General features: G+C 39.1%; 2 protein-coding genes across 7 annotated transcripts; both read left to right on the forward strand.

Annotated features, from left to right (window-relative positions):
* The first annotated feature begins 20283 nt into the window (after nt 1-20283).
* On the forward strand, nt 20284-71854 carry NWD2 (NACHT and WD repeat domain containing 2). 4 transcript variants are annotated; one of them, XM_050337776.1, is made up of 7 exons: nt 20284-20456; nt 41818-41906; nt 46908-47024; nt 61818-62021; nt 63601-63745; nt 64039-64628; nt 66201-71854. In XM_050337776.1, exons 1-7 carry the CDS (start codon nt 20306-20308, stop codon nt 70134-70136), a joined length of 5232 nt encoding a protein of 1743 aa, XP_050193733.1. In that variant the 5' UTR covers nt 20284-20305; the 3' UTR covers nt 70137-71854. The 4 variants fall into 4 exon arrangements, with proteins under 4 accessions (XP_050193733.1, XP_050193737.1, XP_050193735.1 ...); XM_050337779.1 differs by lacking the exons at nt 20284-20456; nt 41818-41906 and adding an exon at nt 55295-55476 and having other exon boundaries at nt 46956-47024; XM_050337780.1 differs by lacking the exons at nt 20284-20456; nt 41818-41906 and having other exon boundaries at nt 46902-47010.
* Nucleotides 71855-76693: 4839 nt separating this feature from the next.
* Nucleotides 76694-120587, forward strand: CUNH4orf19 (chromosome unknown C4orf19 homolog). 3 transcript variants are annotated; one of them, XM_050338625.1, is made up of 6 exons: nt 76694-76811; nt 96057-96106; nt 98232-98322; nt 101108-101162; nt 116966-117013; nt 118084-120587. In XM_050338625.1, the coding sequence occupies exons 5-6, from the start codon at nt 116982-116984 to the stop codon at nt 119024-119026; spliced, it is 975 nt and encodes a 324-aa protein (XP_050194582.1). In that variant the 5' UTR covers nt 76694-76811; nt 96057-96106; nt 98232-98322; nt 101108-101162; nt 116966-116981; the 3' UTR covers nt 119027-120587. The 3 variants fall into 3 exon arrangements, 2 of the variants coding, with proteins under 2 accessions (XP_050194582.1, XP_050194583.1); XR_007631868.1 differs by lacking the exon at nt 116966-117013 and having other exon boundaries at nt 118084-118230; XM_050338626.1 differs by lacking the exon at nt 101108-101162.
* Nucleotides 120588-121896: the final 1309 nt, after the last annotated feature.

Raw genomic sequence — 121896 nt, forward strand, 5'->3', positions numbered from 1 at the left:
TGCTCATAAAATTTGCATTTAATTCTGACAAGACAAAGGTATCTAAATCAATCCGAAGTCATAGTAGAGTGGTTTTCTCCATATATGTAAAATATATAAGTTGAATAGGTAATAAGAGATCCTCCTCACATATCAAAATAATTACATGATATACCACCACTTCTCTGGTCATTTTAGCCACTGCTCAGTAATTTTTAATATCAGCTTCTTTTGTGCTTTGACTAGCTGTGAGCTGCCTGGACTAACAATAGCAGAGAGGATATTAAAGTAGCACTGAAGATGCATGCTATAGTTTGACCCAAATATATCCTATTGTTGAGGGCTGCTTGGTGAAATCTTATGGCTCCTGTTACTCAGAAATTAAACTCAGTGGGAATGTTCTGATGAATACTTGTCAGAAAATGTCATTGTGTGGAACACAAACTATTTTTAAAAAAATGTCTTGGATTTGACAAGCTTTGCCAAATGCATGAGTGTTCTAGGCCTGAGTGTTCTAGGTCATGGAGGTTAGTGAAATCAAAATCCCCAAATGGTGTGCCTGTCCTCAGGACCTTCCCAAAGACAGGAGCACAGCTGTTTCAAGGTCCACACTTCTAGGGTGGATCTTCTGATAAATAACCCAAGACTCCAGCTGTGCAGTGGAGTTGGGAATCTAAACCCCCTACCCTATCCAACAACAGAAACTCTGGAATTTTAGACCACTCCTCAGAAAATTCAGCACTTTTTTATGGGCCAACTGGAATTTGACAAGGGTTTCGGGTTCACAGAATATCTCCAAGGTGTGGAAAGCACATTTAATTTTGAAAATAAAAAGAATGAAGGTTTTTAAAAATTATTTACTTCTTTAGTAATTTTTAAAAACAAAATGGTTCTGGTCCAGCTCTTACCTGAAAAAAATTGCCATCATCATATATTTAAGGAGGGCAAGGACCCAGCCCTCATCAGCTACCTTGCCTTCCTTAGTGACTTCATTTATTCATGCCTGCATACCTGTATATGAGTGACTGATCTTGAGAAAAGCCTAAAGTTATGCCTACTTATCTGACTCTAGAGATGAAAGCTTGAAAGAGATGCTTCCCACTAAATAGAAAAAGACTGTCTTTTCCTTCTGATAAATGTTGAGAATGTTCTTGCTAGTAGATAGAATAAGAGCTCCTCTAAACTTTTCAGCTCAGATGTGGAATGGAAACATTGATGGTTCCCTTATGATTTCATTGACCTTTCTGTCAGTAAGTGAACTCCTTAGATGAAGATACTCTTCAGTGAATAAAAGCTGATTAAACTCTTTGCAAACCAATGGGAAAAATGAAAGTAGAAGGCATCTGCAGCACCTTTCCTACCTCAAAAAAGCACAAGAGAATAGAATGAGTTAAGGATATTGATGTATTGAAAACATTGCTTTAATCAGTTTCATGTGAGGAAGAAAAATTTAAATTACTATGATGATCCATCTGAGCACTGACCTGTTTAAAATGTGCATTTAAAATATTAGTCAGGGATTTTAAATCTGGTAGTACCTACCTCTAACACAGACACTCTCATCAGCTTAAGTAAACTGGTTGATACATCAAGTTCTCATGTGCCAAAATGAGAACAGACTTACAGAAGTCACAAGAACTCAGGGAAATATCCATTGAGAACTGCAGAGTGCCCAGGAAACTTAATAAATCAGCTTCTAAATATTTTGTAAATATTGTGGGTTTTTAATGAAAACTAGCCTCACAAAGTATAATATCTAAGCAGTCTTACAGCCAGTTCTTACAGTTTTCATTATTTCTATATTTAGAAATAATGAGACAAATTCAAAGATATTAAACAGTGGAAAGAAAAATCAGGATAAGAGAAGAAACAGGACAGGCGTAGCAATCAAAACAGGTTACATGTGTTTTACTTTTTCCCCAGTCTCTCTCAGAATCACTGCAGATTTTGTGTTATTTGATGAATAAAAATGAAACCTCTATTCTGTAATTTAGCTCTGTTAGGAATAACATTAGAATTGCTGTGAACAGTTTGAATGTACAGACTGTGTGCATAAAAATTTTTGCTCAAAAGTAACAGTTATATTCCACTTCCTCTAGAAAATCACAGTAAATGCATGAGTTTTGCTTCAAAAACCCAATCTAACAAAATTCATCAGCTCACCCTCCATTAAGACTAGATGTGCCCCCTCATCAATACCTGGATGGTCTCAGGTTAAGCAGTCAGGCTCCCGTCCATCCTTCATCCTACAAAGTACTTTTTTTGCCTCATATCCTCCTGTAACCCCTCTCTTCCCTTGGGCACTCCTCTGGTGTCTGACTTCAGCTGCCTTTTGATGCAACATTTCTAAGCAGGGAAGGGAAAATTATCTCATCGTTACCAGATGGGAAATAGTGGTGGGATCAGGACACGGCCTCTCTGCAGTTTTCTACACTGACTGTCACTGTGGGAAGGTGGCTGCTACATCCTGAGTTTCTGCAGGCAAAATGCCTCCAGGAAATACTATTATAGATGTTTCACATTTAAATAAGCAACAGGATATATCTTTGACTTTCATTCATAACATAAGAATTGTCTGCAATTTAGCTAAATGCCTCCAAGTCTGGACCATGGAGCTCTTCCTACTCCTGTGCATTCAACCGTCTTTCTCCTGCCACAGCATCTTTCCTCCTCCAAAACCTTCTCTCGGTTAACTTTGGTTGCTAGTTCTACTTTTTCTCTCTTTTGGCATCTTGCCTTCTTATTGACATCCAAGGAATTGGTAGACCTTTAACTCCATTTTCTCTCTTCAGCCGTTGTTCCTATTATTATCAGTGAGCGTGACTGCTCTGCGAAGAGAATCAAACATACGTTTGTGGTTCCCCTTCTTTAAAACTCCTTGAAAAGGGCATTAACTTCTACTATCCTCCTTTATCTTGTTTCTCTACCTTTCTGGAATACTGCAAGCTGACATACAACTTTGGTTGTGGAGAGCCATTAACATCACACAAAGTCACAAACTTCCCATTTGATGAACACATAGTGAATGTATCTAAATGGTTAAATGTCAGCACAGAATAAAGTTGTGCAATGAAAATGTCCTCTTCACAAGGATATTAAGTACAAGCTTATGCTTGACAGGTCACTTTGTACTTTTGCAGATTTTTTTTTAAAGTTTCAGGAGTTCCTTGGACGAAAAAGTGTTAAAAAAAAATTCCAGTTTTTTACAGAATCACAGAATGGGTAAGATTTGAAAGGATCACTGGAGGTCATCTAATTCAACCTCCCTGTTCAAGCAGGGTCATCCTAGAGTCCGTTACTCAGGATTGTGTGCAGATGGGGTTGGAATGTCTCCAGAATCGGAAACTCCACAATCTTTCTGGGCAACCTGTTCCAGTGCTCAGTTGCCTGAGCAGTAAAGAGGTTCTTCCTCATATTCAGGTGGAACTTCCTGTGCATCACTTTTTGCCCATTGCCTCTTGTCCTAATATTTGGCACCATCAAGAAAAACCTGTCTCCTTCCTCTTGACAACCTCACTTCAGATACTTACAGACACTGATGAGGTCCCCTCTCAGTCACATCTTCTTGAGACTGAACAGGCCCAGCTCCCTCAGCCTTTCCTCATGAGATGCTCTAGTCCCTTAATCACATAGGTAGCCCTCCATTGGATCCATTCCAGGAGCTCCATGTACCTCTTGAAATGAGGAGCCCAGAACTAGACACAGCACTCTAGATATGGCCTCCCCTGGCCTGAGTAAAGGGGTAGGATCACCTTCCGCAACCTGCTGGCCCTGCTCTTCTTAATGCACCCCAGGATACCACTGGCCTTCTTGGCCACAAAGGCACACTGCTGGCTCATTGACAGCTTGTTGTCCACCAGGAACTCCAGTTCTGCAGAGCTTCTTTACAGGAGGTTGGCCCCCAGCCTGTATAGTGCCTGGGGTATTCCTCTCCAGGCACAGGACCTTGCACTTGCCTTTGTTGAATTTCAGATGGTTCCTCTCTGTCCATCTCTCCAACTTGTCAAGGTCCTTCTGAAGGGCTGCACAGCACCCTGGGACATCAGTCACTCCTCCCACTTTTGTATCATCAACAAACTTGCTGAGGAGGCATCTGCCCCTTCATCCAAGTCATTGATGGAAAAGCTAAACAATACTGTGCCCAGTATTGAACCTTGGGAGACACCTCTAGTGACAGGTGTCCAATTAGACCCTGTGCCACTAATTACAACTCTCTGGGGTCTGCCATTCATCCAGTTCTCAATCCACCTCACTGTCCACTCAGCCAGCCCACACTTTCTAAGTTTGCCTCTGAGGATGTTGTCCTACTGCTCAGCACCACCAAGAAGAGACTGGCCTCATCCTCTTGACACCCTCCCGTGAAATATTTATGGACATAGACAAGATCCTCTCTCAGTCTTCTCAAGGCTGAACAGGCCCACCTCCCTCAGGCCTTCCTCATAAATTAGGTGCTCCTGTCCCTGAAATCTGTAATCTCTGCACCATTTAACAGTCATCCCCATGAGCAGGGTGTTCTGCAGTCACCTACCTGGCTAGCACAGCTGCACTGAGTCCTAATTTAGATAGACTCAATGCACTCCTTCAAAAGCAGTAAACCAAAAGAAAACTGTGAGCAAATACCATCCTCTCCTTAGGGAAGTTATACAGAAGTGAGACAATCAGTCAATGCAAGCAGTATCCTAGATCTAGCACCAAGACCTTATCCAGAGGTCAGGATAGTAGCAGACACAAATTTTTCAAGAAATCCCGCTGCAGTCAGGGATCTCGAATTTGGTTTGCTGAGTGGTTCTTCTACATGCTACCACAACTTTTTCCCAGAATGCCACAGCTGACAGAAAGCTCAGCTATCACATCAAAGGGAAAGACAGCAACCCACCTCCATGGCACAGGGCACTGCTACTGCTGTAATCACCTCACAGGCCCAGATACCTTTGTCCAAGATGTGATGCTATCGAGGTCTGGGTGTAGCTGCTGCTTCCATCCTCTCATTTTACATCATGAGTTAAATGAACATATTAACAGTTGCTCTAGAGAACTTTTTCTGTAGAAGATAGGACAGCCTGTGATATGACACTTGTTAAATTATGACTAGAAATTAAAGGAAACTAAATTATACAAAGTGTCAGATGAGACAGTAATCCACATTTTGTTAAAAAACTGCTGGAAAAAATCCTCCTTCTCCCCATAAGAATATGAAATAATATTCTCCACTTAAATCCAGGACAGAGTTCCAGCATGGACAATTCAGCAAACAAAAGCTTGCTCTTTGAAAACTGTCTATTTTGGATACCTCTGTTTTTCATCACCCAGTTTGGGAAGACTGAAGCCAGTTTTCTGACCAACGTTTGCCACTCTGATTTGCTCAGCCCTAAAATTACCAACCTTCTTTGCACGTACCCAGGGTCTCCAGTGACCACCAGGATGTCTAGGAGGGAAGTCACTCTGTGAAGGCAAGAGTACAGCATGATATCATTCATACTGTTATAGGGTGTTTGTTTCTGGAATGCTGCCCAGACATGTCTGACAAACTGGTTATGTTGCAAGCCCATTAATGTGTTGTAACACAGTTAAAAATGAGGGGGGGTTGCATCAATTTCTATGAATTTAGAAAGACCGAGCCCTATTTGTTTCTTTTGTTCCCAAAAGAAGTGAATTGTCTACAGATTGTGTTACTTGAATGGTAAATTTTCCCTTTTATTTGGGCAAATAGCCAGGCAATTAAGAATTTTTTGTCCAGAAGAATTAATGGCTGCCTCTGTCACCCTTTCCCTTCAATTGTTTAGACTTCCTCCACACTTAGAAGAGCTTCCTGCTGGCAGCACTGCAGACTGTGTCTATTAATCATTAACTGTCATTGTGCTTTAAAAGAAAGAAAGTGAAAAGACTGCTTAAGAACAAAAATAGACCTTTCTCTTTTTTTCCTGAAAAATAAATGACAGCTGTGTGCTACCTGGATTTACCATGTCTCCAAATTTGTTTTCTTTTTTTTTTTTCCCAAGGAATAATGAACATTATAGACAAGCAGGCCAAATTGGCTGATCCCAGCAAATCCATATCCCAGGGTCCCCTTTTTTTTCCTTTAATATCAAGCTCTGGTAGCTTCTGTTAAAGCTTACAAGTCATCCTCTGCCACCAGCTCCAGACAAAAATCAGGAGAACTATGTTCTCCATGTAGTACTGAAGGCTTAGCCTATTAAATCAATGGAAACCTATCTATTTCAGTGGACAACCTGACCTGTTTTACTATTTCCCAGGAACGCTCCCAGCAGTGTGTGCTCCTTGACCTCCTCTGCTGTCCTTCCCCAGACAGATCTCTGGTAGAACACAGACAGACCTGCTCTGCATGTCCTCCCACTTATGCCTTCTCACTGAGGAGTTCACAAGGACCTTCTGTGTCCAGACACTCTTTCCCTGAACGCTTGGACTTTCCACCACTTGTTTTCCTAGCAGTTCTTCTTCTTCCTCCTCAGTTGTGTGGTCCTCTGAAAACAGCAAGCACAGGTGAATGCTTGGTTGTACCAAGACAGACACCGCAGAAAAAGAGAATTTCCCAAACCTTGAACTTTAAGGCCATACACAGCTCATGACACTTCAGAAAATATGAAAACACTCCAGCATCCACTCAATATATATTCTCAGTTTTGGTTCTTAGAGACTGAAAAGGTATTATAAGCAGAAAATCACATCAAACTGCTGCTATTCACTGCACACTGTTTTGCACTTAGAATACACTGTTGCCACATACCTGATCCAGTCACGCCAATAAATAATTCATCGTATGTCTCACTCCAGTGCTTTCCTGAATGGTCCAAGAAAAGAGGATTTCAGAGAAAATAACATGTCCATTGAAGAAATGGCCATTTGAGTGTACATAATAAAAATCCTTTTTGGGTTGCAGCACTTCATAAGAGAGATACAAGTCAGCCCCAGCTGACAGAAGAGAGGCAGATGTGAGAACTGATTCTATATGGCCAAAACACTTTGAAGCCAATGAAAAGACCTAAGGAACCCAATCTTCCTTATTTCCTTAGAAATTAAACATAAAGACTATGTTGTATATTTACATGCTTTCTCTGCATTTTATTCCATTATGGACACCATGTTACAGAATGTAAGAACTTTCACCAGGGAGTTCAGTGAAGAAAAATTTCCAGGGAAAAACACTTGCCATTTTTAAGGCTAAATATTAACTTTATTCACTACAATATATCCATGTTGCTGTTGTTGTTGTTGTTGTTGCTATTATTATTATTATTATCACATAGTATTATAATAATAGGTATGTTATTATATGTTCTTAAATATTTGCCATAATATTTATATTAACATCTTAAAAGAAAGGACCTGATAAATGTCAAGTATTCATGGCTTTAAATATATTAGCAACAACTGGAATGCTAATCAATTTGGGTTGACCTTATGTGTATATGTGTTGGTGTATCATGTAGTCCTCCTCACCTAGTATGTTTCTCACAGCTGTAAGCAGAAAATGCACATGGCTGAGCTGACTTTACTTAAGTTTAATTACAAATTATTTTACTTTTTAAGAACAGCGAAACAGATTAAACCAAATTTAAAGAAATTAAATAATTCAATGGTGCTGACTACAAAGGAGAAAATACAAAGGTGCTGTCTATAAAGAAGCCATCTTTTGATGACTACCTGACTATGTAGCAGTAGAGAGAAGCTGGAACAGCAAATTAAACTATTTTCTGGCATCCTTGTTTCTGATCTTTAAGCTGAACAGGAATTCAAATGGTGCAATTTAAATAAAGAGTAATAATGCACAAGAATGCTGTATCTTTTCTGACTACTGAAAAAAAATTAAAATCCTGAGGTCTGTCTTTCTGTAGGGAAGAGGGATATTTTCTGTTCCCTGTTTTCTGGAAATTATCAAAAGAAAAACACTCTATTTTCTTTTAACTTTTGTCTAGGTCTACATTAGCAAGTAATGTGGACCACTCTATAAAGTAAAAGTTTTGATGCAGAAGTTTTGATACAAACAGCACACACATTTTAGATTTTTATATTTTCCTCCAGATTATCCCCAGTCTGGCATGGGCTGAATACCATAACTTGTCTTTCAGTTTAGTATCACCTGAAAAGAATCTGGTTCATGCACTGCAAGACCACTTCTTGATGCCAGCCAAAACCCTGGGACAAACGTGGGGACAATTGGGAGAGACATATAAAAAGTGTACTTCAACTCAGACTGATTTCGCTGTAACTTAGTGGTGCCTGTTCTTCCACTGCTGACACTTCTGAGTTTCAAAATCAATCTGCACCAGAGAAAAAGAGGCAATTCTGTTCTTCAGCATCCACTAGTTTGTTAACTATAACATGGATGTTTATTTACAAGGGAAAGCAGGGAAGATTAGGGCAAAAATATTAATAAAAGTATCTATTTAGACATTAATTAAATTACAGCATGGGTACAATAGCAAATCAATTTACTTAAGAAAACTACAGTTAATATACCTAATCCCATTTACCCAGAATACATATAAAATTAAAGATGTACAAATAAGAGAACAAATATCTTCATTGACCATCCTAGTGTCACCTGAAAACATAGCAGGACTCTGAAATGTAACAACTGAAAGGTGCCACCTATTCCTATACTGTTGTAAAATGTCACAAAAGCCCTTAAGAATACAGAAGTAAACAGCTTTATACGTTTCACTGGGTTACCTAAATAAGTTTGTGAGTAATAAACTCGTGAGATTAAAGTCCATGAGACTTTACCAATATCAGACATTTTCAGGGCTGTTTTCTCTGAACAACCATGATATCACTGCACTCTGAAGGCACAGCCAGTTATTTGCTCAAGAGATTATTTGGCCTTTAGTGTGCCTTTATCTTCTGAACAGCTCAGCTTTCTGTCTCCTCTGGAGAGCAGCAAGCAACCTGTCTGACACACTTAATATGAAGAATGAAACTTTAATCCATTCCTAAATACAGGTAACCCTTATGTCAGAAACCTCTGTGCTGCTGGTTTCCCCAAATACCGCTAAACTGCAACCACATTACTTGCCACAGTGCTGCAGAGGCAGACAGACCCAGTAACGTAAATGGTCCAAGCACCTGGTCTGAGCTCCTAACTTTTCACACATAAAGTTTGTGTTATCAAAGCAAAATGTTCAATTTTAAAACCTGAGGTTCAGTGTTATTCCTGAAAACAAAAATAGAAAAAGGAACACTTAATACAAGCACACCATTCTAGGAAGCAGTGTCATGAAAAATTCAGTACTCACATAAAAGACACTGCTGCTTGAGGGAACCAAGAAGCAGAAATCACCGAGGAGGTGCCATGGTAACTTGTAACGCCTATCTGCTCTCACTGATTCAATACCAGGAGTTGAATTTAGCACAGGACATGGATTGAAATGCTATTTTCCAGGTGAAAAGTTAGATGACATCTTATGCACTTCTGTTATGACAGTAACAAAAGTAATGCCCTCAAGACTAGTAGATTTAAGTCCACTGCCCTAGCCAAATCCTGATTTGGTAAATTAGACTACTTCAATTTTTTCAATTAAGTTCTTTCTTTTTAAAGATCACAATGACAGAAATCTGTAATGGACATCCAGTGGTACTTGATGGCTCTTGTCATCTTTTGCTTATGTTTTTCTCATGACTTCTAATGCTTCCAGCATTTCTGTGAGGGGAGGAGATGCTACAGCTTGTATCTTAACCCCCTCACAGCTTACCAGTGATGAAATGAGGAATATAAACCTTCTGCTAAACCTGTTCAGTCATCAGCTGCAGCTATGACTCCCTGCCTCCTGCTCATCCATAGGAAGAATTATTTTCTGAGGAATGAGGCTCTCAGAAGCCATAAGGCTGAGTGACCTAAATTAGCAATTATGGAACTAAGGATTCAGCAGCAGCCAAAGACACATCATGATCACCTGGAGTTATATCCTTCAATTTCTCAGAAGATCTAGTACTAATTGACTTGCTTAGTCATTGCACAGGTAATGTTGACAGGCCTGGGAGTTAAAATCCTGACATCTTGACCGTATCTCATTCAGTAGACAATTCCCTCAGTGAGTTGAAGAGAACACATAACATATATTTGGGCCAAAAAAAGCCTAAAGGAAATGCATTTTATTTAGTTACATATTATACCACAGCATAACACATTTTTCAATACCCAGTAACAAACTGAAGCCTGCGCACACTACAAAACCACAAAATTACTGAAGGTATGAGAATTTATGGTGTAAATATGCTCAGGACTGCTTGAAGCAGACCTGGACACTCTGCCTGGCCTGGAGGGAATCATCTTCTTGATTCAGATTTATCCATAACTCTTTGTGCTTCTTCCCAGCTCTATCTGTGCTCTATCTCCTACTGATATCACTGGGTGTGACTGCTCACGTCCTAAGAGGAAGACATGTTTCCTCAGCTCTCGTGTTTTTATGTACTTTCATGAACAAATGAATTGGGGGGAGCGGAAAGCAAACCAGATGAGGGAATGATATAATGCTCTCAGTTGCTTCGATTCCTTTTTTTTTTTTTTTAAACAGAAAAAGAGTAAAAACTGACCTTCAGTTTCAGGTGCCTCAATTGAGACTGAGAAATTTGGGGCTAGGTTCCCCAAACACACCTGAATTGTCACTTTGCATCTCCAGGCCTCATATCTATCAATAGAAGGCAGTCAAAAAAAGCCAATAAAGAAAGTTCACACACTCCTACTGGGAGAACAAGCTCTATTTCTGAACAAGAGGGAATTTATTATTTTTAGATTTTTTGTGGGTAGTTGGGCACCTTAAAGTAAAGCTTTTATATAGTTGTTTTTGTAAAGGATTTAAAGCTGTCCAACTGTTTTCAGCTGGCATCCAGACAAACAAGAGAAAACCACGTCTCTTGGAAGACCATCCACCAACTACTCTCTCACACAGGAAAACTAAAAAAGGAGTGACTGTGCCCATCAGGCAGCTCAGCTGATAGGAAATATCAAGTGACACGTTCAGCACACTTACCTGCTCACAGAGTACTTGGCAAAGACTGAGTCAGAGGCTGATGCCTGGAGTAAGCGGCCAGTGACTGTCAGGGCACTTGTCTCTCCGTCTGGTGCCTGCTGCTGCTCCCAGCATGTTTTCTTCCCAATGAAGGCAATGCAGAAAGGAGGCTGGTACATGATCTCACCCTGACAGTGACCCTCAATAACTGGGAGCCCTGAAAACCTAGGAGCCCTGAGATATTTTAGCTGTTCCTCTTAAGCCAAAACACGTCTTACGAGGAAAGCTGAGGGAGCTGGGTTTGTTTAGTCTCGAGAAGGGGGCTCAAGGGGTACCCTCATCACTCTCTACAACTGCCTGAAAGGAGGTTGTAGTGAGGTGGGGACCACTCTCTTCTACCTTGCCTCCAGGGAGAGGACAAGAGGAAGTAGCCTTTAGCTGAGACATAGGATATTCAGGTTAGATATTAGAAAAAACTTTCATTGTAGGGTGGTCAGGCATTGGTATAGGTTGCCCAGGGAGGTAGTGGAGTCACCGTCCATGGAGGTGTTTAAGAGGTGTCTGAATCTGGCACTGGGTGATGTGGTTTAGGGATTTAGGGGCTACAGTGACAGTGCTGGATAGACAGTTAGACCTGATGATCTTAAAGATCTCTTCCAACCTTGGTGATTCTATGATTCTATTTTTACCTCTGCTGGTCTATACATACCCACAGTGATGAAAGGGCAGACTGATGTCATTCTCTACAATAAGCAGTGCATAGCTCATGAAAGAGAGTTACTGAATTATTTAAATAGCTTAGCAAATATGATTAACTGCCAATATTTTATTTGTGGATAAAGACTACTTTGAATTAAAATTCACCCTAGCATGATGATAGCTGTCTTCACGGTTCCTCAGTAAACGTTTTTATACTGCGGCGGCCTAAGGGCCTTCACAACACTTCAGAGCGCAGCACTTTACAACTGTGACATGGCAATGGTTACAAAACATGCCTGTGATTCCATTTGGTAATAAGGTACACTGTGCTCCATCAATTTGCAGAAGTCACTATTAGCAACAGTAGACTAGAGATAGAAATGCACTGCCAGTGTTTCCGTGGCAGAACAATCAGATTTATGCAAAGACATTCCCTTTTGCTCTCAGTGCTTGTCTCCAAGATTAAGTACATTGTTCTGGGCTTGGAAGGTGGAAGCTTCCTTTTCCCCTAGCACAGCTGCAGTATCAATTCAGGAGCCAGATGAAAAATGATGGCATATACTAAGTAAGACTTGAAAAAGTGACAGCTGCTTTTCCAGAACCCCTGGAGGTAAAACAAAGCTTAGCAAGGTTTTTGGGGTTTGTTTTTTTCTTTCTTTCTTTCTTAGCACTAAGAAGAGAAATTAATGTTGTTATTTTAATCCCACTCCCCCAGGTCTTCATATATCTAAAATAAGCTTGCCATGTCAATAAATCCCATAAAATCACATTAACAATGGAGTGTAAATGGCTTCATTTTCTATTAGCACAAACACATCAGAGAGTAGTGGTATATTTTCCATGTAATGTGCACAAATAAATATATACACACAGACACAAATGTCTAATCAGGTTGTTAAGCTTTATTCATCAGCAACCTTGTAGCATGAATATTTTGACTCATACATTTAAAATCCACTAGCCACTTGTGCAGCAAGTATAGTTCACCCAGAAGAAGAAAACACTTATGAAACCATGGACAGTAGATGGGTGTCTCTTAACTCAGCTGCAGACATGTACATACATGTCACAGAAACACGGACAGACTCTTAGAGTCTGTCTCAGCCTTCTGTGCCTTCTCCTCCTTTACTTTCCAGTTTTTACGTGGATTGCATTTCCTGAAAAGGAATGCAATGTGTATTTTCTTTGCTGCCATAAGCAACCTCTAGACCCAGAAGCCTTTCAAATGTTCTCATCATATGGGACCATGTTTGTCACCACTACCAGTATATACTCTTAAAGACTAAAGCTCCCTTTCAGTGCCCCAGAAGTGTCTGTCAGGGAGCAGCAGGGTGCAAGGGAGAAGAGCAGGTAGAGGAAAAAGGGAGGAAATGAAGTAAAAGGGGGAACTGAGGAGAAGGGAAGCTCAAAACAGCTAAGCACAGTCATAAACCCTAGAAAGCACAGGCACAGATGAGCCAAGAATGAGTGGTTGGCCAAAGAGATGAGGATAAGGCAGGAGGTGAAGGGGGAAGGGAGGGTGAGGAGCGAGAAACAACAGACACTGAGATTGCACAAAAACAGTGAAATGAGAGGTTAGGACCTGTAGCATAAAGAGGGGAAAAACAGGTAGTGGGCAATGGAAAGAGACGGACACATTGGACAAGAATCTGGGAAATATACTTATTACCTTAGGAAATTATATGGAACACTTCAGAAGAAAATGACTGCTTCTAAAAGGGTCTTAATGGTGAGCTGCAAGCATGCCACCAAATACACCCCAACCAACAGCTGAAAACTGTTCATTAAATGAACACACCTCTTTTCTGCACTGAGTTATGAAAAGGGATTGTAAAATAGAGTACTGGGTCAGTTAATTAAAGATTGCTATAATGCTTATGTGCAACAGTACAAAATTTAAATAAGCCTATGGTATATGAGTATATGGGCAAATCTGAATTATTAACATGGAAATCTTATTACTCTCTGTCTGACTTTAGTTATCCATACATCCTTGTGTTTCTTTTGAGTGTGTACGTGTGTATAGACGTATCCTTGGGAATGTACATCTATGTATTTGTGCAGGAGAACACTAATTCTGCAGGAATTAAACAGGCTTCTTTTAAGCTTCCAGCAGAAACTAACACACACAAAAACCAATTCCTTGCTTTCATCATTAGTTGTGAAGAACCTTTCAATCAAATGTAACATGAAAGATGTGGTGTAGGCACTTGCAATATTTTAAGAGAAAAGGCTATGTTTGCCTTGTTCCATTTCAAAGAAAACACAACCCACATCAAAACAAACAAACAAAAACAAGGCAAAAACAGGGTGTAGACCTCTTTGATCTCCAGACCATTGTTATTCCAGGCGTTAAGACAGGTTCCCAGTGGGGCAAGTTTTAGAATAAAGTAAGTGGAATTTGGAGATGGAAATTAAGTACAGCTGTGCTTACAAAGGTACAAACACAACTAGGTATTAACTTCTCTCTTTTCCTTGAAATATAAGTTAATCTGTATATTGTACAGGTGCATAATCACATTGCTTGGCACTCCTGAAAACTAGAATTTTATTATGCTTCCATATTTGGTAATCATATTCTAGGCTGGAGTCCCCTCCGTAGCACTTGTGTAAGTGAAGTGATTTGAAAACCTAACACATTACTCTATATTCAAAAGCAAAATAACAAAATGGAAAAAAAAATAAAAGTTATGAAATTGTGCAGAGAACATGGAGAAGTTGCCACAATTTTATTACAGGATTACCCACAAGAAAAATGTATTCCTGGACTAAAAAACACAGAAACTCAAACTTGTTTTATGACACCCAAGTTTAGCATTCTCTTTTGGCTGTAGTAATGTAGGTGTTTCAAAGAAAGTGTAAGAACATTACAGTGAGCCAACGTGGGATTATCTGCCTCCCATAAATCTCCTTCTGGTGTGACACAGTGAAACTAAAGATGCAAAGTCTAATGAAATGCAATATGCTTTCCAAATTCTTATTACTTATGATGAGACTAGATTGTCTTTTTCTTGTAATCCAAATAAGGTTTCCTTTCTTTTTATTACGGACCTTCTTATGTGGTGAAGGCTGACCTAACAGTGCTTTCAGTGTATGCCTTTGGATGACACAATAAACCTGTGAACATAACACAAACCACTACAGTGCATCCCAGACCCTTGCAGTCACCTCACAAAACTCTACTGCTCCAAGCAGCTCCTCTGAAGGGCAGTAGGGCAAAATGAATGTCACTCCAGACAGGTTCTGTTACGGTTTGTTACCATGTTGTTGGTGATACTGAAGTCTCCACCCAGTCTATCTATTAGCAAAGCCTGATACAGCAACCTATTCACAGTATGGAAGAGATTAATCCCAAAAGTCTAGAGGTGTCAGAGCACAAAGCAGTGGAGAAGGAAGGAAATATTTTTAGCTCTCAAAACTGTGGATAGTGGAAATCTACATCGAGCAGCATCAACTGAGCCCTGAAATGGCTGTAAAAGGTCCTTACAGCAACCCAGTACTCGTGTAAGATTTGCTACGACATCTTATTTCTTGCAATCAGTTTCTTGACATAAATATAAACTTAGTAAGTCTCAGCAGCCTGTCATTCCTAATTTGCAAGGATAATAATAAAGGGGTTTTTTTTAGTGAAGCATGAATTCTACAAGCTCTCTAGTCTCAGCAACATCTGTCCCTGCTCTCCTGCCAATCCAACCATCTTGACAAAAGTAACACAGCACTCTCAAGAAAAAGGAACAGAGAAGGAGCACATAGTTACTCCACTCAGTTTCAGCAGCAGCAAGCTGAACCAAAGATAAGAACAGATGAGATATTCAAACAGGACCATGGCCATTGTTCCTGTGGTAAGGAGCTTGCTCAGTCTCAGCACATCAGCATCTTGAGGCAAATGATGCCTGGAGAATGCACCGAGTCCTCATTAAACCGGCACAAACAGGCACAAAGTCACAGGGTCTCTTCCTTGCTTAAAATGGGATTTTATTGCCTCCTTTTGTCTGTCGCTCTAGGCAACTGCCTGCTTCGCCTGCTCATAAAACTGGGCCAGCTTACTAGGGAGCAGCACAGTAACACTCAGTTTTGAGTTAGTATTCTATCAGATGATATAACTCACAAAGGAGTCTTATAATTTCTACATGAAAGGGGAGACACTTCAACTTGCTGACCCTTAAACTTTGATTTTTGACCTGATCTTAAAACTTTGCCTTCTCAACTTCTGCAAATAGCTACCAGTTCGGAGTGAAGACAATGTGAAGGCTGAACATGCAGCCCCTGGCAGAACCAGGCTCTAAAAATTTGAGGACAACTGATGGGTATTTTAAGTACCTAGTTCATACCTCAGTGGCTGTATTTTAGTGCAGGGCAAAACACTTTACCTGAAAGACACAACCTCCCCTCCTCAGCTGTTATGACCCTGTCACATACCTGGTATAGCAAGTGCCAGCTTCAGGTTTGCCTTCAATAGAAGTACTGAGCATGTCTCCACTGATCACAGTGAGACTGAAATTAAACTACTACCAAGTGCTTTTGCACACCTCACAATATGTATTAAAGTACTAAAACACATATGAACAAGTGCATAAATTTGTTTCTCAGAGTTAAGTTTGTATCACAACACTGCCTAGAGTATATCACTCAGATTACTTCCCAAGCTCTTCAAACTATTAGAACTGATCTATAATGCTCATTTACACAACTTAACTCAGAATGACATGTCTCAAAAAGCTGGTTGTAAATTTCAACCCCTTATTATGCTTGTCTATTTTTTATTGATCTCCATGGATTTGGAGTGGAACTACTGAACTGTACTTCTTACCTTCAGTATCTTGCCAATCCTGTGGGACTGCTTAAGAAATAAAGCACTACTCTGTTTGAATTACAGCAGGATCTGACCATCAGGAACAACTTGCGTTTACTCATGTTTTCCCAAGGGATGCATTCTGTAGCATCATTTAAATATATCTGAACGTGGAGCAAACAAGGACAGAATGATAAACCAATAAACATTTAGCTGAAAGAGAAAAAACATATACCAAGTGCATATGCACAAAGATTCCCTGCCACTTTGCTGATTTATTGTTTTTCAGGGTCAAGCCATGTTTATATGAAGCCACTTGCAGAATTATAGATCTGTTTTTACTCCTGTTTGGCATAAGGATACTTCTTGCATAAACTTTAATGACAGATAGTATAGATCTTCTCCAAGTAGAGTCAAGTTAAGGTGAAAATTTTGGAGATGCCTTTAGGCAATGCTCTGCAATCTTATACAGGATGAGAATCTCTGCCCAGGTGGCTTCCACATAACTAGGTTGTGACTCACAGACAGACATTGATTCTAAAATATCCCTTCTAAAGTAGTACATTTTCCTAAATAAACAATTAAAGAAAACCTGTTATTCAATATAAAACAGGATAATTTTGATGTATGCTTACAATGAACACAGAGTACCCTATTTATGACTTTTATTTCAGTTTACATAATATTTTTATATTGTTTTTCTTCTTGTTGAATTAACAAAATAATTCTTTTTAATTTATGAAAAACTACCAACTAATCTCCAAACTGAGTTAACCCAGAGTGCTTTTCTACTGATAAATTCTCAGGTAAAGCAATAAATTATTTTCTCTGCACTCATTTCTTTATCCTTTCCATTTCAGTCTCACTGTGTTTCATTTCCATCATTTTATATTCACAGGCACTAAAGCTGGGGACACTGAGCCCCAAACACAAATAGACTGAAGCTGGGTAGCTGAAGAGATTACTACTCTAAGGCATCTGTCCAGTTCAGCTTTCACAGAGGTGGCAGCTACCGTGACAGAAAGCTGAGTCATGCATAAAGGCAATCCAGTGTACAGATCAAAATAGTAATACAGATCAGCACAGGTTCTGAACTGCATACTGGCAGCCTGCAAGCTGCACAGACCACCTGCTTCATATGCAATGCAGCGATGCCTGTCGCCAGCACCGTATCAGCCAGGCAACCAACAGACAGGGGGAACAGCTGCAAGTGATATGCCTGGTCCCATTTCATTCAGACTGGGTTCGTGAAACAATATATTCAGTTAAAAGTTGATGTTTTTGTCAATGCTGTCAAAGACAAAATTTCTAAAGAATTCAAACTATGCAAAGTCAAGTTTTCAACTTAGTGAAAATGACTACCAAAATGAGTCGTAAGAAAACCACTGCATTATGGCTGGAATGGTAAAGGGGTAGATCAATGAGCCTCATCTTCCAAAGAAGCTGTCTGACAAAGTGATGATAACACTAAGGCAGCAGCAATATGAAATGAGAGTCTCTGCATCCTTAGCAGGAGGTGCTTCCACAAACAAATTCCTATTTAAGGGCTACCTAGTAGTTTATGCAGAAGAAATAAAGGAGATAGCCCAGCTGAGAATTAGTGCCAGCAAAGTACGTAAGACATAACTCAGCCCACACTATAAATCATTTCCTTCATGCACTCATTAAGTGTCTGCAGCCTCAAGGAGCTGCTTTTCAGCTCTGAATTAGAGAAAATACCTATTAGTGACACAAGCCAGAAAAAGGCACGCCTAAGCACAATGGTTACACAAAGGGTAAGACAAGTGCAGATAAGACCAATAGTTTTGTAGGCAATGACATGCATGAAGCCTCATTTCCTACAGAATATAATTTTTAACCGATTTTTTAAATAATTTATAACCAAATTATACCAAAGCTTCAGGCTTGTCTTAACAGAGCACCAAAGAATCCGCAGAGAAGAGAAATATGTATGTCTACCATGACAGGCTTCAAGTGAGATTTGCTCCTTATTGGACACTGCAGAATCCTACAGAAATACACATTTTTATTGAAAGTTGGATTTTTCCAGTTCCTGAACATTCAGTTCCCAACAGTCCCACAAGCCCTCTGTTCAATGCTGACATTTCAATATTAATGGTTGAAATATATGCTGCATATTTTACCTCTTTGTACATAAGCATATTCTTCCCCGCCCAGCTATGTTCACAGAACTTAGAGGAATGTTCTTTCTTTGAGAATTAATATCTCAAAATTTGCCCCTCTGTTTCATTTGGTTGAAATCATCCCAAAACTTATGGGATGAAGAACTAATAAAGCAACAGCAAGCAAACAGCAGCAAAATTATTCCCTTATATGTAAATACACACAGGATGCAATTCTGCATATGCCTTATTTCTTTAAGAAATCAGGATTTTTCTTAAAAATCTGCTCAGCAGTACTTAAGGAACCTATCTTGCTGTCACCTTAATTTCTGAAACAGAGCTGAACAGTTTGCTTTTGCCTACTTTAGTAGCATTACCTCCCCGAAAGCCAGCTCATGCTCCCCTACTGCTGCCACAGCAGGCAGCTCGTCCGGCTGGGACCACAGGGGGGGTAACGCAACCGAGTACCGAAAAGCCCGGAGGCGAGAAGAAGATCTCAGTTCCTAAATACTGTGTATAAAAACACAGTAAGGTTGTTTTATATATATTATACATAGTGCATTACACATGTAGAAATACACAAACCAGCTTTTTATCAGTTACAGCACATGACTATATAGATACCGCCCGCGTAAAACACTTTTCTCTCCAGCCTTTCAAACACCTGCAGATCTCTCTGTCGAAGGCTGCATCCTCCTCCCAAGAAGGATTCCCACGGCCAACAGACCCATCAGGCTGGCTGCGGCCCCGTGCCCACCCCTCCCCTGCCCCTCCAGCCCCTCCTCTCCACCGTGCTGCCAGGTCCCTGCCTGCCCGCCCCTCCCGGGGAGGTTTCTAAACTCCGCGGATCGCCGAAGGCCCGCCGCCCGCTGGGGCTGGGGCCGTAGCACCGCACAGCACCGCACCGCGCCACCGCCCGACCCTGCCGCCCTCCTGAATATTTCATCGGCGCTGCCCGACGGGATGCCCCGCCACTGACTGCTGCAAAGGGACCGCATCCCGACGGCGGCGTGGCTCACTGCTTCCTGCCTCTTTCATTCTTCAAACCGCACCTTTTCATTTATTCCGATAAATAAATAACTGATTAAAAACAAAAGAAAGAAAAAAGCAGCAAGAGCATCTCTCTTTTGTATCTGAGCAGGTGGGACTCCTGTGCAGGAGATTACGGAACACAACACAAGAAGGGCTCTGAACTCTTCCGAGCCCAAAGGATAAGCCGGCAGCAGTTTTCCTATAAAAATCCGATTCCGGGGCTGTGACACACTCGGAGGAGCGAAGGCGCCGTCAGCCTCACAGGAGACGTCTCCGCTTTGGACACCTCAAACCCTCGCGGGCGGAGGGTGAACCGGAGAGACTGACTCGCCGGCCACACCGCGCTCCCGGCGCTCAGCCTCCCGCTGCTCCGGGGCCGGGCGGCGCTGGGGGTCCGGCAGCTGCTGCCGCCGCGCCCGGCACCGCTCCGCCCCAAACTTTCTTCCCGTGCCCTCCTCGCCGCCGGCGGCCGCAGGGGAGCGGGGCGGGGGGCGGACGGCACCCCGTGTCCCCGCTGCCCCCGCGCTCCGTCGCCGGGCGGCGGCCACAGCCCCAGCCCCAGCCGCGCCGCCGCCGCGCAGGCAGGCGGCGGCCCCGGGCCGGCGGAGGGTCCGTATGGCCGCTGCCGGTCAGCCGGTGGCAGGAGCCGCTGGCGCCGCCGCGGCGGTGCGGGGGCTGCCCTGAGCCGGCGCCTCGCCCTGCAGCGCGGCGGGATGTGGCCGGCCGGGGCGGGCGGCAGGCTGCCCTGCCCGCGGGACGCGGCGCTGCGGCGGGCGGCGTTCTCCGGCAACCTCTCGGCGCTGCCGTCCCACCTGGTGCCGAGCGGCAGGAGCGTCCGCGTCTTCATCAGCGCCAACCCCGAAGGTAACCGCGGCCGCCGCGCCCGCCCCGCAGCTCCCCCTGCCGCCCGCAGCGCCCGCGCCGCTCCCCGGGCCCGGCCGCGGCTCCCGGGCACCCTCGCTCAGGGGCTGCGGCGTGGGCGAGCCCGGCTCCGGCCCCTCTCCGCAGCCAGCCCCGAGGGGCGCCAGGGCGCCGTGTGGGGCGGCGGGACGGGTCGGGGACGGGCGGTGCGGGGCGCGGTGCGGGGCGAGGCGGCGGCGCGGTGTGGGGCGGGCGCGCTGGGGCGCGGCTCTCCCTGCCGTGTGCGGGGTGTGGGTGTTCGGGTTCGGAGTGTACTTCGCTCCTGAAGTTTTATGTCCGTGAAGAACACGCCTGAAAGGCGTCGTTGCGCGGGATGTCCTGTCATATTTACGCTGTTGGAGATGTAGGACATAGAGGGGGACCAGGGACATGGAAAGGGTCTGCCTTCTAGCGAAGAGGGAGGCTTTTCAGGGGGAATGTATTGAAGAGCTCTCCTGGGGAGTCTGGTTAGTTATAGTTTCCGATTGATTTAATAGCACAATGAAAGCAGGTCTCAGCCGGTTGAGGCTATAGCTAATGTGATCCTTTGATCCCGGCTATACTCCGCTTCCAAGGAAGCATTCGCTGAAATCTGCAGTTTTAGCTGCTTAAAGTCGAGGTCGCATACCTGGCATCTGAATTAATTAGGTATCCTGCTACTTAAAGCCTATTTTTTAAATTACCCTTTGATTCGAGGAATTTCCATACATTCAGGAAGTGTCATTCCCACTTGTAAGATTGGAGTTGCTGAAACATATTCCCACTCGAAGCATGGAAATAATAAATTAGGCATTCACACTTATGACGTTTCTTGTCTGTAAAAAAATGAGCCCACTGTATTCACAATTATCTTTCACACCACCACCCACCACCTTCCCCCCCAACGCTTCTAATTCAACAATATTGTCACCTTTTATGCAAACATCAGAGATCTGAAAATCATGCCTGAAATAACAAAACAGTTTGAATTTTGAAGTGAAAATTGTCTTGGCATCAGTACTTACAGGACTATGAGAAAAAGGGCTCACAAGCAAAAAAAAATGGGCATAGTGCTGCTCTGAAGAATTCCCACACCTCCAGCACTTCTTGCTTTTGACAAAAGGAGAATCTCAGTTCTGGTATCCAACATTGCTGTCTGTTTAAAAAGATGATATTCTTAAGGGGGGCGTGAAGATGTTTGCAGTTTATTGTTGCAGTCTAAGCAAAGAAATATATATCAATAGTGATAATTGGAAAAAAAATTTATTTGGCTCTGAAAGAAAACTATTGTGGATTTTTAGAAGATATGTTACTCATTAGAAATGGATTTCTGCCAGCATTGCCTTAACTATGAAGCTACTGATGCCTCTGGAGTTGACATGAACGGCATTTAGGATAGCTTGGTATGTTAGCTAGATATGCGTTAAATTAGAAAATCCACTAAGTCAAACCCATTCTAAAAGTTTGGATTTAAAGACGTTTTCAGGATTTTACCCCTGCATTGTTATTTGAAAGTATCATCTTTTAAAAAAACAACACTGAGAGACAGAAAACAATGTGGTCAGTTTAGAATGATTTACGTTGGCTTCCTTGGAGTCTCGCATGTCAGAATGATTACCACTCCTCATATCCAGTATTTTATCTGTGATATTGCTCCTGCTTTTAAAAGATATAGTATGGGACCGAAATTTCAGAGCAGTTACAGATTTTGTTTATGAACATCTGAGGACTCGAAATGATGAGAAACAACCATTACTATTTATCAGTGATAGCGCTGTTGCTGAAGTATTATTAACTGCATGTGCCTCTGAAAAAGTATGTATGGATAAATAAGAAAAAGTGACCTACAATGGGGGTTAGATATCATCTAGTAAAGTACTTAGAAATGCTGTTGATAAAACATTTGAAAAAGTTCACAGTGCAAGAGGCAAACTCTTCCTACTTAGTAAACCTTTTAGAACATTCAAGCCCCAAACTACAAGGTATATTTGCATGACCAAGGCCTCTCTCATTAATTTTCAGCATAAAACTGTACAAAACAGTTTGTACCTGTTTTTCTTGATGCAGAGCATCCCTGAAAAGGACAGTGAGTCCTCAGACTCCCAGAGATAGACTTGAACTGTGGTGTCAGAGAAGCTTAGGGATTAATCCTACTAGCAGTCACAAGAAAACTTGTGTAGTAGGAGCAAAATCACTTCCTTTTGCAGTCTTGTTTTCTAGAGGAAACTTTGTAGATTAATGAAACTGTACTTTCCCCTAGTAGTTTAACAGTATTGTCTTGCCCAAATTGTACATATCAGTTAATCCATCTTCAAACCATGAAAATGCCTGGATCTTTAGAAACATTGAAGTTGCTTTATTATTTGGATACAAATAAGCCTGTTTTCCCATTTCAGTAGATACAAGCAATCAGCCGTATTTGTAATATGCATTTTGGCTAGGAGACATTGAAGATTTTGCTTTAAATAATTTATTGGTTTTCTTAAGATACTTTTATTGCTTCAAAGTGATAAGGAAAGTAAGTCATATTCACTTGATTGTAATAAGTTTGTGATTTACTATTCCATGTAGAAAACTGTGGATTGTACCAGCAGTCAGTTAATGACAGTTTCTCCGCTACTCAAGACTGCCTGTATAGATGCCTGCCATTAACATACAGTTCATATGAAATACAACAAGTATAAGCTTCCATATGGTCCCATTACATGGAGCTGTGATATCAGCCCTATATAAGTTCAGTACATTCTAGAGATTCTTGTCAATACTTCAAAGAGAAAATTATTTGAGTTGAAAAGTTCACTATTTGAAGAAGTTATGTGGTGATATAAGCAATGTTGCAAGCTCTGGTTGAAACAGGTGCCTTAACTGGAATTAGAAATTTGTCTTGAAAGTGAAATCCAGTGAATCAGAAAATGCAGTCAAAACTGACAATTTTAAATCCTGTTGGTTCTTCTGAAAGTGGGGAAATTAGACCTTTGCTAGTTTGACTTAGTCTTGTTATTGCTGTGATTAGTTAAGCTCTTTAAGTTTTATTTCTGAAGATGTCTCAGTAATTTAGTAGAAACAAATGAATTCACTGACAAGGGATATGTATAAGGCCAAATCCCACACACAGGTGGTTCCACTAAAGACAGGATGATAATACCTTTATATAGCATTTGAGTGTGTCCTAACATATGTGGTGTTAGCCAGCCTTATCTCAAAGTGTAAACAGTGTTGCACCTATCACTTCACATGGTAAGGATGATACCTTTTCCATGTATTATTTCAGCTGCATACTGCACACTCTCCTCTGTGCAGCATCTCTACATACTTCCTAAGTTCCAACACCAGATTGTTTTTACTGGATTCTGACAATTAATATTTTTTAACCATTTTTTAGCCTATTAAAGCATTTCTGTTGTACAAACATAAACATTGGGATGAGATCATAAACAAGCTTTGTTTCAACTGCCCTTTTTATTTCGCCATGGTTTCTGTGGCTCCAGTACCCATTTTTCAAACTCATAAAACCGGCTACCAGTTTTGGCACAATTAACAATCTAAAGTATGGAGTCCTATGTACTTGTAGAAATGTAAATGAAAATCTTATTCTAACAGAAGATACTACTGATATTACCACCTGACCTCATTTTAAAATCACAGCATAAAACTAACCTGTAGAGCTGGAACTTTACTAGCTTTCCCATAAATTCCCAAGGAATGAATTTTCCTTGTCTTACGCTATTGAACGACTTTGTGTTTTCTTGATTTATTATTTAGTTTTTCACCTTAGTTTATTTCCATTGGCATGCATCATCTAGAACATTGTATTAATTTGAAAAACACTGAACTCTAATAAACTACAAATGTTTGATGCCCAATTTACATATTTTCTCATATATAAAGCAAAATTCTCACCAGCAGTTAGTTTTGCTGACTAGAAAAAGATTAAATAATGATTGTGGAAATGGGTCCAATCTTTTTATTTGGACCTATTGTTGCAGGCTGCTTTTCAGGAATTACATGTATTTTTATCCATGTTGATGTACATATGAAACAAAAAAACTTATGTGAATTTGCAGTTCAGTGGGTAGAGTTTAGAATATTATGGTGGATAACTCATAACAGTTGAAGAGTTATGATTGTTTTAATTACAAAGTTATTGTCATATGTGATAAAAGAAAGGTATAATCTTGCATTCTCAGCATGTTCCAGGTCTGTTATATTATTTTACCTGAATTTTTTTTCCTTTAAATAAAATGTAATTGAGGAAATGGTAATGTGGGAAAATATTCAAAAGTCGGAATAATATTTAGTTAATGATGGTCCATTCTGACCAGGCCCAAAATACCATATGGTGTCCCTACTTGGATACATTACATGAAGAGCTTTTTATAAAGACAATTTTATATAATCTGAGTGGAATTTATTCCTTAGCTAAAGAAAACCACAGATGTTCAAGTGTATGAAATTGCAAAGGAGGTGTTGCGGAGATGTGGAGACAAATAACTCCAGGACTTTTTTTATGCTAAGTGTTAGTTCTGGTTACCTAATTTTGTACCTATTTATGGTTTTATGTGACGCACAGCACAGTAGTGTCTAAAAGTCAAAGAAGTTCAGTAGTTTTAGAGATAAAGTATCTCAGAGTTTGGGGGAGAAACATGGTTCAAGTACCCAGGTTTGGTGTGGACTTTAATTTGAAATATATCTTACTTCAGGAGGCCCAGAAGTTAGAGATACAAACAGTTTGTTAAGTTGGAAAGAAACTCGCCATTTTCAGCACTTCTGTCTTGCGTGAAGTTTTCTCTTTTTCTTGTGCTATGGAACAGATCTGTTGTTGGTGTGGTTCAGCAGAAAGCAAGATCTGACTCTCCTTGAGACTGGATGACCAAGTCTTATGTAGGTTTTAACTTTTTTTGTGCAAGGCAGGGCAAGTAGATCTCAAGCAGAATCAGTACAAGATGTTTTTCTTCTAAGGAGATCCTTAGAAGAGAGCCTTTGTTCCTGTTAGAGGAAAGTATTGTTTTGGGCTAGGGAATCCCTTGAATTGGATTGAAGTTTATTCCGTCAAGCAGATAAGCTATGTAGTTTGTTGGGTTTGTGGTTTCTTCTTGATATTTAGAAATAAGCAAAATTACCTGAAATCCAGTCACCTTCCTACTAAGCAACACCTGGAGTTACAAGCTCCAAACATTTGGATTAGGTATTCACACTATTTACTTTTTAAAAAAGCACTTAAATTTTTTAATCTCATGACCATTCTTTTTTTAATATTTAAAATATCAAGATTGTAATTTTCTCTAATTTTGTGTCTACAGTGTCTATACAAATGTATGCACACATATACGCAAATTATATAAAATTATAAACTGTAACATTGTATAAACGTATGTGTGAAACTCAAGCCACGCTCTCATAGACTATATTCAAACTTGCTGTTAGTTCTCAGTTCTCTTGTGAGAACTGAGTTCTTATGTTCAAAGGGCAACGCTCAAGGTCATATTTCTAGCATTACTGAAGAACAGCCTAGGTTTTGCTGAATGTTATTGTAAAAGCAAAAGCTTCACGGAGAAGTTTAGATTTTATCCACAAGTAAACCTGTAAACATTCGGGGTTGTATGCACCTGCAGGCTTAGTTTCTATGACTGCTTTTTTTTAGAATTGAAGAAATAGTATTGAAACAAAGCCAAACCTACAATTTGGTGGTTTTTTTCTTTCTAATTTGGCAAATACTGGTTTTCTTCAGATGTCTTTCCATATACTAGACTGGCTCCATATATTGTAGTGTACGTATATATACAAACATACATATGTATATGCATGCATCCTTTTTTTTTAAACTAGAAATACTTAGCAGTCAAGATGTACATGGGATACTGGATTGTGCCTCATTCGTGGTGGGATTGGCTTTCTTCCAGTGACAAAGAGGAGCTTCTTGCCCCTATACACTTGACACAGTTTCTAAGTGCGGGACAGTGAACCAAGTGTGCAAATTCCATGTGATTCCAGTTTCTCAAATAATATATTAGATGATGGACAGCAGCAGTATTGAATCAGGTCCTTATTGTGAATCGTTCCCTCAGCAAGGTATGAGATGTTTGAAATGAGAAGCAGCACCGTGCAGGCAGCATTCTGGTGTCTTCCCCCATCAACAGAGGGGAGCTTCTTTCCTGCCTGATCAAGGGCAGCAGGATGACCTCTCTCTCAGCTGAGCAACAGTCTGCTGTGCAGCAACTAAAGAGGATTTGCAACACTGTTTCAAGGAGGCCACGTGTATTAGGTGGTGGGATTTGCGTAATCACTAAGAGCGGTGTAGTACAAAGGGTACATAACTTGGCATCTTATCTCTGAGCATATGCGGCAAAATAATTCCTCTTAAGAAACTTACATACATGACTACGTGGGCATGTATCCACAGAGGTGCGAACACGCAAGAGAAAATCCTACATTAGACTTCAGGTTTCATTTGGAGAATTTTAAAATATATATCACATAAAGAAAACTTCAGTTCAAGAAGTTACTAAACTTCTAATCCAAAATATGAGGGCAGTGCCTGCGTGGCAATTCTTTTCATCTGAAACAGTTGAAATTTCTTTGAATTTTCATCTGCTGAGAGAGTATTTTGTGATGACATATCCTTTCGGGCTGCAGTAATAATACATTAGTAATATTTAGCTACCAGTAATTTAAGGTTTTAATATATTGAAGGTGGTAGCTATAAATATAATATCATAGATAGTCATGTGTATGGAATACAGAGTAATCTGGCAGTTTTTAATATAGGCAGTGCTGTTCAAAGCAACTGCTTTATCCCCTTACTGGAATTTAAATTAAAGAAGGATAATAATAGATAGAATTAGAGAACCCAATTTAATAATGGTTGTGTCAGTGCTACTCTAAAATAACTCCACTGGTTTGACACTACTCCTGTTAATATAGAGTTTCTATCAGAGAGAAAGGATTTTTTACTTACAAAATCTTTAGTCAAAAGGAGAGTAGGGCTAAATCACAGGTAGCTGAAAACAAGCAGTGTAGCAAAGTAAAGAGCAGGAAGGCCTGAGTCAGTGCAGAGTGCCACATGCATGCAGCTGTGCTGGGCAAGGAACAGATGCAACTCTGGTCTCATTACCACCATAATTAAATGCCTGCTCTACCTCTAAATGGGTCTTAAGCAGCTGCTATTGCCCACTGTTGGAGACAGGATGCTTGTGCCTGAGCAGCTACAGTCATTCTTGTACAAAGTCTGAACATAAAGAAAATAGTCACCTTTACAAGACTAGATTTATCAGACTGTTGAAAATACTTTTCCTGGCAGAAACTGGAAAGACTTGGAAATGGCAGGATTTCCACACTGGACTTATTCCAGAGTCGTGCCGTTGTACGCATCAATTACTGGGACTAATCAAATAGCTAACCAGGTCAGATTTCAAACTGCCAGTGCCTGACAAAAAATCGTGTTCAACCTGCTCTTAGAATATCCTGGACTGGCAGAGCTGCAGTCTTCAGTATAGTACACGCCTCTGTGGTATGATTAAACACTTGAAAATTGTTTATTAATAGAGCCCATTCACCTTTCTAGCAACTGAGTACCTTCACAGTCTCACCTGTGTTTTATAAATCTGCGGCCTGAGTCACGTGTTGAGATAGATAGTTAATAATACATATATATGACACATATCAATGTTATTTGTAAACTTCTTATTTAGTCTCTAACTAGTAATGTTTTACAAATCATTAAGAAGAAAGGAGAATTAATGACTGAGAGACCTTTCTGGACAGCTTTAGTGTCAAGTTTAAGATTAAGTTAACATCTTAGATTAAGATTGCTTCTAAGTGATTGAAAGCCATTGAATAACCATGTGGGTTAAATACTTTAAGATGAGAGGAGTTACCTATACTTACAGAGTTAGGCACATCAGCTATTATATACAAGATAAATGAGGCACAAATGCAGTAAGATCAGACTTAGTGAGTTAAACCAAAGAAGCCCAATACTCCTTCTTTGACCCTAGTAATTTCAGATGTATGATGAAAAAATAATAAATCAAACAGGTAATAAATAAATAAATAAATAAAATTATTAAGGTTATCTCTTTGTGCTTAATAAATCTGTGAGGTCCTTTGCTTCCATGGATTTGTCTCATTTCTTTACTAGTCAGTATTCTTGGTACTTGTAACATTTCCAAATCTTGAGATAGATTATTGCCTGATCCTATGAACTTCAGTGGGAATTCTTTATAAACAAGACCATGTGTATTTAGCCAAAGAAGAGAGCTCAAAAACTAAAAGTGGAAATATCTATGGAGAAAGAGTACCTAAAAGCAGATCTCCCTGAAAGAATAACTTTGTCCAAAATCATCATTGTAATGATCCATTTTTGTCTATAGTGAAGTTAACTGCGAAGGTCTAGGTACCTGAATGTCCTTGTTGCTATGGGCTTATTAAAATAGAGTCATAATAAGAAATAAATAAGGAAAAGACAATGTTTAATAACCTAAGGAGCCTAACGTATGGAGTCTAATCTAAAGGAATCCAGTGTGTCATGCAGGACTCTAATCTAAGGGTTATTTTATTATCAAGAATTTTCCACATCTAACTATGCCAGCATGACACATCTAGAGGATCTTGCCTTACTGTCATAATTAAACATAACATTAATCATGTATGACCACTTAATAAGTGGTTTTCTTGAAATGAAGGACTTAATATTTTTAAGTTTTGTACATACTGTTGTTTAATAAAGGCCCCACGAATGCTAGAAAAGAAGATCAGCGGGAAAGTATTTTGTTAAATAGTCCTGGTGACTAGATTCATAGCTTGCACTGTTCTGACAAAACAAAGTAATATATTTGGCAGGAAATTATTTTTCTTCTTCATTTTTCATCCCATAATATTTCTGATCACTCACATAGCAGTGAGCAGTAAGTGTTAATCTTCTCTTTAGGAGCGATTACTAGAAAATACTAGAAAACTTATAGAATCACGTTATTGTTAGATAGTAGTCTTGATTTACCTATATCTGCATTGTATTACATTTAAAAGTGATGAAGAATTATGCAATGCTCTTGAAGCAAGTTATTGAAGCAGTTCTGTTTATGTGGTCCCTAATTAGGTGCATCAAGACACTAACAATTTTGGATGATGATTTACTTTGAAATGCAAGCCATTTACAACATGCAATAATGAATTAATCAATCTGTGGTTAGCAGAATGAGTGCTGTTGATTTATGTGATGTGCCATTTAGAGCAGGCATGTGTGGCTATAACAGAAGTCCAAGCGACCTTAGACGGCTATTTAATTAGTCCTTTATTGTTTTGCAAATCACAGACGAGGAGGCTGTAAGGGACCTCTTAAGGCCTTCATATCTGTCCACCTGCCTGAAGCAGGAGCAAACATATCTGTGCCATTCCTGACAGATTTTTTAGCTCTTCATGACCCATCTCCAAACCAGTCAAGAAAATACACAGGAAAGCAGACTGTTCAGCATAGTCCTGTGGTGTGTCTTCTGTAACCCTGTAGTAGTGCTTACAGCAGACACACAGTAAGCTCATTAGTCAATAAAAAGGATCAGAAATTAAAAAAAATCCTGAAAATTTCCTTACTTAGAATGAGTTTCAGTAACTTTCAGGAACTGTGTATGTAATTATTCATAAATTTCTCAAATCCAGTTTCTGCCTCTACATCCTTTTACCATGTCAGGAACTCTGTCCGTGTGTTCATGCAAAAGGCAGATTATATAATGCAGTAAATGCCCATAAAGATTTTTTTACCATGGATGTGTGTCCTGCCAGTGGTCTGATGGTTTCAGGTGAAGCTTTTCTGGAAATGAGGCATTTATGAAATGTCTAAGGTTACAGCTCATGTTACATCTTTTTCTTTGGTAGGTTATTTATGAGTGGAAGGAGGAGACTCATTTACAGGATTTCTCTTATTCACCTGGTGATTTATCAGTAAGATTTATTTAATGTCAGTCAATGAATTAAAAATACTTTTGAAAAGACACAGTTCATCGTTTATTCCTCCCTTTTTTTTGGAAAACAGAGATAAAAATGCAAATGATCTCCTTGCACTCCACCTGTTTTAATTAAAAATGTTCTATAATCAACCATGTATAATGCTGTATAATTCTATTAAGCAATCCCACTGCTGGTATATTGTTCCAATGTTAATGCCAGAGTCAGCTCCTCATAGTCATTCTGTAAATTCAGAGTAATTTCAAATAAAATATATTAGATCCCAGTTATGGATTTGGTTGTGTTTAACCGCATATAGGTGTGGAAGGCAAAAGATGACCTTTTTATCTACGTGGCCAAGGGACAAACAACTTTGCAGGCACTTGCAAAGACTGATAGTGTCTGGCAATGCAAGACATGGAAATATAGTCAAGTCCACACTTTCAGTCAGCTTCTACACTTCCCTTGAGAGTATAGCATCACAAAAGGTCTTTATCCTCTTTTAAAGGTAATTATAAATCACTGGATATTATTATCATGAAAATAAGAGGAAAGAGTTGGGAAAGATAGCTAAAAAATTTGAAAGCACTAATCTGGAAGGCAGTCTGTAGTTCATTCACCAATTGATTAAATTGGTATGCCAGTTCTGGAAGATCTCTAAATATTATTTTCTGTATCCCACTTGTGAAAGATATTTGTGAGAAATTAAACTTACTTGTTTCAACTACATCTGCGTCTCAAATAAAGCAAGAGACTAGAACATGTGTTGTTCTTTTTCAATTTCTAACTCCCCAAGATTGTTAAACTGCAAATTACCGTTACCTTTACATATAATCAACAAAATGTGGTTAGCAAGCAGAAGAACCTGGAGCAAGAAAACACTACCTAGTAACATCAAGACACCAGAAAAATATTTGACTGATAAAAACAGATACATTATAGAATTTATTAAAAATGGCCTTTTCAACTGGATTATATAATCTTCACTAAAAATAATGCTTAGATGAATCATTACAATTGGGAAGGGTAAGGGAGAACAGAGATATGATAAATCTTCCTTTATATGTCAATCACTGTTTGCCTCTCAGATATTACATAAACCATCAAAACAACCCAGTTTTGTGAATTATTTGGCCACTTTCAGTGAGTTTTAGCACAGACCCCACCTAGAATTCTCAGTTTTAAAAACTATTGTACCACAGAGCCTGTAAGTGGATGGTAATACCTAGGTAGAAATTGTCTGCCAGTATGTGAAGTAGTCCTGTAAAGAAATCAGCTGAGATTCTCTTCTTTAGGAAAGATGTAGTTCAATTTCTGGCATCCCTCCCTCATGTAGTCTCGTTGTTCTGGGCTTACTGCCCTCTTGCAGCTGCTCTTCTTTGCTGGGGTTGTCATTTAATGTCTCCATCTTTGATAACAGTTTCTACAGCAGCCAAGAGCTATTCTGACTGTGCAGTGATGTTATTTAATAATACTCTCCATTTAGCATCAAGAAAAAATAATCTGTTGCAAGGAAAACTCCTACTGTATTGATGCAAACTTAATGCACTATAGCAAGCAGCACCTCTCACTTCTTCTGTGAGTGTCTCTGTACACCCAAAAGTGTCAGGTTCAAGACTTTTTTCATCTTCTGGCATAAAAGTCTTCAAATCTTTCACTTGAAAAATTTAAGTACCCGTAGAGTAGGCTACATTTATCAGTCATGCTTTTGCAGCTGGCCCAACTGACCAGCAGTTTTGAAGTGACCCAAACCATGGCCATATTCCACTAAGCTTAAGGAGGAATACCACCTGGATTAGAACCCTGTGATTTGTGAACTTAAGTGGAACATTTAGAGAAGGGAAGGGCAACTTTACTGGGGAGTCAGCAGTGCTTGCAGAACCCCTTCCATAGTCTTGCAGTACTGCCAGATGCAAAGTCACATAAGAATGTTTATTGGAATTTCTTCAGAATGAGGTGTATTTAATAGGCCTCCACTGGACTGTATTGTGAAATACATGTATGCTTTTAGTGAGACTGGCTTTCTCGTGGCTTTTTATGGCTCTGCTTTATGCCTTCTCAAAGCCTACAACATACTGCTTCATTCACTTCCAGCACTTGAATCAGCAACTTGTTAGGAGGCCGAATGTCTGTGGCATCCCTTTGCTTTATTGACTGCCACAGCCTCGTTACCTCAAGTGCTTTCATAACATACCCTGGTTGTTTTCTCTTTGGTCTAGTGATGTTGGGAAAAACGTAGTAAAACTACTGCAGTACACACAACTTAAGTGTTAAAAGTATTTTCCATTGTTGTACAGCCTTTTTTCTGCTTTCTAGGAAATTCCATAATTTTTGAAGTGTGAGTTGACACCTCTTAATGAATTAGTAGGATTTTTGCACATAACTTTGTTACTGTCCTGGCCTTTTTTCTGTCTTCTGTTATTCATTTTTGCACAGCTCATTCAGAAATACTCCTTTAGATTTCACAAGAAGTTTTTCTTTCATATTAATTTTGATCATAGTTGCAAATTCTTGTCCTTGTAGGCCTTGTTGTTTTCCAGTGCTTAGTTGTAATAAACTTTGATGTTCTGCAGAGATAATTTTCAGACTTAAATCTGGTGTTTCTAAATGTGCTGTGTCTTCAGTTCCTCCTGTCACATCATTTAATTGTGTGACAGCAATTGTTTGCAAATTGTCATGTTTTCAGGAGCTTTTCCTAGCTGGCTTTATTAACTGAAAGAATTAGACTTTGTTGGATTCTTCCACTTGTGCAGTTTGCAGAGTGCAAAATTCTCCCCCTTTAGAGATTCTGGCTTCAGCCCATGGTGCCACTAAAGCTCCTGCTGTTGCTTGCCATTTGCATGCAGATGCATTTGCATTTGCAGTGTTTGCCACAAATCACAGTCAAAGGACACAAGGATGCCTGGGTACCCTAGCAGCAGTCTAGGGATCATTTGCAGGATTGGAAAAGGATTCTAGGTCAACCTAATTCTTCTCGTTATATTTTAGAACATCTACCAGTAAGGGTTTTGTGTTCCCAAAGGTTATTTAATTAGGACACGTTATGAGATAAAATTCTGCTTCAGTCTTCACCTATAACATAACCACTAGATTTAATGAGTCCATACTGTTTATGTACTGATTGATTTGTTTATGGATTGAAGGATTTCACCCAAACCCTGTGGAAATCAGTAAGGATCAAAAGGTAGGGGTTTCAATATGTGCCATCATCAATATGTTCATTTAAAAATTTGCTGAGATTAATAGATCTTTCCATTAACTTCACAAACTTCTGGATCAGACTCCAAATTTTTTTCATGTAAGCATACTGCACACATAATAGAACTCTCAGAAACCACCATTTGCTTTAAATTGGGAAGACAGTCATGTGATTAATGAAAAATCAAAGCTTGATATTTGGATATAGGATCCACTTTTTCCTTCTGTCATATCATTTCAATACTAATATTTCCCCCAAATTCTGTATTTAACATGGGTCTTGACCCCTCTGATTTTACTAGTCAACTCCTTTTTTTTTAATTGTTTGGGTGTTACTGTTAAACCAATAGGTGGCACTGGTTAATCATAGTAATAGTCAAGGTGCAGGGCATTTTATAAGATGATGGTGTGAAAGCTGGACATTATAATTGTAAAAAAATTACAATTTTAAAAGAAAATACATATTGTATATGTTTGTGTGTGTATTGTATATGCCTTGGTTTAAATTTGTCCTCTTACTGAACTGACAGTAGGGAACATTTCAGAGAAATAGGTTTTAAAATTATGCTTCATTTTAAATCAGATATTGTTTGATTTGGGGCTAAAAAGAATAAATAATTGATGCAACTAGAAGTTTTAGGCTTAAAATTAAGCCCTAAATTTTGAATCCTGCCTCAGATAATTAGGTCTTTTGTTTTGAAAATGTGTTGGTTAAATGTTCTGGTTTAGACCAGAAATTTGCAGTCACATGCTGTCATTTCTTCCCAGTTGAGAGACACATTTCAGACTTGTTTACTATTTTAATATTCTTTTTCATTATTTCATCTGACTTTCATGGTAAGCAACCTTTCTTCTGGGCTGAAATGCTCAGTACACTGTTGTATTTATGTTTTTTTAAGAAATGAGACATAGACTTTCTGCACATCTTGTGAGAGAGCTCCCCCCACAAGGCAGAGTGGGGACACACAGATGTGTACACCACAGTAATGTTGTGGTGTTTTGCTAGTCAGAATTTCTTTGGAGGGTTACAGTCAGTTATGTTGTTTGGCTTAATTAATGAATAGTCTTCAGTCTGCCCAGTTTCTCATTTGCCTTCTAGAGAGCCAGTAGAGACGTGAAAGTTAGCAGTGTTCTTTGAGGAGGGGACACTGGGAGAAGTGACCCAGACCAACCTGTTCCCATTCCCAGCCTACTTCATCTTGGGAAGCTTTGGATGTTTATTCTAATGCTCTCTACTCACTGAAACTCCAAGGGGAAAAAATGCTAACAGTGTCTGTGGAGTTCATTTTCTAGGAAGGCAAAGGTACTAGGGAGCTCAAGTCTTTTTTCCCTTTCTTACCTGGTACATCATTCAAACTCATTGTGAAGTGCTCTGAGATTCTCAGATGAAAGGCACTATAGAAATGCAGATTACTTATTATTATGGTATTATTGTCAGAGACAAGGTTTCCATAATATTTAGGGACATTCTTTACCTACTAGTATTCAAAATTTTTGGTAGCACAGGTAATACACAATGCTCTTGTGCATTATTGGAAAAAAAGGCAGCTTAAAAGGAATAATTCAGTTGAAAGTCATATAAATCAAGAACATACTAGTATTAAGAGGCTTGGCAGCCACTTTCTTACTTGGTACTGCTGCCAAGTAATTTTTAACCTTAGATAATTAAAGTGTAGAAATTCTCACTGCACTTAATAGGCAATGGTTATAAAATATCCACAACTTCTCTGCTCATCCAGGGCTTCCATAATTGCACAAGAGATTCCAGCATTATGAGAGAATATGCTGAGATGGAAGGGACCCACAAGGATCATCAGAGTCCAACCCTTAGCCCTGCACAGGACCATCCCCAAGAGTCACACCATGTGCCCGAGAGTATCATCCAAACCCTTCTTGAACTCTGTCAGGCTTGGTGCTGTGACCACTTCCCTGGGGAGCCTGTTCTCAGTGCTCAACCACCCTCTGGGTGAAGAACCTTTTTCTAATCTCCAGCCTAAACCTCCTCTGACAACTTCTGCCATTCCCTTGGGTCCTGTCACTGCTCACTACATAGAAGAGATCAGTACCTGCCCCTCCTCTTCCCCTCACAAGGAAGTTGTGACTGCAATGAGGTCTCCCCTCAGTCTCCTCTTCTCCAGACTGAACAGACCAATTGACTTCATCTGCTCCTCATGAGGCTTCCCCTCAAGGCCCTTCACCATCTTCATTGCCCTCCTTTGGACACTCTAATAACTGAATACCTTTCTTATATTGTGGTGCCCAAAACTGCATACAATATTCAAGGTGAGGCTGCACTAGTGCAGAGCAGAGAGGGACAATCCCCTCCCTTGCCCATCTGGCAATGCTTTGCCTGATGCCCCCAAGACACGGTTGGCCCTCCTGTCTGCCAGGGCACTGCTGACTCATATTCAACTTGCCATCAACCAGGACCCACAGGTCCCTTTCTAAGGCACTGCTTTCCAGCATCTTAGTCCACAGTCTGTACAAGCATCCCAGATGGCCCCATGCCAGGTGCAGAATCCAGCACTTCCTCTTGTTGAACTTCATATGGTTGGTGATTGCCCAGTCCTCTTATTTGTTGAGGTCTCTCTGCAGGGCCTCCCTGCCTTCGAGGGTGTCAGCAGCTCCTCTCAGTTTTGCATCATCTGCAAACTTGCTTAGTATCCCTTCCAGTCCTGCATCCAAGTCGTTTATGAAGTTATGGAAGAGGGCCTGAGATGGAGCCCTGTGGAACCCCACAAATGACAGGTCACCACTGTTACCCTCCGTGCTCGACTCATGTTAATAAACATACTGGTGTGAATTTTTGCAGGAGACTATGCTAACAGAGAATTAGGCTGAAAGAAGTGAAGACCCTCAGCAAGTGTCTGTCCTGACCCACTGCTGCAAATCACGAGAACACCAACATTGGAGGGGGTGATACAGAAATTTCTTGGGTAACAAGCTGGAGATGAAACATGTAGGCAGCTCTGTGACCCTATATGACATTCATTTCTACAGTGCCTTGAACAGCTGCAAGGGCAGCTTTTTTTTAGTTCTTCTTTTTCTGCCTGGGTTCTTTCAGGTTCAGCTGTCTGCCTCAGCTTGTTATGTCAGTCAATAATTTTCCTGCTGGCTCCTGCAAGCTGGGTAATGCAGCGTTCTTCTGTCAGTCAAACAGTGGCAGGGCAAACACTCTCCCTGCTTAGGATTTTCCTCTGCTTGAGGGCCTCAGCTTGCATCATGCATGGGTGAGGTTACTCACAGGTTACATTTCCGTGAACAGACTGTCAACTTGAAAGTGCTGCTCCTTTGAGAGTGATCGAGTGGGGCTCACGATCCCCACATTGGCACCTCCTGCACAACACAGGATGGGCGAATGAGGCTGAGCAACCTCCTGTTCAGCTGCATCAAACCTTGATTGAGTAAGAGTTGTGTGACTGCAGCCCATGTACATGAAAACAGCCATTCCAAACACTGTGGCTGAACTCAGACTGGTACAACTACCAGCAAGAAGATAAAATATTTGGTCAAAGGACAGAGTAACTGGTGCTTGAAAATGGGCAATTTCCATCAGGCTTACATGATAACTCAGTTCATTTGCATATTCATTTTGAAATTTTCTTTAACAAGGCTACATTCTATGACTTATTTTATCCCAGAGATTAATGTTTGGAAACTCTTTGTAAATACACATCATCTGTTTACTAACACAAGAATGTAAAATGTACTTTCTCTATTAAAATAAGTGAGTAATAGCAGAACAGCTTGGGTTTGAAGGTCAGACTTTGGCATGGAAATAGTTCATGCTGAGAAGCAGCACCATAGCATACCCTGATGGAAACTGGCATTGATTGGACTGAGCTACAAGCCTTCAGAAATCACACTGCACACAAACAGTCATGTTTAAACAGACAGTAGAAAGGATGTAGATGCATATATGACTAATTCAGTTCATCTTCAGCATTATACTGGGGAGTATGGGGAGAAGAAGGGCTGCACTGACATTCTCAGTCAGTTCAAAGTGTAGAAGTGGGCAGGACAGTGTGGCTATGGAATGGCTTAGGAGGCAACAGAGTTAACTCTGAAGATGTGTGTTCAGCAAGTCATTGTCTTGCACAAGACTGTTGGGGTTTGTTTTCATTTAAATACTGGAAAGAAGTTTGGAGTTGGGTTTTTTTTTAAGTTTTGTCTTATGTTTTTGCAGATGTAGTTTCATTTCCACAGTTTATTGTGGACTATCATTTGTATTTCTGAGTATCAGAATTAACATTAGGAGGTGTAGAAAGCTCATCTCACAACTACTGTCTCATTTTGGCTGCTAGAAGAATGTAATTTAGTTAATCCGTTCATCTGCAGCAGCAGCCTGGAAGGTGGAATTTGCCTGTGTGACATTTTTGTTGTTAGGAACTGCCAGCTTCACAGATTTGCTGTCACTTTAAATCAAGTTAGATTATATTTAATTAAAGTAGCTTATCTGCCATCCATACTAATTACTGTAGTTCATCTTAACTATACACACTTGTGTTTCCTTAAAGTTTCACAATTTATTACAAATACAGAAATTCTTAAAATTAATTAATATAAGCACCAGACTCAAATTCCAATTAGATAAGCACATTCCATTAGATGTAAAGGTAGGAATTAAAATACAGGATGGGTATGCTGAGTGTCTTATCTAGAACAGTTCTAGCTGAAGGAATGTTTTATCTATTTCATTTGGAAGATATTACAAATGTAGCACTACTCTTGCAGTGTGTTGTTTCATTTTCTGAACAAGACTCTACACATTATGCTTCAGGGAACAGCACCGTGTTCTATAACTAGAGTTAGCATGGTTCTGCAGTATAAATCCTATGGGCATAAAAGGAAAGTAGCAGAATATGGTTTTATCTGTTGTAAACCTCAGGCAAAATATTTCCCATTTATCATTTAATCATGTTTGCTCTTAAATTCTGCTTTTTTCCCAATATTTCCTTTTTTGTTGTTCCTGCAACTTAGCCTATCCCTAGTAATACTGTTCAGTCTGCTGTCGCATTTAAGTAAATGCAAATAATAACTTTGCATTGTTGCCTCCTCAGTAATGAAGTTGTAGTCATGATTGATTTCCCTTTAAAAAGGCATGAATAATTTTGGTTTATCTCAGTAACTAAGTAGTAAGTTGGTTTTCAGCAGAGTCTATTCTGTTTAATCACGAAGATATGACGCTCTGTGTTTTCATAGACTTGCATGCCAAAATTAAGCTCTGTTGAGGCAAAGTATAGAATATATAGTCTTCTGTCACTGACTGATCTAAGGGTCTCAGCAACTATGAAGTTAAAAAAAGGAAAATATTTCAAATGAAGCCAACAACACAGATAGCTTTTATCACGAGGTACAGCAGCACTGCGCAGTACAGTGACTCCAAACTAGCCCTGAGAAAAGTTGCTTTGGAGCCAAAATAATATTGCTGTGTTGGCACCATGCAACCCTCCAGCTAATTAGCCTTGTTAGCTGTATACTACATTCTGCAAGAAAAGGTTGACTTAGGCACCAAAGTATGAGAGAAAATTAATGACTGTGGATCCTAAGGAGGGAGCAACCCATCCATCCCTCTATTTGCTTATGTACTAACACAGGCAGTCGTGAGAGAGCTGTTTTTTTCACTACATTCCTAAATATTTGTAGGGTATGTCTATTCATCCAGATCTGGAGATGAGGTGAATCTCTTGATCATCACTGTCTAATATACTTTGACTCAAATCATAGAGTGGTCTTGGTGTGCATGCTTTGGGTTCCTTTTGTATGAAAAACAGGAAGATAACTCCAGGAACTCACCTAATGCACTCCAAATGTATGTAAGGGTTGAGCTCAATCCAAAGTAAAATCCCCTTAAAAACATATGGTGCGGACATTACGTCCTTGGCACCAGCTCTTTTACTCTACAGTTTTGCTCCCAGACAGTAGCAAAATCTTCCCAGGCACTGTTCAAGGGCCAGGAATTGGACTCGATGATCCTTGTGAATCCCTTCAAACTCAGCATATTCTGTGATTCTGTGACTAACCTCCCTCCCAAAGTGCTGTCAACAGCAACTGGGTCAACCATGAACCCATCTAGTTGAGTCTTGAAGAACTCCAAGGACAGAGTAGCTTTTCCTAATGTCCAACCTGAACTTCCCAAGCTGTAATATGTTGCCATTGCCTTTGTTGTACTCTCTGACACTGGCTCAGAGAGCTTGGCTCCATCATCTTTGTAAATGCCTTAGAAGTAGTTATAGGCTATGGTTAGGTCCCTCTTACAGTCTTTGCTGGTCTAAACATGCCCAAATCCTCAGTCTCTCCTTGTGGGACATGTGCTTTTGGCTTCCATCTCAGTAGGCTTTCCAGTTTTGTCCCCATCCTCCTGATTTGGATGTTCTGGGCACAGCACTCCTGGTGCAGCCTCTTCAGTGTCAAGAAGGGGAGTGTGATAACCTTGCAAAGGGAGTGAGAAGAGGGGAAGTGAGGCCACACTCATCCAGGAGGGATGAGAAGGATCTCTTACTTGCAGTGTTCAAATTGGATTATAAAAGCTCTGCACTTCAGATTTAGGATCTTGCCTTGAGTGGTATGCAGACAGTCAAAAAAAACCTTGTGATGGAGCAAGGACTAGACAATGCTTCTTGGACCATTGTCTTCAGAACACATAAGCATAGTTAGTACATTCTAAAACATAAACTCATAAATACGTATTATTATATTCTTGCACTTAGAGAGGATGTTTTATGGAAACTACTACATCTTTGACTTTTTCCTCCATCAAAAGTTTGTGAAGGAAGAACTGCTGTAATTCAGATAAACTGAATTAAAATCCTGACTGTATTTTTCAGCCTTTGTGGTATAGCCTTTTTTACCGTAATGAAAATTTCACAAGAAATAATTCTCTGGAGGTGTTCTGGATTGCTTTCTTTTTGTAAAAATTAATGCTAACTATACCACACATTTGTGCAGTATTTCAAAGATATACTTAAATAGTAAGAAGGATGTAATAAATTGAATTACAGTTTTCACCATCTCCTAGAATTTTTCAAAATATAAAACATTATGAATCTGTGACCATGATTCTATGAACAGACCTCTGACTTAGATATATCAGCTGTGTCTCTGATTGTGGCTCTAAAGCACTGTTAGATTTGCGTACATGTCTCTCATTTGCAACAATATGAGAAATGTCAAACCTGTTTTAATCTATTGTTTTGTTTCAGTGCAGTTACACAAATAATTGTTAACTGCAGTAGATGTTCTCCATCATTTGTAAGTTAACACTTCATTTTTCATCACATGGCACTCAGAGCTAGAGTTTTACAACAGTTGTGGTTTATTTTTGAAAATAACTTAGCAACAATACCATCCCTGTTTGATCTCAACTCAGTTGACACTGATTACAATTTAGCAAAATCCATGACATATCTCAGTATTGTTGTGAAAGAGAACAAAATTTATTATCTACACAAGATTTCATTACTAACCAAATTCACTTCACATTTGACAGTATGTGTGAGTGATGTGCTTTACATAAATGTATTTAGATCAACTTAGACAGAACTTAATAATAATTTTGGTGTCATTGCCATCTTGTACTTCATTATCAAAACACATGTCATTTTGCATGATAAGAGTAACATGATATCAGAACTGTGCATTTAGTATTATAGGAGGAATCACCTGGGCCAAAAGATCCTATAAATTATGTTATTAATGATAAGTAATGTTTTTAAGGTACTAGTGGATCAAAGATGGTGAAGAAAGTGACAGTATTTGAAACAATGTAATTAATTCATGTTATCAATTTATTTCTGAGTATTGAGGTCTCTTTCATTTTCAGTATATCTTTGTTCCATGGTGTTCCTTATTCTGTAAAATTCAGCTTTCTGAAAATTAAATAGAAATCAAACTGATAAAGAAATTCTGACTGCTGAATTACGAAATTAATTCAGCTTCACTGTATTGAAATATGCTGCATACTAAGGTGTATATGAAGCACAATTTCCCCAAATACAAACATATGTGTTTTTACATGCATTGTTGCACATGCAAGCATATCCATGTGTTTGTACAATGTACAATTTGGGGATTAAATCCCAGCACTTGATTTTCAGAGCGCTCTCTGTGTGTATGTGTTCAGGGCTCTTTTTTACGGGATAAATCTGTAAGCCTGACTAAAAGAACAGAGTTTATATAAATATTGTTAATACCATCTTTTTCCCCAACACAGATACAATAGCGGAAAGGAGCGCCCTCAGAGAACATGTGTATCCTAAGCTGAGAGAATTCTGCAGGGAAAACTATGGCCTGGAATTTCAGGTAGGTGGTGTTGTCCTGAATCTTACATTACTTTTTCCTGAAATTAACCCTCTTTAGAACAGATAACCTTTTTAAATATCACTGGTAAAATAAAAAATTTCAAAAACTTTATTTCACAGAATCACATGCAGAATGGTTGGGGTTGGAATGGACCACTGGAGGTCATCTAGTCCAAGCCCCCTGCTAAAGCAGGTTGCACAGGATTGCCTCCAGATGGGTTTTGAATATCTCCAAAGAAGGAGATTCCTTGACTTCTTTAGGCAATCTCTTCCAGTGCTCTGTCACTGTCACAGAAAAAAGTTCTTCTTTATATGCAGGTGGAACTTCCTGTATATCAGTTTCTGCCTGTTGCCTCATATCCTGTTGCTTGGCACCACCAAGAAGAGCCTGGCTCCATCCTCGTGACACCCACCTTTATGCTATTTGTATACTTGGATAAGATCCCCTCTCATTCATCTCTTCTAGAGGCTAAACAGGCCTATCTTTCTCAACCTTTGATGTACTTAAATTATTTCACAAGCAGATTTGAGGTAAATTCTGAAGAGATGAAAACGCACAGTTTTACAAAGCAACATTGTATTGGTAGTAAAAGTAATATGGCAACAAATTGATGGCTTTAGCTTTAGAAATTCTCCATTTTAGATATTCAAAGTATATAAGAAGAAATAATTTTACATCTGAATTACTGTCTTGTGCTTCTGGAAACCATACTTAAGTTCCACTGTAATATGGAAAATAATTTAACTAGATGAATACAGAAACTGGATTACCAAAAGGAATTGAATGTGGAACATTTCTATTGTGATTATATACTATGGAATTTGCTTCCTTTAACGTCAGTTGTAACATTCCCATTGCTTCTGTCAGTTCACATTTTCCTTTGTATTGTGAGAGACATAGACCCTTACACATTGTTGGCAAGAGCCAGCTGGTAATAAAGAGAGTTGCATTTGACTTTAAAACACTTGTGTTTTAAGTAACACTGTTAAAGTTACTGGTACTTTAAGTCACTTATATCCTAATTCACAGTCCCTTATATGTCAGCAGGCCTGAAACTGGCTCTCTGCTAAGAGAAACAAATACAGCCTACAATGTTGTAAAAATATTGTTCAGTTTTCCAAAAATTTTGGCTCTACATCCTCAAGCCTTCCTCACATCCTTAGTGACCCCACCCCTAACTCATCTCTCCAGAGTGTAGCTTACTTGGAAACAATTAATGCCTTTTATGCAACATCCTGTTCCTCCCAGTGTATTATTCTTGATGTACATGCAGCTGGTTTTTAATCAAAATAACAAGTTCTTAAATTAGGATATTTGGTTTTAATTCCGTGAGTCACAGTGAAGTTGCTGAATCTGCATGGTGGTAAATTCCAGAGTGATTTTTGATTATGGTTATAAAAGAATTTCATCTGAAGGTCCTAGCTCCTCAGCTGATTGGGAAGTCCCAGCTGCAGTAGTACATGAAAGGAATGGCAAGATATTTAAATAATATTTTTCTTGTATTACTACCTTGTGATATTCATGGAAAATATCAACCCTTTATTTCTCAGTCATCTTTGAGACCTCTCAATGACAGGAGGGAAATATCTATTCCAAGTAGCTCATAATCCACTGAGTTCTTGTGAGAGGAAGCATGTCTTTCTTCAAACAGATTGTAATGCAGTCTCTAGGGGATGAATAATTAAGTTTACTGTAGTTGATATTCATGGTAGCAAATTATTTTATTACACAGTTTCAACACCAGGAGCGTCTTTATGTGATATGAGGTCTGAGAGACAGCTCCACTGACATAGTCCTGAAAACAGCCAGAAAGCTATCACATTTCTGTGGAAGCAAAGTAGGAAAACATACAGAAATTACCAAGGGAAAATAGTAAAGCCTTTTGAAAGAGGCTCTGAGGTAGACTTTAGCAAAACATATTTTTTGCCTATGCCAATCCTGATAAGACAAGTTTCTGAGGTTAGCATGAAAAATCAAGACTACAGCTCCTAGTGCAGTGGCATCAATAAAGTATTATGTACTTTTCAGTTAAAGGGATAAATTTATATTTCTCTGTACAGAGCAGAACACATAACTTTTAATCCTGATATGTAATCTTCTGCTGACCAAATGAGAACTACCTTGTGTGTCACTACCACAAAATGCACTATTCAGGACTCCCTCCACCTGATAAATCATGACCCAAATGAAATGCATTTGAGTACCTGCATTACTCCAGCTTCTGGTGAGTCATCTGGGTGCACTCAAAAGTGTTTTAGTTGTTGCAAAGCATGTGATCTGTCAGGCATCATCAATTTGGTAGGAGAACATAATCACCATATGTGTAGAAGCAGAACTGACTGTATTTAGTCACACTCTGAATTTGTTTGCTCAATGGACTTTTCATTGAATCAGAAAATATCTCTGAAAAAAACAGTATTGGTGAAGACAGAAAGCAAAGCCATCTGAGTAAAAGACTTCCAGAGTGCATGGTGGTTTTGAGCTGAAATACAGTATTTTTATAGGGGAGGATGGAGAGGTTAAAGAAAGTGATTGTAATTGAAAATTTTGGGAAGATAACTAACCATAGTTAATTAGCAGCATGCTCTTTTCTTCTTCAGAACAATTAACTTTTTCAACTAATTTTCACCAGGAGATATATATCCTAGAAGGAAAGTGGAATTTGTCATCAATGAAAATTTTTAGTGCCTTTTTTAAGCTCTTGGAAGTGATAAAATTATTTCATCTCCTTAGAAAAATCTGTGAAACTGTAAGATTGCTTGGACAAAAGCTAAAGTAAGGAAAATGAAATGCTGAATTATGAACAAAAACTCTCTGTTAGGTGACTAGTATGGAACTGAACTAGACCAGTGTCAGTCCACTGTGTGTAAGTAGCTCTTGCAGAGGGCACTGGTTGTCATATCACCTTGGCAGCCTTGCTGAAAGTTAGTGTGGGGTTTCGTCATACTGTTTTTTCCAGTGTGAGTAAAAATATGCTTCAACGTCAGATGTAGTGGTCTCCCTGTTCCATTTCTTTAATTTAGTAAACCCTATTTATTTTAGTTAGTATAAAGAATAACTGATGAGACCTTATCTTCAAACTTCGAGGTTTGATGGGTTAAATATTTACTCTTGCGGAGCAAAATTGTAACACATTAAGATACTATGTGCCAGAATTGTTTACCCCATCAAAATAGCACATAGAAGACAGCTGCTGAGCCCATACAATATCTGGTATTCCAGGGAATTTCCTCTTCACATTTACAGAATTAAAGTGATTTCTGAAAAGTTAATTAAAATAGAAATTGCCTTTCTGTTTCAGAAGAACTTGAACCACAAAATAAATTAATTCAACCAGTAATTCACATATTTTTGACTGTATGCTAAGATCTGTATGTGAAGGATTTTATGACTAGCACATTTTAGCTTTATCATACATCATGCAAGTAATCAGGCAGATGAATGCAATATGAAGTTCAATAATAAAGTTTTATTGATAAATTACAGAAAAGAGAGAGGAAGAAAGTAACACCTTTTTCCTAATGAGACCAAAAGACAAAGAAATCAGTGCAAATGAGGGAAATAGGAGGGCTGTTTGAAATGCAGTTTTGTACTGCAGAAAATGCATGTTCCAGCAGAATTTTGGAACACAGTTTCTGTAAAAAATAAAGATACTGAGTGTATTTCTTGGCAGTGTAAGCTGCAATGCACTCCATACCTTGGGTTTTTTCACTCCTCATCAGTCACACAAGACACTACCTCTTGGGTTTAGCAACGTGTCTGCTCCAGCAAACACTGAGGAGCACCCCAAACTTCTGGCAGAAATAACTAACAAGACAGTTGGCAGTGAAATTATACATAGGCATAAATAGGTGTACGATTTGATCTTAAACCTTGGTGTTTATTGGTATACTTCCAAGAAGATTAACCAGCTGTAAACTGATGAATATTACTTTTACATCAACTCACTATTAGTTCTTATAACATCAGGCTGATGTTATGATCTGTGTAGACAACAGCTAGTTTTATGATTCTGTTACTTATAGAAACATCAGGGTGCTTCCACAGTACAGTCAATGTGGCAATAAACAATACTGTAATATATTCATGTCTTAATATAATTTTGATTGCTTTTTAAACTGTCCATTTGGACTTTGTTGTTTTTGTCCAAGTTATATACAAGATGTTAAGAATCAATAGCAACTTAAATGAAAAGAGTAGCAGCACATGCCATAACTTTTGTACCAAAAGAAACTCATACATATGATCCCTATTCTTTTAAATTCAGTTTCCCACAGTAAAAATTCAGCCTTTTAGTTAAAATGTGTAGTGAAATCACATTTCATCACTTAATTTCTTCAAATAAATTTAACATCCATATTCCAATTTCTCCCAGGAGTTTGTCTGCAACTAATTAGCATCACAAAACTGAGTCAGTACCTACAGACAAAAGTCTGGACAGCAATCTGTCTGCCACTTTATATTTATACAATCTCTGCTTACAAAGCAAGAGTCAACTAACAAAGGAAGTATGATATTACAGAACAATACCTATTCTTTCTTTCAAGCCATGTGCACAGGATGAGTTTATATCCTGTGGATACAAGTGACACAGGGTGTCAAGTCATGGTCATGACTGTGACCCACAGTGAAACACCCATTAATTTTTATTGAGCTAGGATTTTTTTCAATGATTTCATCATTATTCTTACCTATCCATTATGTGTTATCTACTAGCAAATAAAAACTACATCAAATCAAGATCTCGTCATGCTAATCTCTGCACAAAAAGGAGACACTGTCCCAGGAGGGACTATCTGGGAGGGAAAGTAAGAGGCTTGAATTGTCATTTACCTGAGGAAACCCTGCCAATCTTTGTAAGGACTGGATAGAGACCACATTGCTTTTTACTTCACTGCAGAGCAATGCTTAGCAGTGCATGGAATGTTGACAAAGCTAATTTTTAATTTGATCAGTAGCAAGAGCATATGATAAGTAACTGTGTTGCATACTATTTTCCAGGTCATAGACTTATACTGGGGAGTTGAAGCAGATGAATGGGACAGTCCAGAGCTGCAAAAGACTCGTATGAAGCTGTTAGAAGATTGCTTGAAAAGTTCTGCAGGTCCATGTTTTGTTGTGGGTATAAAAATAATGTTTTACTTTACAAAAAAAAAAAAATGTTATCTATCCTAACATGCGTGATTGAGTAACAAATGCATGGTTTTCTTCTTTCTAAAATATTTTATATTCCTTGCTGTACATTTGCTATGCTGCATCCAAATGTTTCCCTATACTGCTCTGTAGATTAACAGTGATTACTCAGTATTAGTGGAGAGGAAGGAAGGATCTTTTATGATCAGTCCCCATAACAAGAGGAGTAGGACTGTACTACTCTGACAACTTGTTTAAGGAGGCTACGATTAATTGATTCTTGGTACTTCTCACGCATGCACGATGAGCTGGCCTAGAAAGACTTAACGAAAAACCAGCAGCAGTGAAGAACTGTCTGCTCTGATCAGCATTTGCTTTTTTGTGTCATAAACCCACAACAAGTTAGGAGATCAGGTATTAGAGCGTGAAAAGACTGGAGGTCAGTGACCACCTGAGGATACTGAGTCTGTGATATACTGATATCTGACTGATTGTTCTGTCCTTGGTCCTTTGTTAGACTTCAGTGTAAAACAGTCTTAAGGCCATGCCTTTGCTATTCCAAACTTTATTTTCTATAATGTATTGCTAAGAAAAATAATTTTTAAAAGGTATTTTTATTCTTTCCTACCTAAAAGTAGCTAAGTGATCTGTAATCCTTAGACTTGTTAAAATAAGACAGAGAAGAGTTCTGAAAAAACCTGCAAGTCCTTGATTATTTTTTTAAGGGAAGAATGTTAAAGATTTAGTGAACTGAAACCACAGAATCCCATGGGGTTGGAAGGGATACAAAACACTGCCTGCTATGAAGGCTGGAGATCACGTCTCTCCATGCCAAAGATTAGACAAAGAGGAAGCTGTAGCATGTGTCATTCTGTACTTTTATCACACCCTTAAAACGATCTCTCTGGTTCTCATTCATTCACCTGATTGTCTCACTTTGTTATTTAGCTTCAGAGGCCTGGGGAACAAGGGATGTCCTCAGCTTGACCGTAAGAGCCCAGCTCTGGAGTACTGAATGGGTTTGATGCTGTTGTGACACTGTTTTTCACACGCACACAGTGGCCCAGATCTCTAGAGAGGCTGGGTGTCTTTCATCTTATGTGACTAAATTTAGTTTTCTGGGTTTATTTTTCTACTTTTCATCTTCCCTTGATGAAAAAACAGAGTTGGAACAGAAGGGCATGGCTTTTTTTTTTTTTGTAGCAGCACCCAGTGTCCTTAGACATGGATGTTGTAAAATCTTTCACAGTGAAGGAAACCTGGTCATGAACCATTGCTGCATATTTTAGCAGCTCAGAATCTTGAAGCTTTTAAGAACTGCCTGCCTGATATTGTTACTAAGGAAAGAAATCAAGCCAAATCAGAATTTTTAAACAGAACAAAACAGTTAGCAAAGAGGTTGCATTGAGACAACTATTTCAATATTTATTTCACGTTTTCCAGGGATGGGCCAAAGTAATAGCTCTCCCAGTGACTGGCAAAACTACAGAAATCAGTTTATGCGCATTTGTTTTTTACTCTGCTGTACCGTAGTGAGATGGGGTTTATTTCATTTACAACACAAATTGAAGATGATTCTACTCCAACAAGGCATAATTAGTTTTAATTTATAGTAACATAATTAAAAACTGACTTTGGCACTGCAGGCTTTGGGCAACTTCCCATTTCTTGAGAAAGTTCTATAAAATGTGCTGCTTTCATTCAGCTTGGTATTTTTTTGTACTTATCAATTACCTCTTTTTGAATTGAGACACAGATCTGGGATTAAATTGGACTATTTAGAATTAACTACTAGGTATGGGTTGATTTTAGAAAGTGTTTCTTTATGGCATTTAGTGCCTGCATTGTGATATCGGATGGAGAAAAAATGAAATTCAGTTCTTAAATTAGTGCAGTGCTTATGCTGGAAGTCCCCAGCTTTTCTGCAGATATGAAGCAACAAAATCCAAATTAACACATATTCATAAACACAAAGGAGAAAGCAGTTCTGAAAAAAATGCATAATTAATTTCCTGTGAACACTGTCTTTGAGAATGTGTAGTTCCCCTCTTACCTGCTGCCTGAGCTCTGTTAACACTTGATTCAATTAAGGGAGAGGGAGATTTTTTGGTTTTCGCTTAGGTTGGGGCTTTTTGTTAGGTTGATGTTTTTGTTTGGGTTTTTTTCTGCTGTGCAAAATCAGTCCCTATTATATGTGATCAGTTAAATACTCATAGCCCTTACTATAGGTAAATATATACCATGCTATTTACCAATAATTTGTCAAGATTCATCTATGAGGGGAAAGGTACTATTTCTGTGGGGAAAATATTTCTCAAACAAATTTTTTGCAGAAATCATACTAGTTTTCCCTGGAATCTACATGGGGAGATTGAAATGCAGTGTATTTATTAAATTGTGAACTTTATAAAACTCTGCATTGCACACTGATACAAAAAAAATGCATTGAGTGCATCACTGGAACCTTTGCATTTTGTTGGGTTGTGTTTCCTAGTAAGTTTGTAAGAGATGGCAACACAGACAGAATGTTAGAGATACAATAAAGGTTATGTTACGATCCCACAACTAGCACTGATCATGAACAGGATTCACCTATTACAGATCTAGTCTTGACACCTTTTACAATAAATAGGAAGATATAGATACCTCCAGTAATACCTGAGTCATCATCTGGATAACTGTTTTTCCTTTAACAGCTAGGAGACATTAGACTGCTAATCTTGGAACTCAAATACAGTGTTTGATTTCAGTGAAGGCCTTGATGTATTTAGGGTGTCATTAGTCTATACTAATTATTTGAAGAATAAGTTTACTTCCTTTTTACTGATATTCCCTAACTAATACTCTAGTACTGACCTGCTGTTGTTAGTGCCTTAGTACAGATGAGAAAACTGTCAGGATTCTCTGCGCTTCTCTTCAAACACACCCTGCAAGTTATAACACGTGGGTGCTCTCTTCCATCTGTGTGGCACCACACAGTCTCTGCCTGAACTGCTGTCCTTGCATGACTGTCTCCTGGAAGATTGTAAAATGAAAAATAGAAATGGAAATGAAATGGTAGTCTGTTACCTGTAAAGGTTTGCTCAATTAAATATGTTTGGGATTTTACAAACCTGAGAGATTCTCTCCACCCATCATTCAAATCATCTGGTTCAAAGAATAGTAAAAGCATTTTCTACCTACTCTGAACAGCCATTGTAATTCACATTATCCCTCTCAAATTATTGTCAGCTTGTTAATTTCAGCATTAATTAACCTGGTAAAAGTATCTATAACCAGTAATCTTCCTTGCTTGCTAATGGAGAACAGGGCTGACCCTTTGAAGATGACCACTTAGAAATATGAGAAACACCAAATATTTTGAAATGGATCTCCCCATGTCCTCAAGAATTTCCACATCTAAACAACTTGAGCTCCTGCATTATGTCTTGCATTTTCACTGGGCTGCTGAGATATCCCACAGTGTATTTCTGAAGCTCTGCTTACCACAGACCAACTGGGGATGCCTAAAAGCTCTTTTCCCCATTCTCAGTCCAGGGCAAGGGCAGAAGATAGTGATGGACAGGCCTGAATTCAAGAGCAGCACATGCATCCCTTCCTGAACAGACCCTAGGGAAGCATAAACCTCCACTGTTACAGAGCTAAAGACCTAGCATTATAAATTTGGGGTTCCAGTAGAATTTTCAAAGAATATTAGCAATTTACAATATTTGTCATGTCCTTAAATCACCCTGAAGTTGAAGAGGAAGTATGGCAATTTGGGGAGTGAAATGTTTTTTACTGTCTGTATCTTTTTGTTCCTACTGTATAATGCATGCTTTAATCATTCCATAAAGTACACTGCTACACTGCTTAGTACAAATGGTTGATAATTAATTTTGAGTGCATTCCAGCTCAGAGAAAATTCCAAATTATATTACTCCAGCTCTGCCGAATGTCCTCAACTCACATCTCAGTTCTGGTGTTACTCTAGCATTTATTCCTAATGTGAAAACTAAATACATACAGGTTCTGGAATGCATGAATTATATTTTGCTTTTGCTCTCCTGGGAAAATTGCCACACAATTTAAGTTAGGGAGGCTAAAGTCAGTCAAAGGTGTCTATACTAAAACATCTAGTTTAGAGGGAATGCTAAGCACCCCCTGCTTTTTGGAAATTCAACAGAAGTTACCTGTGCTTAGGCAATTCAGTATTTAATTTTCCTCAAGGAAGCAGTTCTATATGTAGTTTTCAAGTGAATGGGGAGAAAGAGCTGGAGCCAGACATGGCACAACAGTCCAGCTCTTCCAAGAAAGAAATATCAAATTATAAATTTTCTTCTCATTCCTCATCTGATTAAAAACCCATCCAAATAAGGACTCCCTCTAACATAAGTGGGTTTGTGTTCATACAGCATGTGAGGAATGGCTCCATAAGACTTGTTGGCATTGATCTGGAGTAAAGTACATGTCTGCAGACAATAATCCTGATTTATGTGGACTTGGCCAAGTGGAAAGATTTTTCTGTGAATGTCAAAGTAGAGCTTTGCTTATTTTTTGAAACCTTTCAAAGCAAGTAAAATGATAAATTTTAAAGACATAGTATGCAACTTTCCCCTCAGCAAGCTTTGCTCTTCTTTTGCAGCCTCCAGACTAAGAGCTAAAGGGTGTCTGTCCCTTTCAGTGTAGTTTGTCTCTGAACAACAGATATACACAGAAAGTGAAATCAAGCATGGGGGGATATTATATGATTAAGCTATTGTAAGTGAATTCCTTCATCTGCTTTAGGGATGGGAATGTATTTTCCTGTGAATCATCCCTGATTCTCGAAATCTAAAATACTTACTCATTTTTTAAATGGGGCCTGTTGAAAATAGGTACAAGATTCATCAGACAGCTTTTCCATGGAACATAGAAACTGCATGGTTTTTTATGTAGTCTTAAAATAGCTTTCATTTTCTGCTAAGTCACTGTACTTCTTTTTCTTGACAGAAATGTATTTTTTGGTGCTGCGTTCCAGAAAGGTTAAGTATTATATTTAATATGAATGACCATATTAGCGAGAACAAGATTAACATGAAGTCATATTTCCATCATTCTTTATTATTTGTAGAGGAGAAAATAGGCTGCATGACGTTTATGAGATTTACTGCCTCGACACTCAAGAGCTTTACCAAACCATCTGCTGAGGTAGTATAGTGTTCAAGTGTAAAGATCTGCCCTACAAATGAAATGGCAGATCAAAAATCCAACATCAGCTGTTCTACAGAAGTGAGGGGGATGGAGGGGATTCTAAACCTTGCAGTACTACTTCTGTGTGAAGAAACAGAATACTTTACAGGATTTAGCAGGCATTTGGTAAATTCAGAGGGTACTGTTGCTTGCTCCTGGAGTATATACCTTCCCTTTTACAGAGATCCACTTCAGAGATCCTTTGGTTAGCAGGTTAATATCAGACCAAGGTTTGATGATGTGAAATGGCTGTAAAGATTGTTGACACTCTGAACACTTCAAGTAATGCTGGTTTTGATAAGCTGTTACCTTTGTCAAGTGCCTAAGGGGTTTGGTTTATGGAGACAAGGAAAGCCTTAATCTCTATTATCACTGTGATTGCCATAGTCTTTTTCCTTCATTTCAGCTTCTTTGAAGATCCCTTCCACATTTTTTCATTCTTTCCTTAATTGTTATTGCAGTTTAGATTATTAGCTTCTTTTCATAAAAAAATAGTTCTTTCTGTCCTACAACTATGCTACTGTCCTTTTTATCCTCCTCCAAATTTATAATTAATAAACAGTAAAAAGGGTTCTTTCCCTCCAAGCATGTGAAAAGTAGGTAATGCATGCAAATCATTTAAGAACATTAAAAAGGGACCAATACTTCTACATCAGTGTTAAGTTTATTGAGCCCTCATACTGCTAGCATTGTTGGGAAAGGAAAATTATACCCTTCTCATGCAAGGAATTTTCTAATAATTTCATCTTTGAAGGACTAGATTGATAAGTTTAAGAGAGTACCAGCCACGAACTGACCCAAAAAACAAGCCCTAAAGCCAAAGCCACCTAGCTTGGAAAAATAACATTTTGTTACAATTAGCACATAAGAATACAAAAATCTTAAATAAAAATCATCAAAATCAAGGAGCCAGTCAAAATAAATAATATAGGCCATTCTACATGTACTTGCAAAGCAGAGTTGATGGTATGTTCTGGTACTTGCTTTGCATACTGTGATAAAGTCTAAATTCTGGGTGTGTTATAATCTCCTAGAACTAATGTCACTTATACTTAAAATTTGCCTTTGGGCCTTCATTTATGCTATACATAAATGATGTTTATTAATAGTGTTTCTAGGTGCACAGTACACAGTCATGGGTCATATCAGGCTCCCATTCAATGGGAGCATTATTCTGTGTAAGTTGTGAAATCATTTTCTTGAAAATTAATTACAAAATCAGTTTTCATTTGTAGATTCAATAAATACCAGTTTGTTTAGCTTTAATAAGAAGGGGGATAGAAAAAAGAAATTTGTAGTGAAATGTCATGTCGTTATAACTAGCTTCAGTATTCCTAAAATCTGGAGGGGTGTTAAAAATTCCCTTATACTATCAGCAATCTCTCCCTCTGACAATACTGATAATTAACACTTTCTAATACTTCATAGTGTCTCCATATGTTACTGAGAAAAAAAGCTTAATTATGTTGCAAAAAAAAGAAGCATAAATATATAGATCTATTTCCAATAAAGAGTGTGTGTGTGTGCTTACAGTGGGATTTAGATAGGTTTTGCAGTCCTAAAAAGCCCTCTGCAGCTGCTGCAACTTTGGAGGTTACTACAGACTAAATGCATCTCTGTCAATCCCTGAAGTGTCTGATTCAGCCCTTTTTGCCATGCTCAACTTTATCTCAATCTAAGCTCTTTGCCTCATCATTTATCACAGAAACACCATCCCAAAATGGAAATTTAGAAACTAAGCAGCCTTTCTGATAAACACTAGCAAGATCATATTTCCCAGAAAGTAAAGGGATGACCCCTTGCCTATGAAGCATACCAAAGAGGGCAGTAAGAATGCAGAGAGGTGTCAGCTTTTAACTCTGGGGTTTGGTGTCCAGAAGCCTGTCCTCCCAGCTGACTACACTGATAGGCTTAGAGTATCTTCTTCCTTTCTGGCTCCATGACACCTGTGTCCCTGGATGCTCAGTATGGCATATTAAACAGCAGTAGTAGGAGAAGCTTTTTTCCATTAGCCACACTTCACCTGTGAGATGCAACACAGGGTTTCAAGCCCTTTCACAGCTCTTTATGGCTTGGATTAGGGTTGTGATTGCTTTTCAAAGCATGGGAGGTTACACCACCAAACCCTCTTCCTTGCTGTTTCCAAGAAAGGTATGTTTCCTACTCGCTGCAGGCAAGATAGTGATTTCCACAGGCAAGGTTATTGGCTTTAGTCTGGGCTATGTTGTACAGCCTTTTATTAAACCTAACCCTTGTGGTTTGTTTTTCTACCCAGTTCTACTGTTGTAAAGTGTTACGGGACCATCATAGAGTTTACAGAAATCTAGACTGCAGTAGGAATTACCTGCAAGGACCTGAGCTTTACGTGAAAGGAAAAATGTACATGCCTGTCAAGAAATCTCCCCCACAATTTCAAAAACAGAGCAAAGTAAGAATAATGAATTTGTTTGGAGGAGAATCAGTGAGTGAGCAGCTCAAATCTCTAGGCAGAGGTAGGCAAAATCTTCTCCAGTTCTTCCTCTACCCTACATTTATTCACAGACCTCTTCCTGAATTGTATTCTTTTTAACTGATTTTCTCACCTGAGTCTATCCTTAGGCTGATCAAAGAACTGGCAATGATAAGCAATGAAGGGAAAGGCAACAAAATGAGCTAGACTGGTGCTTCATGATCATGTAGAAGACAGGAAGAATGTGGAGGAAGACCACTGGTATTTTCTCAGTCACAAAAAAGGAGAGTTCTGATGAAGCAAAGTGTATCAGGGAAGCAGGTCATGAATTTATTCTCAGGAAACACATTCCCTCTGTAAGGTGGACTGTTAGCTCCTACCCACTATGCCTTGAAATATTACTCATTGTTACTTCATATCTTCCTACCACTAGGGAAAAGCTTTGAGATTTAAAAATACTGCTCTTTGGGTGAAGTTCAGAGTTGAAGGAATTGGTACATTTACAACTGGATTTGGCTGCTCTCTTTAATTTTCTGAAAGACAGGTCAAGCATCAAGAAACTTCACCGTCATTTTCTTTTTATATCTTATGTCAGGAACAGTACTGACAGCAAAAGACTTCAGGACTTGTACCTTATCCTTCCAGTCCTAATTCCAGTCAGTTTTCTTACAAGAAGCTCAACAGCCCTTTTTGTTTTTCATGGAGCTGAAACCAAGACCCACCTCAAGTTTCTGAAACTCGTATAGCCCCCCCAGTGGACTTCTGCACTGCCTCCAGGTAAAAAGAGAAGGCAGAAATTAGGGCGTGGCTCTGTGAAACAACACACTGAAATATTTTTCAAGGCAAGAAACATAAATATGTTACAATTCTGAGTGCCTTCCTTGAATTTAATGTGCTAGTTAGGCAGGCTCACACAAACAATGCACTGTCTTACCACCTCCAAATTCAATATGAAAGACAAGACATAGAATGTAGCCACTATGCGTGTAAAAAGTAAGATTTGAAAACAATGGAGCATTTCCTGTAGTTATGCTGAAATGATTCTGTCTTCATACATACACATATAGCAATTGAAAGAAGTTGATGGGTATTGGTATCTGATTATCTGATGTGTTTTAAGCCTGGTGTTAAATAGAAGTGTCAATAATTTACTTGTGTTTTTTCTTTATGTGTCTCTTTTGTCTATAGAAGTCTGATCCACTACAGAGGAACATACATTTTGTCAGCTAACACATGTATGAACATCACAGTAAGCAGTAGAGAAAAAAAAAAACAGATTTCTCTGAGCAAAATGGCTATTTGACTGAAATGTATGGCTTTAAAGAGAAAAAGAAAAAAAGTTTATATCATAAGAAAGATTTTACTACAAAAGGAAAGAAACCTAGAAGTGCAGACTAAGGAAGCAGGAGTTAGGTCTCTAACCCCAGGATTCACAGAAGGCAATGAAGAGCAAGTGACCACAGAAGAGAGGGATCCAGAAGATTCATTCACTTTGTAGCCCTTGTTTAGGGTACTCATGCACACTGTGGAAAGATAAAGTTCGTGTTCCTGCTCCAATTAATATTAAGTTACTTGCATAGCTATGCAATTTCTTGTACAGAAAGGAGCTGCACTAGCAGGATGCTACTGTTACCCCATCATTCATGCCAGAAGCCTTATAAGTAGGGTTTATTTATACTTAGTGACCACAGACTTGTTCTTCTTTCAGTTCAGGAGAGATTTTGAAACAGGTCTCTTTCTTCATTGTTGTGCTCCCTTATTACCCTTTTTGTATAGATGATGGCCTGCTAGCTACATCCTGCTCCTCACCAGATTTCTTGCCTCCTGGTGAGGCATGGCATGATAGCAGACTGCAATCCAACAGTTTTCTTGGGGATAGTAGAAGGATACCTCTGGAACATCAGTAAGACCAGCATTTACCAACTCCTGGCAACAGATGAACTTAATACCCCAAGGTATTTTAAAAGCACTTAAATCCCTACAGTTTTCAGGCCAGAGTTTGAAGCATTCAACACATCTTCAATAATGTGAGATGCTCTTTCTCCTAATGGAACTGTTCTACTTTGAATAGGTCATCTTAGTTTAAGCTTACATTAATTTAGCAGGCTGAAATATAAGTCACTCAGGACCTCATCACGAGAGGGCAAGGCTTTTCTAGTTCAGTAGTGAGCAGTTTCTGTAAGAAGGACAGGGCTGAGAATCAGGAACAACAGCTTCCACTACCTAGTTTTATCTAACCATTGCATACCTGTCTCAGCTCTGAGTCCCTGCTCAGGTTTAATTCCCTGTACCTAATTCCTTTGTCACATATGTACAATAATGCTTCCTAGTCCTTCGTGGATCTTGCGAAAACATGGATTTTGCATAACTGAATTGTTTAAGGAATGCTTAGATCTGGACACACAGTTAAAAATTAATTGTGGTTAGATTTAATTCTTTCAAAGATGATTTCTCAAATGCTTATTCTTCAAAAAGCTGGCAATCCAGGACTGCTCTGAGAAAAGGCAGAGAGGACTTCAGTGTCATATGTGAAACTTCACAAAGACCAAGAAATAGGACTGCTTCCATGATGCCCAGCAAAAGATCTTTGGATCAGATCTTTCCTGTGTTGGCAAAACCAGTAATTAATATATCTTGCTGTTATTGGACAGCTTGTTTGTTATTAAAATTACCAATAAATATCTTACTTGGAATTGAGCATATTTAAAACTTCAACTTGTTCTGTTTTAATATAACATCTATGTATTAGGGTTTATGAATATTTTAGTGATGATGTCTGACCTAAAGCATTGTGAATCCCTCATATCTCAAGATCAAATCCTAATCTTCTGTGTTTTCTCCTTTTGGTCATTATTGTGACTGTGCCTATATTTTTAATATCTTTCCACACCAAGAACAATAGAGTGAAAAATACTTCCAATCTTGATCTAAACAGTAGTTTTTTAACCTTCATTTAATAGTGATTTCAGCCTCAGGCTTAACAATACACCATTAGAAGTGTTTGAGGCCACGAGGATGGAGCTCTGAGCAACCTGGTCTAGTGGAAGGTGTCCCTGCCTATGGCAGGGAGCTTGGAAGTAGATGATCTTTAAAGTTACTTCCAACCCAAACCATTCTATGATTCTATGAAAGCTAGCAAGGCTACTGCTTAGGTTGCTCTGTGTTAATTCTGCAAAGTTTTGTGAGACAAAAATGGTTGCTGAGGGTTTTAGACATGTTTGTCAGCCCGGTAGATTTATACAGTTCAATCACCTTCAATCTAATAAATCTTTAATTTATGTTTTACTATTAAAGGAAAATGACTCATCAGGTGGGAGATTTTGATTCACGAGTCTGCATATAAAACTATCTCTTGATAATGAACACAGCATAAACATTACTGTTCCCTTTAAAAATAATTTCCTATAATAATCATCAAAATGCTGTGATGTTATTATCACAAATTGAAGTTTTAGGTTCTTACTGTAGAGTACTATATTATTTTTCATAAAAGTCTGAAATAATGGTAATTTTTATTTATAGGTTTAATATGAAACAACATGAAGATTGTGAGAAATTGTATTTTCTTTCAATCCTGTTGCTTCATTTGTCTTTATTTTTCTAAGAAGAAATCTGCATTTTCTTGAGTCTATAGGGAAACGAAGATGGGGCAGATATTTCCAGAGGCTGCTGTAAGCCTGTGGCATGGATGCAGTTCAGACACTGAAGCCCCTGGAGAAAAAGTGCAATTCAGATCTTCTCATTTAGGTCTCTAAGGTTTGAGTGTTTTTGTGGTACCCTGATAGACTTTACTTATACTGACAGTTATAAATTTAACCATAATAACCATAATAAATATCAAAAGAGTGGAGGGAAGGAGTTACTTCCAAGCCTCACCTTGTGTCTAACATGGGAAGATGTACTTTTCACAGCCTGCGCATGCAAATGCACCCATCCTAAAGCTGTCATGCAACCTTACAAACGAACAGTCCATTAAAATTACAGCAAATGCATATAATCTGTTTATACTCCTTAGCCTTTTTTTCTTTACTAATGCCACTGCTGCTGAAAAACATGCAGTGCATCTAGAGGACTGTTCCCCAGGAACCTGGTGTGTTTATGTGGTGTAACCCAGCATTCAAGCATCAGTTCCTCAGTAGAAAACAGCTGCACTTACTCAGCATGCCTCCTGCTTCCAGCCTGGGGTGTGATACTGCAGTCCTTTAGAAAAACAGTGTCAGTTACTTTAATCCTCTCCAGAAAAATGAAAAGGAGTTGTGCTTCAATACCTCAGTTAAAGGGCCAGTAAAACTGGGCTGTACACTGAGGCTAATCTGAAGTTATCAGAAAGCACAGGAGTGACTACATGAAGACTTTTTCTACCACATAAATTTTTCTAGCAAAATATTCTTCAGATGACTACATAGAGTCAGGCACTAATACCTCAGCTGATTTCCATCAGTGCAGTGCCTGAGATTGCCCTGCTCTACATGGTAGACCTGCTCAGCACAGTATTTAGGATTTGCTGGATCATATCAAAGTTCCTTTTTATTGTGTTTTGCTCAAGTAGTCAGGAGGATGATCCCTAATACGAGATTATTTACATAATGTCTTTTGCAGTGAGAGATGAAAGAAAAAATCTGTCTTTTAATTTTAAAGTACTACCAGTTGTTATTTACCTATAGCACAGTGGAGAGAGAACAGCACAAACCATACCAGAAAAGCAGAAAAGTACACAGAATAATTCTAAAACAAATTTAGTTGATTAAATATAGTACATTAAAATCGGACCTATTGGTGTTGACATTTTGGTATTGTTAATGAAGGCCCTAGCTATTGATCTTTGCTCAGGCAACTGTCTATTGAATACACTGGATTTAAATTCAGAAAAAGTATAGCCTAGTGAATTCTCAGTAATAATTTCTATGTAAGGTAAAAGCTCCTCTGAGAGAAAATTTATGAGAATTCTACATCAACATGAACATGAAAAGGCTTTCATCATAATATGAGTTATTAACCTCACTTGAATGAAGAAGGAAAATAATATTATATTTTGTTTAACCTCTGCAGCTTCAGAATTCCAAAATTATAGGGCTCTATGAATAGATCAGAACAGTAAAAGCTTCAAAATTTTCCCCAGCTATCTCATTATGTGAAGCGACATAGCTCTCTCTATGAGGGAACTGCTAGTTAGAATGATTACACAGAAAAAATAAATTCACATTATACATATACTGGATAATTTCATTTCATTAAAATTATTATATAATTCTAGTTACTGAAAGATTTGCTGCAATCTCTTGACTCCTTGAATCCAGCTGCTGGGGGATCTGAATGGGCAGTCAGGCAAACCCAACTTTCCCCTAATCCCTCTCTATTGGAGAAGCTTTTTGAAGGACTCCAGGGCTGTGACTTGTCAGAAACTGGAACCCAGCTATATGAGCTATCACAGTTCCTACATTCCTTCACTTCTCCTAAGCAGTGGACAGACAATGACTTGTTCCTGCCCACCAGCTCTTTGTCACTGCTCCTCTGTTGAAGGATGCCAACTTCTTGCCATCAAAGCCAGCTTGGTAGTTCATGTGAGTTCTTCCTAATCTGCTCCAGGCAAAACTCAGCCAGGTTAGTTTACACGATGTGAAGTGTGGTCTGAGCTAATTGAGGAGGTTTTCCCTGAAAGAGATTAGGCAATGTTCATGCACTGCTCTGATGTTTGTGCTCTGAGGCTGCAGCATCTGGCATGGTAAGCCACTGAAACGCCTTCTGCCAGCACAACTGGGTTCAGAAAAGTGGTTTGCGGCTTCATGCTTTTATAATCAGTGAGATGGGCTTCATCATCATCAATTATTGATTTTCAGGCTGATCTTCAGCTGGAAGAGTTTAAAACAGCTTCTCATTATGATGAGTGGTTTAAAATAATGAATATTTAGATATTATTATTTACAAACAAGGTCATTTACATCTTTAGGGTACTACTGTATTTGCATTAGCGTTACTTTACTAAGAGATCTTTCTGGTGCAAATCAAGATGCTGATACTGTTGGTTCTTTCTCTGTATGAAGTACTCCTTCTCATTAACTGAAGATCTTTACTGAATACATTTAAAATTAGGAAAGAATTGTCAAAAAATCCCATTTTAAATTAAGTAAGAATTCTCACAGACTTCTGTGGACCAAGTATTTAATGCAGAATTGATCTGATGATCACAAATTTGAAAAATATTGATGAAATATTGCAGTAATTTCCTATAACACTATAAGTTCCAGGACATTACAATCATATTTTTATAGAACATTTATGGAGAGTAAACTACATAAATAAATTCAAAAAAGAGTATTTAGAGTATCATAACCACTGTTTTAATCCTCATGTTTGAAAGTGAAATATCTCCTGTGCCACAGTTTAAAAGCTGACTTCCACAAACCATTATCTTTATACAAAAGATACACATTTAAGTACTAAAATGGAGTTTCATCCATTTCTACTCAGTATTTGGTCTTTTCTTGCCCCACTGTTCATTCAGTGAACAGCTATTGGGGCAAAGACAACAAAGGAATATAAAACAGCAAAGCAGCTCGTGGTTCTGCAACATGGATCCTTAGTATTGCTGGTATAAGCCACGTCTTTAATAGCACCAATATGAGCTGTGCATAACATCATGTGAATTTTCATCAAACGGAACACAAACTTTTATAAGAATAAAGGCAAGAGGTAAAGAATCCAGAGATGCATACTTCTCCTTAGTCCACAGAAAAGTATTTTGACATTTGCTTTTTCATGTGAGACTACTCTTTACCTGTGACTAATGGAGCTCAGTAGTACATGAGTCAACACTGTGCTAAGTATGTTTGATATTTTTTAATTACTTCTTTTGAATGCTTTTGTATTTTTATTGCCAGTTAATATGAAAGACAATACATCTACTTGAAACTTCACCAGGTCATCATAGTAAGACACAGTTCGATACAGTACCCATTACAGTAATTCATCTCACACGGTATTTGTTTCCTTTCCTAGTAATTTCAAAGTCATTAAACTACTATTAGACTTATTTTTATGAAATCCAGACCCTGAGGAGGCTTTTTTTTTTGCATAAAGAAAAAGAAAAATTTAATCCCTATTTTCCTGTAAATACATAGGGCCTACTGGGAGAGAAGTATGGGAACATACGGATACCAGGGGAAGTTGAATCGGCAGAATTTGAAATGATCCTGGATGCTGCTGTAGAGGCCAAGCTAGAGACAAGGATTTTAGAAGAGTGGTACTGCAGGGATGAGAATGCAGTGCCGCCAGCATATTACCTCAGACCAAAATCTGAAATGCTGAAGAACTACCAGAATACGGTAAGTCATAGTCACCTCCTCAACAAAATTCTTCTCAGGCAGTTAGTGCCAGGCAGTTCCCAAGGCCAGGCACTTCCTGCTGTCTCTGAGTTGGCTTCCACAGTGCTGTCCCCACCTGAGCAGCTGCTACTGTGATGCTCCTTTCCCATACATGGTGAAGGGAGCAGCCGCAAAACACCAACGAACGCGACTCCTGCATTGGTGTTCTCTCTGATAACAGCTAGAGGAAGTGGACTATGGTCTTACATGACCTACTGGGGCTAGTGAGACAGTTGTACAGATTTCTCTTTCCTTTCCTGATGTTGTAACAGGGAAAGCTCAGGCTCTTCTATTTAGTATTGTGCTTTCGCTAGATTTCAATGAACAGGACTTGCAAAAGAATTACACATTTTTCCTTCTATCTCCATAGAAGAAAACTCTCTAACAAGTGCTTAGAACTGTCTTGAGTTAGATGTCATACTTTTAACTTATTAACTGTATTATAAGATTTTCAAACACTGTTAATTATTATTTTTAAAACAGGCATTTACCTTTAATTGATGACAACAAAAACAGTATATATTTATCAGGGCTCAATTCTACCCTCCTACACATCCAATATAACAAAAGACAGATTTTAGTGTACAAAAAATGAAGTCCTTAAACAAGTTTTCACTTCATTTTGAATGCATACTGTATTATTGGTTTGGGGGCTTTTACTAATCTTTTATACCTTTCTTCAAACTACTGATACACAGGACTAAGTAAAAAGATGTTCATAACTCAAAGCTGTAACTTAAAAGTGTGGCATAGATGTAACATAAAGATATAACACAGACTTACACCTCATAAACTTACAGAAAGTAATAAAATATACACAACTGTTAATATGTCAAGGAAGAGTTGCTAGGGAGCTTGTCCCTGGAGGTTGCTCTTTTTCCTGTTACACCCTCCAGGAAAACTGGAGACCCCTTAGAGATTTCATCTGTAGTAAGTAAAGCCCTACTGCCTTAGAGAAACATCCATCATGGCATTTGCAAGATACCATCTGAAAGGATTAGTGAATTTATATTAGAGTTCCTCTCTGATGACAGTAAGATTACTGTTACTATAGCAATGAATGAAGTAATGTCACATATAATCTTGTATTTTTAAAATATGGTAGCTAATATAAGGATGCTTAATTACAGTTACCAGGAACCTCATTTTCAGTTTTGAGATTCAAGTCTAAATTATTACCATTTTTACTTCTCATTAAAGGAGTGATAATTTTAGCAGTATATGTTATTATCATTATTTCAGGCTTGGTACTCAAAACCCTCTTTCTATAAAGGTATTATTGGTCTTATTCTTGAAAAATATTGCATTAGCTACCTACACTAGGAATTCACAAAATACTCCAAGTAGCTAACTCTTAAAATTCTAAAATGTAATACATTATGATCATCTTCAGTATAAAAAGTTTAACCCTTATTTTTTTTTCAGCGTATCTGTTTCTCTGTTGCTATGTTATTTTTGACCTTGAATATTAGACTGTTACTTTCTGAAGTTGTAGAGGTGTGTATTATACCTACTGTTTAACTGTGAATATTTTTAAAAGATGGAATCTTCTTCAAACTCTATGAATGAGAACAAATGGCAAGACATATCAGAAGAGATTAAGAAGATTTTTAAGACTGCTGTGAAATTGCTGTATGAGAAAGGAAAAATGAAACATAGCCAAGCAAAGAGATATCTTTCCTCTGGTAAAGTTCACACTAACAATTTCTGTGTTATCCGTTTATTGTCTTTTCTGTCAACCTTTCCACAATCATGAAAATATATTTCTGTTGGCATTTCTCATATAATTAAAGAGGGTGAAAAAAAGGTTTGTTATGCTTGCTTGAGACTAAAACACATAGAAAACCACCCAGAAAATTTTCCATTTTTTCTGTTTTCTACAAAGAACAGATGCAATCATTTAAGAGTCTGCCTGTTGGGGGTAGGGCATGTTTATAAAGAGAAGTTAACAGAGACTCTGTGTTCTTTTCATCCCCAGCTATTGAAGATGAACTTGATTTTGCTTTGGGTAAACAAACACCAGCTTTCCTAAAGAAGTGCGTTTGCTACATTCGGAAAATTGCCAACATTGAGCGCTTCGTTAAAATTCCAGAGATGGGAAAATACATGGATGTGGTACATACAGCAGGGAAGTTTCTGCGAGATCCCGAAGCCCATGAGAAACTGATCAAGCTCAGGGACGAATTCATTCCTACCATTGTCGCATCGTCCAACCTGAGAGTGTACACATCCGTCACTCACTGTGACATGAAACTGGGCTACTCCCAGGAAGTGGAGAATCATTACATTGAAGGCCTTGGTAAACAGTTCTATGAAGACATGATTGATATAATCCAAGCTACAGTGCAGCAGAATTTTGACACGGAGACAGACACACTGTATGATGAAGTTCTTCAACACTCATCGCTGTGTAAAACCTACTCCACTTTTTATGAATATAGATGTGAGGCATTAAACATAGTTCACAAGTATGTTTTACCTAGCAAAATAGGACACATTAACCCTCTTATCATATATGGAGGACCATGCACAGGGAAGACTCTTCTATTAGCTGAAGCAGCAAAGAAGGTAAATAAATACCTTACATAATAATGTTACAATGGGAGTATTACTGTGTATAAAGGCCATCTTTGTTTTCATTCTTCCTTTTGTCAACAGATCGGATTATCAGCCCTCAATATATAAAATAAAAATAATAAAAGGTATATTCAGCATATTATTGTACACATATGCAGAAAAATAGTTACCTTTCAATAATAACGTACCTGTATCGTGTACTTAGCCAAAACAAAAAAAGCTTAACGGAGCTCTTAGAAGCCTAATAGGAATCACTGTATCTTGAATTAACAATGTGTATTGTAGAATGATCTCTCCCTCTTGTTCCACTGAGGTCCTGTGAATCTGTAACCATCCAAATATCACGTGCTGGCTTTAGTCTTAAACACAAATGCAGCATTTCTTTCCAAGTCATGCCATTTCATGTTCTCATCAGAAATTATTCCAGAATTAGTCTAATACACTTGCTACAAATCTATCTGAAATAATCTGCAAAAATACCTGTACTTATTTATCTGACATATGCTGTTTAAGTCATTGAGCTGATTACTACAGGGAAAAGAATGAAACACTTTGTGCAAGGGGGGACCAGATGCAGAAAAAGACCAAGCTGGCATCTCTAAGCCTAATTCTTCAGCTGGGAGTCACAACTTTGAGTTCCCTGCAGGGTGGTCAGAGAATTTAGCATAGTGGGCTGGGAAACAGCCATATCAGGCAGAAAGAAATGGAGAAGGGAACAATACTGTTTACAATATATCTACTTCCCATAGAGTCACATTAGTTGTGTATATGAAATTGGGATTTGCAAATAAAGATCTTATTTCAGATCTGAGTACATAAGTCAACCTAGAGACTCTGTTTATGCTTTTCTTTTAAAATACTGTAATAACATAAAGTGTGGTGAAAAGATATGGCAAGTAAAAGAACTGAGTGTGTCAGCCTCCACAGACAGAAAATATTTAAAACCACATTCCTCGTGTGCTTAGAGTGATCTAACCAAAAGACAGATACATTTTCTTCCTTGCGGCAGTGTTTTAGAGGAAAAGACAGATACACCAAGGCAGAGTGTAGTTCTGTGGGCCAGGGTTTAAGGTAACCGGCTACTTCAGGGCAACCTGTACTCTGATCCCTGTCCTCTAGTGATGTTTATTTTTATCCAACTGGGAATCCATGTTTAACATGTTCTGGTGGCAGGCTGACCAAGGATGACATTGCATAGGAATAATGTCGTAAGGAAGTTTATTTATAAGACACTCTACCTACTTACTGAAGTGACACATATTTTGCAAAGAATACCCTGGGATTCATGGACTACATTCTAGTCATGTCCCCTTTGACGTAAGCCTTTTTGTGGATCTGAGCCTCAGTGTTTTGAGATATTACCTATGCTAAACAAAGATGATATATGATATGGATTTCATTCAGTGCACATAAATCAACTCACCTTGAACTCTGCCAGTGAAAGCATTTTTATTCAACTAGTAATATTTTAAAATGTTTATTTATATATAAGCTATCACTATTTATAAACTCTGTTACTGTATATAGACTGAGATATAAACTAAATTATGCTCTATATTCTAGGCCTATTCTTGGTTGCAAGAAGAGATGGGACCTGATTCTGACCCTGTGGTAGTTATAAGATTTTTGGGATCCACTGAAACAAGTACAGATCTGAAGAATATACTTCAGAGCATTTGTGAACAACTAGCAGTCAACTACCGTTGCCTCGTACAAAGTTACCCAAAAAAGATTCATGACCTTCGGGACTTGTTCATAAATCTCTTGAATGAGTCTTCATTTCACAGGCCACTGGTTATAATATTTGATGCCCTAGAACAGCTGACAGATAGTGATGATGGTAGGAAGCTCTGGTGGCTTCCCATTCACCTTCCCCGCTCAGTACGGATAATTTTGTCAACACTGCCAAACAAGCATGGGATCTTGCAAAAACTGAGGTGCCTTATTCATGAAGAAAGCAACTATATTGAATTGACTGCAAGGGACAGAAAGATGTGTAGTCAAGTACTGAAACATCAGCTGCTGCGAGTTAAAAGAAAAGTAACATCAGGGCAACAAATCTATGTCAATGAGGCATTCTCCAAGTGCACACTGCCTATGTTTGTGAACTTAACCTTCAGAGAGGTCAGGAACTGGAGATCGCACAAGGATGTGGATGAGTCCTCACTCTGTGTCACTGTTCATGAAAGCATAGAGCAGCTGTTTTGGTCACTGGAAAACAAGTGTGGATCGAGACTATTGTCAAGAGCACTTGGCTACATTACTATGTCCAAATCTGGCCTGAGTGAAATGGAATTGGAAGATATTTTAGCCCTTGACAACAGTGTTATGCATGAACTGAATGAGAGTGTCAGAGAGAGTAATCCATTGAGAATTCCATATATTTATATTGCAAGGCTTAAGGAGGGCTTACAAGGATACTTAATAGAGCGACAGGTGAAAAATGTAACACTGCTGCTTTGGGCAAATAGGCACTTGCAACTAATTGCCCAGAAATTGTACCTGCACAACGAAGAAGACTTGCGTGAAATGCACACAGTCATGGCAGAGTATTTCCTTGGTGTTTGGTCAGGTGGACGAAGAAAACCTTTTCACAGCAATGACCAATATCTGAGTGGCTATCCTGACCATGGCAGTAGAGGCCTGAACGAGGATGAAAAGCACTGCATGGATCAGACTGCTTTTGACAGGCAGGCACCAGATCAGCCATGGGTCTTTCAGTGCAATCCATTAGAACCTGATATCTTTTTTATCAATCATAGAAAAATGACGGAGCTTATTCATCACTTGACAAGATGTGGAAGAACTGACGATCTTCTGTATGGAGTCATTATGAACTTCAGCTGGCTGTACACCATGATTAGAATAGGGCAGTTTGATAAAGCACTTTCTGACATAGAACTGGCTTACAGCTACTCTCAAGAAAAGGAGCTGAAATTTCTGGCCAGTACCCTCCGCAGTATAAAGTTCAAAGTGGTAAAATACCCAGGTTCACTCTCCGCTGAATTGCAGCAGAGGCTTCTCCCAGTAGTAAGTTCATTACCCAAACTCCGACATCTCCTCCTAGAATGTGACAAGGACGGACCCAAGTACTGCTCTATCGTCCCTTTGCATTCTTCCATGGATGTGACTTACAGCCCTGAGCGCCTGCCATTGTCATCCAGCTGCATGCATGTCACAGAGATTTTGCCTACATTTAATGCCAGCACAATTATTGCTGCTTTAGAAAATGGCTCCATTAGCACTTGGGATGTAGAGACCCGCCAGTTACTAAGGCAAATTACAACAGCTCCATCCGTCATCTTAGGGATGAAGCTCACTAGTGATGAAAAGTATCTTGTAGTGGCTACAACAAACAACACTCTTTTGATATATGATAACATAAATTCCTGTCTTCTGTCTGAGGTGGAAATTAAGGGATCAAAACATTGTGGAATTGGGGGGGGCTCCACTTTTATAAATGGATTTACATTATCAGTCAACCATGCACTTGCTTGGCTGGAGGCCAGCAAAGATGTTACAGTAATAGATCTGCTTTATGGCTGGCCTCTCTATCACTTCCACTGCTGGTACGAAGTGACCTGTGTGCAGTGTTCTCCAGATGGAATTTATGCATTCTGTGGACAGTATTTGAACACTGCAACCATTTTTCACTTGGGCAGCGGAGAGAAGCTGGCCACTGTGACCTCTGAATTTTCAAGTGGGTTTGTGAAATTCCTTCTCATTCTGGACACAGCCCAAGAAATGGTGATGGTGGACAATGAGGGTAGCCTCTCTGTTTGGAATATGGAGGATATTGCAAATCCCCAGCTTACAGATGACTTTGACTGCAGAAGGGAAGACAGCGAAGTTGTCAGCATAGAGCTTTCTGAAGACCAAAGTGCAATTTTAATTTGTAAGGCTCTCAGCATTGAACTTCTTGACACTCGTGTGTGGAAGGTGGCTGAAAAGTTTAGAGCTAAACACAATGAGCGCTTTATATCTGCCGTGTTGTCCAAAAATAGCAACTGTATAATTGCTTCAATGGAAAATACCTCAGCCATTTTTGTTTGGAGAAGAGATACTGGACAGTGTATGGCAAGCTTACAGGAAATCTCAGGAACTATAGTCAGGCTAATTAAATCAAATCATCATAACATGCTGCTATCCTTATCCACCAGTGGTGTCCTTTCTATTTGGGATATAGACATCATAACTGCTATGTCCAATATTGACAAATCTGGCAAGCCTATCCAAAGGTTGGTGTTGCCAGCCAGAGGTGAATTAATATACACATTGGATGGATCAGATTCTGTCCATAAGTGGAACTTCAGCACTGGATTCATTGAAGCTGTGTTCAAGCACGAAGGTATTGTTGAAAACTGCGTGCTGACCTCTTCTGGAGAGATAATGGTTACATCAGATGACAAATGCAGCCAGTATGTATGGCACACTGTTAGTGGTGAAAATATCTTCCGCATTAATGGACAAAAAATCTCAGAACTAATGATTACTCATAATGATCAATTTGTAGTCTCTCTCTGTGAGCAAAATGCATCCAGAGTTTGGCGACTGGCCACAGGACATAGAGTTTGCAATATTTTAGTTGCCTTACAGAATGCATTTATAACAACTGCAAATACATTCGTAGTCGGAATGGCAAAGAACAAAGTGTTGGCTGTGAGTCTCTGGACAGGCAGTATAACAAAGAAGTTTTGCTGTGACGATGGTGCAAGCATTGTGGATATTAAGTTGATACCAGACTGCCCAGATATTATAGTATTTATAACATCTACTGAAACCGTGAATATCTGGAGCTTAACAGAAGAAGTCATCTGCAGGCGTGTACAATTGCCTACCAATTTCTTGAAAAAATTGGAAGATTTTGAAATATCTCCAAATGGGAAGCTGGGAATTATAACGCGTGGTGATGAGAACATCAATGTGCTTGATTTATACAGTGGAAAACTTCGTGTGCTTCACGCCCCGGGTGTCATCTGGCGGCAGAGGCTGTCTCGTGATGGCCGCTACCTTGTGTACATTTATTGTCGTGGTGAGGAAGATGATGACAATGGTGCGGTCTCCAGCTTAATTGTAATGAGGCTGGCGGATGGCAAAAACATCGGTGCCTGTTCTCTTTATAAAACTCCCACTTTTCTTACACTCTCACAGAGACATTTAAACATTATTATTGGATTTGATGATGGAAGTATAGGTACTTACACTGTAGTGGATAGAGTTGATGCTGCACTGAAAATCAAAATTGCTACTTCAAACAGTCGTCAGATTTTCAACAACACTACACAAGTGATTAGGCCAAAATGTCACAATTATAGCTTCAAAGCAGCTGCAGACTGCATTTGGAGGGAATCAACAGAAGTATTTGCAAGGGATAGCCCCATTACAGTTATAGAGCCTGAGGTGAGTGAAGCAACACCAACCAAAAAACACAACTATTGCTATGAGAAAGTGTGCTCAGCCATAGATTGCAGAGGACACAGTTTTGCCTCTGACAACTGAGTAATCATCTGAATGAGCTTATCTGATTAGTATACCTGCATAGGTATGTTTTCTGAACTCATGTAAAAATCAGTGTGTTTCTTGGAAGACAAATAGAAACAGCAGAGGGCAGACCAGCTGGGTTTTTTCTGTCTTACACTTATGTAAACATAAAAGTAAATATAAATGGGCTGCAGGGTTCTTTTTAATTTCGGAATACAAGGTTCAGTCCAGAATTTCACCAGGGCCTTGATTAAAAATTTCTAGCAATACTATCAAAATTGTTATGCTATTACAGAAGTCAGGTGATCACATCTGGGTTTGACAGACTGTTTTAACTAGAACTAAACCTCCACATGATTGGTGAGAAGAGTCAGACCACTGTTTTATATTCCACGTCACCTAGATGGATTTACAGCTAACAGTCGGCTTTATAACCACTTGCAAAAATGCGTTTTTCTGCTTGATGGTGCAATGACAAGATGTCACCTGCCAACCTGGAACACTTGATACATTCCATCATCATTTTAAAAATACTTACTTTTATTTTTCTTTTTAATTGGGATTAATCTTTGGGTTGAATGGAGTAGGTGCCAGTCAGTTGCAAACATGTCACCATGTGAGGCAACAAGTATTTGTTTCACCTTAATGAATGGACTGAAAGCTTTTCTTTTTTTAAACTGCATGCAGGGATTTCAGATTTCTGTATTGTGATAAAATGATAAAAATGCTAGGTTGTAAAAGGAGTATAGGGACTGGGGTTTTATTTTTGGTTTGGGGAAATTTTTTGTCTTCATAGTGTGTATTAGTCAGGTCGTAATGAAATTTTTTCAAAGACAAAGAACGTTGCAGATGAACAGTTAAACACATTAATTTCTTTATGTTAAAACATTGCTACCTGTTATGTTGTAAGAAAGTCTAGAGTATCTCCTATGTCCCTAAGGTAATCTTAATAGTTTTCAGACCTGACATGTATTAATCCTTATAACATTTGCCTTACTATTGTTTTTGTTCTTTCCCATGATAAATACAGATCAAATGACCAAACACTCTGGGACTCTTAGTATATGTGGTGAAATCTTCCACTAAACATAAAGGCTGTTCAAAGATCCTTAGATCCTTTACTAGTCCAGTTTGTAATGGGTTTTTCTTACTTACACATATGTACAAGCTTCACTTTCTGCTTTAGAACTGTTTTGAGCCTTTTGTACAGTTTTACCAGTCTCAAGGGAGAAATTGTGAAATAATGACAAGTGTTGTAAAAAAATTTACTTTATCCCAAGTTAAAACATATACTGGACAGCACCTGAAAGGATAAGGAAATTTTCCCCTCCTTACATATCTTAAAGATGGCACATCTGTGGAAATATTTTCAAATTATTTAAGCAGAATAATTTTATTTTTAAAATCAGAACCCCATGTCACAGATTTCCAAGAAATGAATGCTAAGCTAGAATTTAATGTAGTGTGTGAATGTTCAGTGTAAAAGCCAATATAGTATATTAAGTGACTTGAATGATTTTTCCTAACTTGTTTGCAACTAATAGATCATATTGAATGTTTTTATGTAAACTTTGTATCGTTGGGAAAACCTACCCAATCAGAGATTTATATTTTCATAAATGTCAAATTTAGTTAAATTTTGTTACAGAGTTGTTAAATTAGAAATCTATTGCAGTCTTCAAACAATATACAGTCTTGTGTATGCATTGTTTGTACTAATAAACTATGGAAGTAGACTTGTATGTGTCTCTTAATTTCAGGGAAATTTCACTCTGGCAGAGGGACACAAGGCCTTCACAGCTCGCTTTGGCCTGTATTTAAATAATTTCTGAGGGCTATATTCATAAGGAAGAATTTCAATATTTTCCGCTTTCACTTGACTAAGTCATGCATTCAAAAAACCCAGTGAGATTTGCCAAAAAAACACCATGCACACTGCTGGTATGCAAGTCATGAAGGTTTGTGTAAACTACCCAGGACAAAGCACAGAACAGAGAGGAGCACCTGAAATCCCACTTCTCTTCAGACCTGTGGAGCTATGGACCTGTGGGAACCACGGCTCCCAGGATCCTGTCCTGAAGGTAAATGACTTCTACCTTCTTTCAAACACAGTTCATGACTCACACATTTCAGCCTTGAACTCCTTGTGCATAACCTGTGTAATATTGGAAAGTTAGTTCTTTCATTATCTTGAAGAGTAAAGTACATCTCCTGTCTGCCAAGAGAGTGGCTAACTTTGGGTATAGAAAAATAATAGAACCACAGAATATGCTGAGTTGGAAGGGATCCACAAAGGACCATTGAGTCCAACTCTTAGTCCCTCACCGGATATCCCCAAGACTCACACCATGCGCCTAACCTATCTCATTCAGCTTTCCAGCTTTCTGAATCAATTTCTCAGGGGTCAGATTCCTCACATGGAGCCTAAGAGGGAGGCACAGGCTTCTGAATGGCATTAGGCTGCTCAGTGTCCAAATAATTGCTACTGCAAGAGTGAGTGCTCCATAGCCCCTCTCAAATCTGTCCCCAGGTACGTCTGTTCACAGGTATGGAGTCTGAGTAGTTTCTCCAATAACGAGCCATCCAAATGCCAAGTGCTGTTCTATACCTACAAAGGAATAGAGCAGTTTATTTTCTGTTAAGGAGCACTACTTGCATATTTAGTACAAAGCTTTCATCTGTTTTTTAGATAAAGTGCATCAATAAACAGGCTCAGAGAGGGTCCATGTTTTCTGACACAGAAGACTCTAGGAATAGGCTGTAGCTGCAAGAAAGTTTTAATGCGGAATTAGCCGGAAATTCTTTGGCAGACAAAGGTAAGCCGGAGGTCAGCTAGGAAAAATATTTTTATCAGTCATTTCCCTTGCACCACAGCTGGGGAATGCACGGCCCGTGACTTCATTTCAAATGGCCTGTGGCCATTCGACTCTTTTTTCACGTTATTATGAGATAACATCAGAATGTAAGTTAACATGTAGCCCAGAAAACTCTGCATTTGGGGGCATTCAGGTTTCAGTGGCTCCCCAGTCCTGATTTCTCCATGCTGCAGCCTCAAGCCTGCGGAAACAGAAGTTTTAGCCATCTTGTAAAGAGAATTTAAAGCAAATATTGATTGCTAAAATAGTCTTCATATGCAGAGGGTACTGTTTCAGTTCAAAATCCTGAGTTTGCCCTTTGTCAAAAACTGTATATGTGTCTTGTATGATACATCATAAAGTCAGTCCTTTGGACCACTACTATTAGGCTATTAACAACAACCTGCGTTGTTTTATTTTGTTGATTAAAGATTAAAAAATACCTGATTTAATATAACTATTAATATTGCAAAAGGACAGACTAATTTTATTTCTCCTAACTATAAAACCAAAGACATCGTACTATTTTACACATTTTTTTTTTATAGGTTTCATTACTAAGGATTTGTTACTAAGAATCCCTCTAAAGCCTTTATGCTACAAATATGACCCACTTCAAGTTCTTATACCCTGCTGTGGACATTACTCATATCTCTTCCTGGGTCACCACATAGGTGCAAGAAGAGTAGTGAGCTACATTTTCTCCTGTGGTTTGCCTTTCCAGCCTTCCCAAGGCAGGATGAGCCATTTTATCATGTGCTTCTCCAGAAGAGGCAGCTTGGACCACCACCCCTCTGTGAAAAAGGGCCTTTCACTATCAAGGACAAGCTATGCAGAGCTCAATGCACTCAAAAACCCAGCCAATAACTGGAAGAGTGTGAGGGAATGTTCCCCCAACATGTGCAGTCCAGCATAACATGCTCTTAAAATCCCAGATGGTTCCCAAAATGACTGTTAAAATCTACCCCTACCAAGCCCTTCTCCCTGCTCCACTGTCCCAGGCTTATGCAGCTCTTGTTTACCAGGGTGAGTGATGCCTCCATTCTCAGCAAAGCCCCTGACATGTTCCCAGTCCTGATACATTCTCCACCTACGGCATCTGCCCTTTTGGCAGATCACTGGTCTCCTCTCCAGCCTCAGCAGTGAATATACAAAAATGGATTTTTGTTCACACATTCCCACTCTCAGAGCTTTCACCACACAATACTGTATAAATAAAATCATCTGCCTGCTTTTCTGCCATAAATCTCTGATTCCATGTGCATTTCAGTGCGTGTGAGAAAGCTTCTAGACTGAAATAGATCTATTCAGCATATTTAAAGTGAAATAAACAGAACTGCAAAAATCCAGACATGTTGTAGCACAGATGAATATAGAACAGGGTAGTTTGCTGCCATTTGTCTATCTTATCCCATTGCCTGTTAGTAAATTGTCCAGTACATCCCACTGTAAAATCATATTGACAATAGTATATGAAGTCACAAAGTTAACCTTTTAGGTTGCAATTTTTCAAGGCAGCCTTATATCTCAGCAGGAACATTCTCCATAAAACTACAGCCAAAACAGATACAAGAATGAGATTACAGGAAAAAGAGGATTTCTGCAGGTTGAATGTCTCAAATACTTTTCCTTTGAAAAAAATGTTGTCACACCTGTGCTTTTCAACAAGGACTATGGATCGGTGAGACAAGTGATCATTTCCTGCAGGACACATCTGTGAAAACCTGTCAGGCAATCATCCCAAAAAGATCCCAGCAGTTTGCACATATTCATAGAAGACATTAGCTTTCAGGAGCACAGCACGCTTCGGATTGCAGGGGCTAGGGCAGAACTTTACTATTGCAGAAATACTTGGTGTGGACTCAAGAAATCACAAGAATGAACAGTCTGAGGAACAACAAAAAATACAGTAGCCAAGGAAAAGCTCTGAGAAGGAGGCCAAGTAGCAGGAGAAGAGGAGAGGTAGTCTCCCTAAAGTTGCTTCCAGTGGCCTCCTGGCTTACAACTCAGCTTTTCAACTGGGACATTTCTCAGCCTATTAGCCCACCTCCTCAGCCCAGCAGCCGTGAGTGCAATGGCAAAATACCACAGGCAGAATACGGCCGAGTTGGGGAGTTAGCTCCAGCTTGGCAGGGCTGTAAGCCGGATACAAACCCAGGCTATGCACAGGGCTGCATGCAGCATCAGACTCCATGCTGCGAGAGGTAGCCCCAAACTGTTTGCATCTCCCGCTTCCTCACCTCCTCTCACAACCTGGGGATATGTTAGTGTAACAATTCTTCACCTACTGACCAGAGAGCCTTTGGAGAGTTTAGTGAAGGTTTCATCCTAAGAAACTTCCTGGCTCTTGAAGTCCATTTTCAGCTAACACTAATTGTTTGCAGGAGAAGAAGAAAAAATTAAAATTTGCCAAAGAGCTGTTGCAGAGCTTTGCAGTTCACAGCCTGTAAACGATACTTGGTCTTTACGTTATGACATAGCCCTCTACTTACAATAACCACGTCCAAAGCAGCTTTTATTAATTTCTTTACTGGCATCCGACGTTTCACCCCCCATGTGTGCTGGATTCTGCAATAGGAGGCTGGGCCAGGTGGCGCATCTGAGTCCCTGCTCCCAGGCACGGGACCTGCCTGCCTTCCCCAGCCCACTGCTGACACGAGTTTGACAGTCTCAGCTTCAGCTCAGAGCAGATACGAGGGAAAGTATGACAGGGCAAACCCAGCCCATGCTGAAGCTGGATTTTAGGAGGATAGTTTGCATGAGAAAGGTAAAAAGGAACCCAGCACCATCCTTCCGGGGAAGTCAAGGATGCAACCCCTGCAAAGCAGGGAGGCAACCATAAATCCTGCATTATTTGAAGTGAGAACAGCATACCTACACGATATAGCAGCCAAACCTCACACAACTGCTTCCATGAGGCTTAACACTATATTAAAAAAAAATAAAAAATATTTAGCTGAACATTTCCAAGGTACTATCGAGAAGGCTCTGTTAGCCCTGCTCGGCACCCCCGGCTGTGACACAGGCAGTCAGGTGACGCAATCTTAGTGCCCGTTCTTTCCGGGAGGCTTTTTTTAGTTTCCAGGTACATCGATATATATTAAAGGTCACACCTATCCAGTTGCATGCTTAAGTTAAATCTCTCCTCCTGCACAGGGACACTCTCTTAACTGGGCTATGGTAGTAGAACACCTTTCGTATCACTTTTGGAAACACCACACCCAAACCAAAATGATTCCAGGAAAGTCAGCAGCTTTCACAGGTAAACATGACATGATGCCTGCAAATATACTTTAGAGCTGAGTTTTCCCATAGAGAATCACCCAAAACAGAGGGGAATAAACACTGCCAGTCAACATGTAAGAGAGGAACTTTCTGCCAAATCCCTCCAGCACTGTTTGTGATATGGGGAGATTTAATTTTAGAATATGCAAATGACAGCATGAATACACTGACAGGCTCGGACTTTGTTGTGGTCATTCTAAGTGACTGTCTCCGAGGAAAGGAATTATTTGGCACGTGTTCTACTTCTCCTTTTTTTAAGCCTGATCATAAAACGGTGAGCTCTATCAGGTTTTTATTCAGCCTGCAGGTAAAGGGTTACAGATTCTAGGAAGTATTAAATGCAAACTTTGAAGGATTTTATTTTCATCTCGAGTCACATGATGCCTTAATACCCAATGACACTAACTACAGTGTCTCATTAAGAGGTCATGCAAACTCCCAAGCTAAACAAGGCATTCTTACATATTTAACATTCAAATGCAGAAGCCAAGCTAAGCCATGGAAGATTGTAATCAGAAAAAGCTACACTTCCTGATCCACACAAAACCTGCAGGTAGGAAAAGTTCTTCCTTTAAACTTGTAACATTGTGCTTTCTAGAGAAACTGTTTACAAGACATATTTTGCACTCCATTTCTTTTGCACCTTTCAAAATACCCTAAGAGCTTTATCCTGAAAATATCTGTTCTCATTTGTTCCACCTGTTGTAGAGTAGTATTGTTTTTACAATCAGAAACACAGTTGGCTCAGCGGAAATCCAAACAAAACCCTTTTTAAGCCAATTGTATTTAAAAAGTAATTTTTTTTTAAGATTTCTTAGTTAGTGAAATGGTTGTGTTGGAGTATCTGGGGCAAAGGGGGAGTTAATATGCCTTTGATATCTGAAACGAAGAGATTTAGAACTCTTCTGACTTTACTTATATCATGAATTGCACATTGTTTTAGTCACTCAAATGAAAGTGTATTTTAATGGATTCAGCTTCCTCGCTGTATTTACACGATTTCTGGTCTCCCCTCCTAGGATTTGGTGCATTTAAAAATAAAATCTTGCAAAAGCAAATGAAAGGCAGATGGGGAGTACTAGTGCTCCATAAAAGGAGAAAAAAAATTACAGAATAGGGACTCAGAGGAAAGACAGTTAAAATCAGTTTGTTTAAATCAATAATTTAAATTGCATTAAAGCATATCAGTTTTCACATGGAGTGATAAAGTTTAACCAACAATTGCTGGCAATATTGCAGGAGTCCTTTTTTTTTTTTTTTTTTACTAGTGCTGAAGGAGTTTTCCAGTGTAGAGCATTAGCATTTTCATTACAAAGATCTTTTTCTCATCATGATTTTTCTTTAAACTGTAATTGTGTTCAGACAGTGTTCTAAATACTCAGCATTTTAATCTCTTTATAGGAATCCAGTTAAAGACTACATTCTAAAGAGCTACAGAATCTAAATTTACTAAAAGATTGCTAATGCTTCATAAGATTTGCACTCCCTAAGGATTCCCAGTGCACAAAAGCAGCAAGCAGTGTTTATTGTTTTGCTCCTACAATGGATGGGTGACAGACTGCATTTTTTTCGAAGTTTATCCTATAAAACACATCTCTTTTTCTTCTTCACACATAATGCTAGGAGACACTAAAAGAAGTAGAGAATAATTACACCTGAAGCAACTTGCTTTTGTAAGTTTTTAACTTTCTTTGGGAAAAAAAAAAACAGTTTTGTCATTATTTGAGTCCAAACAAGTTTACCGGTGGTACTTCAAAAAATTGTTATTCACTTTCAGAATGCCCACCTTGAAACTAGAGGGTCTTATGCTGAGGAGGTCAAAGACCCAAATATGATCATCCTAGATCAGCCTGAGACATCAAGTGTCTTTTTATCAAGCTAATTGTACCAACCTCCCGACAGAGTCGCTCACAGGTGTGCCGGTGGGAGCCACCTCACTTTAAAGAACTCTTTTGAATTTACTATAACTGACCTCGGAACTTATATCACTTACAAAAATCTATTTAGAAACTCTTGTAGATAAGGGGCTTATTTGCTAAACTACATTTAAATCTCAGGGGAGTGAGAGGAACACACCAGTTCCCAAAAAACAGTCAACCACAGATTCTCACCAAGGAGGAATGTTGCACCTGGAACACCAAGAAAACCTGTCATGGCCAGTCTCTTTTAAGAAATGTTTGTACGAATTGGGTGTGTCACGGTAAACCAGCTCTTGGTAGCTCTGTAGTTAAATCTGTTGAATGTTCATTACACAGGGTGGAAGGTACAATGCACACTGTTACTCTGTGACCAGAAAGGTAGGGTGGTCATTGAATGACGGGGAGCCTTCACTCCTTTCCTAAAGAAAGGAATACAAACGAGATATTTGCTGTCTAGTACTAGTAGTTCAAATGGTTTTTTATACCCACAATTTTACACTTAGTAAAGGAATTTGTACTGCTTTTCTTTTTTTTCTGATGAAACAAACCAATCTATTCTCAGTGTAGAATCAAATGTAGTGTTGTTTCATAGGGAAGCCACACAAATCAAATATTTCCTGCTCATAACCAAAAAAAGAAGTTCCTGGAAACTGAGATAGTTGGAAACCTAAGGGAGAACTTTTCTCTTGAATTTTGGAGAAGTCAAGCAAACATAAAAATGAAAACACTACCAGAAGTTTGGAATAATTTTCTCTTTACTTCAAAACCAGAGCTAAGACAAGCATTGGTCAAAAGCCAACCCAGATCTTCCAAAAAGCTTGCAGATCTCAGGGAACTTGTACCAGATTTAAGGCTAATATCAAAAATCACCAACCTGTTGATTTTTGCACAGTTCTAGGTAGGTGGGAAGACAGAGTAAAAGCTTCAGGTGAAGGGAACTGTGGCTTCCTTCCTTGAAAAGCCTGGTTAAAAGTGATCACTCTGCAAGGTAAACATTTGTGAGCGTTGAGGTCCTTCTCTGAACCGCCCTGTTGTTTGTACCTGAGCTCAAGGAAACAAACTTCTAAAAGTATTTGCTCTCAGATTTTACTGAATGAAAGCCAAGGAAAGCCTTTATTCACATCTTGCAGGAAGGGATGGTCTTCTGCTATGTTTGCACATCATCCAGTTAAACATGGCCTCAGCATTGTCTACATCTTCCACTGATGCTGTTTCACAAAAGACTTGAGGTGGCAGGGACTCGACCCACTGAAACACAATGAAATGTAGTCAGCCAATAAATATTTGTTTGGAAGTTACAATTTCTCCTTCAGACCTGTTTTTCTGAGGATTATGTATTGTCACCTGTCAGCAGAGTATGCCTATGACTTCCACAAAACACTATAGTGATGGAGAGGGCGGGGTTAACCAGAGCAGGGGGCCAAATCCCCACTGCTCCTTAACCAGGGGCACCTCATTTAGCACCTGATCATGCTAGAGAAGCAATGTCAAAACTTCACAGCCAAGCAGTGGTGCATGAAAATCATTGATTTTTGCTGAGCTACAGAAGAGTGCGGGCAAGCAGGATGTATTGCTAAGAATAGGTATAAAACACAATGCAGTTTTACTTATTGGAAGTTTGATATCAAAACAGACAAAATAAATGAGTTTCAGTAGAAAGGTCAAAAGGGATTGCTGTAAAAAGGAAAAAAAAGGCAGCAATTTTCCTGTGAGTTCTCCTCTGAGTCACTTTCACTTAGACATATGGAAGAACTTCAAAATTTTATAAAGAACTGAATACATTGCTTGGAAACTAAACATTTAATCACTTACAGCAGGAAAAAAATTTTCTTTGTCTGTGTGACTCTTTTCTGTCTGCCATTTTTAAAAAAGTTTATTTAATTTCTATTTTTCACTTTAATCACAGATGTTTGCTGCAAAGCCACAGACGCTTTCTGGTTAGAAAAATATTTCTGGTTGAATACTCTATTATTAATTCACAGGAGTTACTTTTCCATTTAAGATAGCAAGAAGGAGTAAGCCCTCTCCTTGGGGCTTACTCTTCTGAATGCCAGCAGCTGGGCTTGGGCCAACTTTGCATCACTTCCCAACTATTTAATATATTTGTGTATTTCCATTAAAGAGCAGTTAATTGTGTGATTTTATGCAAACAAGGTCCAATGCATTGCTATAACAGGCAATCTGCTTTTCAGAAAGAACTGAGTAACAAGGACAAGTGTGTCCCATTCAAGAATAACACACACTCAATGACTGAAAAACCTTTCAACGTGAAGTCCAACCTGGGAACTTTTCACACTGGCTCCAATGGGAACAGTATCAAATCTTCCCACTGCCGACAGAGGACAGGAGAAAAAGAAATAACCTGATGCAAGTGGTACCGGTGCTACCCAGCACCTTGTTGCCAGCAGAAACAGCGTGGCAGCAGTATGGGTTTGCCTGTGCTGGACAGAAGCTCTCCAGACCATACCAAAATAGGTTATTTCACGTCCAATCTCCCATGCTCAGGACAGGTGCATCAGGATGTTAAGGCACTTTGCCCAGGCAGGTTGGCATTAATGTCCTCTTACAATGCACCCTGATACAGAGTCTGATGGCAGCTTTCGGGCAGGAGAGGCAGGGAGTGACCCAAATGAACCGTATGGAGCCACATTTCCACAGTCCTGAGGACCCCTCAAAACTGTGGGTCTGTTCCTCTCCTGACTACATACCCTCCCCACTGAATTTATTGCAATGACTGCATTTGTTGACTGGCACGTATTTCTTACATTCACTTCCCCCTTTGAAACACTGTTTTATCAGCAGTAGATTTGGGAGTGCCCAGTTTTATCTACCTTATTAAGCACCGGAGCTTTGTGCAACAGCCTAGGGTGCAGAAAACACTACCTATGACCTGACACAGCCACCCAGAAATTTCCCCCTCTCCCTTCGGGGCTGCGCCCTCCCTTCTACAGCTGGGCTGTGCAGAAGAACACCCCACCAAAACCCAGGTCCACGGTGCCAGGGTACCTCCCAGTCCTGGTGCTGCAGCCCTCAGCCAGTCTGGGCTCCCTTGCCTGCTGGTTCCTCATGCCCAGCCAGTGAATCCATGCTGCTCCACCACATTAGCAGTTTATTTCCTCAGAAAGAAGTGTTATTCACTCTTACTCCTCTATGGTGTGCAACGTTAATAGCAACCGCATTTGTGTGATTTTAACGCTACAAATTTCCATGGAGCTATTCTTCTCCGCTACTTCTGATCTACTCATAAAAGAAGCATAAGTCTCAGGCTAATTCATGCTTTTGAAGTAAGCTGGCAGTCTTGTTCACTTATAACTCGGTGGAAAACAAGCAGTCAGCTGTCAGGAACCTGGATAAAGCTTTGTTAAGGGCCTCTCTGTCTCTATTTTTGGTTTGGGTGTGGCATGGAAAAAACAATATTTACCATCTCAGTAGCTGTGCCCTTGTGTATTTGTTTTCATATTCCTTTTCCCCATGTGAATTCAGCAGATGTTGCACGGCTTGATATCAGCCCTGCATTTTGTTGTCAGCGTACGTGCGTGTCTCCACTGAACATTAGTAATGAATAGGCAGTGTCTGCACAGAAAAGATACAGATTCGACTGCCACGCACCATTTCAGAGAAAAATGCGGATAAAGGGATAAAGACGAAAAATACCATAAGACTTCATTTTCATGAATGAAACAAAATGAAACAAAAACTACACTCATCAGCCCTGAATTGAAGGCCACCAGGGGCCTGAGGAGCTATTGCCATGTACAATGTTCAACTTCTGTCCTTAGCATCTCTTTCTAAATTAAAATAACTTGGGAGTATTTTCTATTGCTTTGTGTGAATGCACACAGATTGACAAAAGGTTAATCCATAATTACCAATATACATTAAAAACTAATGCTCACCTTCTATAAAAACATCTCCATTTGCTTTATGTTTATGTAGAGTACAAACATATGGATTTGCTAGTGCACAGATGATCAGAAGACCTCCAAGACAGTTTAAGAAAACAGAGGAAAGCCAAGGGCAAAGAGCTTGATGCTAGGACTGTTTTCACAGCCAGTACCAGCACTATCAAACCACAGCCTTAGCATTGTTTCATTTCCCTGCCATCCTTCCATAATAAAACTTTACAGTGGCACCCCTGAATCAGTGTGGCTGGACTGAGTTCAGTCAGTCCAGAGTGAGAGAGCACCTATTTAACCCACAGCACATAACTACCCACATTTTGTATGTGGGGGAAGGTCAGGTTTGAGAAGCAAGTAGCTAAATCAGCCCCTTGGCTCTGTGTATGAGGCAGAATTTGAGTCAAAGTCCCCCAAACACTTCAATAGTCAAATCTGTTTCTAGATACTAACATAACTGAAAAATCCAACCCAGTGTCAATAACTTTCTTGTCACAGGGCAGTATGCTAAATTGACCTATAAATAAAATTCCAATGCAAACAGCAGGTATTTGCTTTATGATAGCATGACCTACAACACACCGTTTATAGTTATTGGAACAAGCAGTTCTGCTGGAAATGTCAGCCTGTTGTTAGCATACAGCATCACAAGCAACTCCACAGCCAAAACATAGTCCAGCAAGTTAGACCTAATAGTGCAATCTTCATTGATAATTTTGGTGAATACAGTTCATTCCTTTGCACAGGATTAAAAGACACAGCAAGAAAAAAAAAAAAACCAACCAAAAAAAAAGATTATTAAACTGGCTCAATGCCAGACAACACTAAGTCTTTTAAGGCAATGAATACTTTACTATAGCTTTCAAGTATTGTTCTACTAAGAGACTAAAAAAGGTTGCAAATACAATCAAGATCAGCAATTCAATAATTCTACAGAAATGCAGTTGCTATCTCATCATTACCACATCTTAGCCACATCTGGACCTTTTTAATGCCGTGGTCAATACTTTGTTCTGAGAAATAATTATTGTAATTATAACGTAAAAGCTCTTTGCTCTTGTCCACAAAATTGTTGTGTCTAATCATTCTCTTAGCCACCCATCATCACTCAATGTCTGTGAAGGAAATCGGTTTAAAATAACCAAACAGAAAAGTTCACCCACACTCTAAACAGCTCTAGATTAAATGATCTCTATGCTTTACATATTAATCTAAGAGCTGTATTTAAAAGAAAATAAAACCCCTTTGAATCAAAAAGAATTCATGTAAGAGAAAAAGTGATATCTATAAAAGGGTCTTTATTAAGGTATTGTATAAGAGTCATTGCTTGAAGATTTTTTGAGCATGACTTCTAGTGTTTTCTGTATCTTTCGGTTTTAAAAGGTTTGTTATCCATTTTCACAATCTTTTGTAACCATGCTTTTCTACTCTCTGCTGACTGTTCTTTATGTGAAATGTTCAGGAACAATGAGGTTAAAAAATGCACCCCAGTACGTTTCCCGTACTTGTTAGGTAGGAGCATTGTGTAGGGGAAGCATCTTGAGCAATGAAACTGGGGGAAAAGACACACCCCAACTCCACCAGCCCCCAAAAAAAGGATGAAGGAAAAAGAAATGCATCAGGTAAATGAATAACTTTCTCTGATCTGAGAGCAGACACAGATATAATCTGATAAAGAAACCAATTTATATGGCTTATGCTGTTTTAGAAAGTTTCCTAATTTTAGTGTACATAGTTCATCCTTCTCAAACATTCCCATAGCTGACTAGGTCTAAGCAGTACTAGATTACAGACTACAAAATCATCTCAGAAATAACTTCTTGAGCCAGTCATATCCTAGCCTAACCATTCACCAAAATACCTGATTATAAACATTTGGTGCCCCCACATGCTAGGCATCTGAACTGTGGATCACCAATACCTGACATAACTAAAAATATTACTATTTAGCTCACAGAACAATCTAATTTTGCTCCCACAATATGTAAAATTCTTCTGCTGAGGAAAGGCTCTTCTCCAGGTGTTCCAACACAAGCTATATTACTTGTGTGGTTTTCATGTTCTGATCCAATTAAAAAGCAGCAGGAATAAGGAATAATGAGGAAAGTGATAAAATTATCTTTACCACTGTCTCCATGCAGGACAACTGTGTGAGGTTTGTTTGTTTGTTTTTAAGATAAGCGAAGTCAAATTATTCTTTCAAACCCAACTCATCTGTACCAAGTATATTATTCTCCAGGTTTTACTTTTACCTCTCCAACTCCATCCTTCTGTGTATGCCTTAGCCCAAACATTGTGCCCTATGCATCATAGCTGTCTGCTTCTCAGACCTGCTAGGAGCTACGAATTTGGGCAGGTGGCCAAGTTGTTTATTAATCATCCTCTGTTTCAGTCTTGCCAGGAAAATATATGTTTTCTCTGAATTTATAGCATGTGCTTTGTGGGTCATACCTACTCCTCTGTGTAGGATTCACTTTGGCCTAGCAGTAACAAACCCAATGATGTAACTCTTGCAAACTCAAGCTATTTATAAAAGGGTTTCAGTATCTTTTCTTTCTGTTTGCGTTCCAATTTGAAGATCCAGTTATAACTTGAAGTCTTCCCAAAAGAGTTTTCAGTCTTCCAGCTACACAAAATCATTTTTTTCCTCTATCTACCTAAATTTCCTTTGAAATAGTGAAACCAACATTGACTCTTTTCCCTGTGGGTTCTGTTTGCCCTTCAAGGAGTTAAAGTTCCATGTTTTCCACTAAAACTGATGATTTGTTTAAACCTGTTAAGCTGCCACTCATGTTAAAATTGCCTTTGTCAAACAATTTTAAAGTTTGCAAACCACTGATTCTTCTAATCTTTCGAAATTGTTTTTCATTCTCTGTATCATTCTAGTTTGATGCAAAAAATAGACAAATCTGCAAAAAAAATTGTTTCATAACACCCGTCTTTTGAGATGAGCCCCAGAAGAACTTACTGCAAATTTGTGGTTTACACTGCTGTAACAGCTGCATTAAATGACTATTTGTCAGGATAAAGTAAACCTGACTGAATTTCTCCAAAGTACACTTAGGACAAAAAAACCAGCAGTGGTATGCTCTGTGTTACATGGCTTGTACTGTTCTGTACCGTGCCATGAAAGAGCCTAGATTTGCATTCTGCTCTTGACATGAAAAAAATTTAATCGTAGACTGAAATTTCTTTGTTCATTACAACACATTTGTTTCTGGCCTGTTCAATTCTACTTTCTCTCACACTCCTACAGCTTGCAATATTGCTCTGTCCACATTGCTCATTGTGCAGTACAGTGCTAACACAGCTGAAAAACTCACCTAGATGCTGGCACAAATTCTCTAACACAAGGACTGAGTCCATCAAGAGCCTTCTGTTTTCTAGATTTGGCCTCCTGTTTCCCAACCTTTGCAAATCTATTGTTACCCTGCAGAATTTGTACTTTATTCAGGTTGTTTTGGTTTTCCTCATCTCCCTGGCATTCCCAGTAAGGAACATATTATCCAAAGATACAAAAAAGCCTTTTGTGCTCCAGAAGATATACAGGGTTTCCTGAATTAGATTCTGGAAAAGAAAGCTTCTTGCAAAAGAAACTACATGAGCAAATATACTACTTCCCAGGAAAAATCATGTTCCTTCTCCCAAACAAAATGGAAAGGTTAGCTGCATCAAGCCTTGCAGATTCTGGAGTCCTTCATCCTCAAAACTTCCTCATCACACAGCTTTTGCAGCTCATTTGACAGAAGGAAAATTAAGTTTAAGTTGGCAAAGACCCCATGCATTTATGCCAGGAAAATCCCACACAATTTGAAATTAATCAATAGCACAGAAATCCCCTCCCACCTACCACATGGAACTCAGTCTCCAAAAATCTGCAGTCTCTCTCTAGGGTGGTATTTGAAACAAGCATGTTTGCAGAACTAGCTTCACCCTCCTTCCCACACAGAGAGATCTTTTGCTACTTTCCTCCCATGAGAAAAATAACACACCTATGTGGAAAACAAAGGCTAGAGCATCCATCATAAAGGCTAGAAAAGCCTAATTTCAGAAAATCTTCTCCTTACTGAGCCAATACTCTTTTCTCTCAGTGAGAAACACTGTAATTCTAGTCCAGTGAAATGCAACACAAACATGATTTAGCACTCATGTCAATGAGCCCTTTTGAAAGGCCTGTTAACAAAGCTGTGCCTGTACCAGAGCCTGAGCTTTACCCTCCTACTTTCTCCAGGCACTTCTTTTGCTTTCCAGGAGGCCTGAAGGTTTCTTTATGGAAGAATGATTGCAATTGATTGCTACAAAGCTTTCCATGAATGGCCTTTTTGAAGCATCCAGGTGAGACATCTGGAAGGCTCCAAGGTGTTTGTTACTCACAGCATACGATTACCCAGGTCCCATCATACTTCAGGTCTTTTGCCCCCTCCCTTCCTGTAGAATTTCTCCATATAAAGAGACCTATAGGTGCCTTGTCTCTGAGCTACCATCAGGTTTTTGCAGCATTTTCTTGTTTGTGTTACAGCAGCATCTACAGGCACTGTAAGTGATAAAGGTCTCATTGATCTGTCTGTCCCAGAGACACCTAATAACACATACTATATTTAAACATTTATAGATTACCTAGACACATCTAGACTGGATCCAGACTTCTGGCACCTCCTCACTTTTGGGAGAATAAAGAGGCACAACCCAATTCTATCTTGCTTATTAGTAGGGAATACATTATCCCTGAGAAATAAATGTTCAAGTTTTAACCCCACTGTGTTTAGGAGGCGCATAGTTGCAGGTAGCTGAAATCCCAAGCAATGGGTGACATGAGGAGGTTATTACACAACTTGTGGTGACCACTGCTTCATATGGCTTTGACAGCAGTGGGTTCCAGTGTCTGTGCTGTGCTTAAGGTGGGCTCAGAGCCCACACGGAGCAACAGGGACTATTCAAGATCAAGAAAACACCAGGTTTGAAAACCTTAAGTTGCTTTGGACAATGTGGTTGTCAAGCTGCCTTCCTCAAACAGAAGGGACCTGCTATCAGCATGCTGCTGTCAAGTCTAGTAATAGGACTTAAGGCAGCTAAACAGATTTTTCTGGGCAAAGTCTTATGCCTAATAAACACCAATATCCCAGGTAGGTAGGGCTTTTATGAATTGTTCTGCCATGATGTGGCATTTCACTGCTGCTGAAGCTGGACTGGAGCTATGTCCCACAACCACTCTTGCAGTACACCCACTGCTGGAGCAACAGAGAGCACAGACAGGCAGTGCCAGCAGAAAAGCCCCAAACAAACTGTTGGGAGTTAGTCAGGCCTGTTAATCACAAAGCTGTCCTCCCCAGTCATTGCTCCACCCAAACCACACAGCTAATTGCCCTCATATTAATGTTTGCCACCTGTTTCCTTCTTCTTAGGCTTTGCCTGCAGAGACATCCTTTTCCCAAGTCTGATATCCCAAGTTTCCACAAGTCTTTCATGTTTGAAAAGCTTTCTACTATCTGAAAAAATATTCAATTAAAAAAAAAAAAAAAAAAAAAAGAAAAAGGGATCTTTCAATATAGCTTGAACTAGCCAAGCTTTCTTCCTTTTGTATAGTATTACATGCAATGCACTTCTTTCCAGAGGTAACAACAGTAAAGAGTTTCCACTCTCCTCTCCCAGCACATTTCAGCAGGGCTGGTGTTTTAAGAAAACGTCACAAGCACAGGTGTTACAGAATAAACTGCAGGCTTGTTTTGCAAACTCCCATGTTGGCTTCTGACTACTAAACAGCACCTGAATAAGGAACTAACTAATAAACACAACCTTTGTTATAGGAAAAAATGAGGAAATCAGCAGAGAGATTCCTCTCACCTTTGGGGAAAACCTCTCCCCACCACATTGCTGGGGGCCACTTATGTGCCGCACTCAGAGCCAGTGCCCAAGTGGACACCTTCCAGACATCCGCAGCTCCAACTGTCTTAGGTCAATGCAATGGTTTCTGCGGATGTCAAGACCTCTGATTCACCAGCTCTCACTTTATGGGCTCAGATTAAACTCCAGCCACAGCAGATCGGTGTTTTTTCAGCACTTTTGTTCATTGCGAATTTTCAAAGTCACTTTTCCCTTTTGAATACATACAGCATAGGACAAGGAATAGGTGAGAAAAGGGGAAGCTCTTGGCAGCAGTTCAGCATCACAGAAATTTAATTGTAACAGGAAACTACACAGCAAGTCAATCATATGTCACTTTTGCAAGAAAGTTCTGCTACAGAGAAAATAAAAACATAAGCACTTAAAGGATTCCAGAAGGTAATATGCCAGTGTGAAAAAGCCTTCCTTCCTGTAAAGGACAAAAATATCTTATTCCTTCAGACCCCTTCCTCACCTCATCACAATGAGATGTGTAGACTGAAACTCGATCAGATAGAAGAAGGATTAGGAGAGCACTGACTACATTTTTATGCAGATTTGCCTGTCCATCCCAGCTGCAATGAATTCTGATGTCTTTTTGACATGAACAAGGTATGATTTGATGGAATCTAGCAGCTATCTGGGTCTCAATAAGTAACTCTCTTTCCTGTCACTTCACTATCTAATCTTACCAGCACTGTGATCCAAACTGGGACAGTAGCTCAGTTCTTTGGATATCAAACTGGCAGACTGACAAGGAGCAAAAAACCTAAGCCCTAATATTTCTTCCAGGGGTCCAAAAACTTCCAAGCTCTCTCAAATAGCTAAAGATCACCACAAAGATCATGCTGTCAAGATAAAGGGGAAATGGTCTTTTCACAAAGAATTTTAAAAAGAAACTAAAAGAAAACCATGTTTTCTCAACCAGAACAAAGCTACATTTGTTGTAGCTTCTGTAAACCACGTTTACCTTTCCCCACTCATCCTTATTAACACATGCCATTTGAAAAAATATATACAACAAATAGGAATGTCTCTAGATGTCAAAATCTGGGAAGTGTATATGGTGAATCACCACACCAAAAGACCTAGAACACTGCAGTGCAGGGGACAGCACAGACCCTCACAGGCTCCAGTGTCCCCAGTCCGTACAACCATTCCTGCAACCAGAACCTGAGAAAAAGCTTAAACAGCTGAGACAAAAAAGGTCCTTATTATTGGAGATAATACTTATTCTTAGTTCTTATAGATCACTTACGCCCTCAGTCAAATGTGATTTGTCAAAGAAAAACAATGCATCAATATTTGCTTTGAGATGCATCACAGAGCTCCAGGATTTTAACAATAAAAAAATAGGTCTTGTCAAAGCTGAGGAACCATCCATTGAAAGAATGAAAACACATGACTGAAGAACTGATAAAGGTTATATCTGATTACACTGCAGAAAAAGGGAGTCTTTTCTACAGACTTAAGCACACTCAGCAACTCTAAAATTTCAATAAATCTCATTCAAGATGTGATACATAGCATTTGCGAGTGCAAAATCAAAAGGAATACTGCGTAATAATAACCTTTGCATTGTCTGCTTAAAATCCCTGGAATACAAACAAATCATACCAGCTAGTAATTTAAAACTACAACAGAGAAATAAATACCTTCTTTACAGATGAAGTGATCAAAGACTGCAAACAGTGAGAATCTCCCTCACCATTTAAAACCATTCCTTTGGTTTCAATCCTGCATATGCAGACTACAAGTCTAACACCTGGCAAAGAAGGCAGTCTCATGTCAGGGCACTGCAGGGGTGTCTTGGCACTGGAAATGTGACAATCCAACCTGTATTAAATGCCACAGTAGCATTGCTTCAGCTGCAAAACCATTGCCCAGAGCAGCTCATGGAAAGACCAACGTGTACTACACACAGCTCTAAAAGAAGGATGGTGTTGCACTGGCACAGTTAAACTGAAGCAATTTCGTACATAAGAATGATGTATTGATTTAAAATTTGTTTATTTATTAGTTTATTCTTGCTTCATAACAGTGCCATTTCCATGGGCAAAGTAGGCTTTAGTCTTAAGTAGATGCTTGGACTACCAGTCTTATAGGATTAGCAATTTTAAATTAAGGAAGGGGTTGCAAGAAAAACTAATTTCATGCTTCGAAAAGAACTTCTATTTATTTCAAAGGTTTGGAACCTAGAACCATCACTTTATAATCTTATCCAAATGTTGATGTTGTCAATGCAATTTTAAGCAGCTTTCCATTAGGTTAAATAAAGAAAACAGAAGCTGATGAAGAAAGCCCAGTAAGAATTTCTATTTCCAGATAAATTTCTATTTCTTGAACTGCATAATCAATTGTGCTAACTGTAGGATGTGATGCACATGACTGAGTTTATAGGTGTTTAGTGAGAATTTTGTGCCACTTAGTATGTTACTGTGAGCAGTCAGCACAAAGATAATGATATAAATATAGAAGACTGGGCCTATAACCTCTACTCCTTCAAATTGAAAAAGTACGTATATTGCATAAATCATACCCAGTAGCATTTGCTCTGGGCTGTAACAGCATTTACTTTCCTTCTAAAATGTTTCACATGCCCAAATTAAAAAAAGTGCTTTTTCAGTTTTCTTAGCTCAAATGAGCATACAGACAAGGCAAGCATTCAGGGAACATTTCCTGTATTTAAACTCTCTCAATTAACAGCGCTGTAACCCAAGTCCCATCCAAGCCATAACAGGATCTTAAGAAAGCTAAATTGTATCAGTGTGAAAATCTGCAGCAGAAAGAGAAGAAATAAAAATTAGGTCAGTCTAATTGAATTGCAGTAGTTTGTCTGAAAAACGCCTTTGCTACCCCCTTTGAAAGGGCATTAGAGATCACATTAGGGAATTCTTTTCATTTTGAAAATCTTCTTCATTGCTGCCTGCTTTACTGAAACGACTTTCAAAATCTTCGTCTTTGCTTTCCTTGCTTAGAGGACTCACTGCTGATACCTCCTCCTGAGCTTTTATTTGTCTGGAGGATAACAATACTGCCAATGTTGCAGCTAGAGCTTTCAAGCGGACAAGGAGAAGCTAGCTTCAGCAGGATTTTATGTGCCTTTTTGGCCCTTACGTGCACATTAAATTCTAACAAAAGTGCCTGTGTTTCTCACCCAGAGGAGCTCCCCCACTGCAGTCTGGTCTTGGTCTGTTTTGTACAGCATGCTGCCTGCACAGAAAGCAGAAGGAGAAAAGTGTAGAGTCATTGAATATTTCAGCAATGGGGTTTACTGAACTTTGGGGACAGCTTTACACCTCCCACAAACAATTTGAGGAACTTCAGGAAAAGCAGTAAGCATTGAGTATGCCTCATACTAACGCTTCATTTCACTGACACCATCTCCAGCCTTGGCTCTCCAGGACTAGGTGCTCTCGCTGCCCCAATGCCAAACCAGGAAGCCAAACTCCCCAAGATTACAACCCCCATCCCCTAGATGTGACAGGGGTGTTCACACTGTGGGTGCAAATATTTTATAACAAATTGTAAAATAAATATATGTGTAATTTTTAGCAAGGGTTGATTATACTGATTACTGATGTAAGATGAGCTACCTAAATGTATGTCAGCTACAGAATAAGGGTCATCCATTTGTTCCACTCAGTTTCATACTTCTGAAGTAAGAGAAAACCTGGTTCCACTCTCTCAACAAAAACTCATTCTCAAAAGGAGGATGTACCTTACCAAAAGCAGGAGAAAGAAGCAGCGGCCACTGTTATTCACTTATCTTTCTGGAGGAATGTACACTATTAAAAATGAAATTTGATAGTGTAGGACTTTCCACACTCTAAACACAGCTAGTAGGAGTATATACTTTTACATATGCGTATAACAAAAGTTATAAGGAAAACCTGCTCCCAAGTCTGTGTCTGCTAGCATTGAGTATTCAAAATGACATCCAAAGCACTTCACTTCTGTTCCCCATTCATTCATTCGTGTCAGTATAATCTTCACACAATTACGAACTATGATGAACAAGTCCCACTCTGAAATTTGAGCCCTAAAGGCTGCATATGTTATCCAAATACATAACCTAATGCTAAGCACATTGGGATTCTTTCAACCACAAATTTATGTAATTTCAATTATTTCTAATGTTGCAATAGAAGCATCATGTTCAACTCATTATAGCTCAGAACATTTTTCTACTACATCTTCTGGAAAAGAAATACCATTCTTCAAAGTTCCACAATTTTCATAGCCTTCAGCAAAATACATTTCTTACCTTTATTAGCACAATCTTTACTATTAAGCCATTTACCTAAGTTAGTTTTTGACTGACTCTGTAATCTTCTGACTGACAGGATTATAGACATAATGTGTTTCCTCGAGGGATTTTTCAACTTACAGAATCTGCAAATTTCTCACTGTCTAAATTATAGCCCATGATTTAATGTCATCCATTTACACATCCTCAAAAACACGAATAGAGGAAAACTCTATTTCTACAGGTGGTTCCCCATGGCCCTTTGCCAACAAAAGAGCATAGGAGCTTATGACAGTGAATTACACTCTTCAGAAACTGTCCTAATTTTTGTAGCTAAATTTGATGTTGCTTTGTCACCACTGCCTGAAAATAGTCCGAGACTGGGAGATGCCTGGGTGTCTGGGAATACCACTTACAATGACAGTCCCTAGGTAAGATAGCTGCAACCCAGATGAAAGCTGGTAAGACTTGCTAATCACATGGATATATTTGCATCAGGTAGTGCATGCCGCAGTGGACAGTTTTAATGAAAAACATAGTGGAAAGAGAAGACAAACATCTACAGCACACACATCTCCCCTCTCCCTCCATCAATAAGTACATGTTGTAAGAACATAGACAACACAAGCTCCCCAGTAAGGGCAAGCAAGAAAAAGATCCACAGCAGGTCTGCAGAGAGAGCCTGCAGGAAACAGAGCATCAGAGAAACAGCACGAGGTCAGGCTTACAGCACATCCCTGGCTCTGCCCAGCTCTAAGTCACCTCTTACTGCTGAGACACCACAGCATTACAGTCAGGCACTGAGCCTCGGTGTTTTCCCATACAGCACAAAGGCTGAAAAGAAGCCTTTGCCCCAGTGCATCCCTGTGAAGCTCCTGACACAATGCAGAGACAGGTCAAACAGTTAAAGTCAGGGTATGACTTGCAGATAAGGCCTTGCCCTTAATTTGTCAGATGCTTCAGCAATCAAGTAATAAAACAACACAGAGCCAAGTTGAACACTGAAGTACACGTGATTCATCCAGCTTTTACCAGGCTTAAGGATCATGCAAGTTTCTTCCCCTTGGAGGAAGGCCCACTGCCATGGAGAAGACACAGTAGAACATGCATCAATGAAGGCTAAAGAACAATAAATGTCAGTTCATACTAATGTGTGCTGCAAATCCTAGTAAAAAGGAGTAAAGAAAATGCAGCATCTTCTACATTCCTTAAAGGGAAAATGGCCTTATCCAGTAATAAGGCCAACAGCTGGGGATGGGATGATGATTTACTTCTTCAACCATCCTCTACATAAGACCCCAGAGTGTGTAAAATGGCCTTTACACAAAGTTGTGCTGATGAAATCAGGCTGATGACCTTTTTTTACATAATAAAATGCTGTCAGGTATAGCTTTAATAATAATTTAAGAAATTGTCAAATTTTTTTATTAAAGATGTTATATAGAGATGAGAAAGGTAAAATATTTATTCTACAGTTCAATGAAAAAATGTTCTCTTATAACAAACACAAGGATGAGTTGCCTGGTGTCTGGTATTCTTTGTGAATGTTTCCCAGAATTACCAGTGTCAGCATCTGGCCAGGGCAGCTATGAGCTTGTTAAACACTTAAACATAGAAAAGAAGCATTTTCTGACTTAAATTTGTTATGGATATTTTTGTTAAAAAACAAGGATCATGGATCTTGTCAGGGTATGAGCATCATAGGGAAAGGAAGAGAAGTCTGAGAATTTTGCCTGATTAAAATGCGCAGTGGCTTGCACATTTCAACACTCATTCCGAACCTTAAGTTCCAGATAAATATTCATAAATGCATTCACCACCAGTCTGGTAATGTTGTTCTGAAATTCAGAGGCTCAGTTCTCCTTGAATCCCCAGATAAGTCCCACAGTTAAACTCTAAGCAGCAACAAAACCAACAAAATAGGTAGAACTTATACTGTTAGTACAATATCACATGGTTTGAGCAATCATACGAGCATGGATAGCTATTCAGCATGTAAAGTTTTCAGAATGCTCTCACACCAGTAGGCAACAGAGGGCATATAAAGTAACATTAAATCATTTTATCAGTATTTGAATAAAGCACCACTATTTTCCAACTTTCCTAGAAATTAACTTCATATCTCAGACATCCACACTAACCAAAAAGTCCCATTCATATAGAAGAGCTCAAATAATGCTCCAAGTCTTTCTTATTTAAAAAATAAATAAATAGACAAATACATAAATAAAGATACATTTCTCAATACACATTTTTAAAGTCCTCTAGCTGTCTAGATAGTGAAATCCTCCACTGCATTGTAGACTAAAGGAAAAGTGTAGCCATCTTGTTATATAACAATATAAATATGGGGGAACATTCAATCAGGTCAAAAAAGGGACTAGCTCAGAATGGAGCAAACAAAATTCTTCCTGCAGCATAACAAGTCTGTGCAATTGCCATCTATAAATTTGTTACCAAGGGAAAGAGTGTAATGAGTTTCTATAGAAATAACCTAAACACTATTTGGCACCATAATAGTGAACATGACAAAACCAAATTTCAGTTTTAAAAAGTAACAGTTTTAGGAGAATGTAAGGCTTCAGACAGAAGAGGCTTAAAGCCATGATTGAAGGGATGTAAATGTTAGGTAATACAAGCTCCACATAATACCAGGGCTGTTTGCACAGTTTTTTCTGAGGTATCTGATGCTGAGAACAGCACTGAATTGGGGTCTGGTGCAGCCTGACAGTTTCTGTGTCTCTTTACACTTAACAAGGTAGATCTAAAAATACAATAACAATCAAACAATACAGAGACATTCCTGGTGATCCATTGCAGAGACAGTTATAAAAAGAATAAGCTCTCCTCCTACCTCCTTTTTTTTTTTTTTTAACCAGAGTGGCAGGATAAACCTATTTGATTTTTTTTTTCATGTTATAATTAAATTCCCAATCACGGAAAACAGACAACCCACTCTTTTTGTTTTCACCTAGAGTTTTCTGTAGAAGTCATTACTAATGCCTTTGTTAAGCAGAAGTCGGGTGGAACCAAGAAAACAGGAACTAACCTGCTGCTCCTTTGAGGTTCTGATCTGGGTGTCCAAAGAATAAGGATTTGTTGCAGTCATTGGCTTGCCACCTGCCCAAGGCATTCAACTGTATCCAACACAATGATGCTGGAAACAATTCATGAGTAAATACACAATAACATTTGTATGTTTACAGCATCTGTCAAAGGTGTGGGCAGGGTGATTTCTCTACTGTGTGTTTCCAGTGCAAGTCAAACCCATTAATTAAATTCATGCTCTTGTCCTGCTTCAAAAGGAAAAACAGAGCTGATTTATGGGCACTGACTGCTGCAGGAACCAGGAGCTGGTTTTGCTCACTCCCTCTCCTTAATTAATTTTTAAGCATCTGGATAGGTTGATTTCTCAGATTCTGATCATACAAAAGGCTGCACATCCTCAATTTCTACAAAGAAAAAGAGCTGCTCCTTGCAGAGTACTGTCTGTCAGGGTTTCTCAGTGCTGGCTGAATAGTTTCTACAGGAACTGTGTACCGGAACATCCCTGTGCCCAAGGAAGGAATGAAGCTGAAGAAGTTCCCGATTATAAGACATTTCTTGTCTAGTAATTCTTTTACTTGTCCTGACAACAATAATTCCAAATTGAGGAAGAGTTGCCTGCATAACAGTGTAACCTACAGCAACAAAAAAAAAAAAAATCTCTTTTTAATAAGAGTTTCAGGGAAATTGCCACAAATACCTTCTGCTAGAGGGCATATAAATGCCTCTATATCGCCACAAATATGCAAAATATCAGCAAAATATGCAAAATATCAGCAATACACTAGTGTGTTTTTTTCTTCTTCTAGGTTCTTTAAACAAGAGACAGATTGCTAACATTTGGGGCTGAAATCTGGAGGTAAGCAATCAGAAGACATTTAACACCCAAACTAGGAACAGGAAACTCTTACAGAAGTGGAAAATTTTGGATACTGAACTTTCACCCTCAGCTTCTGGGAGATTTTTATTAGTAAAGAACTATATAAACATAGGTAGATTATATTGACACTGCATCACCTGCCCAGCAGAGCCATATGCTCCTGCTGCTGACACTACCAATAAAGATCAAAGCTTCCCATGAATTAATGAGCTAAACCTGGGTGTTGTATGTTTCATCCCACACTTATAGACCCTATATTGACAGAGTGGAAGGTTGGGACAGATGAACTCTGGAACTACGTTTCAATCAATTATTTTATGATTCTGTACAACACCTTGTAAAACATAAGGCAAATTTATTCTGTTGTGATTCATAGTCCAGGCACCAGAAAGCCTGCTATGAACAAGGATATACCATCTAAAAGAGCTCATTATCACTAGTTGCCAGGAAGAAATAGAAGGTAGCCAGCATGGTCTTACAAGAGTGGTGGAACAAACAACATAAAATTATCTCTTGCTGCCAGTGACCCAAAGGGGCCTCACTAAGAGATGACTCTAACTAAGAACCTCTTTCTAGACATGAATGGACATATGATAATTGACTGCAGGATCAACTAAACAGACAACACTATCCTAAGCTGCCTTAGCTAATGGAAAGAGGGTAATTCTCCAGAAATCTCTTGTACAACTGGCAGGACCATACAGCTCTTCCAGACAGCCTATTTTCAGCTGTGGATCAAGATCTCTCCTTTTGTCAGCTTGTTTTTACCACTCAGAAAACAAACCTTTTCAGTAACAGATTTCAGAATTCAAGAGCTAGCATACTAATATATAAAAACTTTTTAAATTCAAGGAAGATTGACAGAATAACTCACCTCAACATGATTACATTTCCTAGGTAAATTTTGTAAAGAAAATTGACTATTTGTTTCTCTTTCCCCTTGATTATCCCAGTGAGACAAGACAACTGTCATTACCTACATGTTTATTTTTCCTCATCCCTGTACAGTCCAGGAGAGAATTGTGCTGGTTTACAGTGGAAAGATTATTTCTTCACTCTAAGCATTCCTATAAACAATTCAGGATTTTCAAATTTAGCTTTGATTTCACAAATCTGCTCCATTTCTTGAACTTACAACAGAATCTTAAAGGCTTTGAATCCACTCCTACAAGGTCAGTCACAGTTTTACCATCAAAGTGCATTGAGAGCACATTAATACAACCATCTGTAAACAATTATAGAGAAACACATGGGCAGAATTGCAAAGAATGCATGGAAATCAGAGGTCTGTTCCACTGAAAAATTGTAATGAAGAGCTGAACTGCTCATAAAGACCCAAAAGAAAAAGCTATTGGACAACAGTTTGCAGCAGTACCACAAAAGCACAATGGCCAAGGCTATTACAGAAGGGGATGAAACTGTGAGGGGAATGCAAACCTTAGGGCATAAATTGAAACCACGGTTGATAGCTAAGAACTTTCTGAAATTCTTAGGGATACCATAGAATTCTAACACCTTTTATCAACAAAGGAAAACAAATAGTGTCCACATCCGACTGATCTTCAGCTCAGCTTGGAAGACCAAGTTATGATTTCTGGAAAGGAAGAGTTAAACCCCGTATTGCTGGAGTAGAATATGTTAGTTCTCTTTGATTCTTAGGGGGATGGAGACTTTTCTTATGAAAAGTGCTGGTCAACTTCACACATTATATAAAGAGGGGCTGTGTGTGGTGCTTGAAAGTTTCAGGGTGGGAGCTCCTAATGGATCAGTGGCATCAGTGGATGGATCAGAAAATACAACACCCCATGCATACTTCTAGTGAAGGACACAACTTTTAAAACCAAAATCCTAGAAAGAGATTCAACAGCAGCACAAGAAGTTAAATAGGGAAATAATTGCTCAGTGTCAAGAAGGTTAATTTTGTCCAGCATAAAACACCCCAAGGGTCTGAAGTGTACCGATGGTCTATGCCAAAGCGGGTTTAAGGTATTTCATTTTGATTTTGACTGTATGACTTTGAGATAGGGTTTTTTTCATCAACTAAATTAAATGGAAAATGCAAATATGAGCTTCTGAGAGCCTTACGATTTTGTTTAAATTCCAGGTTATTTTGGAATGGGAAAACTACTTGCTGTTTGGATCCATGACAACGATGTAGATACTAGTCACTTGCTTTAACAATCTACACCACCATGGTAAGCCATATTCCAAAGACTGGGTCTCAGGTCACTGGTAGTGGCGTTGTGCAATAAGTTGGAGTGACTGGATATAAGGCTTCATGTTTCTGTCTCAAACACAGCAATATAAAAAGGTATTAAACAACATAAGTGAGCAGGATATGGCAACATACCTTGATTTACAAACAGTGTTTTACATACCAAACAAGTATTAAGTTTCACAGAATATCTCAAAAGAGATGTTGCTAGGCAAAGATTATGGTAAAAAGAGTATTTCATTAAGACATCTGAATGTAATTTGCAGGATTAACAACCATGCTCCAAGCTCTCACCAAGCAGAAGAGGAAAAAGCTCCAAATACAAATGAAAAAAAAAAAGGATGTTTTTAACTCAAATTTAAGTACAAATATAGAATGACTTATGCCTAATCATATTTGACACTGAGAAAATTAACTATTGGTTCAACTCCAGCTTCTACACTTTTTCTGCTGCTAAATATACAGCACTTGAGACTGAGTTTCCAGCACTCATTTTAACATTATAAGCAAACAATTTTGCTAATTGATTGGGTCCTCTTTTCCTCAAAGAAAAAAACCCCGCACACTCTTCTTTTGGGTCAAAAACCAATTACATGCATCAGAAGTTGACAGTGAAACCAGTTATCACTTGACACAATATAATAGGCATGCTGACAACTTACCAACAGTTGTGATTCTCATCAGCTCTCCTTTTTGGCATTTTCATTTTAAAATTCCAGGGAATTATAGGAATTTCATAGAAGAATGAAAATAACCAAACCCCAATTATAAATTAAAGGAAAACCCCATAGCTAACCTACAACTTCAAAATTTGTTAAACAGACAAAAGGAATTAACAGCAGTTAAGAATGCACTTCAAGGTTTAGTTAAACAGGTTACATCTTTTGAATTTGTTAAATAAAATCTGCATCCTTTCAACACGAGGCCATTTCCTTTCATTTTCATTTTCCTTTCATTGTATGCATAAATTTTCAGGCCACAGTTTACACAAAACAAATAAGGGCATTGAGACAGAATTATACTATAAATAAGATTAATTAGAGATCACAACAAAAATTAAAAGGAGGAATCTACTTGGTAATTAATAATGACAGCTATATTTAAAAAATTAGAATTAATGCAAAAAAAGATTTAAAATGCCCTTAGTAAAAGGTTGCATAAAAATAGGAACACACCATGACTCATTCTTCATAAGCTTTATTATTTACTCCACCTACAGTATTGATGTCACCTTTAACAGATGCACAAAAATATTCTCAGGCCTTTGCAATAGTATAGTAAGACTGAATAGGCCTATAAATCTCCAAAGTGCAGCACAAACAGAGAAAAGGATATGAAATGGTGACATACAAGGCACGTAAAGTGACTTGTTGTAGGGCAACAGAGCAATGCAGTGAATCAAGGTTGAGTGAATCCCAGGTTCTCCTTAGCAAGGAGTCACACCAGATATCTGGGCTGCTTATATTTGCATTTAGTTTTCAGTCTTTCGGGCTTTTAACAGAAAATCTTCTAAATATCACCTATGGATCAGACACTATGCAGTGTTGCCTTCTTGAATTTGTAGGCAAATGGAAACCATGAAACTATACAGCCAGAACTACTTTCAAACCTGGAAGCTAGCTACTGAAATTTTATAAGAATTTCTCAGTTTACCTATAAATGGTGAGAAGTATAACTGCACAGAATATGCATGCAAAGAGGTTTAACAAAAAGAGCAGCAGCAGCAACGACCATGTTGCTTAACTATCCCTCCCCAGTCCCATTTACTATGGATGCTGAATTCAGGAGTGAACTACCTTGGCTTAGATCCTAGGAGTGTTCTGCTGAAAGGGATCTCAAGGCCAGTAAGAATCTCCCTCTCTTACAAGAAAAGACTTGCAGATTTCACAAATGGTGCAAGCCCAAGTCTCCCTGGATTCTTGGTTTGTAATTCAAGTTACACTGAGATTTTTCAAGTTGCCACTAAAGCAGAAAGATGCTGATGACAAAAGAAAGAACATGTCCCAAATTCTAAAATCCACAGGAAAACATTGCCCATTACACAGAAATGAGTTTGACTTGGTGATTAATAGTCATTATAGGTTTGTGTGCACACACAGATTCATGTGGGTGTATCCTGCTCACTACAAGAAACAAAGAAAATATTTATGGTTTTAAACATGAAAGAGCATCTGTATTGTTACACTCTAATCCTACAATTATCTCATTAATTTATTTGTCTTTTTATATATTCTTAATAGAAAACATTCTGCTGAATTTTCCATTTAGTCTGGAGCACATATCTGAAAGAACAACAGCTTTACTAATTACCTAGAATATTACTGCAATGCCAGAGGCATTTCTTAAGTTTCAAAGTTTGTGAAAGTCTGAACAGTGAAATTCTGACAAGTACACAGTAAAGATAAAGCTTTAACTGATACAACAAATATCCTGACTCCTAGAAAAAAAAATCCCATAATACTGCATATTTGAAAGTTTTCTAATTTTACTGTTGTTGTTTAAACACTTCACATGAGTCCTAATCCACTGTAGCAAAGCTCATGCTCACTTTAAGCAGGTTAGCATTCCAATTCAGCTCAAGGGGATGAGCATACTACTCAAGTGATTTGTTTGATCACTGTCTAAAGTTTAAAATTCACAATGGTACCAAGAGGAGGTTGTTATATTTCCACACTGTTTGCAGTAGACAGTCTACATGGCAGAGTATCCCTCTTACTTGTGTGTGCACATGAAGAAATCACTTGCAAAGTGTTTTACTATTGCAGGATCAAGACATTTAAAACAAATTTTTCAAGCAGCCGATGGAGTACAATCTGAAAGGTAGGATTTTTTTTTTTTTTTTCCTTCTTGTGTAGGTTTAAAACAAAACTTACTGGCCATTCACTATTGTAACTTCAGCATTCCACAACACAAAACACCTCTGGGTAACTTTTCTCTCTGGAGTACTGCACGATAGATCCTAATGACAATGCTCTGCTGCTGCAAGCACTGGTGAGAGAACAGGTTCTTTTTTCCAAACCCTAAGCTTCCTGATGCAGCAAATCTGCCAGTTTCCACTCTGAAGTTTAGAAAAGGACACTGTACAGAAGAAATACAGGAATAAGTGGAATCAATCTAAATCAATTAACACAGGTGAAAAACAGCAGGAGAAAATGTGGAAATGCAGGCAAATGGTATGGGAAGAACAAGCTAAGTCAAGCAGGGGAAAGAAAGAGGGGATTTGAGAAAAGAACTAATTGGAAAACAAAAATGTAAGGATTAATTTGTTTGGAGAGGGAGAGTACCCTGACTTCTAACAGTTTCCTTACAAAAAGCTGCAGGTTATTCCATTACATGGTCAAACACAAAAGCACAACACCCTGACAATTTCAAAAAAAAAATCTCCTTAATCCATTTGTTGGTTTGTTGGTTTTTTTTGGGGGGTGGTGGTGGTTTTATTTTGTTTGGGGGAGGTGGGGAGGGAGAATACAGCTTTTGCTTGGGGGTTTTTTACAGGGTTTTTTTTCAGAAGAGAATCATTGACTCATATGAATTGCTTTCAGCTTTATCCAATTTTCTCTGTATTAAGAGAGGCTGATGTTCTGGGCAGTACAACACCACCACAATATCTGCCACTAGCAATATTTCAGATGATATAAACAAACCAGAAACATTTGAAATATTCAGGGCAAAATGATTTTTGGGGACACTAAGCTACAATTGAATCAAAGAACTGAGATCACATATCCTGTCTGGCCTCAATCCTGCCTAAAGGCCTATACACAAAAAACTCCAATACCTATATTTGAAGCAATCTCCATAGACATCCAAGTTTACTTTCAGAATATTTCTCCCTTAAGTAAAATGTATGGCATACTTAAAGGATAAAGGCCTGCTAAACTCCAGCAGTGTCTCTTCATGCCCACTTCCAAAGACTCAAAAGGGTAAAAAAAATGCAAACAAAAAATCCACAAAAAACAAACGAAACAAACAAAAAACCCCAACCAAAACAAAAAAACACACCAAAGAAGCACTGAGCCTTTTCATAGGACTGACATGCAACCAAGAGTTTTCAATAAGCTAGAATGCCAGAACTACAGAAGTTAGCTTGATTAGACTTCATTGTTATTTGCCTAAGTTTTATTTTCTTATTTTAACTTACAAGAATGTTATGATACCTAAAACATATTAGATCCCCACCTTCTCTCCTTTCCCAGCTTCCTCTGTTCACCAGGTGTTTCTCAGATTACCTAAAGATTCAGTCTTTCAACAGCATGTTTTAAATGTTCTGCTTCCTTTGGCCCCAAATTGCTGCAGAGGGCCAATAAACTGTTTCTGCACAGAACTCACAGGCAAATACAAGAAGCAACAGCTTCTAGCAGATAGATCAACAAAGAGCTTGATTTCACAGTGTACAGTGTGCTGTGCTGCAAGCTCGTGGCAGCTGTACAACAATGTGTATGGCACAATCACATAAAATATCTGGGAATCAGTCTTTCTCACAGACTAAATCCTATGACAGTATGCTGTAGCCTTCATGCTCACTGTCTGATATTTTCCATTTTCCTAATGTCCCAACTAGAATTTCTCATATCACCATCCCTAAAACTGATACAATAAAAATGAATTTATTTCAGGGGGCAACAAAAAATAGCCCTTATATATATATTTATATATTCAGTTGAGAAACAATCCACATCTAGAACATATTTCTATATTTAAGCAGGCTTATACTCTTCAGCTGATTCTGCAAATGGAGGTCTAAGGAAAAGTGAGTTCTGAGCCAGAAGACAGGAAACAAGCAGCTAGCTCCACAGCCAGTTATGCTGACATAAAAATTCAAGTCAAAAGATTTGTTTGCTTTCCTGTCAGTACTGCAAAGAAAATCAAACTGCAGTTTCTGGCTCATTCAGCCCCAGAGTAATAAATATTCTGAAAGGCAGATTCTATTCTTATTTACATTCTCCCAGTCCCCTCTGGTGATGGTGCAGGAAACTAAGGCCACATCATAGCCAGGAGAGAATCTGTTTTGTATTCACATTGTCATGTGGACCTTGCATTGCTACAGGATCTTAGGGACCACGATACCAGTTCAAATCTGTGACCTGAGTGACCACACAAATTTCAGCTCAGTACCTGAGTTTAGTGCCTGTTCAGGCACTCCAGTTCATCAGTTTGCTCAGCAGCATCTCACACACAGCCAAAACAGGACATGGCCAAAAGCAAATGCATCAAGGACTGAATGTAACTGCAGACCCTGACATATTGCTGCTTTCTTCAAATGCACCTTCCTGACCTCAGCACTCGCCCTTCCTCAAATTCAGCTAAAATTTTAATCTGGTCTTTCACCAGGGACAGCAATATCTTTCAATATTTTTATATTTAACAGATGTCTTTGACCTTGCAGCAACTACTGGATTTTTGCAGTCCTCAAAATTTACCAGACTGTAATATATCTATGGATTAAGCATCATGTTTTTGTCCTCTCTCTATTCTGGTACTCTAAATTTTTTTGAGTCCTGTAAAGTTAGGTCCTTCTTTGTACCTCATCTTTCATCCAAATTTCACTTCTTCAGCTATCCCTGCAGACAGAACTAGAAACATCTGTAAGAAAACTATCAAAAGACCTTTAGTTTTTCTCATTTCCTTTAAATTTTAAAGATAGGTCTGACAGACCTACTGAGGGAAACAAAACAAACAAATAAACAAAATCACCAGATTTGGAATTGTATGTTTTAGCCACTAGGAAAAAAAAGAAAGTATAAAGAATAATGACATGCATATAAAAACCTCAGTGTTTCCCATGAAGTAGACAACTAGGCAGAAATTAGTTGATGGAGGGACTTAGCAAGATCTTATTTCAAGTAACCCAAAATGTCTCCATGATTTCAGTGTATGATTGTTTCTCAAGTAGGCACACAGAATATGGATGGACTCAGTGTAAAAGGCTTGTGGTCTTCATCATGCTCAGACCAGTCCACTGAACAGGGCTGAAGTTACAGAATATTGCAGAAGTAGGGTAGAGCAGTTCAAACTTAGACCTGATCCTCCAGCTAATATGACAAGGGAAAATACCTCGGACAGGCATCGAGGAACACCTCAAAGTACAGATATTTGTAGCAAGAGCTAGGAAGCAGTTTCTTGCATATGTACAGAATAGGAACTATATGAGAAGACAAGAAACAGAAGAGTATTTTGAAGTATTCAAATACTTCAGAAATAATCAGGAGTAAATAATAGCTTTCAACACCTATACTACCATAATGTGAACATGGAACAGAATTTCCAAATTATAGTTTTTATTTTTGCTGCAACATCTTTATAAGGGACCTCATATTTTAAAATAAACATAAAAAACTTAACTTGAACAATTATGTATACATCACTTTCTGTGCACTTCTCTTTCAGCACCCTCATGCAATCAAGTCAAACAATCTCTCTTTATGACATCTTCCTACTATTCTCTTGGGAAGCCATAAGAGCAATGACCCTTTGAAATCCATAAACAGGGCATCAGCAGCTGTGTTTTAAAAACTGGGGAGCAAATAATGAGACATTATTACCACCAGGAAGAGAAAACTCCTTGGACTACCATATACCTATTCCCTGTTTGAGACTCTTTTTATTTATCTTTGCGTGCCTGTGTATGACACTTAAGGAGAGGTACCTTTATAAACACCTAAGGAGAGGTATATTTATATAGAAATGCAGCTTTACAGCCTAACTTGACATGCTATTTCTTTATCGGAAAGATTATGGTATAAAAATGACAAACAACTTCCTCTGCTGAATCCCTGCAAGACTGACAAATGGGGCAAATGAATCAAGTTTTTCTCTTGGAAAGATTAACTGCATCATATATGTGACATACACAAAAGACATGTTGGAATAGGGAGTCCAAGTTAAGAGCAAGAATTTATAATCAAATATCCATATGTATCTGTGCCAGGAGGGACAAGGCATTTCAGCTGTGAGTCTGCTGAGAGCCTCTGAACGTGTTGCCCTAAGGTGTGACTATACAGACTTCCTGTGGGCCTGACTCCACAGGGTGTTGCTGACACTTCAAAGCCTGGCAGGTGCATTAAGGCCACATCTTACACAGACTAAGAGAACAATGTTCAACCTAAAACACAGCAACCACATCAACTCCAAGCCAAAATCATAGAGGAGGCAGTGATTATTTTACAAAGTATTCAAAGAGTTAGAGAATTCCCCCATAAATTAGGATCCCAAGTTCAGTTTGACCCCAGTCTCAAAGCCATACTTCACAGCTATCAAACTCACATCCTTGCTGGCGTGCTCTGAAGCAGGTTGCTTGAAGCCTGCCTCTGGGAAAGGAGCTGGTCTAGTTCCTTTGGCAAAGTGCAAGTAAAGGAACCTTGTGAACTGTAGACCCATGGCAGCATTATTCCAGGCCCTGATTCTAGATTTGTTTCTACGTTAAATATTTTAAAAAGACATTGGATACAACCAAGGTTTTTCAGAGCAAGGGTTGTAACCCAAGAATTCTTCCTCCAAAGTGTAAAATTACAGAGACACTTTAATCTCTCAAAGAGAGAAAAATTTCAGGTACAGTCCCTTCTGTTACATAAAAAATGGCTATAACTATTTTGAGGCCAGAGCTGTACTGCCAAACACAGTTCCCTACTTGGGCTTAGACTAACACAATTACTGAATCAAATGTAGTTTCTCTGCTGATTGCTTCTTTTACATTTACATGATCATCTGCTACCCATACCCAGTTTTTGCCTTGTCACACATTTAGACCCTACATCCCTTAGGAAGGAGCACATTTCTATGTTTGCCTCGTATGGGACTAAACAGGATTCAAGGTTTTAGGCCCCACAATTAAACAACCTATTATATTTTATGAGATTAACAATTTTAAGAGAGAGGAAATATAAGCCTCAGTAACTTAAACACTAGACAGTGATGTAAGTTTGGGAAGACCATATGTAAAAAAAGATATTGGCTGAAGAGGAAATGAGTGTTTTATGCTACAAGCTGTATTTGGTTTTCCTTTATGCAAACTGGCTAATGATTGCGAGAGTTTTACCCTTTGCCCCACTCTTCCTCTTACTCATTAAAAATGAAACAATCATTTTGTATGGCAAATAATGTGGTCAGGGAAACGTTCTGTGACCTAGTGCTATGAGTGATGAGGAACTAGTCAGAGAGAATGCGTTTCCTTTTAATTATCTTATAAATATTTAAAATCAATTGCAAAAAGCATAACAGGAAAAAAAGGATATGTACAGATCACCTCCAGGTTGGAGCCCATGTCCCCTCTAGGGCATTCTACTGCAGTAATAATGGCCTCACAGAAAGGTCCAAATTCCATGTTAGCTTGGCTTTACTCTCTTATAGGTGTTTATGAAACAGTCGACAGCTACTAGAGATACTAGATATTAGTCAGTGAATGAAACAGTACAAGAATGACATCTAAAAAAATTTTAAAAAAATAACTGGCAGGGTGAAAATAGAAATTGAAATCTATGATGAAAATAAAACATGGCACTTCATTTACTAACTAATACTGTCAGGAAACCACTAGAAATAAGTCAAAGATCTGTCTGTCCTTATTGGTTTGGTAAGAAAGACATTTTGAGGAGGAGCTAGCAGGACTTCACATAGCAATGCATATTATTACATTTTTTGGAAGATCAGCTTACCCAATGACGAACAGTCACAAATCAAAACAAAACACCTTTTTTAAAACTGATAGCATCTACTTTTCATTACCTTTACCTTCTGCCAACACCTCTGCAAATAACAAGTGCAGGTGTGCTGCTCAAGCTCCACTGGCAACACTCAAGCTTCCCTGCCTTGGGACCTGCCCAGTGCTGTAGCTTAGTTTGGTGCAAAACAGCTGCATGAAAAAGCAAGAATATGAAGGGCAAAAACCCCTTCAGGAAGCAGAAAACCCATCAGGATCTGAGAAAAACATAAATAGATATTAACTTAACGGCATGGGGAGAGAGCAGCTGTAAAGAAGTCGAGCAGTTTCTAATCTTGCATTTGCATCAGTCCAGAAGCTCCCCATTCCAGTTGAAGTATTTACACTGGTATATAACAATTGGCAAGTATTGCCATTGCCAACTATACTGGTATAGTTTCTTGACAGTACAACTACACATATGTAAGATAATTAACATTTATTTTTCTTACATAAGCAGAGCAAAATAAATCTGACCTTTTCTCAGCTCTTTGAGAATACAAATGTGAGCAGATATTTCCATTTCTCTGACCATCCTGACTGCCAAAGTAGTTTCTCATCAGATCGTAGCCAGACACCTCACTGGCAGGATGCTCTTCCCCACTGTTGAGAAATGTCACAGCATGCACCCACAATTAGAAGGCATAATTGACCCCTGCACAGTAGACACCCCTCTCAGCTGGAAGACTGCACTCTTCCTTGGATGCTGTTATAAATTATCTAAATATATAATACACAGTTTATTCTATTATAGTACTATTTCATGTACTTGGTAATTAATGTAGACTGCTAATGTTGTGATCCTGGGACAAAGACCATAGTAATTGCACATTTTTGTCAACCACTACTATTGCAAATTTCCTGGATAAATATTTACTACATGCATACATTTTCAGATGACACCATGAAAATAGAAGTTAAAATCATGAAAACATACTCCCACTGGTTGAGTGGTGAGTAGGCCATAGTTCGGTAATTAGTTGGTGCTGTATTGATGGTTCATCAGGCAAGCATAGTGCTTGTTTATTTGGGTATCTGACATTCATAGAATCATAGAAAGGTTTTGGTTGAAAGGGACCTTAAAGACCATCTAGTTCCATTTCTCCTGCTAAGGGCCACCAGGCCAGATTGCTCAGGGCCCCATCCAACCTGGCTCTGAACACATCGAGGGATGGGGCATCCACAACTTCTCTGGGCAACCTGTTTCTATGCCTCACTACCCCTTGGGTAAAGAATTTCTTCCTAACATCTCATTTAAATTTCTCCTCTTTCAGTTTAAAGCCATTCTCCCTTGCACTATCACTACCTACCCATGTAAAAAGTTGTTCTCCTTCATTTTTATAAGCCCCCTTTAAGTAATGGAAGACCACAACAAGGTCTCTCCAGAGCCTTCTCTTCCCCAGACTGAACTACCCCAGCTTTCCTACCCTGTTTTCAGAGGAGAGGTGCTCCAACCCTCTGAATTTTCAATTACTTTGCTGTTTAATCTCCTGAAAAGTGGGGATTCAGCTAATTAGAAACAATTCTGTTTAAGTGTCACTGTTTGCTTCTCCCCTTGCTGTGACTGGTCACATTCCTTTGTCATTTAAGGATTCAGTTATCCTGCCATGTATTACCTTGATGAAGCAAAAACATTTTGTGATATCAGAGCTACTTCTCAGTAATGAAAGAACTACTCTATGTCAGAATACAAAGCATCAAAATTTATGAGGCCATAAATATGTGAGTTCTACATATTTCCAGATAAAAAGCAACACATACTTCTGATGAATGAGCACCTCCAGTTTTTGATACCTGCTCTGATTAAAAACACTTTTGTCCCTTGAAGAAACCAGAAATCTAAATCAGTTTCACAGTTTTACTGGAAAGAAGCCTAAATTATATCCCTAATTACCTACACACAAAACCAACCTCAACCTTCATACCTTGAATAGCATACACAACACCTGAAATTCCTCCCAGCCATTGTCTGTACACGGTGTCAGTGTGTAATATCACCCAGAAATTTGACAGTCACGAAAACACAAGGAATCAGGCCACTGCCTTGAACAGTGTATCCATGGACTTGATTCAGCCTGGCCAGGGAGAAAGAGAACAAATACATTTTTTTAAAAAATACATTATCAGTGTTAACAACTGATGATAGTGTAAGGATTATTTGCATTCAAGTAACGATCACATTTACCTGTGAAAAACGGGATCCAATTTGGAAAAGAAAAAAAAAAAAACCAAACAAAAACAAACCACAAAAACAGAGGGTGTCAGTGGGAATCAAACATCCAAAGCTGACTGTCATAAGTCAGCAAGTTAGGCAGTAGCTGAAAAAGTTCTATAAGTTTTTGATGAGTCCCTCTGTGTCAGCTTCTCTTATCTTCACAGTTAGCTGTACTAGAAATGCATGCAAACTGCTCAGTGGGCAAATAAGGCCTTGGTGGAGAGTACAAGTGCCTGGTAGACCTGTGCAGCTCCTCAGCTTTGTGAAATAAATGAAAATAGGACAAGCAACAATAACCTTGGTAATAACCTTGTGCTGGCAGGATAGCATAAGGCTCTTTCTGGCAGACACTCTGACACTTCTTATTCCCAAATATAGAGCCTGCCTCCCTCAAAACAGGAGAGTAAACTAAGCTGCACCAGAAAAAGCACTTCCACAGTTCCCTTTTCTTGCAGAGCAGCACAGAGAGCAAGGAGCGCAGGGTGACTCAAAGTCAATCCACAGGTCATATTTTGTCAGCAGGATGGCAGAGCCAGGTATCTCACTAGGGCTGGACTGCAAGATGGCTGAAGCACAGAAACACCACCTCAGTGCTACACTTTTAGAAAGTGTGAACAAAAAGACTGAAGTCAATTCAGCTGGAGAAAAACAGACAGACAAAAATGGCCCATGAAGTGGGATCTGCTTCCTATAAGGGAGCATATTACAGTATTTCCTCAGTATTTTAGATTTTATATGTCAATTCAGTTTTTCTGTGAAGCACATTTAAAATAAATTTCCAGATTAAGATTCAGTCAGGAAAAATGAAAGTAGATAGATTTCAGTCCAGCTTTAAGTATTGGTCTGAATGCAGATATAGGCAGACTTGTTATCAAATTTTTGCTCCCATAACAAGCATACTAAGACATGAGTTGCCAAAGACACTAGAGACTCAACAAAAAAGATCAGACAAGCTATGCCACTTGAATTTTCACAGGTTTTTCAGTTCTCACCTAAATGCTAAAACACAACTGTTCCAGCCAAAATGGGCTGCAACTTAAAACTGATTTGGGTTTTTTGAGGAAAGGAATTTGTTGTCAGAAATGTTTTGTTGCCAGAAAAAAAAAAAAAAAAAAAAAAGGCTTTAATTGGTGGTGGTGTTGGTCCCCACAGGCCATAATAGAATCATAGAATAGAACTGTAGAATCAACTAGGTTGGGAAACACCTCTGAGATCATCAAGTCCAATCCCTGATCCAACACAGTCATGGTTACTAGACCATGGCACTAAGTGCCATATCCAGTCTCATCTTAAAAGTCTCCAAGGACGGTAAATCCACTATCTCTCTGGGCAGAGCATTCCAATGCCTGATTTCCCTCTCTGTAAAGAATTTCTTCCTAATATCCAACCTAAACCACCCCTGACAGAGCTTAAGACCATGCCCTACTAATAGCTGCCTGGGAGAAGAGACCGACCCCCATCTAGCTACAACCTCCTCTCAGGTAGTTGTAGAGAGTGATGAGGTCTCCCTTGAGCCTACTCTTCTCCAGGCTCCCTCAGCTCCCTCAGCCTCTCCTCACAGGACTTGTGTTCAAGTCCCTTCACCAACCTGGTTGCTCTTCTCTGGACCTGCTCCAGCACCTCAACATCCTTCCTGAACTGAGGGGCCCAGAACTGGACACAGCACTCCAGGTGTGGCCTCACCAGCACTGAGTACAGGGGAAGGATCACTGCCCTGATCCTGCTGGACACACCATTCCTGATCCAGGCCAGGATGCCATTGGCCTTCTTGGCCACCTGGGCACACTGCTGGCTCATGTTCAGCTTCCTGTCAATCAGCACCCCCAGGTCCCTTTCCACCTGGCTGCTCTCCAGCCACTCTGTGCCCAGCCTGTAGCGCTGCTGGGGGTTGTTGTGGCCAAAGTGCAGGACCCGGCACTTGGCCTTGTTGAACCTCATCCCAAGCTCTCCAGCTTGTCCAGGTCCCTCTGCAGAGCCCTCCTGCCTTCCAGCAGATCAGCATCTAGCCAAGGCCCCTGCAATGAGCAGGAACATCTTCAACTAGATGAGGTTGTTCAGACAATTCTGGGCCCAGGATGTTTGGGGTTTCCCCTGCCCTGCCCTGCCCTCCCTTCTCTCTCTCTCTTTGGAGCCCCGCTGGTCTCAGAATAGTGACTAAGGTCAGAAAAAAAAACCCAGAAGATTTGAAGTGCTATCTGTACTTTAAGCTAAGTCAGACAGTTCTTACAGATTATATTCATCCAGTAGTAGTGATTAGCCTGCACAGTGAATGGCTAAGTTATGTTCCTGCTATTTCTTGCTTTACAAGCTTTTCCCTGTTATTCTCTCTCCTCCTCTACCACAGGCTGGTATTTTTTTCTACTGTATAGTTTACTTGTTTTTTTTAAATTTCTAAATAAAATTCTTCTCATCTCTACTAGCCCTCCCACAATCTTTTTGTGCCTCTTTTATATTATCTGTCATTCAGATCAATTATTCCTCTGCCTCCACGCCTCAGTAACACATAAATTCATAGAATTGTTTGGGTTTGAAGGGACCTTTAAAGGTCATCTAGTCCAACCCCCTGCTACGAGCAGGGACATTGCACTTCCCTCCAACCTAGGCACGTCTGACCCTTTCTCAGACCTTGGCATATGCTGAGGACAGCATCTGAAATCTTCTGAGAGGTGTGAATGCCTACTTAGCACAGAAGGTAAACTGCACCTCCCATTAGGAGAAGCTCATCAAGTGCCAGAGCTCTCTAAGATTATTCCCACCCCACATTCTTCTGCACATATTTCCCTGCAAACACTTTTTCTTCCCACCTTTGCTTCTGTGCATATGTCTCCTGGTTGATTAGCATTTGGCATGTAGGGAAAACCTCATTAACAAACAAAATACCAAGTAAATTGTGTTTGTCTTACTAGTGAGGCAGGCAGACTTAATCTTCATGAGCAAGGGTTTCTATCCATTGCAAAGAGATAGGTAGCTAAGGTCAGTACCCTTAGAATGCAAGGGTTTCACTGAGCAATTTTAAAATTGCTGCAAAACACAGCAAACTGATGGGGAAGACACTGGCGGGATCAAGACTGAAAGGTGCCTCTATGGGAAAGAGGTGCCTCTATCAGAAAGAGGTGCTCAGGCTCCTGGGAGATACATCATTCAGGTTCAGCAGCCCAGATAATACATATGTAGGAAAAAATTCCTTACTTGGTAATCTAGAGTGGGAAAGGACAGAGGAGAGGGAAAAGCTAAGCAAAAAAACAGAAGCATCAGAGTGTGGGAGGAAAACAGGAAAGCACCAAACAAACTGAAAAAAAACCAACTGGCTTAGAAAGAATGACCCAAAGTCAGAGTTTATCAGTTTGAAATCTACTAGAAAAGCTATTTTAATATGCTCTCTCCCCTCAGCTTTCTGCCTCTGCTACTGGAGGTGTTTAAAAAGAATCTAAAAATAAAACTCAAGACAGAATTAAAAATACACCATGAACAAAAATAATACTGACCTTTTTCTGTTTCCATGTAAACTCCCAAGAATATTGAAAAAGGTGCCAAACCATTTTTATGTCTTAAAAATATTTCTTCTACCCATTTCATGACATTATCTTATTTGCCTCTTGTTTACTCATAACACAGCCACAGTTTAAACAGACAATACAAGCTATGTTATTAGATGATTGAAAATCAGAAACCTTGTATTTCTCAAATCTGATAAAGCAAAGTAGACTTCTCTTAAAGCACATTGTGGCTTGAAATGCAAGGTTGCAGTTTTGGAGTCAGACATTATTCTTGTTACCTTCACCAAGGTCTCACACTTTTCTTTAAAGTCCCATCTTATTCTCTTTGCAGGTGCCACCATAATTGTATTTAACAACCTCCCCTTTTTAGCATTTGTTTTACTGATGGGATTCATATCCTGATCTACTCAAATTAAGACCAACTTCTGTTTCCCTCCATAGTACAATTTTTTCCAACTTTTTGTAAAATGGTTGCTCCTCTGTATCATACTCCTTCAAAGGAAGAAAGTCTTTCATAACATCAGGTCTTTTTGGTCTCAGTGTGAACACTCATCTAATACATTGCAAGGACATTATATCTAGACTATCTTTTGCAAATGTCTGCTGGGGTGGCTGAGGAAAACACACACAAAGTTGTCTAGGATTAATGGCAGTTTTGATCTGAATTCTGAGGATCTAAATGGTAAGTTCAAGCATTTTACTGCCACTTTAGACAGGTACCCTTTTTTGGGAGGGGGAACTAGCCCCTAGAGCATTTTACAAGGGAGCATTCCACATCATGTCATGTTTATCTGAAATTATCTAATCAATTTAGCAGCACAGCATATCAAACAGAATAAACATAAGGATGCAATGTTTCTAAACTCAGTATCAGTTAACATACCATTATCCATGGCTTGAAGTCTCTACCTCTCTTTTGTTTCAAGTCTGCAGCACATGCTTGATTCAAACTGCTCCAGACAGCAGTTTATCCATTAATGGAACAAGGCTTTAGGTACCTAAAACAAGATAAGTAGGACTAAAGCATGCCTTTTCATGCTATAAAAGCAATTGTTTCCCAGAATTATTTTAGAGTTTGATTTGAAAGATTATTATAAATGGAAAAAAAGGGTAAGGGAAAAAAAAACAAGCCAGTGTTCAGACAGTGACATTGTAAAATCATATTCCTATTTCAGGGATGTGAAATAATTTATAAGATGGTACAATATACATTATTTTCCATATGGAGCAGTTTATTCATGCCAGAGGGCAGATCCAGTTGTACCTAATCAGTGGAAAACCTTAATGCAATAGCTGCAGAGATATTTCCAACAGTAGCTATAAAAAGAACACAAAAAGAAAAAAAGGAAAGTGCTTTCTATGGAGACTAAAACAGTAATATCAGTGTATAATTGCTTTATATTACAAGTGTCTCTACAACAGAATAAAGGCAATTAGCACTTCTCAATGTTTAAAACCTATCAGCAAGATTTTGTGATTAAAAAAAAAAAAAAAAAATCACAGAATTATAAATAGAAGTCCTGAGTAGGAAATCTGTCAGATAATAGTTTAAACAGAAACAGCCTGACTTGAAGTGCCCACTCTCAGGCAGAAGCAACATCTATTGTACTGGTCACCATACAAACCTACAAACTTTAAAGCCAAGATAAGGGCATTGCAGGGGGTTCACATAGCAACTGACAGCAGTTGTTATTTCATCTCTGCTAAATCATGACAATATTTGTAAACTCTTAGCCCACAGGAAGGATAGAGCTTGGTAGAGACTATAGAGAAAGAGGCTTAAAACAAGCCAAATTACGTTGTCTTTCCCATGAACAGAGATCACATGGTGACTTATCTAACACGTGGTAACCTGCCAGTCACTGAGACTTGAAGTTTGAGTCTATCAACAGCTGGTCAACTTTATGCACTTTTTGTTCTTTCAGTTTATGATCAGGTTTAAGCTAAAACTCAAGATTTCAATCAAATCAGAACAAGTGTCCACACAGGGCTTAGCTCAACTGTATTAGCTTCAAATCAGTCTTAACCTAAAGAAGAGCTACAGCTAATTCAGCTTTTAACACGATTAAAGCAAATTGTATTGAGAATTCCCCTTTGGCTGGAAGAGATGGCTATACCAGCCAGCCTAAATAAGCCTCATATCTAGTCAAACCTGTCCAAACACCTTTCTAATGTAGAGCAACTGTACAGGGTCAGTACACTCAATCATCTCGCCAGTTCTTGCATCCTTTTCTGATGAAAAATGCTGTATCAGAATTCCTGTTGTGGTGTTGTTAAGGGACAAGAACACACAATAAAAGATCAGTAGCGATGTGGAAGGGAGAGTGCATTTCAGGGGGAGAAGCAGCACCAACAGAGGAAGCAAAACAGCTGGCTTACAAGCCAGCTCCCAACAAGCACTGAGGTGCATCAAGCTGGCTCCTCCTAATAGAAATTTCTGCTTCAGAACAATTCACATGCAGACAAAGACAAAAAGCATAGGAGCAGTTCTACCCTAGCTAAAACCAGCTGCTGAATGACTGTAGGTCCTTATAGGCTCCAGGAATGAGAGGCCTACATTAGGCATTTAGTTCAGTGTGAACACCAGAGGCAGTCAGATTTTAGGGGGGTGAAAAAAAAGGAGAGCTTTGATTTACATTTCTGTAGCATAATTGCTGGTGTACAGATCAGGTCATGCCTGGCAAGAATAAATCAATACTACTTTCCTTGAATGTTTTGTGAATAAATGACTCCAGAAAACATCCTGACCTTGCATCATCAATTTCTGTTTGATGGGAAGTGAGCAGCTGTCCTTAGGCAATGGCAAAAGTATGCAAGGTTGTAGAGCATCTCAAGAGAAGAAGAAAGAGCCTGAATATCAATGGACAAAACATATTAAACAACCTGTCTTGACTTGATTAATTTGATATAAGATAGCCCCAACACATAAAGAGTATTGGGGACTTTAGGATTTTTGAATATTCTGATCTGGGACTTCAGTTTAGGTTTAGAACAGAAAAGTTCTCAAGGGTCCAAACTAGCAAACCATTTCTTCCCATAATAAAAGACTTTCGCATAAGAAGCATACATGATATATAGCTCTTAGCATCTCACTGGGTCAGGCAATGACATACACACACACAATGCATGCAATATACTGAGATGTAGCAAAACACACTCTGCTAGTTCTAGTCAAACTCTGGAATTTACTGTACTAAAATGCAGGTGCAACACATTGCATATAATAAAATGTCAATCCCAGGAACTTGTCTGTGCCTCATTCAGAGATAGTTCCATGAAAATGTCACCTCATTGCTCACTAGATGTCACAGAGCCAAGTGAATGGAGACCAGGAGATATTAGGAAAGAATAAATCTGTGGTTCCAAAAACCTTGAGAGCTCTGCATTTGTGGTTCCCACACATCATTTGGAAAGGATGTTGAAATGCAAAAGACTCAGAGAACACCACAAGGACAATTTATAGGCATGAAATCATGAAAAATCAGTATGGGTAACATTTGAACAGATGAGGATTCTTTAGACTGTGTATCTGAACTGAAGGGGCAGTACAGGACTTGTTCTATACTGACAATAGGACATGATGGTCAGATAATGTGAAGAAGAACTAGAAGGCACCAAATACTGCTACTAAAAACCAGGTCCATGTCAAACAAAAGCAGGTTCTTCTTCATACAGGCAAGGCTGGTCTGTGAAACTACTGAGTAAAGGATGTGGCAGGTGCTAGTAGTTTACTCTTTCAGAAAACAACTGGACAAATGGAAGAGAATTTCACCAATAGCTGCCAAATGGAAAAAAAATACTGGAAAAGAAACAGAACCAACAACCTCCCCCCCCCAAAAAAAAAAAACAAACCAACAACAACAAAACCACACAAACAAACAAACAAAAATAAAATAAAATTTAAAAAATGACCCATTATACTTAGAATTCTCCAAATCATAAAATGCTTAGGCAACAATTCTGGGAGAACACCAGTATCTCAGAATTATTAAATTCTTCCCCAGATATTTCCCCAGTTAAAGGTCATTACCAATGCAAGACAGGAACCTGGAAAGATCTTGAATTGTACTGCATCTATTCTTGCATAGACATCTTTCTTTTTAGCTAATAAATACCTTCTAAACATGAGCATCATTTTCAATGCAATTGCTCATACATTAATTTCATAATGCTTCACTCACTCCCTCTCTCCCTTGCCTTCCCTCTCTCTTTTCAGATTAAAGAAAATCCAGATGGGGTGCAGGTGCTGCAAAATGATTCAAAGGTACAAAAGAACAAGAGTTGCTTAGACTGAATAAAAGCATGAAACCATGTGACTGTGCTACCCCCTACACCTGTTGCTTAAATTAGTCTATTTAAAAGGCTGGAGTTTTCTCAAAGTTTACAGTATCTTCAAGCACAGACATACTGATTCCCTCCAAATGTCCTTTTTGTTTACTGTAATTATGGTCCCTTCCTATCTCACAGAATAAATTGTGTGACATTGACAACTCTTCTTTAGTAAAGCTTTTTCTCATTTAGGTAGCATGAGCTTCCCTCAGTTCAGCCGAACAAGGAGCACAGACTTTCGCAGATCTCCCTCTCTCCCCCAAGCAATGAAAATGAACTGTAGTTTCTTGCTTCCATCATAGCTTTTAAATGTAGTTAGTTGTAGGAATTATTCCCATATTAAAAGTCACCCTACAGAGGAAGCCTCACTAGTTGATAAAGACCACATTTCATCCCCACTTGGGGGTTACTCCTTCCCTTGGTCACTTCTGTAGAACAGGTAAGGAAGTGGAGCAGGGAAATGGTCCTATGAGAGAAAGAAGGGAGATAAAGAAAAGAGAGAGGCCCTGAAAGAGGTAAGTCAGGAAAATGTAGGGCAAGAGGAAGAAAATAAATCGCGGGGGTTGGGGAATGGTGGAGAAAAAAAAGAAAGGACAGAAAAGGACTTGAAGGAAGAACACCAGCAAAAAAGGGAGATATTTTAGCTACTATATGAGGACATACTAATTAACAATCCATAAGATGACTACTCATTGGCTAATCAGCTCCCCAGAGATAACAAAATAAAGCTGGAAACAAGCAACAGTCAGCATGCAGTTCTCCAACATCCTTCTTATGTTCCTGGTGAATCTCACTACAGGGGTTAGTTACGATCAGTCCTGGGAGACAGCAGCTGACAGCAGAGCTCAGCATTTCCATTTACTCTAGCTCATTCTGAGGACCTGAGGTAAAGTTTAGTGACTCTAGTTCGTCAAGACCTCCAAGTTAAAAATGAAGCTTAATCTTTCTTACTAATTATATTAACATCATAAGTAATATTTCCTCTATAAATTTTCCTTACTCCAGCTATATTTTTGATCCAGAAGTACAATCATCTGGATGCATCCATGAAGTAGACAGCTACAAACACAATGAACAAGGAAGCAATAAATTCAAATTCAAAGAGAACAGTGAAAATGAAGAACACAAAAACGAACTCCAGAAGAATGAGCTAAATAGGACAGAAAATAAAAATCCATTAAACAGTACAAAAGAAACTCTCTGGAATCATGGAGGCAACAATTTTCAAGAGGATGGCCTTGTGAAGTGTGCCACAAAGCTTGATGTTGCAGTCAATGGTGGCAACTCCTGTGCTGAAGGGCACTCCACACTCAATCCCAACACAAACCTGACGAAAGAAGCCGGTGAAAAGGGAATCTGCAGCCAGTCAGAGGATTCTTCAGCCAGCAATAGAGACTTTTACACCAAATCAAACAGGTCCGGACAAGAACTTGACCCAGAGACAGGCAGTCAAAGGAAGGCAGCCTGTGATGTGCCTAACAGTATTCCAGACTCTCAGTCTACACAAGACAGCATCTTTCTCAAAGGAAACTCAATACTGGGGACACAGAACAATGCCATACTACTGCCAGATATTGATTACCCCCAAAATGGCAATCAAACTGGGAACTGTGTTGAAAAAGACAGCTTTTCAGTCCATTGTGCACATTCAGACCAAAACACTGGTCCTTCAGCAATAGAGAACCAGGACCTTTGTGTAACCCCACCTTTCCCTGGGAAAGAGAGCAGTACTGAACCTTTTGAAACTGACTCTGCAAATTTGAGTGAAGGCATTACTGGTGGTATCACGACAGTGGCTGTTACCAAAGTCACACAGGCACTCACACCCCCCAGCCACAGAGACATCAGTGGAGAAACTGAGGAGGAAGATGCAGAAGTTGCAGCAGCTCTGGCTGCACTGGAAGCTGCAACTGCAGGTGAAGACCTGGAAGATGATGAGGAGTACTAAATGAAGGTTTTATCCTAATACACTGGGTAAGATCCAGATTTTATTTCTGGATCTATATGAACACATGTACAGCACACATGGAGAGCTGTTATGAACAGCATATATAATAGGAGTTGGGACTAAACCTCTGTCCCTTCAGCTGTTTTATACAGCCTTTTAATTTCCACTGCCTGAGGTACAGAAATGCTCCCTCTGCTAATGGTAATAGTCTTCTCTATTGAGCCAACCAGGAGGGCAAAGCGTCATTTCTTCCACCCAGAATGTTCTGCTGTATACCCACCTCACCTGGACTCATGCAAATGTTTCCTTTGGTTTTGACCCTCATGAGGGTCTGCACGCACTGTAGATTCCAGGTTCAGAAAATTTCCATTATTTAAAACAGAACTATTGAAGCCATGGAGTTCGAAACCACAGATTTTCATCATGAGCACAAATATATATATATATATGTATATATATAAATGAGCCAAAGTTCTATGATCTACTGAAGTGTGAAATCAAGAAGGCAGCTTTGTTTGGACTTCACTGTGGCTATGGTTCCATTATTAATTAAGTCTAAGCCTGTGCATGTGCAGCAGGCATTAGGATGATAACCCCATCTCTCCCCGTACACCTCCTCTCAACTTCATGTTGCTGCTTCAGTTCCTTAAAACTGCAGATGTCTAGCCAAATCCAAGGGAAGACGTAACTTTCTGTTGGTTTAATAAGCTGAAACAGTTCACGTAAGAATTGTACACATGCTATCAGAGGTGCCGGAGAGAGATGAAAACTCAGTCCCTACCAGTTTGGACAGATTAAAACTGTAGTAGAACCGAAACCTCTCAACTCCACTAAATCTTCCAGGCACACATCAGTTGCCTTAGCAATACAGTTTTCAAAAAGGTTATGCCTCAAACATCCCCAGCAAGATGTGTTTTGTTTATGTACAAACAGCAAGAGCCAATGTGGAACCCTCCATGGCTCTGTTGTAGTCCTTAAACTTACAGCAGATAAAAGGACCAAGCTTCCAAGTTGAATTAAGCATAAGACCTGAAAATAGCTGCATTCCTGGAGGAGTTGCATTTCTTGTAGGGAAAAAAAGGAGGTAGAGATCAATTTGGTGCTGCCAATTCAGCAAAAATGTGGTTGAAATAGAAAGTGCTTGACATTTTATACTGAAATTTTATGGTTATCAAGTTTCTGTTATAAACTCCAAATAAATTTTTTAATCATATAAAAAATAATCTGGTGGCTTTTGTACTTTATGCATTTTCTGAATACAAAAATTAAAGACGTACTATAAGATGTAGCCCTCATTAGATACATGAAAAGCATCAACTATGTATTTGACTATCAACTATGCTGAATCCTAGTCTAACCATTAACATACATAAGGATCAGAATATTAGGAAGTGGATTTTCAGTAATGTGTAGATATTTAAATTATTTCATTTAAACGCAGATTCTGTTTTATTGTGCAAGATTAAGTCAGTATTTCAATTTCTCAAAACATTAATGATATCCCTAGAAGCAATTAAAACAACTCAAAGTCTCAGCTTCAAGAGAACTATATTCAGCTACAGACAAGAGTCACAACATTGTATCTGTAAAATAAAAAAGCTTTATATGTTTTTAAAGTATTGTACTATTGTTGATTTCTCTACCATTTTCCTAATTTAATAGGTCCTTCTAAGCATTTTCATAAATGCATACAAGTTTTACATACACATTTGTCTTTCAAAGATTACTACAATACTGAATCAGTGAAAGACTACTGGCACTTTGTGTGTTACTAGGTATGATTATGACAGAACATCACATATGTCTGTCCATATTGTGAGAGCCCTGAGGGTATCCCCAGGCCTGTCCCTGCCCACCAATCCAGGGCTCTCCCTGCCCTGTCCAGGGTTCCATGTCAGCCCCCATGGGGGTCAGACCCCTGTAGCCCTGCCCAGCCTGGCCACAGGCCCTGCCAGAGATGCCTGGGATGGGATTGCCCTGCTGCCTGCAGCTGCCCCACACCCTGGCTGGAGGGGCAGGACAGGCTCTGGCTGTGGCATCCACACCTGCTGTCCCTGGAGAGACTCCACTGCCCCCCACATCCCAGCCCTAAGGAGCCACCAGCCCCTGCTGCAGCATGACACAAACCATGAGAAACAATTTACGTAAAAAAAAAGTTAAAGAAAGAAATGCAACAAACACCCACAAAACTTATCCAATCTTTCAATAGCCACTCAATCAATTTTTTCTAACCTGAGCTCCAACCTAAACTTCAAATGCAAATCACAGCAAGTTTCTCATCTTGCTCCTCAAGACTAAAACATATTAGAGGAGAGCCCCTCGTCAGACCCAGCCCAGACAACCCAAACCAGGCAACCCTTCTACGGGTACCTGTCAGCAATTACGGGCCACCAGGCTGAAACTCTCTGCACAGACGTTCGCAATCCTTGCAGCCCAAGTTTTCACCTTGGAAGCTCATGTTTTACTTGCTATTCTCCAGAGCTTGCAACACAGCAGAAAGGGAATTTGTAATCTTTCGTATATAAGCCAAGAGACATTAAGTAAGATTAAGTTTAGCACCTTCTCATTTAGCAGGAGGTCAACCCTGGATTATTAAAAAAAATTTCACATCACTACAGAGATGCCACACATGACAACAGGAGTGGAAGAGAGACCAATCCATCCAACTCAAGAAAGTTAATTATTTCCTAGAAGAAACATAACAAGAGAAGAACCTGAAATTTGACACTGCAGTAATTCTTCAGTTCAGCAAACAAAATTCTGACAAAAAAGCAGGAACCTGGAAATAGATATGTTCCATAAAGATTTTTTTTTTCCTTCCTTTTTAGAGAACAAAGGCAATTGGCTGGGCAAGTGTTGCCATGGCAACT

This window comes from Myiozetetes cayanensis, unplaced genomic scaffold (genome assembly GCF_022539395.1).
Source record: "Myiozetetes cayanensis isolate MyiCay16 unplaced genomic scaffold, myiCay2020 scf7, whole genome shotgun sequence".
Classification (NCBI taxonomy): Eukaryota; Metazoa; Chordata; class Aves; order Passeriformes; family Tyrannidae; genus Myiozetetes; species Myiozetetes cayanensis.

Excerpts from the sequence above, each read along its gene's own strand:
- CUNH4orf19 (XM_050338625.1), top strand. The coding sequence starts at position 116,982 with ATGGGGTGCAGGTGCTGCAAAATGATTCAAAG. Across the intron at positions 117,014-118,083 it reads TGCTGCAAAATGATTCAAAG|CTATATTTTTGATCCAGAAG; the intron begins GTACAAAAGAAC and ends TCCTTACTCCAG.
- NWD2 (XM_050337776.1), top strand. The coding sequence starts at position 20,306 with ATGTGGCCGGCCGGGGCGGGCGGCAGGCTGCCCTGCCCGCGGGACGCG. Across the intron at positions 47,025-61,817 it reads CTGCAGGTCCATGTTTTGTT|GGCCTACTGGGAGAGAAGTA; the intron begins GTGGGTATAAAA and ends GTAAATACATAG. Across the intron at positions 64,629-66,200 it reads TAGCTGAAGCAGCAAAGAAG|GCCTATTCTTGGTTGCAAGA; the intron begins GTAAATAAATAC and ends TCTATATTCTAG.